Raw genomic sequence first — 144,179 nt, 5'->3', positions numbered from 1 at the left:
TATGGTGCCGGGATAGCAAAAAAAAACACATGGCATATCATTTTGGAAACTAGACCCCTCGGGGAACGTAACAAGGGGTTAAGTGAACCTTTATACCCCACAGGTGTTTCACGACTTTTGCATATGTAAAAAAAAAAATATTTTTTTAACCTAAAATGCTTGTTTTCCCAAAAATTTTACATTTTTAAAAAGGGTAAAAGCAGAAAATACCCCCCAAAATTTGTAACACAATTTCTCCCGAGTACGGCGATACCCCATATGTGACCCTAAACTGTTGCCTTGAAATACGACAGGGCTCCAAAGTGAGAGCGCCATGCGCATTTGAGGCCTAAATTAGGGATTGCATAGGGGTGGACATAGGGGTATTCTACGCCAGTGATTCCCAAACAGGGTGCCTCCAGCTGTTGCAAAACTCCCAGCATGCCTGGACAGTCAACGGCTGTCCGACAATACTGGGAGTTGTTTTGCAACAGCTGGAGGCTCCGTTCTGGAAACAGTGGCGTACCAGACGTTTTTCATTTTTATTGGGGAGGGGAGGGGGGCTGTGTAGGGGTGTGTGTATACGTAGTGTTTTTTACTTTTTATTTTATTTTTTGTGTTAGTGTAGTGTAGTGTTTTTAGGGTACAGTCACACGGGCGGGGGTTCACAGTAGTTTCTCGCTGGCAATTTGAGCTGCAGCAGAAAGTTTGCGGCAGCTCAAATTTGCAGCCAGATACTTACTGTAATCCTCCGCCCATGTGAGTGTACCCTGTACGTTCACATTGGGGGGGGGGACATCCAGCTGTTGCATAACTACAACTCCCAGCATGCCCGTTGGCTGTCGGTGACTGCTGAGAGTTGCAGTTTTGCAACAACTGTAGGCACACTGGTTATGTATCACTGAGTTTGTGACCTAACTCAGTGTTTCACAACCAGTGTGCCTCCAGATGTTGCAAAACTACAACTCCCAGCATGTACGGTGCATGGTGTACGGTGACTGCTGAGAGTTGTAGTTTGCAACAGCTGGAGGCACACCGGTCGTGAAACACTGAGTTAGGTAAAAAAAAACTCTGAGTTTCACAACCAGTGTGCCTTCAGCTGTTGCAAAACTACAACTCTCAGCAGTCACCGACAGCCAACGGGCATGCTGGGAGTTGTAGTTATGCAACCAGCAGATGCACCACTACAACTCCCAGCATGCACTTTAGCTGTTTGTGCAAGCTGGGAGTTGTAGTTAGACAACAGCTGAAGGTACACTTTTCCATAGAAAGAATGTGCCTCCAGCTGTTGCAAAACCATAAGTCCCAGCATGCCCATAAGGGAATGCTGGGAGTTGTGGTGGTCTGCCTCCTGCTGTTGCATAACTACAGCTCCCAGCATGCCCTTTTTGCATGCTGGGAGCTGTTGCTAAGCAACAGCAGGAGGCTGTCACTCACCTCCAACGATCCAGACGCTGCAGGTCAGTCCAGCCGCCGCAGCTGCTCCTGGGGCCCCGATCCCAACAGGGGCGCCGGGGATCGGGGTCCCCAGCACCGGGGGTCGTCTTCCCGCTCACGTCCTCCAGAAGAGGGGCGGAGCGGGTGCGGGAGTGACACCCGCAGCAGGCGCCCTGATTGGTCGGCCGGTAATCCGGCCGACGAATCAGGGCGATCGTGAGGTGGCACCAGTGCCACCTCACCCCTGCAGGCTCTGGCTGTTCGGGGCCGTCAGAGACGGCCCCGAACAGCCAGTAATTCCGGGTCACCGGGTCACCGGAGACCCGATTGACCCGGAATCGCCGCAGATCGCTGGACTGAATTGTCCAGCGATCTGCGGCGATCGCCGACATGGGGGGACATAATGACCCCCCTGGGCGATATGCCGGGATGCCTGCTGAACGATTTCAGCAGGCATCCGGCTCCGGTCCCCAACCGGCTAGCGGTGGGGGCCGGAATTCCCACGGGCGTATGGATACGCCCTCGGTCCTTAAGGACTCGGGATTCAGGGCGTATCCATACGCCCTATGTCCTGAAGAGGTTAAAGGCGTACTCCCTGATCGTCTGGCAACAGAAAGTTATAAAAATGTGCAAATTATTTAAAAATCTTAAGCTGTCCTGTACTTATCACATGCTTAATATTGGTGCTCCCTGCTGCAACCCCTGTCTGTGTCAGGAACAATCCAGAGCAGAAGAGGATATGGGGTTTTCTCCTGCTCTTGACAGTTCCTGACATGGACAGAAGTGGAAGTAGGGAGTACTGTGCCTGACTGGAAAGACTTTACATTTTTCTCCAGGGCATATTGCAGCTGAAAGTGCTACAAGGCTTGACATTGTTAGATAGAAATAATATGCACATCCGTACCTTCATGTTCCTCTAATGTTTAGATAAATGCAGTGATATATTAAAAAACTATGTAAAAAAATGTGTTATACTGTATGTTAAAGGAAGTTTCCAGTGAAGACATCTTGGTGGCCTTTTCTCAGGAAATGCAACTGTGGTGACTAGGTGGTGCAGGTAATAATATAGGGTATGCTGGTATTAACCCTATGTTGTCGTGACGCCAGGATGCGGTTTCCTTATAGCAGTGTTTCTCAATTCCAGTCCTCAGGACCCCCTAACATGTCGTGTTTTCAGGATTTCCTAAGTCTTTCACAGGTGACATAATTATGGTCAGTGAATCAGCCATCACCACAATTATATCACCTGTGAAAGACTAAGGAAATCCTGAAAACATGACATGTTGGCTGAGGGGACTCCAGACAAAGGGACAGGACATGTCCTGTACCGGGACAGCATACAACTAATATCTGATCCTGAGAATAGGTAATCGATATGTTTTAATGTTTTAAAGGGCTAGTATATGCCGTCACATATGATCAGTTGAGGTCTGACCACTGGATCCACCACTGAGCCTGAGAATGGAGGTGACGCTGGTGTATGACTGCATCCGCTTCATGGTTTTTCCCTGTACAGCAGTTCCTCAGCCACCGTCTGTGCAAAAGAATCACAGTACACAGTTCTAAAGGAATTAAGTAATGTAATAGACAGACCCCTATTTTTAATATTCAGGGACTCTATAGTTACAGGGACTGTTCCCCGGGACTGACGCATGGCAAATGTGGTGCCAATATTTAAAAAGGGGTCAAAAGGTGACCCCGGGAATTATAGGCCTGTTAGTTTAACCTCCGTTGTATGTAAATTGTTTGAGGGTTTTCTAAGAGATGCTATTTTGGGGTATATTGATAAAAATAAATGTATGACCCCATATCAGCATGGATTTATGAGGGATCGGTCCTGTCAAACTAACCTGATCAGCTTTTATGAGGAGGTGAGCTCCAGACTGGACCAGGGGCAATCGCTGGATGTTGTATATCTGGATTTTTCCAAAGCATTTGATAAGGTGCCACATAAAAGGTTGGTGCATAAAATGAGAATGCTTGGACTGGGGGAAAATGTGTGCAAGTGGGTAAGTAACTGGCTCAGTGATAGGAATCAGAGGGTGGTTATTAATGGTACTTATTCTGATTGGGTGACTGTTACTAGTGGGGTACCACAGGGGTCCGTCTTGGGTCCTGTTCTATTTAATATATTTATTAATGAGCTTGTAGAGGGGTTGAATAGTAAATTAGCAATCTTTGCAGATGATACTAAACTCTGTAAAGGGGTAAACACAATAGAGGACAGTGCACTGTTACAAATGGATCTGGATAGGTTGGAGATTTGGGCTGGGAAGTGGCAGATGAGGTTCAACACTGATAAATGTAAGGTAATGCACATGGGAAAAAAATCTGGGCTGGGATTATGTATTAAATGGGAGAATACTTGGGACGAATGACGTGGAAAAGGACTTGGGAGTCTTAGTTAATAGTAAATGTAGTTGAAGTGACCAGTGTCGGGCAGCTACTGCCAAGGCAAATAAAATCATGGGGTGCATCTATAGGGGCATAGATGCCCACGACAAGGAAATAATTCTACCGCTGTATAAATCACTAGTCAGACCAAACATAGAATACTGTGCACCGTACTGGGCTCCAGTGTACAAGAAAGATATAGTGGAGCTGGAGAGGGTTCAAAGATGGGCAACCAGGGTAATACAATGAATGGGAGGACTACAGTACCCAGAATGATCAGAATTAGGGTTATTTAGTTTAGAAAAAAGAAGGCTTAGGGGCGACCTAATAACTATGTATAAATATATCAGGGGGCAGTACAGAGATCTCTCCCATAATATATGTATACCCAGGACTGTATCTATAACAAGGGGGCATCCGCTACGTTTAGAGGCAAGAAGGTTTCTACACCAGCACAGACGGGGGTTCTTTACTGTAAGAGCAGTGAGACTGTGGAATTCTCTGCCAGAGGAGGTGGTCGTGGTGAACTCTGTAAAATAATTTAAAAGGGGTCTGGATGCATTTTTGGAGAATAATAACATTACGGGTTATGGATTCTAGATCTATATCAACTCCGTAGGGACTCATTAGGGTTATAGGTTGAACTTGATGGACTCTGGTCTTTTTCGACCTTATGAACTATGTTACTATGTTACACCTCCATTCAAGTAAATGTAAGAAAGCTGTTGTATACAGCAAGATGTGTAGAATGCTTTTTTACCACAGGAGTATTTTTGCACATAATGGTATCTTTTTCATTCTGTGGTTGAGGTTAGGATTCAACTGTCGATAAATAATTTTATTTCATGAGTTGGGAATGACCTTTGCCATGTTGGTTGAGTTTATAGCTTTGCACAAATCCAACACTGACTGGTTTCAAGGTTTATACCCTTACTCCATTTTGGTGTGGTCAGAAATAGTACCAAAGGTGGTCTGCAATGGTGCTAGACATTGCTCAGCTGGTGAACAGGCAAGGCTGTGGGCACGGTGAGAAAATGTCATTACCTCAGATCACGACACTCTTGCACAGATCCATCATACTGTTCCCTGCCTATTTGTGTGCCACATTTTTCTTCTTCATTGCATATAGTATTGGCAAGATGTTTGCTGAACATTGGGTCTCTCTTTTTTATGCAAACTTCTTTTGTATCAGTAAATACGGTCTCAATATTACGGTGTCATCTATATTTAAATACATAGCCACTATGTCATGTGATCATGCAATTTTTCTTCACTGACATGGACGGCATTTCACAATAGCCTGTAAGTTCTTTAAAACATAAAAGCACACTAGGATTTTGTCCCAAACTGACCTACTTCACTGTGTTGGCACTGCCAGCAAGGTACAACTTAAATAACAGGTGACTGAATTAGAGTAGGTGTACTAGTGGTGCTCAGCCCAGAAAGTGAAGTAATAACATCAAGTCCTCCAGTAAAGAATGAGAGGCACTCACCAGATCTTCAAATGCAAGCACCTTTTATTTAATCTCGGTGCAATTCAAACATGATGTAACTGCAACAAGATAAAATAAAAGGCATCTGTAATTTTTAACCCCTTAAGGACTCAGCGCATTTGGGCCTTAAGGACTCAGACAATTTTATTTTTACGTTTTCGTTTTTTCCTCCTCGCCTTCAAAAAATCATAACTACTTTATATTTTCATCCACAGACTAGTAGGAGGGCTTGTTTTTTCCGCGACCAGTTGTCTGTTGTAATTCCATCACTCACTTTACCATAAAATGTATGGCGCAACCAAAAAAATACTATTTGTGTGGGGAAATTAAAAAGAAAACCACAATTTTGCAAATTTTGGAAGGTTTTGTTTTCACGCTGTACAATTTACGGTAAAAATGACATATGTTCTTTATACTTTGGGTCAATTCAATTAAAATGATACCCATGATAACATACTTTTCCATTACTGTTGCGCTTAAAACAATCGCAAACTTTTTAACCAAATTAGTACATTTAAAATCCCCCTATTTTGAAGACCTATAACTTAAAATGTTTCCGATTAAGCGACGGTATGAGGGCTCATTTTTAGCGTCGTGATCTGTACATTTTATTGATACCATATTTGCTTATATAAAACTTTTAATACATTTTTTATTAATTTTTTTGGGAATAAAATGTTCTAAAAAAGTAGCAATTTTGGACATGTTTTTTTACGTTAACGCCATTCACCGTACAGTATCATTAACATTATATTTTAATAGTTCGGATATTTACGCACATGGCGATACCAAATATGTATATAAAAAAAATATGTATATAAAATGTTTTTACACTGTTTGGGGGTGAAATGGGACAATTTCCGTTATTTTTTTTACTTTCATGCTTACACTTTAATAGTCATTCGATTGCTAATACTGTTCAGTGCTATGCATAGGACATAGCACTGATCAGTGTTATCGGTCATCTTCTGCTCTGGTCTGCTCAATCTCAGACCAGAGCAGAAGACCCATGGAAGACAGTGGAGGCAGGTGAGGGGACCTCCATTTGCCGTTCTGCATAAACGAATAACCGCGGCAGTGCTGCGGGCGATCTAATCATCCATTTTAGTGTCCGCAGCGCTGCAAATGCGTGATCTGTATTGATCACGGCATCTGAGGGGTTAATGGCGGACATCCGCATGATCGCAGATGTCCGCCATTACCGGCGGGTCCCTGACTGCTATCAGCAGCCAGGACCTGCTGCGCATGACCTGAGCATCGCTCCGATGCTCATGGTTATGTATAGGACATAAATGTATGTCCTGGTGTGTTAAGTACTAGCTCACCAGGACGTACATTTACATCCTGCGTCGTTGAGGGGTTAAGATCTGGTGAGTACCTCTTTCTTTACTGTAGACACTGCCCTTCACCATATATTTTGACCAAGTGTACATCTTGTGGCCTGTTAAGGGCTCAAGTAGTCTTGATCACATTTACACTTAAAAGAGGAAAGGGGTTTGACAGTTAAAACTAGGAGAACCAGAAATAGGGAATGTAAAGTGTTTTGAATTATCAAGAAACTTGCAGATGTAGTTGAGATGACTGATGAGACGGGTGAATGGTATGCGGAAGAATATATGATTCTTGCAGACACATTTCTAACAAGTTATAACTATTTAGCTTTTCACATTTAATATGTAAATTAATGTATTATAAAGAGCATTTTATGAGAAGACTAAGTTTGCTTACAGCACAGAAAGTCCAGGTTGTTTTCATAATATACAGTATCTCCCATCTAGTAAAATGCCTGATTGTAGAAACAAATTATGCAAAATGTTTTACTAACTTCAGGGCTTAGTAATATTATGACATTCACTGGGGATAATGCAAGCTTTCTGCACCATCACTCAAGATAAAAGACCCATGCACATTAAAGTATATTTTTATATTTTAAAGAGTGTTTTTCTGCACAGAGATGCAGTAAGAAAAGCATTAAGCAAGGTTTATAGTGTTTTTTTTACGAGTCAATAGGAGACGTATGTCACTGTAAATAGAAGCCTTCTGTTGAAGGTATACATTAGGAATACTATTTAACAGAGCATTACAGCATTGACTACAAAACTGCATTTGCCACTGTAGACCTATGTATTAATTGAGGCATATGAGTCCATATAAAAGACATTGTCACCGTTTTAATTATACAGTAATGTTAGTTTTTAATTAGATCAGACTTGAAATGAAGGTTAAGGCTAGGATTCCACTTTGTTTTTTTTTTCCCTGCATTTTTTTCACAGAAAAAAAACGCCAGGAAAAACGCCAGTGCCATTTCCTGCGTCTGACATTTTTTTCTGGCATTTTTGCATTTGAGATGAAATGGCATTTTTGGCCCCTTTGGCGTTTTTTTCAAAATGTGTTGGGTACTCCAGGCCGGCCAGTGATGTGAATAGAACATCACTCATTCACCAGAGTGGTGATTGACCGGATGGTTGCAGCCAATCACAGCTCTCAGAGGGAAATATGAATGAGTGATGTTCTATTCACATACTGGCTAGTATAGTGCAGAGATGCGGAGCGCAGGAGAAAGCCGCTCAGTATCTCTGCAATAGATAGGACGATTGCAGCGGGTGCCAGGAGTGATACCCGCTGTGATCTGTCCTTAACTGCAGGCACTACTACTCCGAACATGGAGCACACTCTGCTCCATGTTGGAAGCTGTTGTACCTGAATTAATAGACAGATCGCAGCAAGTGTAACTTCTGACACCCAATGTGATCCTCCTGTATAATGTATAGATGCGGCCGGCCACTCTTCTATGGTCCCCTGCACTGACATACACACACACACACACTACATTTTTATTATTGTCGGCTATATTTTTAGTGCCCTGCCCGCACACATAAATTGATCCCTGTTTAAAAATTAATAAAAATGTTGTTTTAAAAAAGATAAATTTTGTTAAATACTATTTATTCAATCACTACTGTATCTTTTTTTAATTTATTTTTTTAATGGTACCCTACAACATTTTTAGGAAAAAATGTATCGCCATCACTTTTTTGGTTCGCTAAAGACCAAAAAAGAATAAGAATCGTCTGCAAAAATGCCAAAGTTAAAACCCACATGGCGTTTTTCTTGCCGTTTTTTTTTTACTCCCATAGACTTCTATGGGAGAAAAATGCAATAGGCTCAACCTGCTGTGATTTGCAAAACCACCAAGGAGCTGAAAAACACCAAAAAAGAGTGAAAAAACACCAAAAGGATAAAAAAAAAAACATCTGGCTGGAGCGTTTTTTGGCTGAAAAAACGCCATTCGGCAAAATTGGCGTTTTCTTGGCATTTAAGCCCCCCCCCAAAAAAAAAAAATTGTGGAATTCCAGCCTAAAGCATATTTGTAACTCTAATCTTGCTGAAGAAACCATATGATGCCCAGTAAGTTGCATGCACAAGCCCGATCTATTAGAAATGGAAGCATACTGTTGCTTTACCAACTGTACAGAGCTTTCTCGCAGTCACTTTCCCTGCCTACTTAAATTTCTGCCCTAAACGACAGATCCTCAACTGTACAGCAGCCCCTACTCTGAATAAGGTGCAGGGTGCAGCAATGTCAATAATGCAAACACAGTACAGAGGTAAGGGAACAGATTGGGACATACGTTGAATTAAAGCACAAATTAGGGAGCATAAACAGATAACAGAATACTGACAAACAAAGAGTCGAATGGGCCAGAGCCAAAACCAGAAAGTTACGCAGTACCAAAACACTAAGCGAAGGAGTAGTCAAAGAACAACCCATGGGTTAGCAAACCAGAGATCAGGATAATAAATGCAGGTAAGGAGTTGGTACTAGGAATATCTCTATAACAGACAACATAAATCAACTAAAGGAATTTAAAACCCAGCTCAGCAGAGCATGGACATCAAGGCAGTATACCATGGGCTTGTAGTCCACCCATCCTAATTTGGTCCGGGTGTCGTCATTGCAATGAGCGAAACCGCAGCAGAAGACAGGAGGGATTGGAAACACAAACAGAGCAACAGGCAGAAACACTCATTAAAGCCTCAAAGTGGTTGGCCCCTATTCACAGAATATGAGATAAGTAGCTGGTTGCAGGCAGTCCGACCACTGGCACCCCCTGCTCTAAGTGAGATACGTGCTGTAGATAGCACCAACTCCATTAATTTCTATGTGATTGATAAAGAGCCCAGAGTACAGCACTCGGGCATCTCCGGCGATCCAACAGAAATGAATGGAGCGTTTTTGGTCTACAGCATGTGCTCCTCACTGAGAGCAGGGGTGCTGTTCTGGTTGGACCAGCGATCAGAACAACCCCCCCCCCCCCCCCCCCCCGATCAGCTACTTATTCCCTATCCTGTGGATAAGATAGTTTTTACTCGGCAATCCCTTTAAGTATAATCATAGTTCTTGTGGGTGGTCTTATTTGGGAGCTCATAATATGTATGGTAATGAGCCCTCCTAACTGATTGCTTTTGCAGCATCTTTACGAGAAAGGAATCCACCTTGACAAGAAAGGAGTCATGAACCCAACAACAAGTACACTAGTTGAATATGAGATACATTGTGGGAGATTTATAATTGATTTAGAGCATTTTTTTTTTGTCTATGTTTTAGCGCAGTTCAGGCACAAGCAGCATATTTAGTGACATTTATGCGTCTTTTGATATAGACAGTTTCACTCTTTTTGTCTACCCATAGAACTTTTTCTTTTTAACCATGCAGTGGTCACGTTTGTGCGCAAAGGTACTTTTTTTAGGCGCAGAGTTACACCACAAACCAGTAGGCGTGAGAATCACTTCTACCTTCTGCAATTCAACCTTTAACCTCTTGTGGACGACAATGTCCCACTCCCCATCTATGACACGCACTCAGGAGCAAAGTGCGGGTGATAGCTGGGTGGTCCTGGCAGCTATCTGCCACCAGGACCCATCTCTAATGCCGGACATCACAGATCATGGTGATTCGCGGCTTTAATCCCTTAGACACCGCAATCAAATTTGATTGTAGCATCTAAAATGCAAGTAAAAATGTCCCGGCAGCTCTGTGAAATTAAGTAAAAACACCTACCCTTCCAAATTCAGGACCCGGGAAAGTGTCTACTTCCCTCCCTCACAAGCGTCTAGAAAAAGTGTATGTGGTAGAGCTTTTCCCACCACAGCAGAGCTGCGCAAAATTCATCATCCTGCTGCACCTTCTTGGTGTAACGGAGCTGGATGTGGATCCTCTAACCTGTGTGGCTGATGACTCGGACCGTATCGGGGAGCAGAGTCTAAGGTGCTGCTTGTCTTCACCAGAGCCTGCCACAAGGCAGGATGAGCTTGCTGCGGCAGGCGACACCCAGGTCGCTACCCCTGGCACGGCTCGACCACACAGGTAGCTGGGCAAGGCGAGGTACCAAAGGATAAGGCAGTAGCGTAGTCAAACTTAGCAGAAGGTCAAGGCAGGTGGCAAAGGTGCAGAGTCTAATAATGTAGCGGAAGGTCTGGATACATGGGTAAGGCTAACAGGATATAAGGGTCGCTTAATCTCAGGCTAGGGGCACTGAAGATCTGGCAGGGAAGTGTGGGAGGTACATGAACCTATAGAATGGTGTCAGGTGTACACAATAATTATGGGCGTACTGGCCCTTAAAATTTTTGAATTCCGGTGCGTGCGCTCAAAGGGTCGGGGATGCGTGCCGGAGCTGAGACACAGAGGAGGCAGTAGGGGAGAGAGGTGAGTGACATGCTGGGATTCGCATGCGGGCATGTACCGCGATGCAAATCCCAGCCCCGCCGGCAGCTGGGGACAAGGGAACAATGCACTCATGGCCGGTGCAGGCGGCCGGAGTGTTGAGCATGACACTTGATAAATAAGATGCATGCTAGTCAAACCCACCACACAAATAAATGTAGGAAAATAGCTCTACCGTCGACATTCTTTGATAAATCTGGGCCATTACGTGTTATATATACTTCTATATCCCAATATCCACAATGTATTTGCTACTTACCTGCTCAACTCCAGCGCCGCTCTGCACTGCCTCCTGTCACTGCATAAGTATTGCAGTGTACTGTACAATCAATTTAATGATTGCTTGTACATGTCCTATAGATGGACTAAAATAGTGCAACCACTTTCTATTTGTTTGTCAATTTTTGTCAATTTTTGTTTGTCAATTTTTGTTTTATTTCCTGGCTTCTGTGCTGTGTTTTATTTTATTATTATGGCATCACTACACAGTGCACCTATTCAGTACAATGACTGTTGACCACTTAAGGGTCTGGGATATAGTGCAGATTGTCAAGTAGGTACGGATAGAGGATGTGGGTTAGCTAAGGGCTGCACGTATGCCCACCCAACGTGACAACTGGCAAGTGATTGGCTCTAAAATCACCTATAAATCTTATAATCTTCTGGTAGAGCTTTGGTGCCCATTACTGTATTCCTGAGAATGATACTCTGGTGACCACTCTGACTCTGGTCTTACTACTAGCTTGCCAATAATTTCCAGTGATAACCTCAGTATGAGTAGAAAATAAGTAATGTAGTAATGAAGTTACTAAGTTACTCAACTTTTTGATGTCTGTGGCAATATCTATACATCAAATAAAAAATGTTATCCGAAGGTGGGCATATCTTTTGACTCATATATGTATATAGTTCCCTTGTGCTTAGTATAGTGGTTCACCATCTTATTGCATCTTTTCCCACTTCTAAATATGCATAAAGCTTCAGATGGGAAATGGCAAGACTCTAGCTCTGCACATAAGTCTTACTCCTTCACTGCCAACAGCCTGATTTCCTACCAACCAGTTTCTCCCAGTTTATTTAGTTCATTGCAGAACTGCCACAGAACTGCGAGCCAAAAAGAGAAAAGGAGACTTGACAACTCTTAAACCACATTTTTCTATAGCTCTTACTGCTGTAAGAACCTTACCCATTGATATTGAAACATAGAGAAGAACAATATTTAATCTCTTAAGGACGTAAGGCGTACCTATACGCCCTACACCCGGTCCCAGTATTTAAAATGGGGTCACGCCGTGAATTCGCGTCATAGCTGGTCGGTCCCAGCGGCTAATGATAGCCGGGACCCTGGGCTAATAGCATGCGGCACAGATCGTTGTGCCACACGCTATGAACCTTTAAGACACGGCGATCAAAGTTAATTGCTGCGTCTAAAATGAAAGCTTCCCGGCTACTCAGTCAGGCTGATCGGGACTATCGCGATAAAATCGCGATGTCCCGATCAGCTAGCACGTGAGTGGAGGTCCCCTCACCTTGCTCCGTCGTGTCCGATCGGCATTTGATTGCTCCAAGCCTTAGATACAGATATAAAACTGATCCATGCAAAGCTATGGCTTTGCAGGGATCAGTGTAAAAGATCAGTGTGTGCAGTGTTATATGCTATGGGAGCTATAACACTGCAAAAAAAAAGGGGGAAAAAAAGTTAATAAAGGTCATTTAACCTCTTCCTTAATAAAAGTTTGAATCACCCCCCTTTTCCCATAAAAAAACAGTGTAAATAAACATATGTGATATCGCCGCGTGCGGAAATGTCAGAATTATAATAACATATTGTTAATTAAACTGCACGGTCAATGGCGTACGAGCAAAAAGATTCCAACGTCCAAAATAACGTATTTTTGGTCACTTTTTATATCATGAAAAAATTATCAATAAATCCAATCAATACAAAAATGGTACCGATAAAAACTTCAGATTACGGTGCAAAAAATGAGCCCTCATACCGGCTTGTATGCAGAAAAATTTTAAAGTTATAGGGTAACTTTTTTGGTAAAATAACTAATGTTACTGCAAAGTAGAATTGGTGGCGCAAAAAATAAGCCTTCATATGGAATTTTATGTGCAAAATTGAAAGCGTTATGATTTTTAGAAGGTGATGATGAAAAAAATGAAAATGCAAAAACGGAAAACCCTTAAGGGGTTAATTGCAACTAGAACTTATGTTGTAAAAAGAAGCAATTTACAAACTATGCCCTTACTGTGATCTTATTTGCTTATTTAAAACTGAAGTATCTGGTGCTGTCCAAAGGGCAAATGGAATTAAGATGCGTCCAGTGTATGTAAAGGTATGTGCCTCCTAATACATATCTTTTTCTGTCTCTGTACCAGATATCGGCTGGCATAGACCTTTACCACAATTTACACCAATGTATATAATAAATTATAGTAAATTTTGCAGGCCTCTGTAGGTCAACCCCACCTTTTTAGGAAAGTGACATTAATGGTGCAAAACTTAATAAATTGAAAAGTTGCTAATTTTTGCACAAAAACATGTGTACACCAAAAGTTGCCACCTTTTTTTATTCTAAGAAAAAGCGGACACAAAGTGCTTAATACATTTTTTTCCACAGTGTTTTGTAAAATAAATACTATTAACATACTGGCATTTTTGGGCTGCCATCTAATCTGGTCTGTCGTATCTATATAGAGGGCAGTCTGTCTTGCCTTTATCTTTTTAACCATCCAACCAGTATGCTATAGAACTAGTACAATATTGAAAGTTAAAGATTACCCTGAAAAGCTTCAAGTAAATATAAAAAAGTGAAAATGTCAATAGTCATGGGTCAGTCATGTTCAGGTCACCAAGCAATGAGAACCTCTTGCAGCTGATAGTGAAGGTCAGTCCTATTTTAGCAATTCCACTTATTTGCTTATCTGTTGCTGTCCATGATAAAACTAATGAGGAGCATCCCTGTAAGGATAGGATTACACCTTAAAGGGGTACTCCGGCGCTTAGACATCTTATCCCCTATCCAAAGGATAGGGGATAAGGATGCCTGATCGCGGGAATCCCACCGCTGGGGACCCCTGTGATCTTGCATGCTGCACCCCGTTTATAATCAGTCCCCGGAGCGTGTTCGCTCCGGGTCTGATTACCGCCGACCACAGGGCTGGCGGCGTGTGACGTCATGCCTCCGCCCCCTTGTGATGTCATGCTCCGCCCCTCAATGCAAGCCTATGGGAGGGGCGTGACAGCTGTCACGCCCCCTCCCATAGGCTTGCATTGAGGGGGGCAGAGCGTGATGTCACACAGGTCGGAGCCTTGACATCACAATGCTCCGGCCCCATGATCGACAGTAATCAGACCCGGAGCGAACACGCTCCGGGGACTGATTATAAACGGCATGCGGTGTGCAAGATCACGGGGGTCCCCAGCGGTGGGTTTCCCGCGATCAGGCATCCTTATCCCCTATCCTTTGGATAGGGGATAAGATGTCTAAGCGCTGGAGTACCCCTTTAATCAGAAGTTCTGCTGTGCTGTTTTACTCATGAGGCTAGGATTCCACTTGGTTTTTTTCCACAGAAAAAAAACGCCAGAGCAATTTCCTGCATCTGAAATTTTTTCTGGCGTTTTTGCATTTGAGTTAAAATTGCATTTTTGGCCCCTTTGGTGTTTTTTTCAAAATGTGTTAGGACGATCACAGCGGTTGTCAGGGGTGACACTTGCTGTGATCTGTCCTTAACTGCACGTACTACTAATCCCAACATGGAGCACACTCTGCACCATGCTGGGAGCTGTAGTACCTGCAAGTTAAGGAAAGATCACAGCGGATGTCACTTCTGACACCCGATGTGATCCTCCTGTATAATTTATAGATGCGGCCGGACGCTCTTCTATGGTCCCATGCACTGCCGTATATATACACCTATTTATATTTCCCACAGAGCTGTGATTGGCTGGAACCATCTGGCCAATCACAGCTCTCTATTAATTAAACAGAAGGATTGCAATAGAACCCGGGGCGATCTGTCAATTAGTACAGGTACTACTCCCATCATGGAACAGTGTGTTCCATGCTGGGAGTAGTAGTACCACCTAGAAAAAAAAAGTGAAAAACACACACACACTACATTTTAATTATTGTCAGTGACATTTTTATTGCCCTGCCCGCCCACATAAATCGATCCCTGTTTATTTAAAAATTAATCAAAATTTTGTTATAAAAAAGATATATTTAGTTAAATATAATTTTTTCCATCACTACCGTTTCTTTTTTATAATTTTTTTAATGGTACCCTACGAAATTTTAGTAAAAAGGTATCTCCATCACTTTTTTTGGATCACTAAAGTCCAAAAAAGAATAAAAACAGCCGGCTAAAACGCCAAAGTTAAAACCTACATGGCGTTTATCTTGATGTTTTTTTTACTCCCATAGACTTCTATGGGAGAAAAATGCCACGATTTCATGGGGAAAAAAACACCATAGGCTCAATATGCTGCGATTTTGCAAGACCGACATGGAGCTGAAAAACGCCAAAAAAGAGTGAAAAAAAGCCAAAAGGATTTAAAAAATGCCAAACTGAAAAACGCCAAGTGGAAAAAAAAATTTGTGATTGCTCATTGATTTACAGCTAACATCTGGCCGCATCGTTTTTGGCCGAAAAACGCCATGCGGCAGAATTTACGTTTTTCTTGGCGTTCCCCCCCCCCCCCCCCAAAAAAAAAAATAGTGGAATTCCAGCCTAAAAGCAAAGCAAACAAAAAAACAATTGTGCAAAAAAAAATAAAAAAAATACAAAACTGTTGTGCTGTTTGTTCCTTTATGTGCCAGACACAAACAGTGCCCATCAGACCTCATTGACTTTAAGGCCATGACCACACGGCAGAATTTCTGCACAAAATTTAGCATGGAATTCTGCATGAAAATTCTAATGAATGTAACCCCTTAACGACGCAGGACGTATATTTATGTCCTGCGCCGGCTCCCGTGATATGAAGCGATCCCGCATCATATCGCGTCGTTCCCGGCGCTCATCAACGGCCGGGACCCGCGGCTAATACCACACATCGCCGATCGCGGAGATGTGCGGTATTAACCCTTTAGAAGCGGTGGTCAAAGCTGACCGCCGTTTCTAAAGTGAAAGTGAAAGTGACCCGGCTGCTCAGTCAGGCTGTTCGGGACCGCCGCGGTGAAATCAGTCCCGAACAGCTGGCAGGACACCGGGAGGGCCCTTACCTGCCTCCTCGGTGTCCGATCGACGAATGACTGCTCCGTGCCTGAGATCCAGGCAGGAGCAGTCAAGCGCCGATAACACTGATTACAGGCGTGTTAATACACGCCTGTGATCTGTGTAAAAGATCAGTGTGTGCAGTGTTATAGGTCCCTATGGGACCTATAACACTGCAAAAAAAATGTAAAAAAAAAAGTGTTAATAAAGGTCATTTAACCCCTTCCCTAATAAAAGTTTGAATCACCCCCCTTTTCCCATAAAAAAAAATAAAACAATGTAAAAAAAATAAATAAATAAACATATGTGGTATCGCCGCCTGTGTAAATGTCCAAAACTATAAAAATATATCATTAATTAAACCGCACGGTCAATGGCATATGCGCAAAAAAATTCCAAAGTCCAAAAAAGCGTATTTTGGTCGCTTTTTATACCATTAAAAAATGAATAAAAAGTGATCAAAAAGTCTGATCAAAACAAAAATCATACCGATAAAAACTTCAGATCACGGCGCAAAAAATGAGTCCTCATATCGCCCTGTACGTGGAAAAATAAAAAAGTTATAGGGGTCAGAAGATGACATTTTTAAACGTATAAATTTTCCTGCATGTAGTTATGATTTTTTCCAGAAGTGCGACAAAATCAAACCTATATAAGTAGGGTATCATTTTAACCGTATGGACCTACAAAATAATGATAAGGTGTAATTTTTACCGAAATATGTACTGCGTAGAAACGGAAGCCCCCAAAAGTTACAAAATGGCGTTTTTTCTTCGATTTTGACGCACAATGATTTTTTTTTCCGTTTTGCCGTGCATTTTTGGGTAAAATGACTAATGTCACTGCAAAGTAGAATTGGCGACGCAAAAAATAAGCCATAATATGGATTTTTAGGTGGAAAATTGAAAGGGTTATGATGTTTAAAAGGTAAGGAGGAAAAAACGAAAGTGCAAAAACGGAAAAACCCTGAGTCCTTAAGGGGTTAAAGCCAATTCACATTGATGGAAATTCTGCAGCAGAAATTCTGCTGTGTGAATGGGACAGCAGACTCCCACTGAAGTGTATTGACTATAAATGCAGAAATTCTGGCATGTGATCATAGCCTAATTGCATGTTTATGGCAGGATGTAAATTATTTTACTTGACAAAATAGCAAAGCATGCTACGCAATTTTGATTGTTTATTTATTTATTTATTTTTATATATAGAACACAACAGAATCACCAAGGCAGATGTGAACAAGGCTTAGACTAGTGTCTAAAAATTGTGTTTTACCTTTCATATTAAAGGGGTACTCCGGTGAAAAACACTTTTTTTTTTTAATCAGCTGGTGCCAAAAAGTTAAACAGATTTGTAAATTACTTTTATGTAAAAATCTTAATCCTTCCAGTACTTATCAGTTGCTGAATACTACAGAGAAAGTTGTAAATTTATTTTCTGACTGACCCCAGTGCTCTCTGCTGACACCTCTGTCCATGTCAGGAACTGTCATTTTTAAATGAACTGGTGCCAAAACAGATTTGTAAATGACTTCTATTAACAAATCTTAATCCTTTCAGTACCTCAGTGTCAGGAACTGTCCAGAGCAGCATAGGTTTGGTATGGGGATTTTCTCCTGCTCTCAACAGTTCCTGATACGGGCATCAGGTGTCAGCAGAGAGCACTGTGGCAAAGACAAAAGGAAATTCAAAAAGAAAATAATTTCCTCTGTAGCATACAGCTGCTATTAAGTACTGGAAGGGTAAAGATTTTTTTTAATAGAAGTAATTTACAAATCTGTTTAACTTTCTGGCACCAGTTGAACAATGTTTTCCACTGGAGTACCCCTTTAATACAGAGTTAAACTGTGGTAGGGAAAGAACACTTCTCAGTATTTTAGTTAGGAATTGGCCCTCGTACAGCTCCTTATGTTTCCATTTTCACAGGACAGTAACACAATTTAGTAGCTGAGCTAAGACGACTGGAATTTGTCAGTAGACTACCAGATCACAATAGGGAAAACACTGTGGACAAACATATGATAAACTCAGAGTAGTGCCAGGAAAAATCTGCTAAGTGTCTACGGGTCTAAATAGTTTACTAGCCGTAAATAAAGGGTAAATGACAATGTTCCTATTGCTTTTCTAGGCTCTGACTTGTAACAAAATAATTCACAATCATTTCGGAAAGTGCTGAACACTGAAAATTGACAATATACGACATGAACTTATTTCTCAGTCCCATAGTAAACTCTATCACTTTCCTTTCCGACTACTTTCCTCTTTACTTCAGCATTTGTCCCATTAACAGAACAAAAATTCTGAACAAAAAATATGAACAATATCATGAATAATTTGATGTGCTGAAATGCATTATTTTTTATTATACCAGTGCAATTGTGATGTACTATTGGAAGTTTTAGCAAGCTGCAGCTTGTCTGTATATTAAAAACTGCTGATAAAAATATTTAACGGGGAAAAAAATGTAACCTGTCTCTTCAGGTATCTTCCATCTGTTGTTCCAACAAGTTGTTACAGCCTGCTTATTATAAAAAAAAAATCATATCTGGACACAACCTGTGCATCTATATAGAGATCTGTCTCTCTCACTAAACTAGAACAATTGGTCTGTTCTTGTCTGACCCACTATTTCTCTACTAATCTTGACCCTTTACATACAAATTTCCTTACATTTTCACTCTACGCACACTGATCCCCTGACAGCTAAACCTAAAGGCAGAGAAAAGGCAGGTTTTCAGCTTCACTAACAAATCTGGTTACAGCTGCCCATGAAACCCTATGGAGAGGGGAGTGGGAAAGCGGGAGAAGTAGAAATAGAAAAGAGGCACATAAAGACATGGCTGTATCTTGCCCCAGTGTGGGATTCCCAATTGTACCTTTCCTTACTGCTGTATAATGCCCTCCATTCTGCTGCTTCAGAGAGTGAGAGATAGGGGAGCATGCAGAAACAAAAACAGGGAGATGAAAGGCTGGATCTAGGCCATCCTAGTTCCGCTTATCCAAACTCTCAAGTGCCCAGATCTGTATGCACAGTACAGCATGGGACATTCTGTATGAAACACATGATGTAAAAGATATTCATATCTCCTCCAGTATTTTCCTGAATGGTGCCCTACATCATCATAATTCTGGGTATAATCACTACCACAACTAGGTAACCTTTGCTTTACCTAGTTGGTCACAGCAGCATGTTTCCAGACAGATTTTTTTTCTCACGCTGTAGCTGTCAAGGTTACTTAGCAATAATATTGTTGCACTGTGTTCTTTCAGATAAGAATGTAAGCAGAGAAAAAGGGTAAATCACTGGGCTGATACAGGAAGGCCAACACTGCTCTCTTCTGTGTTAATCCAATGGTTGAGCTAAACTTCTTTAAAACGGACTGATAATTGCTCATAAAAGGACATTCACCTTTATGCAATTGTTTGTCCTCCAAATAGTTTGCTAAATATAAATGGCACATCCCCTGTCACATTACACTGCCAACAAGTATGTTTTTGCCCACAGAAATGATCACATCAGCCAACAAATTTGCATAGGGCACCCTCCTGTTCCCGATCATTGGCCAGTGAAAATAGGCCTTATGAAGGACCTTATGTGGGTTGGGTTCGACATTCTGCTAAATCTTTAGTTCCAAACAGTTCACCACAAACCTTTAGCATCATTTGTACCCTGTGAACTGGAAATGAAAACTGCAGCCGTCTTGGACAGTATTTACCAAATGGTAGGCCATGTACAAGTGTCTGTAGGTCTAAGTGTCTGTAGGACCCCTAAGATCAGAAGATCATAGGGGTCTTCTGACAAAAATCTCATATTTGTCACGATTCGGCTTCCAGGTAGTGGATCCTCTGTGTCAGCGAGGGATTGGCGTGGACCGTGCTAGTGGACCGGTTCTAAGAGGCTACTGGTTTTCACCAGAGCCCGCCGCAAAGCGGGATGGTCTTGCTGCGGCAGTAGCAACCAGGTCGTATCCACTAGCAACGGCTCTACCTCGCTGACTGCTGAGAAGGCGTGGGACAGAAGGACTAGGCAGAGGCAAGGTCAGACGTAGCAGAAGGTCGGGGGCAGGCGGCAAGGTTCGTAGTCAGGATGGGTAGCAGAAGTTCAGGTACACAGGCTTTGGACACACTAAACGCTTTCACTGGCACAAGGCAACAAGATCCGGCAAGGGAGTGCATGGGAGGAGGTCAGATAAAGGCAGGGACCAGGTGGAAGCCAATTAGGCTAATTGGGCCAGGCACCAATCATTGGTGCACTGGCCCTTTAAGTCTCAGAGAGCTGGCGCGCGCGCGCCCTAGAGAGCGGAGCCGCGCGCGCCAGCACATGACAGCAGGGGACCGGGACGGGTAAGTGACCTGGGATGCGATTCGCGAGCGGGCGCGTCCCGCTGTGCGAATCGCATCCCCAACGGCCATGACAGTGCAGCGCTCCCGGTCAGCGGGACTGACCGGGGCGCTGCAGGGAGAAAGACGCCGTGAGCGCTCCGGGGAGGAGCGGGGACCCGGAGCGCTAGGCGTAACAGTACCCCCCCCCTTAGGTCTCCCCTTCTCTTTGTCCGGTAACTGCCTCCCCTGGGATGAGGACACCGGGAAAGAATGGAGGGTTTCCTCAACGGCAGGCAGTACAGCAGGAGTGGGAATGGGGAGGGAGGGCAGAGGGCGAAGCTTGGCACGGGGCAGTGTGACACCAGGACGGGGGCCATGGGGAGGCACAGAGGCTTGCCTGACGGGACTGGGAGGGGGGAAGTGGCACTTCCTGTGGCAGGCAGAGTCCCAGTTCCTGATCTCCCCGGTGGTCCAATCAATGGTGGGGGAATGAAGCCGGAGCCAAGGCAGACCGAGGAGGACCTCAGAGGTACAGTTGGGGAGAATGAAGAACTCAATCGTCTCAAGGTGGGGTCCAATAGACATGAGGAGGGGCTCTGTGCGGTAACGCACGGTGCAGTCCAATCTGGCTCCGTTGACCGCGGAAATGTAGAGCGGCTTGACGAGACGGGTCACCGGGATGCTGAATTTATTAACAAACGACTCCAAAATAAAATTTCCAGAGGCACCAGAGTCCAAGCAGGCCACGGCTGAGAGGGAGGAGTTGGCTGTAGAAGAAATCCGCACGGGCACCGTGAGACGTGGAGAAGAAGACTTAGAACCAAAAGATGCAACACCCACGTGAGCTGGGTGCGTGCGTGCGTTTCCCAGGCGTGGAGGACGGATAGGGCAATCCACCAAGAAATGCTCAGTACTGGCACAGTACAGACAGAGATTTTCTTCTCTACGGCGATTCCTCTCTTCCTGGGTCAGGCGAGACCGATCCACTTGCATGGCCTCCTCGGCGGGAGGCCCAGGCGAAGACTGCAAAGGATGCTGTGGGAGAGGTGCCCAGAGATCTAAGTCTTTTTCCTGGCGGTGCTCTTGGTGTCGCTCAGAAAAACGCATGTCAATGCGGGTAGCCAAATGGATGAGTTCTTGGAGGTTGGCAGGAATCTCTCGTGCGGCCAGCACATCCTTGATGCGACTGGATAGGCCTTTTTTAAAGGTCGCGCAGAGAGCCTCATTATTCCAGGATAGTTCAGAAGCAAGAGTACGGAATTGTATGGCGTACTCGCCAACGGAAGAATTACCCTGGACCAGGTTCAGCAGGGCAGTCTCGGCAGAAGAAGCTCGGGCTGGCTCCTCGAAGACACTCCGGAGTTCAGCGAAGAAGGCCTGGACTGTGGCTGTGGCAGGATCATTGCGGTCCCAGAGCGGTGTGGCCCAAGACAAGGCCTTTCCTGAAAGAAGGCTTACTACGAACGCCACCTTAGACCGTTCTGAAGGAAACAAGTCCGACAACATCTCCATATGCAGGGAACACTGAGACAAAAATCCACGGCAGAGTTTAGAGTCCCCATCAAATTTGTCCGGCAGGGACAAGCGGAGGTTAGGAGTGGCCACTCGCTGCGGAGGAGGTGCAGGAGCTGGCGGAGGAGATGGTTGCTGCTGTAGCAGAGGCAGAAGTTGCTGTAACATGGCGGTCAACTGCGACAGCTGCTGTCCTTGTTGGGCAATCTGCTGCGATTGCTGAGCGACCACCGTGGGAAGATCAGCGAGACTTGGCAGCGGCACCTCAGCGGGATCCATGGCCGGATCTACTGTCACGATTCGGCTTCCAGGTAGTGGATCCTCTGTGTCAGCGAGGGATTGGCGTGGACCGTGCTAGTGGACCGGTTCTAAGAGGCTACTGGTTTTCACCAGAGCCCGCCGCAAAGCGGGATGGTCTTGCTGCGGCAGTAGCAACCAGGTCGTATCCACTAGCAACGGCTCTACCTCGCTGACTGCTGAGAAGGCGTGGGACAGAAGGACTAGGCAGAGGCAAGGTCAGACGTAGCAGAAGGTCGGGGGCAGGCGGCAAGGTTCGTAGTCAGGATGGGTAGCAGAAGTTCAGGTACACAGGCTTTGGACACACTAAACGCTTTCACTGGCACAAGGCAACAAGATCCGGCAAGGGAGTGCATGGGAGGAGGTCAGATAAAGGCAGGGACCAGGTGGAAGCCAATTAGGCTAATTGGGCCAGGCACCAATCATTGGTGCACTGGCCCTTTAAGTTTCAGAGAGCTGGCGCGCGCGCGCCCTAGAGAGCGGAGCCGCGCGCGCCAGCACATGACAGCAGGGGACCGGGACGGGTAAGTGACCTGGGATGCGATTCGCGAGCGGGCGCGTCCCGCTGTGCGAATCGCATCCCCAACGGCCATGACAGTGCAGCGCTCCCGGTCAGCGGGACTGACCGGGGCGCTGCAGGGAGAAAGACGCCGTGAGCGCTCCGGGGAGGAGCGGGGACCCGGAGCGCTAGGCGTAACAATATTACATAGTTATACAGTTAGGGACAGCTCTGCTTCAATTAACTTGCATTGACTAATGGGCAGACTGCTCCTGAAAAAAGTTGCATAAAAAAAGGCCACTTTTTGGCATACATCTGGCCATTTTAGAGTTGACTACCTTATTCAGAATTTAAATGGTCACTGTAATTTAAAAATGTTGAACAACTTGCCTTCTGTGGTCTTGGCCACTAGGTGTCTAACTTCCCTAAAATATTCTGTTTACTGCCTGGTGTTAGGGGAATTCTATCTCAAGCAGCAGAGACCAGGACCGAACACAGAAAGTTGGGACAGGACTTTGTTAGTCTAGGCAACCTGCTGTGTGCAAAACTATGCTGAGACTGTCAGTTCTATCCAGCCAGTCAGTTCTATCCAGCTGTGCCTATATCTTAGCACCTTAGTTTCCTTTTTTTTATCTTTTACCACCCATAATCTTCTATTCCTTTTTAGAATATGTTACTACAATTTGCACAATCCTGTCTCCCATATCTTCCAGCTATCCCGGATCCGACGGGACATTTCAGTTTTTGGGGCCATGTCCCGCCATCTTGGACCCCCCCGTCCCTTTAGCCATTACTTACATACTTGGAGTCTGCTGGGGCTGGCAGCCACTGCCACATTAAGAGAGCAGTTGCTGCTGGGAGGTAGCAAAGTGGGATGTGCCACGAGCAGGCATGTCCGACTGCTACACTTTCACACAGAGTTGTCAAATCGCAGGACCGACTGTGGCAAGACAGGGAGCCTGCAGTGCCTCGAACACCCTGTTAGAGTCAAAGTGAAACACAGTCATGCTGGCCTGTCGCTATCTATACCACATAGCTCAGCAGAGTTGGGGGCAGTGGCTGGCCTAATGTGGTGAGCACAGAGATACCCTAGGTTATGCTAGGGGCAACTAATTTACAGAGGGGTCCTAACTGTGCTGGGGACAACTAACTAGGGGGATCTTTCTAATGTAGGACAACTATCTAGAGTAGTGTTTCCCAAACAGGGTGCCTCCAGCTGTTGTAAAAGTACAACTTACCGCATAGTCTTTGGCTGTCTAGGCATGCTAGAAGTTGTAGTTTTGCAGCAGTTGGAGGCACCCTGATTGGAAAACACTGATCTAGGGGGTTCTGCCTACAGAGGAAAAGCTATCTTGGAGGTTTCCTTACAGGTAGCTACTATCAACAAGGGTCTCCTTACAGGGGGCAACTATTTCCAGGGTATCTACTTACAGAGGGCAGCTATCTACTAGGGTCCACTTACAGTGGGCAACTATCTCTGGGGGCTCTACCTACAGTGGGCAGCTATCTGGGAGGATCAACCATACTTGGGGCACCTGTATAATGGGGCAAACTATGTGACCGGACCAGAGCGACCTATCTAATTGGAGGGGATCTGTCTACTCTTTTACAACCTACTTATCTATCCACTCTACTGTGTGGGACACCAAGAATATTACTGTTTGGGGCACTAAAGGTGATTAAAAAGAGGGGACCTTAAAATATTTTTTTCGGCATGTTTTGCAGAGCCAAGTCGTAGGTGACAAAAATCATCATGATGGTCTGAGCTAGTTGGAGAAGAAAAAGGAAAGTGAATGACTCTGATCAGAAAAGATGTAACTGCACTGTAGTCACTTATATGGTCTGTCGTGGTAATGATGGTGGTTGTTGGTAGTCTGTCATCTGTGTATAGGAGGTCCCCCTCATCTCAGGTGATAAACTGACAACATTATAACTGTTAAAGAGGTATTCCCATTTTGCATGCGTGAGCATGGTTTGGGTGCGACTGAGTGTGTAATTAGGGGCATGGCTGAGAGTGTGCTTAGGGGTATGGCTTGCCTCTCTTTGCTCTCAGCACAAGTTTGGAGGTATGCTGTCTCCTGAATGTAATCTCATTCTTCTTTCCCTTTTGTCTCAGCTTGACATCATAACTGTCTGCATCATAGGCTGTTGTCATATAACACCCCCCTCCTCTTGATGTGAACTTCATGACTATCTGCTACTGTTTGTTCCCTTTAGTGCTGTACTGTAAGGCAAACCAAAGTGTTCATTGATTCTTGGTAAGACCTTGACTTGTAGGATATGGTCACAGGTCACCAATGTAGCCATTGATAGGATGAGAGGCATTTCCTGTGTGTTGATACATGAAGCAGGAAGTGAAGATCAGTGGAGACTAGTCCTTGTCAGGATGACAGTAGTGAGTGATCAGGCAGGTGAGTATCCCTTTATTTCTTTTTAAACCAGATTAAGCCCTTTGAAAAAAAAAAAAAGAAGAAATCTTCAGAATATCTTGTGTGAAGTGTTTTAGGTTAAAATATTACCAAATAGTTGGCAACACAATGGTTCGAGGGTTAACACTGTTTTGTAGTAACAGTAAAACAATGTGAGTACATTCTGTGGAATAAATTAACACTGTATAAATATTGAAATAAAACAGATATTTCCATGAAAGCATTTATTACTATGCACCCTCATAAACTGTTGAAATGAAAGCATGGAGGTATCTTAAGTGGTGTAAAGAACATTTTGTCTCTAAGCATATCATTCAAAAACACACAGAATCACTGCTAGACAATAAATTAAAACATTATTGAGACTGCATGGTAAAACACAATAAAAAAAAAACACAGCAGAATTGAGTTTTTCCTCTCCAAAAAAACATAATTAAAGTTAAAGGCTGAATATGACGGAAGTATAAAATAGCGTCAGGCAAGCTGTTTGCTGTACAGATATATACACTAGATTTCTCCCTTTTAACCGTTGCTGGGCAGGGGTAGTGGCACCTATTGAATATGCTCTGAACTGTGACCATACTGTGCTCCCTGTGATGTTGCACATGCTTTTCCACAATCTCCCTTGCTTACATGCACAGTGGAGACTAACTGCATTCATTTGATATGAGCATGTGTGACCACCTTAGTGGATTCTAAAAAAAGGTCATTACTAGGGTAATAGAGACGCTTCTCGGCCTTTTGGCTAAGATCAAGTGTAGTATCTGTTCTTATCAGTGGTTTAGTATCTGCCATTGATGTAGGATGAATGCTGCATGGAGGATCAGGTGTACCGAGGCGTTCTGGGGCTGGTGCCACGTAACAAGCTCAACGGCTGTCCTAATGTGACCTGTTTCCTCCGGGTCTCGCCTCCGGGTCTCGCCTCGAGGAGTGGTGACCCTGAGGTGCCGAAACTCACTGGGTGTTATAACTCACTGAGTGAAAGCACTGCACCATTACTTTTCACCTTTGGCACTCACCCTTGGTATCCCGGCTTTCTGGCTAGGATCGGGGAAATTTTTATAGATCTGGCCAGATGACCGGGCAGTATATCTGCACTTCATTCACTGTCACTGTGCCACGTTTCGTGTTTTTCTTTGTACACAGGATTGGCAGGATGCGGTAGCCCTTCTGGGTGTCCCTCCTGGCGGTCTAGGGGAGGTGTGTGTAGCCATTAGGTTCCTCACCTCCCTGCAACCCCTGGGCACCTTGGCTTCGGTCAAGATGCCATCAGTACACGGCTCCTTGGCTGATACCTTGGTTAACGCCTAGGTTGAAGCCAGGAGCATTTTCGTCCCCTTAGTAGCTTCAGCGGAAAGGGGCATCGAACCTGGATCCTTGCAGGAGCCTTTTGACCCGGAGGTGAAGGGTAGGTTTGTTGGGGGGCCTCTCTCCTGTTGGAGAAGGGCTTAGCGATAGACCGCATCCTTTGTGCACGTTTGTTTTTAGTGTGACACGTTTGCACTTTTTCATGCACTTTGGGTGATAAAGAGCACTTGGCTCGGCTCTTTAAAAAAAAAAAAAAATAGAGATGGCACAGGAAAAAAATGTGTATAATCGTCCCCCTAATAAAAATTTGAAATATCCCCCTTTTCCCATTTTATAAATAAAATAATGTAAACAAAAATAAACATAATTATATGTAGTATATGCCACGTGCGTAAATGTCCAAATTATATATATCATTAATTAAACTGCACGTTCAATGTTGAAAACTTTAAAAATACCAAATTTTGGTCACTTCATATACCAGAAAAAAATAAGTTAAAAACAATTAAAAAGTCCCATCAAAACAAAAGATCACGATGGAAAAAAAATGGTCTGAACAATACGGAGAAATAAAAAATCTAATGGGATCAGAAGATGACAATTTTAAGCATACTCATTTTCGAACAAACAGTTATAATTTTTTTTATATAAAAAAAAAAAGCGGTAAAATAAAGCAAAACCTATGTTGGTGGGAGAGGGAGAACTTGTTCGCACCCCATAACCCCCATATCCCCTCTATTATTTGGTATGGCCGCTACATCGACAACCTCCTATTTATTTGGGGGTCCGATGTAGTGGCCATGCAGGGGTTTAGTGATTACCTCAATAATAATTCTTCAGGTTTAATTTTCACATTGAGTTATCACACCACGGATATTTATTTTCTTGATTTAAAGCTACAGGGAGATAGAGAAACACATACTGTCATAACTAGGACATACAGAAGGGAAATGTCAGTAAATTTAACTCTCCATGTGGGATCATGTCACCCTCCTCATAATATACCTACGGGTGAGATGATCCGTGCTCGGAGGAATGGTTCCAGATTATTAAATTTTAGGATGGAAGCTGATAGCAGAGAGAAGGGATAGAACTATTATGGTCCACCCCATAAATAGTAAGACTACTAGGGTGAAAAAAGAAAATGTGTCCACAGAAAATAGGGAAGTGTTTTTTTCCACCCAATATAGTGAACAATACAAATATATATGCAATATTATTAAGAAATATATGCCCATTGTCTTATTTGTCCCAATTTTTGCTCCAATCCTTACTGGAGGTTATAGGTGTGTGGCACGTCATGCCCCGAATTTGGGCAGAAGCTGTCTCCAATTTTACAATGAAAAATCACAAACAAATCCAGTATGGTTGGAGCATAATGAGACCTTTTAAGTGTTGCCATAATGTATGCACTTGTTGCAAAATTCTATCACCTGGAACACAATTTCAGTCTTGTACCAGTCACGAGTCTTTTCCGATAAAGCAGTATATCAACTGCAATACTAAGTATGTTATTTATTTATTTACATGTGACTCGTGCCTGGAACATGTCGGGTGCACAACTTATTCTTTAAAAACAAGTATTAGAAAACATCTATCGGATATTCCGTATTTTACAAGTAGGAATGTCTCTATGGTGTCCAAACATATTGCTGAACACCATGGAGGGGACACTTCTACTATCCGATTGCAGGGGATAGAGAGAGTGTCACATCCCCTTAGGGGAGGCAATCATAGACTGAAACTAATGGACTGTGAAATTTTTGGGATCTTATAATTGGACACCAGGTTTCCAAAAGGCCGCAATTTGAGACAAGATGTTATTCTTCATTACTAAATATTCAGGAGCTATTACTTGACAATTATCATGAAATCTCTGTTATATTTGTGCCGCCATGTTTTGACTTGTAATAATAGCTATACCTTTGAGGTATATAGGGTGGGCAATTTATATGGATACACCTTAATAAAATGGGAATATTTGGTGATATTAACTTCCTGTTTGTGGCACATTAGTATATGTGAGGGGGGAAACTTTTCAAGATGGGTGGTGACCATGGCGGCCATTTTGAAGTCGGCCATTTTGAATCCAACTTTTGTTTTTTCAATAGGAAGAGAGTCCTGTGACACATCAAACTTATTGGGAATTTCACAAGAAAAACAATGATGTGCTTGGTTTTAACGTAACTTTATTATTTCATGAGTTATTTACAAGTTTCTGACCACTTATAATCCATAGTTTCAGGTACTGCACATCTCGTATTTTCACAGCATACACAATTGCCTTCAGATGACCCCAAAGATAAAAGTCTAAGGGGGTCAGATCGGGAGACCTTGGGGGCCATTCAACTGGCCAACAACGACCAATCCACTTGATGTGTTTCCCTCTTTATGCACTGAAGCTGGCACGTTCCCTGAGTTTTTCCACCAAGATGGTGCACCACCACATTATGGGTGGCAGGTCCGAGCATTCCTAGATGAACAGTTTCCTGGAAAGTGGATTGGTCGTTGTGAGACAGTTGAATGGCCCCCAAGGTCTCCCGATCTGACCCCCTTATGCTTTTATCTTTGGGGTCATCTGAAGGCAATTGTCTATACTGTGAAGATACGAGATGTGCAGCACCTGAAACTACGGATACTGGAAGCCTGTGCTAGCATTTCTCCTGCAGTGTATATAGTAGTATATAGCAGTGTATACGGATACTGGAAGCCTGTCCTAACATTTCTCCTGCGGTGTTGCTATCAGTGTGTGAAGAGTGGGAGAAGAGGGTTGCATTGACAATCCAACACAATGGGCAGCACATTGAACACATTTTATAAGTGGTCAGAAACTTGTTAATAACTCATGAAAGAATAGTTATGTTATGTTAGTTAAGTTATGCTAAAACCAAGCACATCATTGTTTTTCTTGTGAAATTTGACACATGACTTTCTTCCTATTGAAAAAAGTTGGATTCAAAATAACCGACTTCAAAATGGCCGCCATGGTCACCACCCATTTTGAAAATTTTCCCCCCTCACATATACTAATGTGCCACAAACAGGAAGTTAATATCACCAACCATTCCCATTGTATTAAGGTGTATCCATACAAATGGCCCACCCTGTACTTATTTTTCTTTAATCCTCACTTTTTCCTATTTTTGGATGACATTTTGGGGCTTCAGAACCAATTACCAGGTTTCCATAGAGTTATGGTCTCAATATACAATGGTTTCAACATACAGTGGTCGTCCTGGAACCAATTAATATTGTAACTTGAGGGATCACTGTACTAGCACCGTATTTATCATATGTCCTTCACCATTTAATTCATTTGGTGCATGGACACTCCAACTACCATTTAAAACCTGTGTATAACATCAGTGCACCTACACTATCTTTGATAAATGTCCCCCATAGTTTTGCAGACTCCCACATGAAATATTTTGTACAGTTTAGGGATCAATGGAGATGTTATAGTAACTCCTGGGGTTTAATAGTGCAGGACATCACACCACAATAATATAACTTCAAATATATAGTGGCACTATTGTTATATTGTAGTCATGGTGACTGGGCTGCGGTACCTCTATCACAGTGGGAGACTGAAGTGTGCGGGTCTGGCAGTGCTGGGAACCAGAAAGAACTAAGTCACTAAATACAAATAGTATAGAAGAGACACTGTTACCCACACTCACCACTAGGCTTCAATCGTCCGACTCCGCTTCAACTGCTCACACGGACATCATCGGTTCCAGACCTGATGCAAGGTGCTCAGAGGCGACTGCCGGCAGTTTTGCGCGGTGTGCGCTTCTTCCGCCAGACCCATACACTCAGGACTTCAATCTCCCACTGTGATAGAGGTGCTGCAGCCCAGTGACCCTGACTACAATATAACAATAATGCCACTATACCTTTTGAAGTTATATTATTGTGGTGTGATCTCCTGCACTATTAGACCACAGGAGTTACTATAACATCTCCACACATACTTTCATTGATTCCTAAAACTGTACACAATATTTCATGTGGGAGTCTGCAAAACTATGGGAGACATTTATCAAAGATAGTGTAGGTGCACTGATGCCGGCAGCATCGTGCAATGCTGCCATCTTCTCTGCGCTTCCGTGCCGGATATCCCGGCGTGTGACATCATATCCGTTTGCCTGGTCGTACGTCATCAACCATGCCCTGACTGTGATGCCTCATTCGGGCAGAGCAAGGAGCATGATGCACCATTGCATGGCTCCCTGCCACTGCTGGTTTAGTACTCCATCTGTGAGATCCTGACCGGGCGAGGAACCGTAAGTACCGCAAAGCGGACTGCTTTCTTTGCAGGTACTTGGGCATGTGGATAGTTTTCTACAGGGCTATATATGTTTTTCTCTAGGTCATAGCAGGATTACATGAGGACCTGTGACCCCTTTAAGCTTGGTGGTCACATCAACTTATACACAGATGCACAGTTCTCATGAACAGCTGCTGCCTGAGCAACAATAACTGTTGCAACAATAACTTACTAATTCAGTCTCTATCCTCTGTACTAGGATCATACTCTACTGCCACATCTCTTGTCACCACGGATGTCTTCGATGACTCACTACAATGTTACATGTCTACAGGCCCCCGACCTTCAGAGTGCAACAATCTGCTGTTCAGCTATGTACCAGCAATAATCACAATGTTACGGTTAGTCCCCTCCTCTGGCCTAGATGTCACTCTGGCTATTGCTGGGCATTGTATGTTCCCATCACCAGGGTTCCTCAGCCACAGACTCACTTGCAATTAAGGTCTCTGCTACACCCAGAAGGTCTATGGAAATCTCTACTGGAACACTGGTAGCACTTCATACAGGCCAGGAACCTCCTTCACAGCACTCTTCTCTGTACTCTTCTCATAGCAATATACAACACTAGGCAGGTAGGAAAGACACCTATTTTATGTGGGCATGAGAACCTGTCCATACCAATCACTGTATAACATACAGCTTTCCATGCTTCCCATATGGCACACATCACCATATTCCTAAACTGCACAGTAGGTACAATATTTGTCATAAACTTGGCAGTCTTTTAAGGAGGGTGCCCATAAGCAAAATGTGAGTTCTTGTACAGTTCTAGTTTTGCCCTTCTTACAAGGACATTAGGGAAAATGTATCACGCTATCTTTTAGTAAGATTATCGTTGTTGCCCCATGACTCATATTGCTCTGATAAAATTAAAGTTTAGCTATGGGCAAAAAAGATAATCTCACTATAAGGAAAATTGATGAATCCCTCCATTGTGCATACAGCTGGACTTGATTAGATGCAGAAAAGGGCAACCAAGGAATTAGCGAATATCATAAGCAAGACAAATGATCAAACTTGAGGTTATTTGGTTTACAACAAACGTCTTAGAGAGAGATCTGAACAGAATATACAAATATATTAGTGGACATTACAGAAATATTTCTACACCTACACCTCTAACCATCGAATTAGGGCAGCCTATATGTCTAGAGGAAAGATCGTAAAGAAGAAGATTTCCCATCATCACAGACCGGGATTCTTTACTATAAGGTCAGTAAGACTATGGAACTATCTGACACACATTGCTACCAAGTTCAATTAATTAAATAGATGCCTTTCTTGTTTAATAAGTATAATATAGATCTAGGACATTATTCTATTTGCCATATTTGAGGTCTTGAGCTTCTCTTGAAGTTCATACATCAGTCAAGTCATTACAGAGTACAGAACACAGAATGTATGGATAGGAGGGACAGATAGGAAGTGGTGACATGTCTCAGGGAGCAGGTTTGAACCCAAGCTCAAGCCAAGCCCCTGAGACAAGCTAAATCCAAAGTCCCTGAGATAAGTAAAACAACAAAACTAATGCATTGAAACAAATACTTGACTCCCAGAACAAAGTGAAAGCACCCACAAATTAGTATACTGACAATAAGTACATATTGCAAAGTTAAATGAGCACTGTCAGATTTAAAAACATATTATCTTGGCAAAACATTAACCTTCCTAATATACTTTATAATAATTTTTTTCTCATTTTTATAGAAATCATGGCTTATAAAATGATGGCTTTGTCCAAGCTGAAAGCACAGGCATGGACAAAGCTTTGTCCCAGCTAGCATCCCTCTGTGCTCTCTCCTGTCTGATAGCACTCCTCTGTGCTCTCTCCTGTCTGATAGTACTCCTCTGTGCTCTCTCCTGTTTGATAGTACTCCTTTGTGCTCTCTCCTGTCTGATAGTACTCCTCTGTGCGCTCTCCTGTCTGATAGTACTCCTCTGTGCTCTCTCCTGTCTTATAGCACTCCTCTGTGCTCTCTCCTGTCTGATAGCACTCCTCTGTGCTCTCTCCTGTCTGATAGCACTCCTTTGTACTCTCTCCTGTCTGATAGCACTCCTCTGTGCTCTCTCCTGTCTGATAGGACTCCTCTGTGCTCTCTCCTGTCTGATAGCACTCCTCTATGCTCTCTCCTGTCTGATAGGACTCCTCTGTGCTCTCTCCTGTCTGATAGCACTCCTCTATGCTCTCTCCTGTCTGATAGGACTCCTCTGTGCTCTCTTCTGTATGATAGTACTCCTCTGTGCTCTCTCCTGGCTGATAGCACTCCTTTGTACTCTCTCCTGTCTGATAGCACTCTTCTGTGCTTTCACCTGTCTGATAGTACTCATCTGTGCTCTCTCCTGTCTGATAGCACTCCTCTGTGCTCTCTCCTGTCTGATAGTACACCTCTGTGCTCTCTCCGGTCTGATAGTACTCCTCTGTGCTCTCTCCTGTCTGATATCACTCCTCTGTACTCTCTGTGCTTTCTCCTGTCTGATAGTACTCCTCTGTGCTCTCTCCTGTCTGATAGCACTCCTCTGTGCTCTCTTCTGTCTGATAGCACTCCTCTGCGCTCTCTCCTTCCGATAGTACTCCTCTGTGCTCTTTCCTGTCTGATAGAACTCCTCTGTGCTCTCTCCTTCCGATAGTACTCCTCTGTGCTCTTTCCTGTCTGATAGAACTCCTCTTTGCTCTCTTCTGTATGATAGTACTCCTCTGTGCTCTCTCCTGGCTGATAGCACTCCTTTGTACTCTCTCCTGTCTGATAGCACTCCTCTGTGCTCTCTCCTGTCTGATAGTACACCTCTGTGCTCTCTCCGGTCTGATAGTACTCCTCTGTGCTCTCTCCTGTCTGATATCACTCCTCTGTGCTTTCTGTGCTTTCTCCTGTCTGATAGTATTCCTCTGTGCTCTCTCCTGTCTGATAGCACTCCTCTGTGCTCTCTTCTGTCTGATAGCACTCCTCTGTGCTCTCTCCTTCCGATAGTACTCCTCTGTGCTCTTTCCTGTCTGATAGAACTCCTCTTTGCTCTCTTCTGTATGATAGTACTCCTCTGTGCTCTCTCCTGGCTGATAGCACTCCGTTGTACTCTCTCCTGTCTGATAGCACTCTTCTGTGCTTTCACCTGTCTGATAGTACTCATCTGTGCTCTCTCCTGTCTGATAGCACTCCTCTGTGCTCTCTCCTGTCTGATAGTACACCTCTGTGCTCTCTCCGGTCTGATAGTACTCCTCTGTGCTCTCTCCTGTCTGATAGCACTCCTCTGTGCTCTCTTCTGTCTGATAGCACTCCTCTGCGCTCTCTCCTTCCGATAGTACTCCTCTGTGCTCTTTCCTGTCTGATAGAACTCCTCTGTGCTCTCTCCTTCCGATAGTACTCCTCTGTGCTCTTTCCTGTCTGATAGAACTCCTCTTTGCTCTCTTCTGTATGATAGTACTCCTCTGTGCTCTCTCCTGGCTGATAGCACTCCTTTGTACTCTCTCCTGTCTGATAGCACTCCTCTGTGCTCTCTCCTGTCTGATAGTACACCTCTGTGCTCTCTCCGGTCTGATAGTACTCCTCTGTGCTCTCTCCTGTCTGATATCACTCCTCTGTGCTTTCTGTGCTTTCTCCTGTCTGATAGTATTCCTCTGTGCTCTCTCCTGTCTGATAGCACTCCTCTGTGCTCTCTTCTGTCTGATAGCACTCCTCTGTGCTCTCTCCTTCCGATAGTACTCCTCTGTGCTCTTTCCTGTCTGATAGAACTCCTCTTTGCTCTCTTCTGTATGATAGTACTCCTCTGTGCTCTCTCCTGGCTGATAGCACTCCGTTGTACTCTCTCCTGTCTGATAGCACTCTTCTGTGCTTTCACCTGTCTGATAGTACTCATCTGTGCTCTCTCCTGTCTGATAGCACTCCTCTGTGCTCTCTCCTGTCTGATAGTACACCTCTGTGCTCTCTCCGGTCTGATAGTACTCCTCTGTGCTCTCTCCTGTCTGATATCACTCCTCTGTGCTTTCTGTGCTTTCTCCTGTCTGATAGTATTCCTCTGTGCTCTCTCCTGTCTGATAGCACTCCTCTGTGCTCTCTTCTGTCTGATAGCACTCTGTGCTCTCTCCTTCCGATAGTACTCCTCTGTGCTATCTCCTGTCGTATCAGACACAGAGAAGTGCTAGCCCACCCTCTCTTACCGGACATTGTCCATGCCTGTGCTTCAGTTTGGATAATGCCATGATTTTATATGCCATGATGTCTGTAAAAAGGAAATAACATTTCTTATGAAGTATATTAGACAGGTTAATATGGTATGGCAGGGTGTGTGGTGCAGAGCATATGTTGTTACGCTACGGGTAGATGGCATTAACCCCTTGTATCCGTGACACCAGGGTGTGGTTTAGCCTATAACCACCCAAAGGTATACCACTGGATCCTGGGCTATGCATGGGGCCAATAAACCTCCGACGCCAAGTTACAGACAACGGTAGCTTTACTGAGGGTAGACAGTTGGTAAAGTCTATACAGTTCAACCAGGGCTCAAGGAGGTGACCAGTGATGAAGAGACCTTAAGGGCTTGCTGGGACTTGTAGTAGGACTGGACAATTGAATGCAGACCACGCTGACTTGACAGATGACAGGGACTGACTTGACCACTGGGCCACCACATTAATGTTTTACAAGATGTAGAACATATTAAAAAAAAAAAATTATCTGTCAATGACCATTTAAATATCTTGTGGTTATGCTTCTATTAACATAATAATCGGACATCGGAAAGTTTATTTTTTTATCTGTGCAATAAGCAAGTGGTATTTTAGTGAGATTGGAAGCAGAAACATATCCATACGGCATTGATAGTGACCTTGATCTGTGCATCTGTGTCACCTCACTTTAGTTCTGTGATATGCCAGTAACAGACTACCTCATAAGCAAATACAACCTTTGGAGTAATGAGATGATGTGTCTAAAAGGGCAATAGAACATACACGTGTCAGTATATAAACATAAATAACCCGAATAGATAACAACTGTAAATCCATGAAGAATATGATTGTAAAATAACAAGTTACCTTTGTAAATAAAGGGAACAGGAAAGAATCCTCTCTAGTACATTTAAAATAAAGCAGTACACTATACTAGGCATTTTTGTTGGAGCTGTCAAATAATTTTCTCGCATTAAAGGAGTTACCCCAAAATTAACAGTTATTACTTAGGAAATCAGGGAACAAGCTGTTCAGTGGAGATCTGATTGTTGGAACCCCCACTTTTAGTAAGGTCTCTGTCCCCTGATTTAATAGAGCGGCAGGGTAGATTTTGCATGCTTGGCCACTGCTCCATTCATTCTGTATGGGACTTCTAAACTAAGCTATGTTTGAAAGGCCCACAGGCAATGAATAGAGTGGTGGCTGCTGCTCTTGTGTGTTACCAGGAAGGAAGAAATCATATAGCCACACCGTGACCACCACTACTATTACCACTGCCTAATGGCTGACTAATACCACTATATTGTTACTAAATAAAATCTGACAAAGTAGAGATATTCCGGCTCTATCCCTGGTCTGGACCCCGAGCAAGGAGAAGGTGTGGACCTCACCCAGAACAATGGAAATGAAGAAAGTAAACTCCAGCTCGGCTCAGGAAAATGTGGCTTTATTCACATCAACGAGGCAACAGGTACAGAGAGGAAGTGACGCATTTCGGCCAGGTACGATTAAGGCCAGCACCTGGCCGAAACGCGTCACTTCCTCTCTGTACCTGTTGCCTCGTTGATGTGAATAAAGCCACATTTTCCTGAGCCGAGCTGGAGTTTACTTTCTTCATTTAAATAAAATCTGCTACACAAAAAACAATATTCCCATATATAGTGATCATATAGTGGTATATACCAGCTATACACTAGCACTCTGCAGACCTTATAAGTGATTACACTACAGATACATCCAGTGATTTACAGGAGGCCTCTTCTCTGATCAGGCCCACACCACCGTAAAGACTTTTCTCGGCCAAGACTTGCTGGAAAAAATTTTTTAGGCCCCTTTCTCCAGCACAATCCTTACCTCTTTACAAACTTCCCATGTGTTTTGCCAACCTAATAGTGCCCACTTTATGCCCCCATATAGTAAGTAGTTAGACACCCACACTGCCTATAAATAGTAGTTAGGCCTCGTACACTGCCCCTATATATTAGTTAGGCCCTCATACTGCCACCATATACTATTTGGCTCCATACTGCCCCCATAAAGTAGTATGCCCCAATATTGCCCTATATAGTAGTAGGCCCCAATACTGCCCTTTATAGTAGTAGGCCCCCATAATGTCCCTATATACCATTAGATCCTCATACTGTTCCCATATAGTAGTAGGCCCCTTTACTGCCCCTTATAGTAGTAGGCCGAAATATGACCCCATATAGTATTGGACCCCCTAATGCCCTATATAGTTAGGCCTCCACACAGTTAAAAATCTGTCCCAAATACCCTGAGTGGTCTCCCCATAATGTCCCTATATAGTATAGACCCTCATACTGTCCCCATATAGTATTGGGCCCCCATACTGCCCCCATTTAGTAGTAGTACCCATACTATATTAGTCACCCATACAGCCCCCTTGTAGTAAGATCTCCACACTATCCCATATAGTAGTAAGCCCCTATATTGCCCCCATGTTGTCCCATATAGTAAAGACGCACACACAGTTAAAAATCTGTTCCAAATCCCCAGAGGGTCCCCCTTTCCCCTGGGGGCCCATTGGATTGGTCGGGCGGATACATTTGGTCCCTGAATAGGCCCCCTTGTGTGTTGGAACCTGTAGCAGCCACATTTTGCGCCTCTATGGTAGGTTCATCACTGATTCCAACTTTGCAATCGCCTATCAATGGCCACTAATGTCTACCATATTAGATCACCACAGGAGGAGGTTAATAACATACCTGTCAGCATTAAAATGACAGACATAATACAATGCAGTACAGAAGAATTGCAGTTATTTATAGTGAAACTAAAAAAAAGTTTGTTTTCATTAAAAATGTTGCTAAAGTGTTTAAATGCAAGAGTATATCCAGTTTATTACGTACAAAATATAAATAATAAAAAAAAAAAAAACATTATTGGTATCTATACATCCTTAAATGGGTATTCCAGGAAAAAACTTTTCTTTATATCAACTAGCTCCAGAAAGTTAAACAGATTTGTAAATTACTTCTATTAAAAAATCTTAATCCTTCCAGTAGTTATCAGCTGCTGAAGTTGAGTTTTTCTCTTCTTTCTGACAACAGTGCTCTCTGCTGACACCTCTGCTTGTCTTACAAACTATCCGAAGCAATAGAGGTTGCTATGGGGATTTGCTCCTACTCTGGACAGTTCCTGAGACAAGCAGAGTTGTCAGACAGAAAAGAACAACTCAACTTCAGCAGCTGATAACTACTGGAAGGATTAAGAATTTTTAATAGAAGTAATTTACAAATCTGATTAACTTTCTGTAGCCAGTTGATATATAAAAAAAAAGTTTTTTTCCTGTAATACCCCTTTAACAACCTTAACCCCCTTAAGGACCAGGCCATTTTACACCTTAGGACCAGAGCGTTTTTTTGCACTTCTGACCACTGTCACTTTAAACATTAATAACTCTGGAATGCTTTTAGTTATCATTCTGATTCCAATACTGTTTTTTCATGACATATTCTACTTTAACAGAGTGGTAAAATTTTATGGTAACTTGCATCCTTTCTTGGTGAAAAATCCCCAAATTTGATGAAAAATTTGAAAATTTTGAATTTTTCTAACTTTGAAGCTCTCTGCTTGTAAGGAAAATGAATATTCAAAATAAAAAAAAAATTTATTCACATATACAATATGTCTACTTTATGTTTGCATCATAAAATTGACGAGTTTTTACTTTTGGAAGACACCAGAGGGCTTCAAAGTTCAGCAGCAGTTTTCCAATTTTTCACAACATTTTCAAACTCACTATTTTTCAGGGACCGGTTCAGGTTTGAAGTGGATTTGAAGGGTCTTCATATTAGAAATACCCCAAAAATGACCCCATTATAAAAACTGCACCCCCAAAGTATTCAAAATGACATTCAGTCAGCGTTTTAACCCTTTACGTGTTTCACAGGAATAGCAGCAAAGTGAAGGAGAAAATTCACAATCTTCATTTTTTACACTCGCATGTTCTTGTAGACCCAATTTTTGAATTTTTACAAGGGGTAAAAGGAGAAAATGTATACTTATATTTGTAGCCCAATTTCTCTCGAGTAAGCACATAACTCATATGTCTATGTAAAGTGTTCGGCGGGCGCAGTAGAGGGCTCAGAACCGAAGGAGCGACAAGGGGATTTTGGAGAGTACGTTTTTCTGAAATGGTTTTTGGGGGGCATGTTGCATTTAGGAAGCCCCTATGGTGCCAGAACAGCAAAAAAAAACACATGCCATACCATTTTGGAAACTAGACCCCTTGAGGAATGTAACAAGGAATTAAGTGAGCCTTAATACCCCACGGGTGTTTTACATATGCTTTTGCATATGTAAAAAAAAAAAAAAATTTTTCACTAAAATGTGTGTTTCCCCCCAAATTTTACATTTTTGCAAGGGTTAATAGCAGAAAAGACCCCCACAAAATTTGTAACCCCATCTCTTCTGAGTATGGAGGTACCCCATAAGTTGACCTGAAGTGCACTACGGGCTAACTACAATGCTCAGAAGAGGAGGAGTCATATTTGGCTTTTTGAGAGCAAATTTTGCCTGGGGGGCATGTTGCATTTAGGAAGTCCCTATGGTGCCAGAACAGCAAAAAAAAAAACACATGGCATACCATTTTGGAAACTAGACGCCTTGAGGAACGTAACAAGGAATAAAGCGAGCCTTAATACTTTTGCATATGTAAAAAAAAAAAAATGTGTGTTTCCCCCCAAATTTCACATTTTTGCAAGGGTTAATAACAGAAAAGACCCCCCAAAATTTGTAACCCTATCTCTTCTGAGTATGTAAATACCCCATGTGTGGACGTCAAGCGCTCTGCTGGCGCACTACAATGCTCAGAAGAGAAGGAGCGCCATTGAGCTTTTGGGAAAAAAATTGTTTGGAATGGAAGTCAGGGGCCATGTGCGTTTACAAAGCCCCCCGTGGTGCCAGAACAGTGGACCCCCCACATGTGACCCTATTTTGGAAACTACACCCCTCACAGAATTTAATAAGGGGTGCAGTGAGTATTTACACCCCACTGGCGATTGACAGATCTTTTGAACAGTGGGCTGTGCAAATGAAAAATAAAATTTTTCATTTACACGGACCACTGTTCCAAAAATCTGTCAGACACCTGTGGGGCGTAAATGCTCACTGTACCCCTTATTACATTACGTGAGGGGTGTTGTTTCCAAAATGGGATCACATGTGGGTATTAATTTTTTTGCGTTTATGTCAGAACCGCTGTAAAATCAGCCACCCCTGTGCAAAGCACCAGTTTAGGCCTCAAATGTACATAGTGCGCTCTCACTCCTGAGCCTTGTTGTGCGCCTGCAGAGCATTTTACGCCCACATATGGGGTATTTCTCTACTCAGGAGAAAATTGCGTTACAAATTTTGGTTGTCTTTTTTTCCTTTTAACGCTTGTGAAAATAAAAAGTAAAGGGCAACACCAGCATGTTAGTGTAACATTTTTTTATTTTTTTACACTAACAAGCTGGTGTAGCCCCAACTTTTCCTTTTCATAAGGGGTAAAAGGAGAAAAAGCCCCCCAAAATTTGTAGTGCAATTTCTCCCGAGCACGGAGATACCCCATATGTGGCCCTAAACTGTTTCCTTTAAATACGACAGGGCTTCGAAGTGAGAGAGCGCCATGCGCATTTGAGGACTAAATTAGGGATTGCATAGGGGTGGACATAGGGGTATTCTACGCCAGTGATTCCCAAACAGGGTGCCTCCAGCTGTTGCTAAATTCCCAGCATGCCTGGACAGTCAGTGGCTGTCCGGAAATGCTGGGAGTTGTTGTTTTGCAACAGCTGGAGGCTCCGTTTTGGAAACACTGCCATACAATACGGTTTTCATTTTTATTGGGTGGGGACAGTGTAAGGGGTGTATATGTTGTGTTTTACTCTTTATTATGTGTTAGTGTAGTGTTTTTAGGGTACATTCGCACTGACGTGTTACGGTGAGTTTCTCGCTAGGAGTTTGAGCTGCGGCGAAAAATTTGCCGCAGCCCAAACTTGAAGCAGGAAACTTACTGTAAGCCTGCCTGTGTGAATGTACCCTGTACGTTCACATGGGGGGGGGGGCAAACCTCCAGCTGTTTCAAAACTACAACTCCCAGCATGTACTGACAAACCGTGCATGCTAGAAGTTGTACTTTTGCAACAGCTGGAGACACACTGGTTGGAAAACCTTTAGTTAGGTTCTGTTACCTAACTCAGTATTTTCTAACCAGTGTGCCTCCAGCTGTTGCAAAACTACAACTCCCAGCATGTACTGATCGCCGAAGGGCATGCTGGGAGATGTAGTTATGCAATAGCTGGAGGTACGCAACTACAACTCCCAGCATGCCGAGACAGCTGATTGCTGTTAGGGCATGCTGGGATTTGCAGTTTTGCAACACCTGGAGGGCTACAGTTTTACAGAACACTGCAAAGTGATCTCCAAACTGTGGTCCTCCAGCTGTTGCAAAACTACAATTCCCAGCATGCCCTGACAGCAATCAGTTGTTTGGGCATGCTAGGGGTTGTAGTTTTGCAAGATCTGGAGGGCTACAGTTTAGGGACCACTATATAGTGGTCTCGAACTGTAGCCCTCCAGCTGTTGAAAAGCTACATATTCCAGCATGCCCAAACAGCTGTCTGGGCATGCTGGGAGTTGTAGTTTCGCAACATCTGGAGGGCTACAGTTAGAGACCACTGTATAATGGTCTCAAACTGTACCCTCCAGATGTTGCTAGGCAACTCACCGGCTTCCGTCGGATCCAGCCGCACGTCATCGCCGCCCGCCGATCTCCGTCGCCCGCAGCCTCCGTCGCCCGCCCGGATCGGTAAGTGGATCTTCGGCGCCGGTCCCCGTCGTTTCCCCGTCCTGCCCCGCCTATTGTGGGAGGGCAGGATGGGGAAAACGAAAGTAAACCCCCCCCCACCCCCGATCTGCTATTGGTGGTCGCGTCTAGACCACCAATAGCAGGGATAGGAGGGGTGGCAACCCTGCCACCTCACTCCTATCGCTTCAGGGGGATCCTGGGTGTCTTAGACACCCGCAATCCCCCTTACATTCCGGTTCACCAGGTCACTATAGACCCGTAATGACCCGGAACCGCGCAAATCGCAAGTGTGAATTCAGTGCTGACCTGGGCATTTGCACGGGATGCCTGCTGAATGATTTCAGCAGGCATCCCGCTCCGATCCCCGCCCGGCACACGGCGGGGACCAGAACTGCCCATGACGTAAATGTACGTCCCTGGTCCTTAAGACCCAGGGTGTCGGGACGTATCGTTACGTCATGGGTCCTGTTGGGGTTAAGGACTCAGCCCATTTGTGCCTTAAAGGACAACTGTAGTGGTACACATTTATATATGCCTATGCCCGGGCCTCAAAAAAAAACGAAATAAACTCATACATACCTTCCTACGAGCCCCCGTTGGTCCGGCACAGGCCTCATGGTCCGGCAGTGCTGACGTCATTCCACTTCCTGGGGATGCCGCAGAGCCGTCGGCGTATCACTGGCCGTAGCGATGTCCCGCCCCGGTCGGTGATAGGCTGAGCCCACTGTCATGTAAGGAGCTCTGGCCGGCTTCTTACATCCTCCTCGCCTTCAAAAAAATCATAACTATTTCATATTTTCATCCACAGACTAGTATGAGGGCTTGTTTTTTGCGCGACCAGTTGTCGGTTGTAATGCCATCACTCACTTTACCATAAAATGTATGGTGCAAACAAAAAATACTATTTGTGTGGGGAAATTAAAAAGAAAACCGCAATTTTGCAAATTTTGGAAGATTTGGTTTTCACCCCGTACAATTTACCATAAAAATGACATGTGTTCTTTTTTCTTTGGGTCAATATGATTAAAATGATACCCATGATAACATACTTTTCTATTACTGTTGCGCTTAAAAAAAATCGCAAACTTTTTAACCAAATTAGTATGTTTAAAATCCCCCTATTTTGAAGACCTATAACTTTTTCATTTTTCCGTATAAGCGGCGGTATGAGGGCTAATTTTTTGCGCCATGATCTGTACTTTTTATTGATACCATATTTGCTTATTTTACTTTGAATACATTTTTTATACATTTTTGGGGGGAATAAAATGTTATAAAAAATTTGGCCCTTTTTTTCTAGGTTATCGCCGTTCAACGTACGGTATCATTAACATTATATTTTAATAGTTCGGATATTTACGCACGTGGTGATACCAAATATGTATATTAAAAAAAAATATTATACTTTTTGGGGGTGAAATAGGGAAAATGGGACAATTTAAATTTTTATTAGGGGAGGGGTTTTTCAAATTTTTTTACTTCTATTTTTACACTTTAATAGTCCCCATAGGGGTCTATTTATAGCAATCAATCGATTGCTAATACTATTCAGTGCTATGCATAGGACATAGAACTGATCAGTGTTATCGGTCATCTTCTGCTCTGGTCTGCTCGATCTCAAACCAGAGCAGAAGACCCGTGGAAGGCAGCGGAGGCAGGTGAGGGGATCTCCGTCTGCCGTTCTGGATGATCGGATCGCCACGGCAGCTCTGAAGGTGATCTGATCATCCATTTTAGTGACCGCGATGCTGCAGATGCTGTGGTCTGTATTGATCACGGCATCTGAGGGGTTAATGGCGGACATCCGCGCGATTGCGGATGTCGGCCATTACCGGCGGGTCCCTGGCTGCTATCAGCAGCCGGGACCTGTCGCACATGACCCAAGCATCGCTCCGATGCTCGCGGTTATGTACAGGACATGAATGTACGTCCTGGTGCGTTAAGTACCAGCTCACCAGGACGTACATTTACGTCCTGCGTCGTTAAGGGGTTAAAGGGGTACTCCGCCCCTAGCATCTTATCCCCTATTCAAAGGATAGGGGATAAGATGTCAGATCGCCCGGGTCCTGCCGCTGGGGATCCCTGGGATCTCAGCTGCAGCACCCCGCTATCATTACTGTACAGAGCAAATTCGCTCTGTGCGTAATGACCGGCGATACAGGGGCCGGAGCATCGTGACGTCACGGCTCCGCCCCCCCTTGTGACGTCATGACCTGCCCCCTCCATACAAGTCTATGGGAGGGGGCGTGGCAGCCATCACGCCCCCTCCCATAGACTTGCATTAACAGGGTGGGCCGTGACGTCACGAGAGGGCGGAGCTGTCACGTCACGATGCTCCAGCCCCTGTATCGCCGGTCATTACGCACAAAGCGAGTTTGCTCTGTGCAGTAATGATAGTGGGGTGCCGCAGCGGAGATCCCGGGGGTTCCCAGCGGCGGGATCCCTATGATCTGACATCTTATCCCCTATCCTTTGGATAGGGGATAAGATGCTAGGGGCGGAGTTCCCCTTTGAGTATAAAGTTATGCATTTATTGAACTTGCAAACAAAAAAAAATAGAAGACAATGGTAGAATTTTTGTTTTCATTTATGCTCCGCAAAAATTTTTATAAAAAATGTGAGCAAAAAATTATACAGACCCAAAAATGGTGCCAATGAATTCCAATGTTCAAAAATACTAAGACAATAAAAATGAAAATGTATAAATGTGATATCGCTTCAAAATGGCCACAAAATGCATTTAACATGAATGGCATGAAAAACAAACTAAAAAAAAACAATGCCACATTTGCAGTTTCACTTATTATGTATTTATTACTATGTGGCTTCTGGCGCACTGTGTTGTGACATTTATACCTCTTTACCCTGCTTCTATAAATGTCTTATACATTCTTTCAATTAAATTATAATACATTTTTTGTATTAGATTATGTATTTAGTGTAATTGGTGCATGGCTGCACTTTCCTTTTTTATTAGGCCCATAAGTCAACCACACTTCTGTGAAATCACACTTTCCACCCAGGAAGCAACACTGATTGACAATCAATTTCACATGCTGTTGTGCGAATGGAACAGACAACAGGTGGAAATTATAGGCAATAAGCAAGACACCCCCAATAAAGGAGTGATTCTGCAGGTGGTGACCACAGACCACTTCTCAGTTCCTATGCTTCCTGGCTGATATTTTGATCACTTTTGAATGCTGGCGGAGTTTTCACTCTAGTGGTAGCATGAGGCGGAGTCTACAACCCACACAAGGGGCTGAGGTAGTGCAGCTCATCCAGGATGGCACATCAATGCGAGCTGTGGCAAGAAAGTTTGCTGTGTCTTTCAGCGTAGTGTCCAGAGCATGGAGGCGCTACCAGGAGACAGGCCAGTACATCAGGCGACGTGGAGAAGGAAGTAGGAGGGCAACAACCCAGCAGCAGGACCGCTACCTCCGCCTTTGAGCAAGAAGGAGCAGGAGGAGCACTGCCAGAGCCCTGCAAAATGACCTCCAGCAGGCCAAAAATGTGCATGTGTCCACTCAAACGGGCAGAAACAAACTCCATGAGGGTGGTATGAGGGCCTGACATCCACAGGTGGGGGTTGTGCTTACAGCCCAACACCGTACAGGATGTTTGGCATTTGCAAGAGAACACCAACATTGGCAAATTTGCAACTGGTGCCCTGTGCTCTTAACAGATGAAAGCAGGTTCACACTGAGTACATGTGACTGACGTAACAGAGTCTGGAGACGCCATGGAGAACGTTCTGCTGCCTGCAACATCCTCCAGCATGACCAATTTGGAAGTGGGTCAGTAATGGTGTGGGGTGGCATTTATTTGGGGGGCCGCACAGCCCTCCATGTGCTTATCAGAGGTAGCCTGACTGCCATTAGGTACCGAGATGAGATCCTCAGACCCCTTTGTGAGACCATATGCTGGTGCGGTTGGCCCTGGGTTCCTCCTAATGCAAGAAAATGCTAGGCCTCATGTGGCTGGAGTGTGTCAGCAGTTCCTGCGAGAGGAAGGCATTGATGCTATGGACTGGCCCGCCCGTTCCCCAGACCTGAATATGATTGAACACATCTGGGACATCATGTCTCGCTCCATCCACCAACGCCACATTGCACCACAGACTGTCCAGGAGTTGGCGGATGCTTTAATCCAGGTCTGGGAGGACATCCCTCATGAGACCATCCTCCACCTCATCAGGAGCATGACCAGACGTTGTAGGGAGGTCATACGGGCACGTGGAGGCCACCACACTACTGAGCCTCATTTTGACTTGTTTTAAAAGGGTACTCCGGTGCTTACACATCTTATCCCCTATCCATGCTTGCCCCTCAATGCAAGCCTACGGGAGGGGGCGTGATAGCTGTCATGCCCCCTCCTGTAGGCTTGCATTGAGGAGCGGAGCATGACGTCACACAGGGGCACAGGCGTGACGTCACATGCCGCCCAACCTGTGGTCGCCCGTAATCAGACCCGGAGCGAACATGCTCCGGGTACTGATTACAAACGGGGTGCCGCGTGCGGCGGGACTCCCGCGATCAGGCATCTTATCCCCTATCCTTTGGATAGGGGACAAGATGTGTAAGCACCTGAGTACCCCTTTAAGGACATTACATCAAAGTTGGATCAGCCTGTAGTGATTTTGAGTGTGACTCCATATCCAGACCTCCATGGGTTGATACATTTGATTTCCATTGATAATTTTTATATGATTTTGTTGTCAGAACATTCAACTATGTAAAGACAAATATATTTCATATGATTAGTTCATTCATTCAGATCTAGAATGTGTTATCTTAGTGTTCCCTTTATTTTATTGAGTGGTGTAGTCATATAGTACATGGTAAGGTAAAAAAAAGACGAGTATTTCCAGTTTACCCTATAACCCTGCTGTGTTGATCCAGAGGAAGACAGAAAGCTCTTATGAGACAGATGGCAGTTGTTCCATATAAAGAAAAAAAAACCTTCACAATTTCAGAAAAAAATCTTGGAAGAATAAAAGCTGAAAGAATAGTCTGTAATGATCCCCCTTTGCCAAATACTATTGTAGAAATCGAACAAAAGTTTTTTACATGATCAGATCACTTCTCTCAGCCAATAGAAATAATAGTGTTGCTCCTTCAGACAGAGCATAATACTTGTTCAAAGTAATAAATCTATACACAAATCTACTGCGCAATGTGTTGCTGTCCTTTTAATAAGCTGGTTTCTCGGCAGCTCACCCCATTGTCTATGTCACAGGGCAGATAAATGTGTGCCAGACTTTAGAAACAAAAAGAATGAAGCAATTCTTGCACAGTGGAGAGTCCTTGGAGTGTTTGCACATTCCAAGATGCTTGACATTAGGAAACAAGTGTGAATGAGGCAGACTTCAATTAAACCAATAAACCTATAATAGCTTTAGTGTGTTTATATTTGAGAATCTGTAACTTTTTAAAGTCTGTTATTACGGCCATTTGCGTAATTACATGCTCCAAATATTTAGTGGTGTTGTATATACTGTATGATAAAGACGAATCATTATACTAATACCCTTTGTTCTGCAGCACATTAGAGAGTAACAAACTGATCAACAAAGCAAACAATGGGAGCTTACAATCTATAAGGCTATGTTCACTCGCCAGAATTTCTGCATGGAATTCAGCATGTAAATTTTGCATGAATTTATAGCCAATGCACTTTAATGGGATTCCACTGTCCAATTGACAAAGCAGAATTTCTGCTGCAGAATTTTCTCTGTGGGAATTACATTGAAGTGATTGGGAAATTAATTTCTGCGGAATTTACTGCAGAATTTTCATGCAGAATTCTGTGCAGAAATTCTTCTGTGCGAACATAGCCTTAAAAGGATTAAAACAAAAGGTAAACAGCACTTGTTCTGTACGACGGACCAAATGTCTTTTATAAAAAAAAAAAAAGGAGACACACAACACTTATAACTGCATGAGGCAGTCATCAATATAGTGTCTGTTTGCATAGATGTAATGTGTTTAAGTAAAAACATTTTTGGAAAACTGCCACTGCAGTTTTTGAGCCAAAGTCAGAAGTGGATCAATAAGGGAGGAGAAGTGTAAGCCCTTCCTTTATATGTCCTTTTGCTTTTGAATACACTTCTGGCTTTGGCTCAAAAACTGCAGTGGCAGATGTCCCAAAAACTGCCAGAAAAAAAACCAAGTGGAAACTTAGCCTTAACCTTTTCCCTTTGACAGCAATTTCATGTATAGTTTAACTCCTTTTATTTTTCTATCTACCGAGCCAAATAAGGGCTTGTTTTTTTAACTTGTTTAAAAAAAACAATCAGTCCTCCTTAGGGGACTTTCATAAGCAATACCCAACTACCTAGCTGGCTACCTAACTACCTAGCTATCTAACTACCTAGATAGCTACCTTCATACATACATGGTTGCCTAACTAATTACAGTATCTGCCATAAGTTTTCATGTGACAACACTAAAGAAATGACACTGCTACAATGTAAAGTAGTGGATGCATGGCCTGTATAGCAGTGTTTAACCACTTAGGGTACGCCCTGGCTCCCTGGTACTTAAGCATTCCGGCAGGGACCGGACCAGGATGACTGCTGATATCTAACAGCAAGCACCCGGTGCAAACCCCTGGGGGGGTCATGAGACCAGCGATCTGCGGCGATTCCGGGTCATTCCGGTCTCCGGAAAATAAACTGTGACCCTCTAGATCTTGCAAAACTACAACTCCCAGCATGCCCACACAGAAGTTTGCTGTCTGGGCATGCTGGGATTTGTAGTTTTGCAACATCTGGAGGGCCACAGTTTGGAGATCACTGTGCGGTGGTCTCTAAACTGTGGCCATTCAGATCTTGCAAAACTACAACTCCCAGCATGCACGAACAGCAAACTGCTGTCTCGGCATGCTGGGAGTTGTAGTTTCATACCTTCAGCTGTTGCATAACTACATCTCCCAGCATGCCCTTCGACGATCAGTACATGCTGGTAGTTGTAGTTTTGCAACAGCTGGAGGCACACTGGTTGGAAAATACCAATAGTTAGGTAACAGAGCCTAACTGAAGGTTTTCCAACCAGTGTGCCTCCAGCTGTTGCGAAAGTACAACTCCCAGCATGCACGGTCTGTCAATCCATGCTGGGAGTTGTAGTTTTAAAACAGCTGGAGGTTTGCCCCCCCCCCCCCCATGTGAATTTACAGGGTATATTCACACAGGCAGGTTTACAGTGAGTTGCCTGCTTCAAGTTTGAGCTGCAGCAAATATTCCACTGAAGCGCAAACTCCTAGCAGGAAACTCACCGTAAACCTCTGCCTGTGTGAATGTACCCTAAAAACACTACACTAAACTAACACAAAATAAAGGGTAAAGCACTACATATACACCCCCTTACACTGTAGCCCCCAATAAAAATGATAAACGTTTTCCAAAACGGAGCCTCCAGCTGTTGCAAAAAAACAACTTCCAGCCACTGACTGTCCAGGCATGCTGGGAGGTTAGTAACAGCTGGAGGCACCCTGTTTGGGAAGCACTAGCATAGAATACCCCTATGTCCACCCCTATGCAATCCTTAATTTAGTCCTCAAATGCGCATGGTGCTCTCTCACTTCGGAGCCCTGTCGTATTTTAAGGAAACAGTTTAGGGCCACATATGGGGTATTTCCATACTCGGGATCAACTGCACTACAAATTTTTTTTGGGGGGGGGTTCTCTCCTTTTACCCCTTATGAAAATTTGGGGTCTACACCAGTCTGTTAGTGTAAAAAAAAAAAAAAAAAAAATTACACAAACATGCTGGTGTTGCCCCATACTTTTATTTTCACAAGAGGTAAAAGGAAAAAAATACCCCCAAAATTTGTAACGCAATTTCTCCTGAGTACGGAAATACCCCATATGTGGGCGTAAAATGCTCTGCGGACGCACAACAAGGCTCAGGAGTGAGAGTGCCATGTACATTTGAGGCCTAAATTGGTGATTTGCACAGGGGTGGCTGATTTTGCAGCGGTTGTGACATAATTGTAAAAAAATAAATACCTACGTGTGACCCCATTTTGGTGACAACACCCTTACGGAATGTAACAAGGGGTATAGTGAGCCTTAACACCCCACAAGTGTTTGATGAATTTTTGTTAAAGTTGGATGGGAAAATGAAAAATAAAAAGCCACCATAGTGCCAAAACATTGGACATGTGACCCCATTTTGGAAACTACACCCCTCATGTAATGTAATAAGGGGTACAGTGAGCATTTACGCCCCACAGGTGTCTGACAGATTTTTGAAACAGTGGTCCGTGATAATGAAAAATTCTGTTCCAAAGATCTGTCAAACACTAGTGTGCTCACTGCACCCCTTATTAAATTCTGTGAGGGGTGTAGTTTCCAAAATGGGGTCACATGGGAGGGGTCCACTGTTCTGGGACCACGGGGGGTCTTTGTAAACCCACATGGCCCCCGACTTCCATTCCAAGCAAATTCTCTCTCCAAAAGCTCAATGGCACTCCTTCTCTTCTGAGCATTGTAGTGCGCCCGCAGAGCACTTTACATACACATATGGGTTATTTCCATACTCAGAAGAAATGGGGTTACACATTTTGGGGGGCATTTTCTCCTATTACCCCTTGTAAAAATGAAAAAATTGGGGGGAAAATGCATTTTAGTGAAAAAAAATTAACACATTTTTTTACACATACGAATTTAACAAAAAGTCGTCAAACACCTGTGGGGTGTTAAGGCTCACTGGACCCCTTGTTACGTTCCTTAAGGGGTGTATTTTCCAAAATAGTATTCCATGTGCTTTTTTTTTTTTTTGCTGTGTTTGCACCATAGGAGCTTCCTAAATGCAACATGCCCCCAAAAACTATTTCAGCAAAATTCACTCTACAATATCCCATTGTCGGTCCTTCCTTTCTGAGTCCTCTACTGCGCTTGCCTAACACTTTACATACACATATGAGGTATTCCTTTACTCGAGAGAAATGGGGTTACAAATTTTGGAGTCTTTTTCTCCTATTACCCCTTGTAAAAATTCAAAAACTGGGTCTACAAGAACATGCGATTGTAAAAATTAAGATTTCGAATTTTCTCCTTCACATTGCTGCTATTCCTGTGAAACACCTAAAGGGTTAACAAACTTTCTGAATGTAATTTTGAATACTTTGAGGGGTGCAGTTTCTATAATGGGGTAATTTATGGGGTATTTCTAATATGAAGGCCCTTCAAATCCACTTCAAAACTGAACTGGTCCCTGAAAAATTCAGATTTTGAAAATTTTGTGAAAAATTTGAAAATTGCTGCTGAACTTTGAAGCCCTCTGATGTCTTCCAAAAGTAAAAACATATCAACTTTATGATGCCAACATAAAGTAGACATATTGTATTGGGAATCAAAATATAATTTATTTGGAATGTCTATTTTCCGTACAAGCAGAGAGCTTCAAAGTTCGAAAAATGTAAAATTTTCAAATTTTTCATGAAATTTTGGCATTTTTCACCAAGAAATGTATCGACGAAGAAAGTATAGACGAAAATTTACCACTATGTTAAAGTAGAATATGTCACGAAAAAATCTCAGAATCAAATTCATAAGTAAAAGCATCCCAGAGTTATTAATGCTTAAAGTGACAGTGGTCAGGTGTGCAAAAATGTTCTGGTCCTTAAAGGAGAGCTCCAGAATATAAAAATTGTTCCCCATACTGCCGGCAGTAAAAAAAAATAATGATGTACATACCTTCCTCCGCTCCCCCGGGGCCTCCGGTAACCGGCTCCGGTCTCCGCCGCAATCCTCTTCCTGGTTGCTGGTGGTCGGCGAGTCATACTGCGCTCAGCCAATCAACGGCTGCAACGAAGTCCCGGCTCAGCCGGCGATAGGCTGAGCGTCAGTGTGATGTTTTCGGGCCCCGGCAGCAGGTGCCCATGTAGTGAAGAATTTTGTGTCTTAAAGCGTTCTCACACTGCCACTCAGCCTATCGTTGGCCGAGTCGGAACTTAGCTGCAGCCGGTGATTGGCTGAGCGCAGTATGACTCGACGATCACCAGCAACCATGAAGAGGATCGTGGCGGAGACCGGAGCCGGTTACCGGAGGCCCGGGGGAGCGAAGGAAGGTATGTACATCTTTATTTTTTTTACTGCCGGCAGTATGGGTGACAATTTTATATTCTGGAGTTCTCCTTTAAGGTCAAATGGGCTTGGTCCTTAACCCTTCACGACAATGGACATAAATGTATGTCATGGTGCCGTGGTACTTAACGCACCATGACGTACATTTACGCTCCGCCATGACCGCGACCACCAGACCGGTGTTCGTATCATGCGTGGCAGGTCCTGGCTGCTATCAGCAGCCAGGGACCCGCCAGTAATGGCGGACATCTGTGATCGAGCGGATGTCCGCCATTAACCCCTCAGATGCCGTGATCAATACAGATCACGGCATCTGCGGTAGTGCGGTACTTTAAATGGATGATCAGATCGCCCGCAGCCCAGCCGAGGAGATCCGATCATCCATAATTGCGGACGGAGGTCCCCTCACCTGCCTCCGTCCATCTCCAGGGATCTTCTGCTCTGGTCTGAGATCGAGCAGACCAGAACAGAAAATCACCGATAATACTGATCAGTGCTATGCCTTATGCATAGCACTGAACAGTATTAGCAATCAAATGATTGCTATAAATAGTCCCCTAAATAAAAAAAAAAGTTAAAAAAAATTTGAAAAATCCCCTCCCCCAATAGAAACGTAAATCATCTGTTTTTCCCATTCTACCTCCAATAAAGCGTAAAAAAAAAATGAATAAACATATTTGGTATTGCCGCATGCGTAAAAGTCTGAACTATCAAAATATATTGTTAATCATCCCGTATGGTGAACGGCGTAAATGTAAAAAAATTAAAAATTCCAAAATTGCTGCATTTTTGTCACATTTTATTCCCAAAAAAATGTATAAAAAATTTATAAAATATAAAATCTAAGCAAAAGTGGTACCAATAAAAACTACAGATCATGGCGCAAAAATTTAGCCCTCATACCGCCCCATATACGGAAATAATTTGAAAGTTATAGGTGGTCAAAATAGGGCAATTTCAAACATACTAATTTTGTTAAAATAGTTTGAGATTTTTTTTAAGCGGTGCAATTATAGATAAGCATATATCATGGGTATCATTTTAATTGTATTAATCCACAGAATAAAGAAAACATGTCATTTTTACCATAAAGTGTACACCGTGAAAACAAAATCTTCCAAAATTTATGTTTTTCTTTTCAATTTTCCCACATAAATAATATTTGTTTGGTTGCGCCGTACATTTTATGGTAAATACGTGATGACATTACAAAGTAAAATTGGTGACGCAAAAAACAAGCCCTCATATGGTCTGTGGATGGAAATATAAAAGAGTTATGATTTTTAGAAACAATAAAGGAAGGAGAAGATCGGAAGCTGAGATCGCGCTGTTGCAGACAAGTTCCAGGATACTAGTAGGTGTCTTAAATTCTTTTATTCACACAACGCGTTTCTGGATATTAACAATCCTTACTTCAGGCGCCTGAAGTAAGGATTGTTAATATCCAGAAACGCGTTGTGTGAATAAAAGAATTTAAGACACCTACTAGTATCCTGGAACTTGTCTGCAACAGTGCGATCTAAGCTTCCGATCTTCTCCTTCCTTTATTGTCTCTTATACGCCGGTGGATCCAACGTGGGAAGCCGCAGCAGTTGCTATATTAAGCGTTCATCAGCGTTGTGCCTGGAATATGCACAGCCCCACCAGGTGAGTGCGTTCCTCAATCACCTAAATAATCCGACCTGGTCTGGAAGATCCCACACAGAAGCGCTCTGTTGTTTTTTGTCTTGTAGTATGATTTTTAGAAGGCGAGGAGGAAAAAAATAAAATTCAAAAATAAAATTGGCCTGGTCCTTAAGGCCAAAATGGGCCTGGTCCTTAAGGGGTTAAGGGGTTAATATTGTCCCAGAAGGAAGCTTCTTCTAAAGATGAAGCACAAGTAAGGCCCCAAACAGTTTGCTGAAGAAATGCAGACTAAGGACATGGATTACTGAAACCTTATCCTGTGGTCTGATGAGACCAAGACAAACTTATTTGGTTCAGATGGGGTCAAGCGTGTTTTGCAGCAACCAGGGGAGGAGTACAAAGACAAGTTTGTCTTGTCTACAATCAAGCATGGTGGTGGGAGAGTCATGGTCTGAGGCTGCATGAGTGCTTTTGGAACTGGGGAGCTACAGTTCATTAAGGGAAACATGAATACCAACATGTAATTTGAAAACATGAATACCAACATGTACTATGATATACTGAAGCAGAGCATGACCTCCTCCCTTGAAGACTGGGCCACAGGGTAATATTCTTCAAGATGACTACTGCCTTACTAAAAAAAAATCTGAGGGTAAAGGTGATGGACTGACCAAGCAGGTCTCCAGACCTAAACCCTATTGTGCATCTATGGGGCATCCTCAAATGGAAGGTGTAGGAGCACAAGGTCTCTAACATCCTCCTGTCATGGAGGAGTGGAAGAGAACTCTAGTGGCAACTTGTGAAGCTCTGGTGAACTCCATGCCCAAGAGGCTTAAGGCAGTGCATGAGAATAATGGGGGCCACACAAAATATTGACACTTTGGGCCCAATTTGGACATTTTTACTTAGGGATGTACTCACTTTTGTTGCCAAGGTTTAGACAATAATGTCTGTGTGATGAGTCATTTTCAGGGGACATAATATTAAACACGGTTATACAGGCTGTGCACTCACTACTTTGCAATGTTGCAGAGTGTCATTTCTTCAGTGTTGTCATATGACAAGATAGAAGGAAATATTTACAAGGGGTGGACTCACTTAAGGAAGATACTGTATATACCTCGCTACCTAACTACCTAGCTAGCTTGCTACCTACCTAACTACCTACATACCTGGCTACCAACCTTACTGCCAACGTATTTACCTACTTGGGGGGAGGGGTATCAATCTACGTACCTTCCTAATAATAAAAATAATAATTATATAAATATTATTTATATAATGCACACAGACTCCGCAGTGCTGTACACTCAAATGGGCAACTGCACCACTCTTCTACACTGTCTTTGATAAATCTCTCCAATGTATTTAAAATCAATACTGTGTTTTTTTTTTTTTTGTAGATTTTGACTACCCTATTCTAGTCAGTGGGGGAAATCTGCATAAAAGTCAAGACAATTGAAATATATAATCCACAAATGCACACTGCAGGGCAGCTGCTAAAGTAAATGCAGATTTTATGTATGGTAAGTTACAGTATTCCTGCAACAGTATTCCTGCAACTTCAATCTTAGACCTAACCTTAGATTTTTTACAAAACTATGTGAGAGTGATACTTTTTTTTTTTTTTTTATCAAATCTTTATTTAGATTTTCAGGTAGTAAACAAGAACAATTCGTCACTGTCCATCAAAACAATGACAATAACAAGAAACCATAAGGTACAGTGACGTCCACAAAACAATTCAGCATAGAGAAAGCTGTAAGGTACTTGTAGTAGTCAGGGATGAGCCCGCATGGCTTATCTATTCACTTTTAAAGAGTCGGTATACTACACGGCTCACATGTACGTAAACAAAACTAGGGTAGAGAAAGAAAGGATGAAAGAAAGAAAAAGAGTATTTCCTCCAAGGCAAGGTGAGAGGAGGCAATGAAGCAACAGGTAGGTAAGAAATTAGAAAAGAAAGTAGATGAAACGAAAGAGGGGGAGATAAATGAGGGGGTGGGAGAGGGGCTGAGAGAAGGAGGATATGAGAACAAGGTAGAAGATGGAGGCAGGAGGGGGGGGAGATGAGGTACAGGCTAAAGACTACAAACATTACGTTTCCACATGTACCAAGGGGCAGGGAAGTGAGAGAGGAGGGGAAGACGATACTTTTAGTTTCTATTCTCGAAAGGATTTTCTGGGCAAATGTGACTGATGACCTACCCTCAATATAGGCTCTAAATCACTGAAATGCACTGATACTCGACACCCAGAGGCGGGATTCAGACAGTTCTTTCCAGTTACAGGAACTGGTTGTTAAAATAAAAGCCGGTTATGTTAAACAGGGAAAAGTGAAATCCCTAATTCAGTTCATTACCAGTATTCAATTATCAGCGCATCCTTAGGACACACTTACAATTATACTATCCATGGAATTATGTAATCATGTTAACTGCATCCATATTTATCTGCTATGCTTGTCTAGTCAAGACTAGATCGGCACCTATTGAGTACAGCGTCGGATAGGTAAGTATGTTATATACAGTAGAGGCACAGTTTATTAATATATTTGTATATGAGCGTTGTGTATTAATATATTTGTATATTGGGGCACATTATATTTGTATATGGGGCAGAATATATCAATAAATTGATATATGAGGCACAGTGAATTAATATATTTATATATGGGGCACAGTAAATCAATTTACTTATATATGGGGCACAGTATACTAATACATTTATATATACAGGGCATAGTGTGGGGTGAGGTTATATTAAGAGGGCACAGTGTATGGTTGAATATAATACTGCCACAAACTGAGTCCCCTGAATATAATGCAGACTGTACAGTGTGTAGCAGTGTTATATCCAGGGTGTACAGTGTGTGGCAGTGTTATATTCACGGGGTACAATGTGTTATATGTCACGTACCTGGATGTGGATGTCACTGAGCAGGTAGTGGATCCTCTTCCTGTGTGGCTGATGACACGGACCGTATCGGGGAGTGGAGTCTAAGGTGAAGCTAGGCGGCAAAGGTTCGTAGTCAAAAACGTAGCAAGTAAGTCTGGTAACACGGGTATGGCAAACAGGCAATAGGAACAATTTCTCTTAGGCAAAGTGCACTGAAGATCCGGCAGGGGGGTTTGGGAGGAGCAGGAACTAATTGTGGGTGCACTGGCCCTTTAAATTTCAGAGCTCCGCCGCGTGCGTGCCCTAGGAGCTGCATTACAGTGGGAGCAGAACGAGGTAAGTGACGGGCTGGGATTCGCATGCGGGCATGTCCCGCGATGCGAATCCCTGCCCCGTCGACAGACGGGGACCCCGGGACACTGCGCTCATGGCCGGAGCGCAGCGCGTAACATTATAGAGTTATATTCAGAGAGTACAGTGTGTGTGGCAGGGTTATATTCAGGGGACTCAATATGTGGCAGGGTTATATTCAGACGGTACAATGTATGGCAGTGTCATATTCAGGAGGTACAGTGTGTGGCAGGGATATATTCAGAGTGTAGAGTGTTTGGCTGGGTTATATTCAGGGGGCATAGTGTGTGGCAGTGTTATATTTAAGAGGTACAGTGTGTGGCAAGGATATGTTCAGAGCGTACAGTGTCTGGCAGGGTTATATTCAGGGAGACAGTATGTGACAGTGTTATATTCAGAGGGTACAATGTATGGCAGTGTCATATTCAGGAGGTACAGTGTGTGGCAGGGATATATTCAGAGTGTACAGTGTTTGGCTGGGTTATATTCAGGGGGCATAGTGTGTGGCAGTGTTATATTTAAGAGGTACAGTGTCTGGCAGTGTTATATTCAGTGGGTACATTGACTGGCAGGGTTATATTCAGAGAGTACAGTGCCTGACAGGGTTATATTCACAGGGCCCTTACTTAGCAAGTAGTATATTTGATTATTATAGTCAAAATAATTTTCTTTGAACTGCTACACCATGAGCGTCTGTCACACCAAGTAGGGAATTGTTTTAAAATATTTAAATCCCACCCCTGTGACATCCCTGCCAATTAGCTGTTTAATGGGGCTCCTTCAGCAGGGTCTTTGTATCGAGGAGGGGCTTAAAACAGCTGACTCTGTTCACTGTGTAGTGGCCATGCCTGGTTACTGCAACTCAATTCCTGTTCAAGCTCCTGATTCAATATAATATATTCTACAATTATTGACAAAGCTACATTTCACGTAAATCATGTTTTTTTTCCAATTATTGTAGTATGTATTGAATAAGTTGTTAGGCCGCGTTCACGTCAAGATTAGTGCCACATTAGCGACAGTGATAAGCGCAGATATGATTTCTAAAGCTGCATTCGTATCTGTACCCTGACAGGCATGGAACAGGCACGGACGCATTTACTACTATGTTCTGAATGGGCCAGATTGCAGCCAGCTAGTGACTACATTCAGTCATTTTCTGAGCGCCTCCAACTTTAAACTTGGACTGAAAATTGCCGTCAACCAGGTCAGAGGCTCTCGGAAAATGACCCAAACATAGTCATAAGCTGATCCGTCCGTGCGGGCAATAGTAGTGAATTCATTTATTCCCCTGTAATGGAGCTGGATGTGGATCCTCTAACCTGTGTGGCTGATGACTCGGACCTTAACAGGGAGTGGAGTCTAAGGTGCCGCTGGTCTTCACCAGAGCCCGCCGCAAGGCAGGATGGGCTTGCTGCTGCAGACGACACCCAGGTCGCTACCCTCAACACGGCTCGACCACACAGGCAGCTGGGAAAGGTGAGGTACCGAAGGATAAGGTCAGGGCAGGCGGCAAAGGTGCAATGTCAAATAAAGTAGCGGGAAGGTCTGGATACACGGATACGGCAAACAGGCAAAATGGAACGCTTAATCTCAGGCTAGTGGCACTGAAGATCCGGCAGGGAAGAGGGGGAGTTGCAGGAATTTATAGACAAGTGTCAGGTGTGTAACATAATTATGGGCGCACTGGCCCTTTAAATTTCAGAGCTCCGGCAGAGCTGAGAAGCACCAGCGGAGGAGTCAGAGGAGCATGGTAAGTGACGGGCTGGGATTCGCATGTGGCCCGTCCTGTGATGCGAATCCCAGTACCGCCGACAGCAGGGACAAAGCGCTCATGGCCGGCGTGTGCGGCTGGAGCACAATGCTTGACAGCTTTGAGCTTTAGAAATCATATCTGTGCATCGTAGGCAATGATCGTAATTTGAATGCAGCCTTAGCTGTACTGTGTACTAAAAACCGTATGCATTTTTGATGTGATACTGCACTAAGATCACCCTTATGTGTTTGCACATAGGATTGCAGCAATCAACGTATTATGTCACACACTTGAACTTGCACACAGTGGATGGTCTAATGGCGACTGCCAGGATGATCTCTATTGAGACAGACTGTACAAATTAATTTTGTATTTTTTTTCCCTTTACATGCTGTTGGCAGTTGTCCTCAGACAATATTTTTTACTGAAACAGGCTAGAGACACAGACACACCAAACTCTACCTCCAAAATTCAGTCTAACATTGTTTTAAACTTTGTGTCTATACTATGAATATAAGATTAATACACTAGTCTGGTCAATTTAGTCAGTATTTTAAATAATCCTATAAAGAAGTTGGATTACATATACAGTAATCCCCCGACCTGCGATGGCCCCGACATATGATAAAATCGACATACGATGCTTTAATATGTTGGGGCCAGCGCAAAATGCTTAAGCTGCTGTCGGATAGCAGTTTAAGCATCCCGGGCAGGTTCGCCTACCTATTCCCGCTGCTTCGGGTCCACTTCGCGATCCTCCGGCGTCTTCTGCATCTTCTCCAGGGTACGGGCCTCGCTTTCCGGCATCGTTATTACGTCACTACGCACGCCGCGCCGGTGCAGCAGCGTAATAACGTCACCAGAAAGTGAGGCCCGGACCCTGCAGAAGATGCGGAAGAAGCCGGAGGATCGCGAAGAAAACACCGGAGCAGCGGGACAGCATCGGGAGCCCTTTGGACAGCATCGGGAGCGGTGAGGACCTGGTCCGGAGTGGCGGGGACAGGTGAGTACAGCTTCCTATACTTTACATTGCACGGATCCCTCAACATACGATGGATTCGACAAACAATGGGTCCACTGTATTAATTCTAAAAAATCAAAATCAACTCGATTTGTTAAAAAAGATGGTTTCATTTTTCTACAAAAAAGTTTGTGAATGACTTATTCTGGAAACAGTGAAGGTGGGACATCAGTAAAAAGGGATGTCTCACCATGATTGTATAGGTCATAAAATAAACACTGTTTGCCATTTACATGCTGTTAAAGAAAAAGATCCAACTAAGAGTTATATGTATTAATATAGTATTTCATGTTTAACATGTATTACAATGTGACATCCATTATACAGTCAGTCAATCTACCACAGCCATATCTCTGCATAATAATGTAAGGTGGTAAAAGTTTTATGTTTGCCTCTTCTGGTAAACAACGTATGTTTCATTTTTAAGAGACTGTTTTATAAATGCTATTACTTTTTAAAATATGCAACTGTAATGGATATATTGTAATGTGTTCTGATTTGATGATTTGCAACTTACTGATTGTATACCTTTAGGTCCTGGGTTACTTGGATTAGTGTGTTGCAGTATTCTGTGGTTCCCTTATCACAGTAGCTGGTAGCGAGAATGATGGTTTCTTGGCAGTCGGCTGACAGAAGGAGCCAATGTCAGTGGAAGCTTAAAAAGTTGTACCACTGAGCCAGAATAAGAGGGCAGATAGATTTTGTATCAATAGTGTGCATGTGCGTGTACATGTGGGGAGCTACAGGTGAGAGGTGCCATCAAACATCACGTAGAGAGGCCCAGAAATTATCAGTGAGCTTACTTTGAAGGCTGGGATAGTTTATCTGTGGGAAGGGAAGCTTCTGGAGCCCTGTGCAGGTTTCCCGATCATCCTAGAGTGGAATAAGTTATGGTCATCCAAGGAAGCTTTGTTTGTGAAGGCGCCTAACTTTTCAGGAGAGAAAAGACAACACAGAGCGCTCCTATCTGCAGAACACGTTATTAGAATACCAGTGTTGTGTAGGTACGATATACACTAACTTTCTCAGGTTGTGCAGAGCAAGGCACAACACTCGTAATAGCAGATCACAGTAATGGTAATTCCGGCTGATGCAGGCTTCCCATGCCAAGCTGGTGTGCAACTGATGCAAGGAGACACAAAATGGATTCTGGAAGTGGATGTCCACGCTGCCGGTGAGACGATATATTGAAACTTCACCAGCAAAGGGTAAGATTACTGTTTTATTTTGAACACACAACACATTTTTAGGCCGGGATGGCCTTTTCGTCAGGCGTGCAGAAAACAACAGAAAGCAGGTATATAAAGGGTCTATGGAGTACGTCATTCACCGGAAATGACATCTCACTAAATATGCCCATCACACAAGATCTATAGTAATATATATACAGTATATACAAAGAGAAAGATAAAAACCACACATATCACATAATTATACAAAAAAAGGATATACTGTATTAGATCAATAATTAAATACAGATAAAAATTAATTATACAGTTGTTCTTTCAATTGTTTTATTCAACCCTTCAGGGTATAATTAGTTAATTTTAAAAGTCCAGAAGGATTCCCTATTAATAAGTCGTTGGAAGCAATTGGAACAATCTTCAGAAATTGAATCAATTACACATACCGAGAGACCACAAGAGTCTCCTGCATGTGCTAGGGTAATGTGTCGGGAGACACTATGGAGCATAAATTTAACACTAGAAAAAACTGGGTAAGAAAAAAATGTAGTTCTGATACAGATTTTAAATCCCAATCTAATGTTTTACATGAACGTTTTATTGAAAAAGGATACCCCAAAAAAGTTTTAACGGATGCTTTAAAAAAAGTGAGCAGGTTGCAACAAAAAGAATTGGTGAATAAAAACCCTGCAATCACATTTCATAGAGCCAAAACGCTTCGTAATCATTTGGCTCCTAGCAGAATAAAAAATCTAAACCCAAGGGATGATAATATATGTAATATCCAGATGCATGTAAAATTAGGGCCCTACCGGTGCAATAAATACAGATGTTTGTATTGTGCAATGATACCTGTAGAAGGAATAAAAACCTTTTCCTCTATCTGTACAGGTGAAATTTTCACGTTAAAAACACAGAATAATTGTGCCTCCACTTAGGTAGTATATATACTAACCTACCATTGTGGGCTACAGTATGTAGGGTGAATGGTACAGACCCTACGTGCCCGAATGAACAAACATCGGCATAATATTAGTGTTAAATTTATGCTCTATAGTGTCTCCCGACACATTACCCTAGCTCATGCAGGAGACTCTTGTGGTCTCTCGGTATGTGTAATTGATTCCATTTCTGGAGATTGTTCCAATTGCTTCCAACAACTTATTAATAGGGAATCCTTCTGGATTTTTAAAATTAACTCATTATACCCTGAAGAGTTGAATGAAATCATTGAAAGAACAACTGTATAATACATTTTTATCTGTATTTAATTATTGATCTTATACAGTGTATCCTTTTTTGGTATAATTATGTGATGTGTGGTTTTTATCTTTCTCTTTGTATATATACAGTATATATATATATATATATATATATATATATATATATATATATATATACTGTATATATTACTATAGATCTTGTGTGATGGACGTATTTAGTGAGATATCATTTCCGGTGAATGACGTACTCCATAGACCCTTTATATACCTGTTTTCTGTTGTTTTCTGCATGCCTGACGAAAAGGCCATCCCGATCTAGAAACACGTTGTGTGTTCATAATAAAACAGTAATCTTACTCTTTGCTGGTCAAGTTTCAGTATATCGTCGCACGGACATCCACTTCCAGAATGCATTGTGTGTCTCCTTGCATAACTTTTCAGGAGTGCTGTAGCTGAACCTGTGAGGGGCTGTGTAAAAGATGCCAGCCAGAAAAGTAATTCAGGGCAGAGTATAGCGAAAGTTGCCTATCACAAATGTATGGCCTGGACAATCAATACCTGTGGTTTATTGGACCAAATGGGAGTTTGGAGTGAGGTCAGCTCAGGAAGGGCTCTTGAATATGGACAGGTGTAGGAAAGACCTGCCTTCCAGTTAACAGAATTATACTGAAAAACTTTCTGTTAAAAAAAAGTTATACTGTATTTTGATTTGGCACTTTATGGCGTTACCTTTGAGAACATAGTGAGAAGGAAACATTACTGTGAGGTCTGTGTAAAGTCAACACTGATGTGACTAAAGTTTCAGCTACATTGTTTGGAATACTGTTCTTGTTTAGGAATCTACAATGCACACACCTAGCGTGTATTGTAACCATCAAGTTTCTGTGCCCACACATGTGAACAGAAAATTTTTAGTGTGCTATTTAAAAGAAAATAAATGTCTTGTTGTAAAAGAAAATAACAGTCTTCTATTTTAAAAATTTTCCTGTGACTGTGTCTTTTAAAGGGAAACCTTTGCTCCCCTCCCTACAATGATCCTGTTCACTACAGTGCAGCCGATAAAATAGCTTTCTGTCCTCCTTTACAGGAAAGAAACAGAATTAGTGCAATAGCATGGTGGTATAGCTAACAAAACTCCTTCTGCAGGGAAAGTAAAAAGAAACCATATTATCAGCTGCCAGAGGGAGAAGTAGCATGATTTTTTTCCAGCAGACCAAATGATCTCATGGTATTTGCAGCTGGGGAAGCAGAGAAAACCCATCCCAGTTGAGTACATTGTTGCCTTGCAACAACACTCAATAGAGAAGGGGTATGAGCAGCAATGCCATAAATGCATGAATTGCAGCTCCCAAACACTGTAATTTTATGACAATAATCAACAATAAACTGTTTTATTGTGGTATCCCGGTACAGGAAATGGTCCTGTACCCTCCCTAAGTCCCCTCAGGAAGAGTCCCTGAAGTCCATAGGGCTCTCCTGCAGAGTTCACCCCTTTGCTCGCCTTCTATTCTCTCATATAAATGCATTGTGTATATTGTGTATGCATTGTCAATATGTATAAAGTTTGTACAAATGTGTACAAAAGTGTTAGTCATGTGAAGCACTGTCATGTGACATACCCAGAGTTCCATGGGCACAGAAACCACAGGCTTAGCAACCAATGGACTTTAGTCCAGCCCCCCTAGTATATAAGGGGCTGTATTCTCTCAGTTAGCTCTCTTGATTCCTTAATTCATAAGAAAACACAAGTCCTGTTTACGGCAAATTCATTTCGTCTAGGCCAAAGCCTAAAGAACCTGCAGCCACTTCAAAACTTGAGTTATCGAGCTCTATCTACAATTCTAGTGACTACTGCTCAACTCAAGAATAATATTAGTAGCACAGTGGCCTGCATAAATCATCTCAATACTACAAGTCCCAGCAAGCCTGCGTGGTATCCTGGTCCCGGTTGCCTCTAGAGAAACTGCATAACTGTAAAGATTGTTTCTTAAGAATTACAAGTAAAAGTTCCAGTTCTTGCGTAATTCCTGCTGTGGAGGAAGTTACTACTGGTGTTCACCAGAGCCCGCCGCAAAGCGGGATGGTCTTGCTGCGGCGGTAGTAACCAGGTCGTATCCACTAGCAACGGCTCAACCTCTCTGACTGCTGAAGATAGGCGCGGTACAAGGGAGTAGACAAAAGCAAGGTCGGACGTAGCAGAAGGTCGGGGCTGGCAGCAAGGATCGTAGTCAGGGGCAACGGCAGGAGGTCTGGAACACAGGCTAGGAACACACAAGGGAACGCTTTCACAAGGCACAAGGGCAACAAGATCCGGCGAGGGAGTGCAGGGGAAGTGAGGTATACATAGGGAGTGCACAGGTGAAGACACTAATTGGAACCACTGCGCCAATCAGTGGCGCAGTGGCCCTTTAAATCGCAGAGACCCGGCGCGCGCGCGCCCTAGGGAGCGGGGCCGCGCGCGCCTGGACAGGACCGAGGGAGAGCGAGTCAGGTACGGAAGCCGGGGTGCGCATCGCGAGCGGGCGCCACCCGCATCGCGAATCGCATCCCGGCTGGAGGCGGTATCGCAGCGCACCCGGTCAGTGGATCTGACCGGGGCGCTGCCGTAGCGAGGATGTTGCGAGCGCTCCGGGGAGGAGCGGGGACCCGGAGCGCTCGGCGTAACAGTACCCCCCCCCTTGGGTCTCCCCCTCTTCTTAGAGCCTGAGAACCTGAGGACCAGACTTTTATCTAGGATATTGTCCTCAGGTTCCCAGGATCTCTCTTCAGGACCACAGCCCTCCCAGTCCACTAAAAAAAAAGTTTTTCCTCTGACCTTTTTGGAGGCCAGTATCTCCTTTACGGAGAAGATGTCTGAAGAACCGGAGACAGGAGTAGGAGAAATAAGTTTGGGAGAGAAACGGTTGATGATGAGTGGTTTAAGAAGAGAGACATGAAAGGCATTAGGAATACGAAGAGAAGGAGGAAGAAGAAGTTTGTAAGAGACAGGATTAATTTGGCACAAGATTTTGAAAGGACCAAGATAGCGTGGTCCCAATTTGTAGCTGGGAACACGGAAGCAGACATATTTAGCGGAGAGCCATACCTTGTCTCCGGGAGAAAAAATGGGGGGAGCTCTTCTTTTCTTATCAGCAAACTTCTTCATGCGTGATGAAGCCTGTAAGAGAGAATTTTGGGTCTCTTTCCATATGGTGGAAAGATCACGAGTTATTTCATCCACAGCGGGCAAACCAGAGGGCAAGGGAGTAGGGAGGGGGGGAAGAGGGTGACGGCCGTACACCACGAAAAATGGGGATTTGGAAGAAGATTCAGAGACTCTGAAGTTGTACGAGAATTCGGCCCATGGAAGAAGATCTGCCCAGTCATCCTGGCGGGAGGAAACAAAATGCCGTAAATAATCACCCAGGACCTGGTTAATTCTTTCTACTTGCCCATTGGATTGAGGATGATAAGCAGAAGAAAAGTTTAATTTAATCTTGAGTTGTTTACAGAGAGCCCTCCAGAATTTTGACACGAATTGGACGCCTCTATCCGAGACGATCTGCGTGGGCAACCCGTGAAGACGAAAAATGTGTACAAAAAATTGTTTTGCCAACTGAGGCGCTGAAGGAAGACCAGGAAGAGAAATAAAATGTGCCATCTTGGAAAATCGATCAACGACCACCCAAACAACAGTGTTGCCACGGGATGGGGGTAAGTCTGTAATAAAGTCCATACCAATCAGAGACCAAGGCTGTTCGGGGACAGGCAGAGGATGAAGAAGACCAGCAGGCTTCTGGCGAGGAGTCTTATCCCGGGCACAGACAGTGCAGGCCCGCACAAAATCAACAACATCCGTTTCCAGAGTCGGCCACCAATAGAAACGAGAGATGAGTTGCAAGGATTTCTTGATGCCCGCATGGCCTGCGAGATGGGAGGAGTGACCCCATTTGAGGATTCCGAGGCGTTGGCGTGGAGAAACGAAGGTCTTCCCTGGAGGAGTTTGCCTGATGGAGGCTGGAGAAGTGGAGATCAGGCAGTCAGGAGGAATGATGTGTTGCGGAGAGAGCTCTACTTCCGAGGCATCCGAGGAACGAGAGAGAGCATCGGCCCTAATGTTCTTATCGGCAGGGCGAAAGTGAATTTCAAAATTAAACCGGGCAAAGAACAGAGACCACCTGGCCTGGCGAGGGTTCAGCCGTTGGGCAGACTGGAGATAGGAGAGATTCTTGTGATCGGTGTAAATAATAACTGGAAATTTTGATCCCTCCAGCAGATGCCTCCATTCCTCAAGTGCTAATTTAATGGCCAGTAGCTCTCGATCCCCGATGGAGTAGTTCCTCTCCGCCGGAGAGAAGGTCCTAGAAAAAAAACCACAAGTAACAGCATGCCCAGAAGAATTTTTTTGTAGAAGAACCGCTCCAGCTCCTACTGAGGAGGCATCAACCTCCAATAGGAAGGGTTTAGATGGGTCAGGTCTGGAGAGCACGGGAGCAGAAGAAAAGGCAGACTTGAGCCGTTTAAAGGCGTCTTCCGCTTGAGGAGGCCATGACTTAGGATTGGCATTCTTCTTGGTTAAAGCCACGATAGGAGCCACAATGGTGGAAAAATGTGGAATAAATTGTCTGTAATAATTGGCGAACCCCAAAAAACGTTGGATAGCACGGAGTCCGGAGGGGCGTGGCCAATCTAAGACGGCAGAGAGTTTGTCTGGGTCCATTTGTAGTCCCTGGCCAGAGACCAAGTATCCTAGGAAAGGAAGAGATTGACATTCAAACAGACATTTCTCCATTTTGGCATAAAGTTGATTGTCTCGAAGTCTCTGAAGAACCATGCGGACATGCTGGCGGTGTTCTTCTAGGTTGGCAGAAAAAATCAGAATATCGTCCAGATACACAGCAACACAGGAATATAAGAGATCACGAAAAATTTCATTAACAAAGTCTTGGAAGACGGCAGGGGCGTTGCACAGGCCAAAGGGCATGACCAGATACTCAAAGTGTCCATCTCTAGTGTTAAATGCCGTTTTCCATTCGTCCCCCTCCCTGATGCGGATGAGATTATAAGCACCTCTTAAGTCCAGTTTGGTAAAGATGTGGGCACCTTGGAGGCGATCAAAGAGTTCAGAGATAAGAGGTAGAGGGTAGCGGTTCTTTACCGTGATTTTATTAAGTCCGCGGTAGTCAATGCAAGGACGTAGGGAGCCATCTTTTTTGGACACAAAGAAAAATCCAGCTCCGGCAGGAGAGGAGGATTTGCGGATAAACCCCTTTTTTAAATTTTCCTGGATGTACTCAGACATAGCAAGAGTCTCTGGGGCGGACAGAGGATAAATTCTGCCCCGGGGTGGAGTAGTGCCCGGGAGGAGGTTAATAGGACAGTCATAAGGCCTGTGAGGAGGTAGAGTCTCAGCTTGTTTCTTGCAAAATACGTCAGCAAAGTCCATATAGGCCTTAGGGAGACCGGTTACAGGGGGAACCACAGGATCACGGCAGGGAGTACTGGGAACAGGTTTAAGGCAGTCCTTGAAACAAGAGGTACCCCAGCTCTTGATCTCCCCTGTGGACCAATCCAGGGTTGGGGAATGGCGTTGAAGCCATGGTAGTCCAAGGAGAATTTCGGAAGTGCAATTGGGGAGGACCAAAAACTCAATTTTTTCATGATGAGGTCCGATGCACATTAGGAGGGGCTCCGTGCGGTAACGTATGGTACAGTCCAATCTTTCATTGTTAACACAATTGATGTAGAGGGGTCTGGCGAGACTGGTTACCGGGATGTTGAACCTGTTGATGAGAGAGGCCAAAATAAAGTTTCCTGCAGATCCGGAATCCAAGAAGGCCATAGTAGAGAAGGAGAAGGTAGATGCAGATATCCGCACAGGCACAGTAAGACGTGGAGAAGCAGAGTTGACATCAAGGACTGTCTCACCTTTGTGCGGAGTCAGCGTGCGTCTTTCCAGGCGGGGAGGACGGATAGGACAATCCTTCAGGAAGTGTTCGGTACCGGCACAGTACAGGCAGAGATTCTCCATGCGGCGTCGTGTCCTCTCTTGAGGTGTCAGGCGAGACCGGTCAACTTGCATAGCCTCCACGGCGGGAGGCACAGGAACGGATTGCAGAGGACCAGAGGAGAGAGGAGCCGGGGAGAAAAAACGCCTCGTGCGAACAAAGTCCATATCCTGGCGGAGCTCCTGACACCTCTCGGAAAAACGCATGTCAATGCGAGTGGCAAGATGAATGAGTTCATGTAGATTAGCAGGAATTTCTCGTGCGGCCAGAACATCTTTAATGTTGCTGGATAGGCCTTTTTTAAAGGTCGCGCAGAGGGCCTCATTATTCCAGGATAGTTCAGAAGCAAGAGTACGGAATTGTATGGCGTACTCGCCAACGGAAGAATTACCCTGGACCAGGTTCAGCAGGGCAGTCTCAGCAGAAGAGGCTCGGGCAGGTTCCTCAAAGACACTACGAATTTCCGAGGAGAAGGAGTGTACAGAGGCAGTGACGGGGTCATTGCGGTCCCAGAGCGGTGTGGCCCATGACAGAGCTTTTCCAGACAGAAGGCTGACTACGAAAGCCACCTTAGACCTTTCAGTAGGAAACTGGTACGACATCATCTCCAAGTGCAAGGAACATTGTGAAAGAAAGCCACGGCAAAACTTAGAGTCCCCATCAAATTTATCCGGCAAGGATAGTCGTAGGCCTGAAGCGGCCACTCGCTGCGGAGGAGGTGCAGGAGCTGGCGGAGGAGATGATTGCTGAAGCTGTGGAAGTAGCTGCTGTAGCATCACGGTCAGTTGAGACAGCTGGTGGCCTTGTTGCGCTATCTGTTGTGACTGCTGGGCGACCACCGTGGTGAGGTCGGCGACAACTGGCAGAGGTACTTCAGCGGGATCCATGGCCGGATCTACTGTCACGATGCCGGCTGGCAGGAGGTGGATCCTCTGTGCCAGAGAGGGATTGGCGTGGACCGTGCTAGTGGACCGGTTCTAAGTTACTACTGGTGTTCACCAGAGCCCGCCGCAAAGCGGGATGGTCTTGCTGCGGCGGTAGTAACCAGGTCGTATCCACTAGCAACGGCTCAACCTCTCTGACTGCTGAAGATAGGCGCGGTACAAGGGAGTAGACAAAAGCAAGGTCGGACGTAGCAGAAGGTCGGGGCTGGCAGCAAGGATCGTAGTCAGGGGCAACGGCAGGAGGTCTGGAACACAGGCTAGGAACACACAAGGGAACGCTTTCACAAGGCACAAGGGCAACAAGATCCGGCGAGGGAGTGCAGGGGAAGTGAGGTATACATAGGGAGTGCACAGGTGAAGACACTCATTGGAACCACTGCGCCAATCAGTGGCGCAGTGGCCCTTTAAATCGCAGAGGCCCGGCGCGCGCGCGCCCTAGGGAGCGGGGCCGCGCGCGCCGGGACAGGACCGAGGGAGAGCGAGTCAGGTACGGAAGCCGGGGTGCGCATCGCGAGCGGGCGCCACCCGCATCGCGAATCGCATCCCGGCTGGAGGCGGTATCGCAGCGCACCCGGTCAGTGGATCTGACCGGGGCGCTGCCGTAGCGAGGATGTTGCGAGCGCTCCGGGGAGGAGCGGGGACCCGGAGCGCTCGGCGTAACAACATTCCTTTATTGAAAACCGTCATGTGTTGGTTGACGGCGATTACCATACCGGAAAAACTACATCCTGGCGTCACGAATAATCAGGGATTAATAACACCTTACCCCACAAGGTTAATACCACCCACGCTGCTACACTATGGCAACACCCCAGCTCACCACATCATCATTCACCTTTTTTCTTCATTTATACTGGCCAATTATAGCTAGGACTATAATTAATCTTATTGCTAGTATGGTATTTTCTTCTTAAAGGGAACCTGTTATGAGATTTTACCATATATGTAATTTGTAGCATGCATTATATATGGTGAAATATTTTTTACCTAGTCCCGCTGCTCTGGTTGTAATCACGCCCCCTCAACGTGACTGACAGCTCACATCACCACTCAGGTCCCTAAGATGATGCAGGCTATACCCAAGCTGTCAATCACACTGAGGGGACGTGATTACAGCCGACGCAGAAGGGACTAGGAGAGTATAGTTCCCCTCCCTACTTTAGGGGCCGACGGAGAAAACATCATATCCTCATCCTCCCTGCCAGCAGGAATGTCTCCCAAGGATGATGTGAGGAAGAAGATTTTCCATGCATTATATATGGTAAAATCTCATGATAGGTTCCCTGCACTGGAGGCAGCTACTGCTGTATGTGTAATGCTTTCTCCAGCCTGCTCCAGCGATAGCCTTGCCTCTTTGGCCGATAACTTTGCAAAGTTATCCGCAGAAGGGGCGGGGTAAACGGGCAAGGCAAATTGGAGAAAGCATTACAAATACAGCAGCAGTCGCCCTCAGTGTAGTTAAAAAAAAAATAAAACAAGAAAGATATCTCCTGAATGGATACACTTATTTTTACCAAAAAAGAAGCATTGGAAACAGACTCACCTGCACTATCTACATGTATATTCAGATTAGAGTGAGTGACCCTGCTTGCAGTTCTCTTTAAGTGGAATCTATCTCTTATCAGTAGAGTTATCAGTCAAGAGTAATAATAACATAAACACTGAAAATAAGTGAACCCAATAAACTCATAAAATAATGGCCATAAAAGAGTATACTACATTGGATGCATGTACTTATATTTAATGCATTAAGTGTATTCACCTTTGAGCTACTAAAGGCTAGGTTTTTGATTTTTGTATATATAGATATCGGGAAAACTTGTATAATTACTTTCCTCAGACTAGACGTTAGCATGTCATTTGTGAAACACAGAAACCAAGAAGATACACTACTACTAGGCTTCCTTGGAAAGTCTTTAATAACTTCTTGTCTTAGGTCTTGTGTGGGAGACCCCCACTATGATGACCATATGCTCTTACAGGATGACCCTTTTCATCTTAATAATGGAGAGAAATATCTAGTTCCAGCAGCTTAACATCTTAGATCCTTAGATGAATAGTAGAAATAGTTGGGCTTCTCAGTACAGGTCAAATGGTAATAATAATAACAATAGTATTAATATAATGATAACATATTTTGCAGCAAAGTACAATTCTGAAGGTACATTTATAAACAAAGTCAGATGTTACAGAAATACACATAAACCATCAAACATGATGAGTGAGAGCCCTGTTCACATGAGTGCTTTACTTCTAAAAGGGTCCAGCAATCTTTTATATATATTGAATAAAAGTAAAAGTTGTGGACGAAACAGTCATCTGCCAATATTAGTTTTAGGCTACAGACACAACTTTTGTTTGGCAGTTTTTGTGGCATTTTTCCCTCAAAAATGTTTATATTAGTATCGGCATATTTTTTAAACCATTTTAGCCTCTGCATTTCTCTCATTACAAGTCAAGTGATTCTTTCATCATGTGATTTCTATTGGGGGAAAAAATTGTAACACATCTGCATCCTCTGGATCAACTCAGTAGGGACTCAGCAGGGATATAGGTTGAACTTGATGGACTCTGGTCTTTTTTCAACCTCATGAACTATTTTACTATGACCACATGGCATTTTTTCCACCTATAGAAGTCTATCATCTCCCATCATCCTATGGAAATAAAAAATGTCAATCCTAGAACACACTGCAATTTTGAAAAAAAGCTGGTATTTGGGTATGGCGTTTTGTATTTCCCAGATTGGCTCGTATTTCAGGCAATCTGTTTAAGTGAACAAGTGATAGCACAACAAATAAACATTGATGTGATCAGGTCTGGTTAAAATGGGCACTGTCACTTACAAAAACTTTTGATATGTTGTAGAGACATGTGAAAAGTTTTGAACAGTCGGGGTTTGAGTGTTCAGACTGTGACCGATCACTAGAGTGATCCAGAAGAAGAGTGCGCTATGCAAGACAAACAATGTAAATCTATGGGGTTGTCTCAGCTAGCGCATGCTTCTATCCCCACTTATTCTAGTGACTGTTCGGGGTCTGAACTCTTGGACCTTGACCAATCAAAATTTTAGACTTGTCGCTAGTGTTACGTTATGCGCTCCGGCCGCACACGCTGGCCGTGAGCGCATGGTCCCATTACCTGCTGCTGTCAGTGGGGCTGGGACTCGCATCTGCATGCAAGCCCCAGTCCGTCACTCACCTGGTGCTTCTCCTGCCCCAGCCTCTGCCTCACTGCTCCGGCATGCGTGTCCTGTCCCCTAGGGTGCGCGCGCCGGAGCTTTAAGATTTAAAGGGCCAGTGCACTCATTAGTGTGATTCACCTGTGGCTCATTTGTATATTCCTCCACCCTCCTCACTCCCCTGCCAGATCTTTGTTGCCTTGAGCCTGAGAGAAAGCAGTCCTGTTTCTACCTTGCTGTGTCTCTGATCCTTCGCTTTGTGACCCGTCCTTGCATCTCTGCCGCCTGCCTATTGACCTCCTGCTACATCCTGACTATGCAACCGTGCTGCCTGCCCTGACCTTCTGCTATCCAGACTACGAGCTGCCTTATCCCTCCGGTGTCTCGCATCTCCTCAGCCACCTGTGTGTTCAAGCCGTGCCAGAGGTAGCGACCTGGGTGCCGCCTGCCGCAGCAAGTCCATCCCACTTTGCGGTGGGCTCTGGTGAAAACCAGTGACACCTTAGACTCTGCTCTCTGGTATGGTCTGAGTCATTTGCCACACAGGTCCAGCGGATCCATATCCACCAGGGTTCCTGTCTTCTGAAATGTGTTACATCTAGGACATGTGAAAGTTTTTTTTTGTTTTTTTTTTAAAGTGACAGGTACATTTTCAGAAAAATACCAATAAAAAGGGATTATGTCTCTGGCATGTAACATATTTAATACAAAAACGTACTACATTTAGATATCTTATAGTTACCATCTGTTGTTATCATATATCTCCTTTCAATATTAATTCTCATTGTTCTGCATGTTTTAATACCAGATCAGTTCATGTTTTAGGAGAAAACAAAACCTTGGCCATTTATTGTTGAATATATTATATTTCTATGTTCTGCAATATAAATATTGTGTGAAATAATATGGGTGGGTTCAGACATAACATGATGAAACTAAAGCAAATCAAATCCACATAAAATGCTACATAAGCAGATTTTGTACTGGATTTTGTATGCAGCTTTCACTCTTTACATTGCAAAGTGTTTGCAAAATTTGCTGTGTAAATTGCCAATTTTTCACCACATAACAGGCATGCTGTGCATATTATGTAACAGGCCCTTAAAGGGGTACTCTGCTACTCAGCATTTGGACTTGCATTGAGGGGGTGTTGCATGAGGTCATGAGGGGCGGGGCTATGACATCCCGAGCTCCTGGCACCGGCTCCAGCGTTTGGAACAGTTTGTTCCAAATGCTGAGCAGCGGAGTACCCCTTTAACCTTTTATGGACACAGCCCATTTGGGCCTTGAGGGCACAGCCAGGTTTAATTTTAGTGTTTTCATTTTTCCTCCTCAACTTTTAAGAGCCATAACTCTTTTATTTTTCCATCCACTGAGCCATATAAAGGTGTTTTTTTGCAGGCCTAATTGTACTTTGCAATGGCATTGTGGTGAACCAGGAAAGTAACGGTGACTTGGGTGTTGCAGTGGTAGTGTAGGGTCTGGTGGTATCAACCCTTGAATGTCGTGACGCCAGGGTGAGGTTTCCTCAATAGTAATGTTCCTACCGCCAACCGTCCCACAAACGGCAGGGAAAAATAACGGAATGTCCACAGCAGGTTTCAGGAATAAAACTTTACTTGTGGAATTTATGAAACAGTCTTTAACATAACAGTCTTTTCAAGAGTGAACCGGGATACAGGTTCCTCACAGGTTTTCTGGGACTTGGAAGCAATGAGCTTTTATGAAGGCCACTGTGCTACTAATTGAGAAGATTTGAGCTGATAGGAGTCACACAGGATTTGATAGATTGAGCTTTGTAACTCACGGTTTAGTGGCTGCAGGTTCTTAGGCTTTGGCCTAGATTAATTGAATTGATGCCGATGAGATGCTTGTGCTTGCTTGATAGTCCAGAACTAAGAGAGAGAATATAGTGGCTACAGTCCTTTATATAATAAGGGGCTGGACAAAGCTCATTGGTCAGCAAACCTGTAAGTTATGAACCCAGTGAACTGGGTACATCACATGACCTCTAAGGTCCTTGAACATTTTATACATTACAATCGTACATCATGTGACCACTAAGGTCCTGTACATATATCTTCTATACATTAAATAAATAAATATAAACACATTTTATATGATGCGACCAAGGGTAAACCCTGCTGGAGAGCCCTATATGAATGGAGGGGCTCTAGCTGAGGGGACTTTAGACAAGGGACAGGACAAAGTCCTGTACCGGGATACCACAAACCCCCTCACTTGATCAAAGTCGTTCTCGACGTATGTCTCCCTAGGATAGAGGAACGGAATGACCATAGGGTCTGATGCAGTCCTGAGCATTAATACAAATGTCCATATTCAGGCTGTAGATGAATAATGGTATAGAGTCTTTGTGCATAGTGAAATGTCCATAGAAGCTCCAAAATTTACATGTAAACAAGTTATAAGCAAGATATAATACTATATAAAGACAAATAATACTAGTACTGTTTCAAGAACAGGATTATATTATCCTGGGATTTTTTCTTTTTTTTCTTTCCCTTTATCTTTTTTTTTTTTTTAGTTTAACACAGAAGACTATGCATTGTTGACTATGCATGACATTAAGGATATCGGACTTTTGACTGACAGATTTTTGACTGCTTAATCTCTGACGATGAAGTATGTATATGTATGTGATGCTTCTACACACTTTAACAGATCTCACTATTTTTTCTTTGACAGATAGCAAATATTATACCAAATATTTATTATAAATCAAAATATATACATTTTATTGAACATAACTGCATCACAAAAACACACATTTAAAACCATTTAAGAAAACATGATAACAGAGACAAAACTGCAAAGGTGCAGAATAGGAGGTCTACTTGGTAAATAAATATATATATGTACGCTGAACCAACATGCAACGTATCCTATATAAATTGTAAGCCGACTAATGCTGCAGTTAAGGGTAGAAAAAGTATACATATAATGCAGTAAAAGGGGGGTATACAAGTATCACCTAATGGAAGCACAGTAGGACCTCTGACACCACCCGACGTTTCGCGTTAATAGCTTCTTCCGGAGCGTAATCACAGGGAGGAAATGGACCTTAATTTTATGTGATGGGCAGCCAATCATTGTGTCCCGATGGCATGTGCGTCATAGTGCAAAGAAGACCGGGCCAATAGAAATGTAGGAAACATGTGACAAGTAAGCAGACTTAGCAGAGCCCGCCCCCATCCCTTAGTATCAAAATAAAGCACCTGGTTAAGTGTACCGGGTTCCGGTGGAGTCGCGGGCATGACAAAAACAAATAGGAAGTGGAGGTCATGTGATGCGCTGACGCGACAATCGCGTCATGCGCACAATAATATGAGGCCGGAAGTGGAGGTCATTTGATGTACCGACGCGGCGGTTGTGTCACGCGCATGATAGTGTTGTGTCACGCGCATGATAGTATCAGTCCAAAAGTGGAGGTCATGTGATGTGCTGACGCGGCGGTCACATCTAGCGCAACCATCGCGAGAGCACATCACCTGCGATAGAGGCACCCGAAATCCCGCAAAGCCTGGCCACAGCCTTGCTAGATCCAGGGCACTCACCGCATAGGGAAAGCCCGAGATAACGCGACTCCTGATTATCAGAAATCACGATACGTCGAGGTGTGTTCATATGTTAACCAATGGGAGGGAGGGGAAAGAGAATGTGCAATTAGAGGGAAGTGTCCGCATAAATATAAATGTAATAAAGAAAACAAAGTATGGAATGTCCTTCTATACAACCACTGTAATGTCAATCCATATATAGGTAAAAATTGCAAATAACAGTTATATACTTAGGAAGATACCTTATATGAAAAAATGTGTGTGCCAAAAGTGAATGAAGGTTAATAAATTAATATATATGTAGGAGTGTAGATTGGAAAGGGTGATGTGGAGTGAAACAATAATAAGAAAAGGAAGTGTGAAAAAATGTGTAAGCTGAGTGTGAAAAAGTATATCTGAATAAGGTAATGAATGTCCAGGGCAGAACCATGTACGCGGCAATTGGGCATCCCCAAATTAATTTTACCCCGAACACAGAAGTGCCAAGGACAAACCATGGTGTAAATTTAGATGGTCAATTTGCCATTGTTAAAGGGGTACACCGGTGAAAACCTTTTTTCTTTTAAATCAACTGGTGGCAGAAAGTTATACATATTTGTAAATTACTTCTATTAACCTCCTGAGCGGTAATCCCATGCGTGACTCGGGGTTAATTTTCCCTGCCAGGATCGGTAACCCCGAGTCACGCTCGGGGTAGAATTACAGAGTTCCCGGCCGGGCTGCACGATATATCGCAAAAGCAATGCGATATAGCGATGAGGCCCCCGGGAAAACATGCGATTATCTGCTCGGGTCGGCTCCCGTTGCGGGGGCCGGCCAGAGCAGGTAAAGAAAAATACTAAAAATCTGTGTTTCCCTACCAGGGGGCCTCCAGCTGTTGCAAAACTACAACTCTCAGCATGCTGGGAGTAGAAGTTTCACAACAGCTGGAGGCCCCCTGTTAGAAAAACACTGAGCTAAGTGTAAAAGAAAGAAGTAGTAAAATAAAAAAAACTTTTGCTCACCTAATCCCGGTCCCTGAAGATGTTGTTCCCCTCCGTGCGGTCCGGGGTGTCCTCTCTTCACTATTCATCTTCTGGGACCTTTCACTTTTCAGCCAATCACAGGCCGCAGTGGTGTAAAGCCTGTGATTGGCTGAAGGGGAAAGGGCTTGTTCTGCAGCAAATACACTAGGTTTGAAATCTGCCCGGCAAACCTAGTGTATGCTGCTGCAGGACAAGACAAGGGGGGATGAATGTGACAAAGGGGGGGATGTGACAGGAGGGGGATGTGACAAGGGGGGGGGGGGGAATGTCACATGAAGGGGGGAAATGTGACAGGGGGGGGAATGTGACAGGGGGGGAATGTGACAGGGGGGGGGAATGTGACAGGGGGGATATGACAGGGGGGAGGGGAATGTGACATGAAGGGGGGGATGTGACAAGGGGGGGGGATGCGACAGGGGGAGGGGAATGTAACATGAAGGGGGAGAATGTGACAAGGGGGGGAATGTGACAAGGAGGGGGAAGAATGTGACAAGGAGGGGGGAGAATGTGACAAGGAGGGGGGAGAATGTTTCGGGGGATGTGACAAGGGAGAGGGGGAATGTGACAAGGGAGGGGGAATGTGACAGGGGAGATGTGAAATGGACGAAGGGAGATGTGAAATTCAGTTAAAAAAATTGTACCGCTTTTGGTACAAATTTCCAGACAGAATCATACCGCCAGGGAGGTTAAAAAATCTTAATCCTTCCTGTACTTATTAGCTTCTGAATACTACAGAGGAAATTCTTTTCTTTTTGGAATGCTCTCTGATGACATCACGATCACAGTTCTCTCTGCTGACGTTATTAAAATAATAATAACACTTTATTTATTGTTGTCCTTAGTGGGATTTGAACCCAAGTCCCCAGCAATGCTGCCCTTAGCATACATCTGTTAGGCATCTGCTATGCATGGTTGCTAAAATGGACAGAGATGTCAGCAGAGAGCACTGTGCTCGTGATGTCATCAGTGTTCCAAAAAGAAAGGAATTTCCTTTGTAGCATGCAGCAGCTAAGAAGTACTGGAAGGATTAAGATTTTTTAATAGAAGTAATTTACAAATATGTTTAACTTTCTGCCACCAGTTGATTTAAAAGACAAAAGGTTTTCACCGGAGTACCCCTTTAATGACAAATATGACCAATGACAATGTGCACATACAAACAAACACAAACAACAGATGGACACAACAAAAAAAGTGCATTGGCACCCAAGTGAGAAAATGTGACATACCCTTCACCGTGCAGTATGGTAATGGCTGTGTCACAATGAACAAAGTCACATAAAAATATGTGTAAAAAATATGTATAAAAAATATATATAAAAATTAGCATGAAAATATGCGGGACATAGTGCAAGAAATACCAAAAGTGTCAATTACATAAAATCAATCCCCATTCCAAATGGTATAGGTGCTACTGGTGCTACTGCCAGATATACTGCGGTTTGGTAACCATGGTTGGCATTCACAGAAACTCCTCTTTACTGCTCTGACTAGGCTTACTTCCACACACTGGACCTCTTCTCTGACCTTCTGGCCATAACTCCAGTATGGCCTGGTGGAGGCCGTGACTCTGGGCTTGTGGACTGGTGAAGTTTAGGTTTGTAGTTTATCTTGTTTTTGTCCTGTTTTCTCCTCCTATACTTCCCCCTCCCCTTCCCTCTCACGCCCATGTTGGTCACCTGAGATTTTTTACGCCCCTCCTCCCCCCCCTCCTCAGTCCTTCCTGCTCCCGTGCCCCCCCCCCATCTGTTCCCCATTCCTTCTTCCCTTTATTTCCCTCCTTCTCTCTTCCCCTCCCCTTTTTCTATTCCTCCTCATGTTCCTTGTTTTGCCGCCCCTCCTTTTCCTCCTCCTTTTTGTTCCTACTCCACCCGTACCCCCCCCTTTTCCCTTGTGCCACCTGTTTTGCCCTTCTCCATATCCATCTTCCCCCCCCCCCCACCCCCCCCCCCCCCCCCCCGTTGAGTTGCGCCTTACTATTCCATTGTTTTCTCCTTTTTCCCTGAACCACTTGACCTCCATTATCACTGTTATGGTATACTACTCCCTTGATTTGGTACCGCATGTTTTCCAATTTTTGACATTGTAGCTGCCTCTAGCTACTTGTTGTCCCTTTGCTATGGAGACACTGTGGTTCATGTTTTATATGTTTTACGTGTTTTATTATAATAAAATATTTTTTGAATGAAGAAAAAAAAAAAAAGTCAATCCCCAAAAGAACAATATGGCCACAATTGCACAATTCCCATGCAAACATTTAACCCAATGATGGCAAATGAAGAAGATGCTTCAATAATGAATCCCGATCTTCAGGGATGCTGTATAAAGAAGTAAAAGAAAAAGAAAGGTCCAAAATATAAAATCAGAACATGTGTTAAAAACAATTAAAAACCCACAGTCGGAAATTCAAGTCGTTCACTATCTGCCTTACAGAAAGGGTGTGTAACTATTCACCTCGTTGAGGCCCCGTGGTGCTAGAGTGTCCAAGCAAAATATCCAACGAGTTTCCCATTGTGCTACCAACCTGGGCTTTAATCTCTTGCATAGGATCTGATACTCTAGGCACTTCTTGTATGCACAAATATTTATTATACCACATATTTATTTTCTAGAGTTATACACTGGTTGCGGATTGGGTTGCCTGGGGCTTTCTGCCCAATGCCTTAGCTGCTAGAGTCTATAGGTACTACACACTTACCCCTAGAACTCTGGATTTGGATACGTGTATTTTTAGTTAGCTACAGGAGCACCTTCTGGCCAGGAAGAGCATCCTGAACACGTAAAAGACAAAAGAACATATTAGTGCATGACATTAGTGCATAACAGTGGCATGGACTGAGGTAAAGCAAGTTACAATCCCTAAGGCTTACATTTTTGTTTTTGTGAGATATATATATATTTTTCTGAGTTATGTGTACTGAATTCTGAATGTACACTAATGAAGTTTATGTAACGTACTATGTGTACACTGTAGTGAATGAATAAAGTCAGTCTTGATATCTGATTGGTATGTTTCCTTGGGTCGACCTTTGAGACCGACGCAACACCACCTCTTAGCTTTCAGGAAAATCTTCTATGAAATGTCTTGACTCTTCAGTCCCAGAGGGACCAGCTTGATGGCTAGATTCAGGAGTCGCCATTGGTCCTGGACTGAGAGGATCCATGGGGATCGGTGAGATTCGCTCTTTCCTTACAGGAGTTGCCATGGGAGACAGGCTTGCAGCAGGAGAGGAGACCAGAGATCGGTACTTAATATTGATGTCGTAGTTGGCCAGTCTGGAGGCCCAAAGCTGCTCAATGGCTCCCAATTTAGCTGTATTCAGGTGTGCCAACAAGTTGTTGTTGTCGGTGTACACGTTGAAAGGGCAGGCGGCTAGATAGTCTTAAAATTTTTCGGTCACTGTCCAGACCAAGGCAAGGAGCTCCAACTTGAAGGAACTATAGTTGGTGTCATTCTTCTCTGCTCCTCGCAGATGTCTGCTGGCGTAGGCTATCACCATTTCTTGACCTTCTTGTACCTGGGATAGAACAGCTCCCAGCCTTTCGAAGCTAGCATGTTACGCCGAGCGCTCCGGGTCCCTGCTCCTCTCTGGAGCGCTCGCGGCGTTCTCCTCTCTGCAGCGCCCCAATCAGACCCGCTGACCGGGAGCGCTGCACTGACATTCACGATGGGGATGCGATTCGCATAGCGGGACGCGCCCGCTCACGAATCGCATCCCAAGCCACTTACCCGTCCCGGTCCCCGGCTTTCACGTTCTGGCGCGCGCGGCTCCGCTCTCTAGGGCGCGCGCGTGCCAGCTCTCTAAGATTTAAAGGGCCAGTGCACCAATGATTGGTGCCTGGCCCAATCAGTCTAATTAGCCTCCACCTGCTCCCTGTCTATTTAACCTCACTTCCCCTGCACTTCCTTGCCGGATCTTGTTGCCTTGTGCCAGAGAAAGCGTTTAGTGTTGTCCAAAGCCTGTGTTCCAGATCTTCTGGTATCGCCATTGACTACGAACCTTGCCGCCTGCCCCGACCTTCTGCTACGTCTGACCTTGCTTCTGTCTAGTCCTTCTGTCCCACGCCTTCTCAGCAGTCAGCGAGGTTGAGCCGTTGCCGGTGGATACGACCTGGTTGCTACCGCCGCAGCAAGACCATCCTGCTTTGCGGCGGGCTCTGGTGAATACCAGTAGCAACCTAGAACCGGTCCACCGACACGGTCCACGCCAATCCCTCGCTGACACAGAGGATCCACATCCAGCTAGCCGAATCCTAACATAGCATCTGTGTACAACCTGAAGGGCTGGCCATAATCAGGATACGCTAGGATAGGCTGTTCAGTGAGCAGGTACTTCAAAGTCCGGAACGGCGTTTCCTGTTCTTCACCCAACCAGATCGGGAGTCTTCCATTATAATTCTCCTTCGCAGTACCCCGGAGAAGAGCTGTAAGGGGTCCAGCAATCTGGGCGAAGTGAGGGATGAAGCGCCGGTAGTGGCCAGCGAATCCCAGGAAGCTTCTGATGTCCCTCACCATGCGTGGGGTAGGCCAGTCCTTGACAACACTAACTTTTTCTGGATCAGGCTGGACGCCCTCTGCGCTGACCACCGCCGAGATAATGAACCCGTGGCTTCAGTAGATGACACTTAGAGGGTTTGAGCTTCAGTCCATGTTGAATTAGGACTTGAAACACCTCCTTCAAATGGTCCAGATGCTCTTGGTAAGTCTTACAGTAGACGATGTCATTGTGCAGATATAGCAACACACTCTGGAAGTTAAGATGTCTTAGGCGATACTTCCGGTTCCGGCACCATGCAGTGAGGACGCTTCGGACCTGAGCTCTGCGCCTAACCCTGCTGCAACTTCAGTATACCGGTCAAAGTGCCCATTATCAGGACCCTGGACTTTCCTGTGGCTGTGGGAACCTTCCATGGACAAGTACCTTTTGTGGATGGGGAACAGAAATTGCAACAGAGGCCTCACCAAGACTCCCAAGCGCGGTGAGGGGGAGGACAACATGGAGGACTCTCCGTGTTCCAGCCGCGCTAATTCCCCTGCTCGCTCAGCGACTGCACATTCTGACGGAGGTGAGGAATGAGACTCCTTCGCTATTGACTATGCCCGCCTAGCGGTGGAGGTAGCAAAACACCTGTCCACTAACCTGCAGGGTGCGGTGGCTTCTTCGATACAGGCGTCCCTAAAGTCGCTGCAGGAGGAGGTGAACACTCAGGCAGGCTGCATAGCAGAGGCAGAGGGGCGATTGATGCAGGTGGAGGACACTACTGATGGTTTAGCGGTGCGCACTGGTGTAATAGAGGCTGATTATAAAAAACTGTGGGACAAAATAGAGGACCTGGAAAACAGGTCCCGCAGGAATAACCTGAGGATTGTGGGCATTCCGGAATCGGTACCTGCTAAAGATCTCCGGCTTATATGTGAGAAAGTGATTCCCCAACTGCTTAATTTGCCGCACCGCTGTAGAATTGAACGAGCTCACCGCTTGGGGCCTGATATGCGAGCACCACCGGATCCTGGGTGCCCCCTGCTTTGCAGCACCGACCCCGGCCCAGACAAGTTATTGTCCGCTACCTGGACTTCACAGATAAATCGGACATTTTGGGAGCATTCAGACGCAGGTGAGAGGGAGTGTTACTGAATGGACATAAATTGCTGCTGTTTGGTAACTACTCGGCCGATGTGGCCAGAAGACGGAAGCTATTTACCCCGGTCTGTTCTGCATTGTTCAGACGCAATGTGCGGTTCGCGCTCACTTATCCGGCCACTTTGCGAGTGTATCGTAGTGATGGAAAGATGGATACCTACCTGTCTGTGGAGGAGGCTCAATTAGGACTCTCTGATCTTATTGGTCCGTTGCCTCGTGATCGCTCGGGGAGGTTGAATGCTGCAGCTGTGGATTTTATTCCTCCTCCTTCGCATCGTGAGACGGATGACTGGACTTCATCCCCTAAGGAACAACGCTCCGCTCGCCTGTCGGAAAGAGGTGATGGGTGAAGATCTCAGCTACTGGAGGTGAAGAAGACGGTGCCTGCGTTTGCCGTTGGACTGCGAAATATCCTTTCTGACTTTATTTTCATGGTTTTCAATCGGGCCTATGATAGTACGGTCCCATGCACACAGTTAGGGGGAATTGGTGGTTATTTTCTCAGTGAATTGTTTTGTTTTTTTCTCCTCTCCTGCACAGTGCTGTTCGACACGATAGGCTATCTGTCTCTAGTTGGTTGGTTTTGGGTGGGGTTGGCACTATTCATTTTCAGGGGAGGGGGGGCTTTGCAGTGAATGGTTTTATTTAGGTGCTCATTGTGTAGTGGGCTCCTGCATAGTGTTATGGGGTGGGGGGGATTTTTGTTTGTAGTTGTTGGTTCAAGGGGGATGACCTTGGGGAGGGGGGTGGGTATGCTGGGGGGGGGAGGGAATAGGGAGGTGGGGGTAATATTATATAATTATTATAGGGGAAAAAAATATTTAAATCTTTTTCACTTTTCTGTTTGTCAATACACCCCCGGCGACCGACTGACCCTGTATATTGTCATGTTTGGGGTTGATGGGGGCCAGGATTATCGCTTACATGGTTGCTGTTGGAACTGCTTTAGCTGGGTTGGGGGGGGGGGGGGGGTTCTACTGTGTACACCTTCTTCGGGGGGGGGGGGGGGGTTCTCTTAATGACTGCGGGTTTCCTATGCTTGCGGGGAATTTGACTAATGTTGATCTCATGTTCGGTGTGTTGGTTCTGGCGGGGGGCGGGGGCGGAGCTTGGTCACATGGGCTTTTTCTGACGGTGTGGAACAAAGTGAAGTCAAATGGGCGATGGAAACTCCTGGGGAAATGGTGATTTTCAGCTCGAGGGTGAGGGGTGAGGGATTTTTGTTTGCTTCAGTGTTGGGGGTTGTAGCAGGGGAGGGGAAGGATTTTGTATTTCAACTGTTTTGTGTCTTCCCTGTGCTGTACATGCATGTCACATGTTTACACAACTATCTTGCTTATACTTTTCTGGTCATGAATGCCTGTTTTTTTTCGCTGTTATTAATATGCTACTGATATCGTGGAACGTTAAGGGCTTGAGGTCACCCCATAAGCGGAATATGATTCTGCGGCACTTGAAACGCTTCTCTCCTGATGTTGTAATGCTGCAGGAGACACATTTACAATGTGAAGATTTCGCCAGATTGAGGAAGAGTTGGGTGGGGGAGGTTCACGGATCCCCGGCAGTGGGGGGCAAAGCGGGAGTTATTATATTGTTCCACAAGAAATTTACCTTCTACATTATCTCACAGTTCAGGTACACAGCTAGGGGAGGTGGGTGGCCGATTACGACAGGCTTATTCCTGATTCTTACTTGACCCCACGGACTCTCACAGAATACAATGGGGATTGGCTTGGACAGAATTTGAGGGCCTTATAGATCAACGAGAGAAGGTTAATAGGTCCTACTTAGATGCCACCCTATTTAGATATAGCAATAAACCAGGTAAGCTGTTGGTGCGCTTTGCTAAAGGCCCATATAAACAGTCCAGTATTCTGTCTCTTAAAGATGGCGGGGGACAATCTCACTCTGATCCTCGACAGGTGGTTAAGATATTAGCTGACTATTACCGAGATCTCTATAGCGCTTCCTCTCCTTCAGCGTTGCAAACTAGGGATTGGATAGGGGAGGTCTAGGGATGAGCTAGAAAGGCTCAACTCCCCGATCACTGGAGAGGAATTGTCGCTATGCATTAAGAACCTTCCGGTAGGTAAAGCCCCATGGCTTTTCCGGTGACTTTTATAAAGTTCTCTCATCAGAGATATCTCCCACCTTGCTGGATCTTTTTAATGCATACCTGGAGGGCCTGCCTATTTCTCAGGCCATGAACACAGCCCACCTAAAGGTACTGCCAAAACCTGGCAAGGATATTCACTCCCCAGATGGCTATCGTCCCATATCACTGATCAACGTTGACCTGAAAATACTATCAAAGATGATGGCGGAACGCTTAGCGATTATCCTGCCGAGGTTGATTGGGCCGGCTCAGGTAGGGTTTGTGAGGGGTAGAGCAGCAGTGTCTAATATTAGGAAGGTGATAGCAATGCTTGATGACGCTAATATTCACCCGGAATTGCACCCATCGCCGGCCATATTATCTCTTGATGCATCCAAGGCTTTTGATAGTGTGAGGTGGGAGTGGTTGTGGCGGGTGATGGGTGCAATGGGCTTTTCAGGAACCTTTTTGAATTATCTTTTGTCCCTTTATAGCAGCCCGTATGCCCGGGTATCAATCCCTGGCTTCTTGTCTCCAGCCTTTTTGCTACAGAGGGGTACCAGACAGGGCTGCCCCTTGTCGCCCCTGTTGTTCAATATAGCGCTGGAGCCTTTGGCGCGGGTGCTGGATTCTGCGTCGGTGGCGGCAGGAATAAAGGTTGGTACCACTATTCTTCACGCAGCGTTATTTGCCGACGACATCCTGTTGTTCCTGTCGCGGCCGATGCGGGATCTGGACAGGCTCCTTGCAGCTATTGCAGATTTTGGTACCGAGTCAGGGTTTGCAATTAATAGATCCAAGAGTCATTTGCTGGACATTAGGGGGGTGACGAAGCATCACGAGAGCTTTAGACAGAGCTCCACGGTTACCATCACTTATCAACAGATTACTTACTTAGGTATGCATATAGGTTGTCTTCCTAATACTCTTTACAAACGTAATTATCCCCCGCTGATTCTTAAAATTTGGACGGAATTGGATAGGTGGCGGACGCTCCCTCTTCCCTTTCTGGCAAGGGTTCATTTACTGAAAATGATTAGTTTTTCGAAATTACTATATCCGATGCAGACCATTCCGGTACTGCTTAAACACGCGGATGTTACTAAATTGAATTCCGCATTTACTAAATTCCTATGGTCCGGGAAACGGACGAGGATCTCTCTTCGGAAATTAATGCTGCCAAGGGAACAGGGAGGCCTGAATTTTCCTGACATCAGACACTATAATATAGCCTGTTTGCTCCGGCATGGTATAGACTGGATGAAGGGCACCTCCAGGTACTCTGTACTACTGCTGGAGGCGGGCGTGGTAACCCCTTGGTCACTAGCCTCGCTTCTTCACACCCATTTCTCCGCTCTTCCTCGATCTGTTAAACAGAGCCTGCTATTGGGGGATACTATTGCCGCATGGAAGGCGGGTAGGGGCGCAATGAACCTACCCTTTTTGATAGGCAAGGATATGCCTTTGTGGACACACCCAGAATTTCCGATGGGGAGGCAAAATGTTCTATTTCGAAGGTGAAGGGAGGTGGGGGTGGAGAACGTGAGGCATCTGCTCCATTCATCTAAACCTAGATATTTGCAGCTGTCAGAACTGGAGGCTATGTATCCGATAGGCAATATGCAATTTTTACAATATAGTCAGTTGATGGCCTTCCTGACGGCTAGATTGCGCGCAGTTGGAGTGATCCAGGGCCCTACATCTTTTGACGCTTTCATTACCACTTCTGACAACATTCACTCTTTATCTTATTTGTACTGGCGTATTAGGAGAAAAGGTAGTGAAGCTACTGCTGCATCTCTTTTTAGGTATTGGGAATCCAAGTTGGGGGTCTCAGACCTGGGAAAACCTATTCTGGAAGGTTGGAGTAAGATTAGGGCGGCAGTGATAGGGGAAAACTGGAGGGAGACCCAGTTTAAAGTGATGCATCATGCCTTGTATGGGTTCATGTTACCTAAGACTCCGGAGAGGCCGGATAGGCTTGAGGCCTGCCCGAATTGTGACAGTCCTCAGATGGATCTCTTGCATGGCCTGGTGACATGCAATCGATCAAAGACCTTTTGGGAGGGGCTTTTTTGTGAACTGGACAGGGTTTTGAAGATCAGACTGGTGTACGATCCACTGTTGATCCTTTTCCATATTCCTAAAGAAGATGCCAGTCTTACGTCTTTACTACATATATTTCTATTGGTTGGGAAGAGATGTCTTTTGGCCAGATGGCTGGTACCTGCTATGCCCACTTTTTCTGATGTCCTAGTTCAAATGTCTAAATACTTACACTGGGATAAGTTGGAATACGGGAGGACAGCTAATAAGTCTGCTAAGCGTTTTTTCAGAAAATGGAAGACGTATAATGTTCACTTCCTTTCTGAGGAAGAGATAATTAGTGTGGTGACCCCCTTTAAGGAAACGGAGTGGTATTTGAGGAATATATAGAACCAATTGACCAGGCGTTACCCCCTGATCACAAATACCCTTTTTAATGCCCACCCCTTAAAACTTAACTTTTATTATGTTACCAAAGGTTAATAAAATACAACTGGAGTCTATTTTAAAACCACAGTCTTGTAGTGTGTTATTTCAATGTATATCCATATCATCACAGAAACCTCTGTTCATGTCTGATGGATCAGCAATCACCAGTAGCCTGCAGATACCCTGGCTGATTGCAATAATGGCACACTGTTAGGACTGCTCGTAAAAACTAACACTGCCCCCTCTACATGTTTCGTTACTCCCGTAAAGTCCTCAGGAGGAGACGGGCATCAACCTGTTTGTGGACCTATCTCACTATTTATGGGCACGAGCATCAAAGATACCCCGCCCTCTGATCGCCTCCCGGCCAATCAGAGCGGCGCATCGTATGGCTCCAAACATGAACTCACCTGTATGGGATCTTCTCCTGACCATACCTTCGCTGACAGCCACGTCATCTTTATGCGCCTAGGTCCCAGGTAACTCCACAGTTCTCACAATTCCCAAACATTGAGATGTTTGTGGAATTGGTGACCCGCGACATTGAGAACATTAGGGATCAGGGACAGATAGGACCGATGAATTTAACAATGGAAGAGCAGAGGGCCTTGGAGAATCTGAAGGCTGATGGCACAATAGTCATTAAGCCCTCAGACAAAGGCGGCAATGTCGTTGTGCTAGACAGAGAACAATATGTTGATATGGTTATGGGTCTGTTGTCTGACCCCACAAAATACGAAGTTCTTCCGTCAGATCCCACACAAATGTATATGGAAGCATATAAGCATTTGTTGGACGAGGCAAAAACCAAGTCGTTAATATCAGAACAAGAATTCAAGTTTATATTTAATCCACATCCCACCATAGCCACCTTTTATGCTCTCCCCAAGACGCATAAATCTACAAGCCCCATTAGGGGACGTCCTATTGTGTCAGGCAATGATTGTCTGACCCAAGGGGGGAGCATATACTTGGATCACGTTTTTGCACCTTTTGTCACATCACTTCCTTCGCACTTACGTGACACAAAAGACACACTCACTAAAATTCAAGATATCACTATCACTGACAATATGATTTTGGCCAGCCTGGACGTGGAAAGTTTGTACAGTAACATCCGTCATGATCTAGGCCTTAAAGTGGTTAGGCATTTTTTGAGCACTAGGAGCACTTATTATTTGGAGCACAATGATTTTGTTTATACACTTTTGGATTTTGTACTAACACACAATTATTTCCTTTTTAATGGCAAACACTACCACCAGACACATGGCACCGCCATGGGTGCGTCATGTGCACCGAATTATGAAAATTTATTTTTGGGGTGGTGGGAGGATACGGTAGTTTTTGGTGACACATTGAGTTTATACACGGATCACATTTTGTTTTGGGGACGTTATATTGATGACGCCCTCATCTTATGGGATGGTGGTGGGGATTTGTTTAAGGAATTTGTTAAAACACTTAATGCAAATGAGATAGGGATGACATTTACTTCAGAAATTGGAGGCCAGTCCATCAACTTCTTAGATATTCACATTTATGTGGACCAAGAAAAAAAGTTACAAACTACCATATACAGGAAGCCCACATCTGTAAATTCCTTATTACATTGGGACAGCTGGCATCCGGGATCCCTGAGGAGGAGCATCCCGATTGGCCAGTACTTGAGGGCTAGGCGAAACTGTTCGGAAGAAGCCTCCTTCCAGAAGGAGAGCAATGAATTGTTTCATCGGTTCAGACAACGAGGGTACCCTAGGAGATACCTAAAGTCTGCCTACCATAGGGCTCGAAAAAGTGAAAGGAGGGAGCTCCCTCGACAAAACCAAAAATCACAATCCCCCTAACAACAAGTTATCCGATATATCGGCACGTATGATGGAAGAACTGATGAAATAATGAAAATTCTACGCCGACATTGGCATCTATTATCAGGAGATGTTGACCTGATGGAAGTGGTGGGAAGAAGAGCGAGAGTGACATTCCGACAGGGACCTAATCTAAGGGACCTTCTTGTGAGGAGCCACTTGCCCCAGGAGGATAGACCAGAGAGCTGGTTAAGGAATAAAACAATTGGTTCATACAGCTGTGGTCAGTGTAGTTTTTGTGCTTTGGTACCCAGAATTAAAAAATTTACCAATCCGGTTGATAACCGTGAGTATGAGATCAGACAATTCATAAACTGCAAGTCTAAAAATATTGTGTATATTGCATGTTGTGGGTGCCCAAAACTATACGTGGGTAAGACCACCCAACAATTTAGGAGAAGGATCAGTCAACACCTGAGTAACATCAGAACAGGAGTGGACACACCAGTGTCGAAACACATGCATGCCGTGCACCGAGGGAGAGGACAAGATCTGAGCTTCTGGGGAATATGCCAATTGACATTGGGTCCAAGAAAAGGGAATATTGACAAGGCCCTCTTGAGAGAGGAAGCTAAGTGGATATAAAGGCTCAAAAGTTTGTCACCTAATGGTCTTAACAAAGGATTTTCCTTTGAAGCATTTTTGTAAATATAGGGACATTGATTTTGCGACAAATGACTACTAAATATTGTATATTGAAAAAAACTTTGACAAATATACTGAGAGTTGTTAGATTTTATTACCTGTTTGGTATGAAGGGGCGGCATATGATACTAAAATAGCAGACGGTAAGCATCATGTAATAAATATGCAAGTCTTTTGACCAAATATGGGACCTAGTATGAATTATCTCCAATTACTGAACTAAAGAAGTAAATATAATGTCTGTAGGCAGATCTACTTTCCAGGATCATACCCTATGTGGAATCCAGTTCTGACTAATGTACACTCATATTTGATATATACCTAACAATCCATTGATAAAACATATGAAATAATTTGGAGTCATATCAGGAGTCAGTTCACGCCACTTTTATTACAGAGATATAAATAATAAATTACGTTTGGGAATTAGCCATTCAGTATAGGCGAGTAACTTAATGCAGAGAGAGTACTACACGCATGCGCGGTTGACCTCTTAGAATGAGGACAACGGCGGCAGAGACTAAGTGTGACAAAACATCCTCTGCGCATGTGCGAGCGCCATAGCCGGTTTCATGGTTTGCGCATGCACTAGTTACTGAGCTGAGAGCGCGACTGAGACTACAGGACATCGGAGGCGCATAAAGATGACGTGGCTGTCAGAGAAGGTATGGTCAGGAGAAGATCCCATACAGTGAGTTCATGTTTGGAGCCGTACGATGCGTCGCTCTGATTGGTCAGGAGGCGATCAGAGGGCGGGGTATCTTTCATGCTAGTGCCCATAAATAGTGAGATAGGTCCACAAACAGGTTGATGCCCATTTCCTCGGGAGTAACTAAACATGTAGAGGGGGCAGTGTTAGTTTTTATGAGCAGTCTTAATAGTGTGCCATTATTGCAATCAGCCAGGGTATCTGCAGGCTACTGGTGATTCTGTGATGATATGGACACAGATATATATGGATACATTGAAATAACACACTACAAGACTGTGGTTTTAAAATAGACTCCAGTTAAAAGTTAAGTTTTAAGGGGTGGCCATTAAAAAGGGTATTTGTGATCAGGGGGTAACCCCTGGTCAATTGGTTCTATATGTCTTTGACCCTAACCCATTCTGGGGAATTTTGGTTTTGGTATTTGAGGAAGGCTGTAGCGGGCACTTTAGGGAGGCTCAAACTGCCAAACTAGCTGTAATATGCCCTGGATTGTCTTCTGCCGTGGGGTGACCTCGTGGCCTATCTTTGCTCATCTGATGCTTTGACTGGTGACGATACCTATGTAGCTCCTATGTAGCTTAATTTGTCTGGGTGGGTGGGGTTTGATGGATATTTTTCTATGCTGGATGTTGATGCCTTTACCTATTATTATGGTATTCTATGACTGCCTCATTTATGTATCAGGAGCTGTTTCCTGTCAATTCTTTGTAAACTTATTGTAAAAGTTAATAAATATATATAAAAAAAAAAAGATGTCTTAGGCATCGTTCCATTAGGCATTGGAAGGTGGCAGGAGCGTTGCATAGCCCAAAGGGCATACTTTTGAATTCGAAGAGCCCCATTGGTGTCACAAATGCTGTTTTCTCCCGATCCTCTTCTGCCATCGGCACTTGCCAATATCCACTGGTCAAGTCTAGAGTAAAGAAGTAGGCAGCTGATCCCAGGGCAGTCAGGGATTCCTCGATCCGAGGTAGAAGGTAGGCATGTTTTTGGGTGACGTTATTCAGCTTCCTATAGTCCACGCAGAAGGGGATAGTCCCATCCTTTTTCTTGACAAGGACCAAGGGAGCGGCCCAAGGACTTTGCCTCTCCCGGATGACGTCAGCCTCCTTCATCTCGGTCAGCATTTTTTCTACTGTCTGGTACATACCTGGGGCCACTGGATAATGCCGTTCCTTGATTGGAGGACTATCAACCATTAGGATCCGATGCTGGATCATCGTGGTCTGGCCAAAATCAGTGGGGTGCTTGCTGAAGGCCTGATGATATGGTTTGGCCACTTGGATAACTCTGCCAATTTGATCTATGGGGGTATTCTCATCCCCTATCTGCAGCTGGGTCCACCATGGTTCTGGATAGCTGTTATCGGCTCCGTGAGCAGTCTGGGCGGTCCGCTGTCTGGCTACTTGCAGCTTAGTCAGTACATACTTGGGTCCAAGATGGTATAGCTGAGCGACAGGAGTATACTTCGGAAGCCTCGTGGCGACATCCGACAAGTTGACTACTCGGACCGTGACCCTTCCATTAGATACTGTAACTAGGCTCCTCGCTGCACGGACCAAGGGGTAATTTTCCAGCTGTATTGGTTCCAGTAAGGCCCGATAATCCTGGTTCTTCACCCATGGTCGGGCACGGCACCAGATGATCGTCTCTGTCTGTGGTTGAAGGGTCACAGACCGTATATCCTGAATCCTCACACGGCAGATCTCCCCTTGGCGGTTGACGAATTTCTGTTATGCTTGCAGAATCTTCAGATGGTGTTGCGCAGCTCGCCGGCCTGAGGGTGACATGTGAGGGAGAGATGCATGCAAGGACCCTACTATCTCCTCAAAACAATGCCTCATAATGTTCATTCCTAGGATGAACTCTGCTGCCCCTTCATCAATTACATTTGTTACAATGACACCTTGTCCTTGGAGGACATACTCTCCCACTTGAATGGTGGACTCCCAATACCCATGCCTGGGTACAGGTTTCCCGTTCCCTACCATCACTTTAAAGTCCACATCGTCAGGTTCACCTAATACTTCCGGCCCTCAGTATCTATAAAAAACATCTTTAGGAATAGTGGATCCCTAGGAACCTGTGTCAATGAGGGCTTCTAACTGTACCTCCTCCAGAATAACCTTCACCTAGGGGCATTGGGCAACATAAATGGAGAGTCCTGACTGGGAACACGCAGATTGGGAACTAGCAGGATGGGCAGTAGGTACAGGTTCTCTAGGGGGAGGTGCTCACCGGCTAGGCGGACTGGTCCACCTAGCAAGTTCTTTGACGGCCTTAGTTAACTAGTCAATGTCCTGCCTCACACCTTGTAATTCTGAGGCCGCAGGGATTGTTGGGGCAGGTGGTAATGGTATAGGAGCAGGTGGTGATGTTGGCACTGGCCTAGCAGATGCTCCTAACGTTTCAGAGGGAGAGGTGCTAACTTCTTCTGCCTCAGACCCTGACTCAATCACTTGTACCCCTAGTCTCTTAAAGGCATTAAAAGACAGGTTAGGGTTTTGCACCGCGAGCATTCTAAGTTGGGCTTTGTCCCATTTACTTTGTGCCCCGTCTATAAATCTGTCCATGAGCACCTTGTTACCCTGCTCGGGCGTGAGGCCATCTAACTTCTGTACAGTTTCTAATGCATTTTGCAATGCTACAGCATGGTATACTTGGTATAGTCCCTCAAAAATCTGCTCCACTGTGGCCTTGTCGGCAGCTGGCCAGGTGCGGGCCTCTTCCAATGCAGATCCCTGTAGCTGTCCCGTGAGTAACTGCAACTGCTGATTAGGGGGAAGAGAATAGGTGTGGCTACAGGAGCTCCCAAGTTGAAATGTTGAGCTGGAGGTGAAGAAGGTAAAATTCTCCTTGTAAGCTGTGGCGACCCCTCTGGCGGGGTTGCAGGAGCACGACCATCCTGCTGGTTAGGTGGTGGTGATGATGCTGTAGGTGCTGACATCTTGGAAAATTGATTGGGTACGCTGGCCCTTTAAGAAAATTTGAGTGCGCTGATTTGGAGCTTGAGTGCGCTGTCCTGAAGCTTGAGTGTGCTGTCTTGAAGATTGAGTTTGTCGTCTTGAAGATTGAGTGCTTCGTCGCTGTTGGGCAATTAGGGTATGCTGGCCCTTTAAGATGGACCACGGCGTGCTGCAGCGGCTTGTGCGGTCTGACGCTAGAGTCTGCGGTATCAGCTGCGTGGATTCTTCTTCTGGCTTTTGCAGAGTCTTTGCAGCAGAGGTGTACTATATCGATGCGGGCACAGCTGCCGGAGCTTTTGAATTTTCGCTGCGCCAGGAGGACTTCAGTGTTACGCCTAGCGCTCCGGGTCCCCGCTCCTCCCCGGAGCGCTCACGGCGTCTCTTTCCCTGCAGCTCCCCGGTCAGTCCCGCTGACCGGGAGCGCTGCTCTGTCATGGCCGTTGGGGATGCGATTCGCACAGCGGGACGCGCCCGCTCGCGAATCGTATCCCAGGTCACTTACCCGTTCCCGTCCCCTGCTGTCATGTGCTGGCGCGCGCGGCTCCGCTCTCTAGGGCGCGCGCGCGCCAGCTCCCTGAGACTTAAAGGGCCAGTGCACCAATGATTGGTGCCTGGCCCAATTAGCTTAATTTGTTCCCACCTGTTCCCTGGCTATATCTAGTCTCCTCCCTTGCACTCCCTTGCCGGATCTTGTTGCCTTAGTGCCAGTGAAAGCGTTCTTTGTGTGTTTATATCCTGTGTACCAGTACCTTTGCTATCTCCCTTGACTACGAACCTTGCCGCCTGCCCCCGACCTTCTGCTACGTCCGACCTTGCTACTGCCTACTCCCTTGTACCTCGCCTATCTTCTGTATCTTCAGCAGCCAGAGAGGTGAGCCGTTGCTAGTGGATACGACCTGGTCACTACCGCCGCAGCAAGACCATCCCGCTTTGCGGCGGGCTCTGGTGAAAACCTGTAGTGTCTTAGAACCGGTCCACTAGCACGGTCCTCGCTATCCCTCTCTGGCACAGAGGATCCACCTCCCGCCAGCCGGCATCGTGACAGTAGATCCGGCCATGGATCCCGCTGAGGTTCCCCTGCCAGTTGCCTCTGATATCACCACGGTGGTCGCCCAGCAAGCCCGACAGATCGCCCATCTAACCCACCAGATGTCAGAAATGTCCACCATTGTGCACCAACTTCAGTCGCAACTTCATCAGCAATCATCTCCTCCGCCAGCTCCTGCACCCCTTCCGCAGCGAGTGGCCACTCCTAGCCTCCGCCTGTCTTTGCCGGACAAATTTAATGGGGACTCTAAGTTTTGCCGTGGCTTCCTTTCGCAATGTTCTCTGCACTTGGAGATGATGTCGGACCTGTTTCCTACTGAAAGGTCTAAGGTGGCTTTCGTAGTCAGCCTTCTGTCTGGAAAAGCCCTGTCATGGGCCACACCGCTCTGGGACCGCAATGACCCCGTCACTGCCTCTGTTCACTCCTTCTTCTCGGAAATTCGAAGTGTCTTTGAGGAACCTGCCCGAGCCTCTTCTGCTGAGACTGCCCTGCTGAACCTGGTCCAGGGTAATTCCTCCGTTGGCGAGTATGCCGTACAATTCCGTACTCTTGCTTCTGAACTTTCCTGGAATAATGAGGCTCTCTGCGCGACCTTTAAAAAAGGCCTATCCAGCAACATTAAAGATGTTCTGGCCGCACGAGAGACTCCTGCTAACCTGCATGAACTCATTCATCTAGCCACTCGCATTGACATGCGTTTTTCTGAGAGGCATCAAGAGCTCCGCCAGGAAAAAGACTTAGATCTCTGGCCACCTCTCCCACAGTCTCCACTGCAATCTGCGCCTAGGCCTCCCGCCGAGGAGGCCATGCAAGTGGATCGGTCTCGCCTGACCCTGGAAGAGAGGAATCGCCGTAAGGAAGAGAATCTTTGTTTGTACTGTGCCAGTACTGAACATTTTCTGGTGGATTGCCCAATCCGTCCTCCACGTCTGGGAAACGCACGCTCACACTCAGCTCTCGTGGGTGTGGCGTCTCTTGATGCCAAGTCGGCTTCTCCACGTCTCACGGTACCTGTTCGGATTTCCACTTCAGCCAGCTCTCCCCTCTCAGCCGTGGCCTGCCTGGACTCTGGAGCTTCTGGGAATTTTATTCGGGACTCCTTTGTGAATAAATTCCGTATTCCGGTGACCCGTCTTGTCAAGCCACTCCACATTTCCGCGGTCAACGGAGCCAGGTTGGACTGTACCATACGTTTCCGCACGGAGCCCCTTCTTATGAGCATCGGATCTCACCACGAGAGGATTGAACTTTTGGTCCTCCCCAATTGCACCTCGGAAATTCTCCTTGGACTTCCCTGGCTTCAACTTCATTCCCCAACCCTGGATTGGTCCACTGGGGAGATCAAGAGTTGGGGGTCCTCTTGTTCCAAGTACTGTCTAAAACCGGTTCCCAGTAACCCTTGCCGTAACTCTGTGGTTCCTCCTGTATCTGGTCCCCCTAAGGTCATTAAGGACTCTGCCTGCCACAGGAAATGCCCCTCCCCCCCTCCCAGTTCCATCAGGCAAGCTTCTGTGTCCCCTCATGGCCCTCGTCCTGGTGTCACACTGCCCCGTGCCAGGTCCCGCCCTCTGCCCTCTCTCCCCATTCCTACTCCTGCGGTTCTGCCTGCCGTTGAGGAATCCCTCCATCCTTTCCCGGTGTCCTCATCCCAGGGGAGGCAGTTACCCGATAAAGAGAAGGGGAGACCTAAGGGGGGGGGTACTGTTACGCCTAGCGCTCCGGGTCCCCGCTCCTCCCCGGAGCGCTCACGGCGTCTCTTTCCCTGCAGCTCCCCGGTCAGTCCCGCTGACCGGGAGCGCTGCTCTGTCATGGCCATTGGGGATGCGATTCGCACAGCGGGACGCGCCCGCTCGCGAATCGTATCCCAGGTCACTTACCCGTTCCCGTCCCCTGCTGTCATGTGCTGGCGCGCGCGGCTCCGCTCTCTAGGGCGCGCGCGCGCCAGCTCCCTGAGACTTAAAGGGCCAGTGCACCAATGATTGGTGCCTGGCCCAATTAGCTTAATTTGTTCCCACCTGTTCCCTGGCTATATCTAGTCTCCTCCCTTGCACTCCCTTGCCGGATCTTGTTGCCTTAGTGCCAGTGAAAGCGTTCTTTGTGTGTTTATATCCTGTGTACCAGTACCTTTGCTATCTCCCTTGACTACGAACCTTGCCGCCTGCCCCCGACCTTCTGCTACGTCCGACCTTGCTACTGCCTACTCCCTTGTACCTCGCCTATCTTCTGTATCTTCAGCAGCCAGAGAGGTGAGCCGTTGCTAGTGGATACGACCTGGTCACTACCGCCGCAGCAAGACCATCCCGCTTTGCGGCGGGCTCTGGTGAAAACCTGTAGTGTCTTAGAACCGGTCCACTAGCACGGTCCTCGCTATCCCTCTCTGGCACAGAGGATCCACCTCCCGCCAGCCGGCATCGTGACATTCAGGTTTAGTTCTGGCAAGAAATCCTTCCCCTCAGCAACACAGGGAGAACTTTTCGTTCCTTCCGGCCGGCACCCAGAGGCGTGACTGTGGAGGATCAACTGGGAGTAGTCGCAGTTTTTCGCGCGGGGGAAGGCACTGACTTTAACCCCTTCAGGTACAACAGCAACTGCACAGAATTCTTCAACTCCTCCCGTCCTTTTTCCTGCGCCCCGGCTAAGCACAATCCCAGCAATACAGACCCGTACACTTCTGGGTGCAATTTTAATCGCAGCGTGCGACAATTCTGTACAGTTCATAAAACACAGTTCTGCATAGGGGGAGGACCACGGCACTTGCAATAATGGTGTTTAAATAGCTGTAGGCACACACCCGTATCCTGTTCGTAAGACGCCAAAAGAGCTGTGGTGAACCAGGAGAGTAACGGTGACTGGGGTGTTGCAGTGGTAATGTAGGGTCTGGTGGTATTAACCTTTAAATATCGTCTGAAACTGAAGAAACTTTACTTGCGGAATTTATGAAACACTCTTTAACATAACAGTCTTTTCAAGAGTGAATCTGGATACAGGTTCCTCACAGGTTTGCTGGGACTTGGAAGCAATGAGCTTTTATGCAGGCCACTGTGCTACTAATTTAGAAGATTTGAGCTGATAGTAGTCACACAGGATTTGATAGATTGAGCTTTGTAACTCACGGGTTTAGTGGCTGCAGGTTTTCAGGCTTTGGCCTAGATGAATTGAATTGATGCTGATGAGATGCTTGTGCTTGCTTGATAGTCTGGAACTAAGAGAGAGAATATAGTGGCTACAGTGAACTCTGGGTACATCACATGACCTCTAAGGTCCTTGTACATTTTATACATTACTATCGTACATCATGTGACCACTAAGGTCCTGTACATATATCTTCTGTACATTAAATAAATATAAACACATTTTACATGAGGCGACCAAGGGTAAACCCTGTAGGAGAGCCCTATATGAATGGAGGGACTCTAGCTGAGGGGACTTTAGACAAGGGATAGGACAAAGTCCTGTACCGGGATACCACAGCATCTTTTATTTTACCATAAGAGGTATGGTGAAGCAAATAGAATATTTTTTTCGGGTGAGAAGTTGAAAAAAAAATTGCAATTTAGCAACTTTTGGGGGTTTTGTTTTTACGTAATACACTTTAGGGTAAAACTGACATGTGATCTTTATTCTGTTGGTCAATTTGATTTAACCCCTTAAGGACCAAGGACGTACCGGTACGTCCTTGGTCCTGCTCTTCTGATGTAACGCGGGGTTACACAGTAACCCCGCGTCATATCATGGCGGGCCCGGCGTCATAGTGAAGCCGGGACCCGCCTCTAATAGCGCGCAGCGCCGATCGCGGCGCCGCGCGCTATTAACCCTTTAGCCGCGCGCTCAGAGCTGAGCCGCGCGGCTAAAAGTGAAAGTGAAAGTTCCCGACTAGCTCAGTCGGGCTGTTCGGGATAGCCGCGGCTAATCGCGGCATCCCGAACAGCTGACAGGACAGCGGGAGGGCCCCTTCCTGCCTCCTCGCTGTCCGATCGCCGAATGACTGCTCAGTGCCTGAGATCCAGGCATGAGCAGTCATGCGGCAGAATCGTTGATCACTGGTTTCTTATGAGAAACCAGTGATCAGCATAGAAGATCAGTGTGTGCAGTGTTATAGGTCCCTATGGGACCTATAACACTGCAAAAAAAAAAGTGAAAAAAAAAGTGAATAAAGATCATTTAACTCCTCCCCTATTAAAAGTTTGAATCACCCCCCTTTTCTAATAAAAAAAAAACACAGTGTAAATAAAAATAAAAATAAACATATGTGGTATCACCGCGTGCGGAAATGTCCGAATTATAAAAATATATCATTAATTAAACCGCTCGGTCAATGGCGTGCGCGCAAAAAAATTCCAAAGTCCAAAATAGTGCATTTTTGGTCACTTTTTATATCATTTAATATGATAATAAGTCCTATCAATGCAAAAATGGTACCGTTAAAAACTTCAGATCACGGCGCAAAAAATGAGCCCTCATACCGCTCCATACACGGAAAAATAAAAAAGTTATAGGGGTCAGAAGATGACAATTTTAAACGTATTAATTTTCCTGCATGTAGTTATGATTTTTTCCAGAAGTCCAACAAAATCAAACCTATATAAGTAGGGTATCATTTTAATCGTATGGACCTACAGAATACATATCAGGTGTCATTTTTACCGAAAAATGTACTACGTAGAAACGGAAGCCCCCAAAAGTTACAAAACAGCGGGTTTTTTTCAATTTTGTCGCACAATGATTTTTTTTCCCGCTTCACCATAGATTTTTGGGCAAAATGACTGACGTCATTACAAAGTAGAATTGGTGGCGCAAAAAATAAGCCATCATATGGATTTTTAGGTGTAAATTTGAAAGAGTTATGATTTTTTAAAGGCAAGGAGCAAAAAACGAAAATGCAAAAACGGAAAAACCTCTGGTCCTTAAGGGGTTAAAACAATACCTATGTTTATATAGTTTTTCTATTATTGTATTACTTTTTTGAGCCCTATAACTTTTTTATTTTTCTTATACCACAGTATTAGGGATCATTTTTTGCGCCGTGATCTGTAGTTTTTTATTGCTTTTCATTCATTTTTTTCTGACATATGACCAAAAATCTGAAATTCTGGTGTTTGGTATTTTTTTACATTTACGCCATTCACCGTGCAGGATAATAAACAGTATATTTTGATAATTCGGACATTTATGCACACAGTGATACCAAATATGTAATTTATTAAATGTTTTTCTTTTTTTTTCATGGGAAAAGGGGGTGATTTATATTTTTATTGGGGGGAGGGGGGTCCTTCAGTCACATTCTCTTCTGTCCTGCACTGCTGGCCTCCGCTCCCACATGTACTGGTCACATGGTTGTGACATCATCACAGGTCCTTCACCTCCTGCTTGTTACAAATACAGAGCAGGTTCTGGTCGGGCAGTCACTGCTGTTGTGTTGTTCGGAGAGTTCTGCTCCACAGTTACTACCCAACCAGGACCTTCCCTGTATCTGCAAAATGTAGTATATGTGGGGGAAGAAATTAGCGGTGCAGGATAGAGGAGAATGTTGAGGAAGTACCTGTGATGATGATGATGATCAAGTGACCGAAGAGGATGAAGCAGATCTAGAATTACATGTTCCCTTATAGCAGTGCTTCCCAACTTTTTTTTGCCCGAGTACCCCTTGGCAGCCTATTTCACAAAATTGTGCCTCCCCCAATATTAGAGGCATGTTTGTAATTATTATGTTTCTATAGTTGCTGATTTTTCAAATGTATATGCTTTTCTTTATTCCATATCCTCTCCGCAGGTCCTCTGCTCCTCTCCCTATCTCCTCCTTATACTCTCTCCTCCCCGAGACCCCTGCTAACTGAACCCACTTTTATTTAAAATGTTTGTTAATAAACAGTCACACAATGGGGCTTTAAAAGTAATAAAATAATAAGGAAAACAGACATTGCATAAATATGTGTGTGTATATATATATATATATATATATATATACCGTATTTTCCAGCATATAAGACGACTGGGCGTATAAGACGACCCCCAACTTTTACAGTTAAAATATAGAGTTTGGGATATACTCGCCGTATAAGACTACCCCTCTACGGCAATGTACAGTACCTTACCATTGTTCCCCCACACTAGGTAGGCAGCATAGTCCCCTCACACTAGGGAGGCAGCATAGTTTCCCCTACATTAGGTTGTCAGCATAATTCCCCCCACATTAGGTTGTCAGCATAGTTCCCCCCACATTAGGTTGTCAGCATAGTTCCCCCTCATTAGGTTGTCAGCATAGTTCCCCCACATTAGGTTGTCAGCATAGTTCCCCCACATTAGGTTGGCAGTATTGTTCCCCCCACATTAGGTTGTCAGAATAGTTCCCCCTAAAGTAGGTTGTCAGCATAGTTCCCCCACATTAGGTTGTCAGCATAGTTCCCCCACATTAGGTTGGCAGTATAGTTCCCCCACATTAGGTTGGCAGTATAATTCCCCCACATTAGGTTGTAGTTCCCCCCCATTAGGTTGTCAGCATAGTTCCCCCAGATTAGGTTGTCAGCGTAGTACCCCCACATTAGGTTGGCAGTATAGTTCCCCCACATTATGTTGGCAGTATAGTTCCCCCACATTAGGTTGGCAGTATAGTTCCCCCACATTAGGTTGTAGTTCCCCCACATTAGGTTTGCAGTATAGTTCTCCCACATTAGGTTGTAGTTCCCCCACATTAGGTAGGCAGTGCCCCCCCCCCCCCTCCACAGACATACAGCCTTCCGCCATACACAGTGTATGGCTGGAGGCTGTATGCCTGTGTACTGCCTCACCTCAGTGCTCTGACCACTGCTTCTCTGGTCCGGGGGCACGATCTACCTTTAGGCCATAGCAGTAGGTCCCAGGACCGGAGGAGCGGTGGTCAGAGCACCGAAAATGATGTGCCGCTGGTAACTTACCATGTACACGCGTCCTCAATACTCTGCTCTGCTCTGCTCTGTCGTTTCTATGGGTGCACGCACGGGACATCCCTGTTAACGCGGGGCCACAGAAAGGTAACCGGGACATCCTTGTGTCCTGAAAAGATCTTTCGGGACGCAGGGATGTCCCGAATGTGACGGGGGTAATTAATCTTGGCGGGGACTCCCAAGGTATGGATAATCCACTGGGCGTCCCGGCCGACTGCAGCACCCAGCGTATAAGACTTTTGAGAACATTTTAACGGGTTTAAAAGTCGTCTATATGGTATATATATATATATATATATATATATATATATATATATATAAATAAAGGACTGTAGGCTGGTAGGAAGAAGGTCAATGAGGAGAGAAGGTGGAAGTAGCAAACGGGTGATAAACAGAGTGGCACGAAACTGGGAGCAACAGTCAGAAAGGTCAGTGGGTATGGTGGTTCTCAGGTGGGTTGTCAGCTGCTTATTGCATGGTGAGTGCTACAGCCAGGGCATGCCAGCTGCACGGCATGAGAACATTTACAGGAGAAGTAACAGAATGTGAAGCAAGTGTACAAAAAAAGGCTCTGACGTGACCTTAGCAAAAATCTACACACCCCAGAACTGCTGAAGGAAACCAGAGTGACATAGAGGGCTAGCATAGATTTGTAAGAGGGCAGGAGTATGAAGCATGTACCATGTATAAGGGTAGGGGGTGGGCAAACCCAAAACAGCTTGGTGCCAGGAACAAATGTCTATGTGCACCTACTACCTGCTCAGTACGATGCCCTGGTACATGCCAAGAAACCTTATAATGTATGAAAAATGATCAATTTAGTTGTTGTGCACCAGCACTTAACAGTGATATATACTGCCACCCTATAAGCACCACTCATCACTAAAAAATGGCACAGTATACCCAACCAACATGGATAGAGAACCCATAGAGATACATGGAGGGGGCATTTTAGCCACGGCTTCGTGCAGGGGTCGGAACGGCCGCTTCTGGCGGACTTCAAGAGATTGCAGGGGCCCCAGCAGTCGGACCTCCTGCTATCTATAACTGTCAGGTTAGGGATAACTATCCTAACTGAGCAGGGTGCAGATGTTAATACACAGACAGTATGGTGCAGAGTGGAGAGGATGCAGTGTAACCCCTTGAAAGCCCTGTTGCCTTGCTGGGACTTGTGGTGCTTTCACACAATAGATTGATACTGACTTGATAAAGAATTGAAGATTGATCCAGGTAGCTGGGGTTCTGTCAAGGTCCTGTAGCTTTCTCCGCCAGAGCATGAACTTCCACCGTGCGGGTGATCCTTGACTGGATAAGACTTTGTGGTGTCCCAGTATGGGATGGTGTGGCCCCGTATTTTCCTTTTGCTCTGTCAGGCAGAGTCCCTGCATGTCCCCAGGGTCCCCCTTATAGTATCACCATAATGTATACATGTTTGTATTATAAAAGTGTACTGTTTCTTTAATGTTTGTACCACATGGATGTTACCCAGGAGGCACTAGTGACCAGGTGACCCCCTTAGTGACCTATCAGCTCCTTGCACAGCCCCCCTATATAACAAGGGGAGGGACTGCATCTCTCTCTTTTCCTGCTGAGGTCCAGTGTAGTTAAGTTGTTCCAATGTCCAGAGAATTTGAGGCCTCAAGCCTCAAGTCCCGCAGCCACAAGTCGGTCATCAGTAAGTCAAGTCATCTTATTGTCAGTCACCATCTTATTGTCAAGTCAAGTCCATCTGTAGTCACCGTGGCCTGCACTAAAGTCAATCTAAATACTGCAAGTCCCAGCAAGCCTGCAAGGTCCCCCTGTGTCATTGGTCATCTCCCTGGGATATTTGGCTGTACTGCAAAGACTATATCACCTGTCTTGCTTCAGTAAAGCTGCCGTTATCTTTAATGTCTTCGTTGCCCCTGCCTAACTCAGGATCAGCAGTATTACCTTCGGGTGGTTAAGGCTAAACCACGCCCTGGCATCACGACAAGAAGGGGTTAATACCATCTGCCCCTTGGGCCATAACATGCATAACATCTGCCCTGCATCTACCCTGCACCTCACACCCCGACTCCACAACTTGATAAGATGGATTTGATCTGGGCCTTCCCTTAGAGCTTCTCCACACACCTCACACCCTTACCACACTTGTGTTTTTCTCTCAACAGTGACTAGCACTGAACTGTACTGGGGCAACTCCTCCTCCACTACACTATATGGTCAAGAATTTAGGGGTTCCCATTGGCATACAGGGTCACATGGGCCTGCACTGCTCCTCAGTCTTAACCCCTTAAGGACTCAGGGTTTTTCCGTTTTTGCACTTTCGTTTTTTCCTCCTTACCTTTTAAAAATCATAACCCTTTCAATTTTCCACCTAAAAATCCATATTATGGCTTATTTTTTGCGTCGCCAATTCTACTTTGCAGTGACATTAGTCATTTTACCCAAAAATGCACAGCGAAACGGAAAAAAAAATCATTGTGCGACAAAATCGGAAAAAAAACGCCATTTTGTAACTTTTGGGGGCTTTCGTTTCTACGCAGTGCATATTTCGGTAAAAATTACACCTTATCATTATTCTGTAGGTCCATACGGTTAAAATGATACCCTACTTATATAGGTTTGATTTTGTCGCACTTCTGGAAAAAATCATAACTACATGCAGGAAAATTTATACGTTTAAAAATGTCATCTTCTGACCCCTATAACTTTTTTATTTTTCCACGTATGGGGTGGTATGAGGACTCATTTTTTGCGCCGTGATCTGAAGTTTTTATCGGTACGATTTTTGTTTTGATCGGACTTTTTGATCACTTTTTATTCATTTTTTTAATGATATAAAAAGTGACCAAAATACGCTTTTTTGGACTTTGGAATTTTTTAGCGCGTACGCCATTGACCGTACGGCTTAATTAGTGATATATTTTTATAGTTCGGACATTTACGCACGCGGCGATACCACATATGTTTATTTATTTTTTTTTTTACACTGTTTTATTTTTTTTATGGGAAAAGGGGGGTGATTCAAACTTTTATTAGGGAAGGGGTTAAATGACCTTTATTAACACTTTTTTTTTACATTTTTTTTGCAGTGTTATAGGTCCCATAGGGACCTATAACACTGCACACACTGATCTCTAATGCTGATCACTGGCGTGCATTAACACGCCTGTGATCAGCATTATCGGCGCTTGACTGCTCCTGCCTGGATCTCAGGCACGGAGCAGTCATTCGTCGATCGGACACCGGGGAGGCAGGTAAGAGCCCTCCCGGTGTCCGATCAGCTGTTCGGGACGCCGTGATTTCACCGCGGCGGTCCCGAACAGCCCGACTGAGCAGCCGGGTCACTTTCACTTTAGAAGCGGCGGTCAGCTTTGACCGCCGCTTCTAAAGGGTTAATACCGCACATCGCCGCGATCGGCGATGTGTGGTATTAGCCGCAGGTCCCGGCCGTTGATTAGCGCCGGGACCGACGCGATATGATGCGGGATCGCGGCGCGATCCCGCTTCATATCGCGGGAGCCGGCACAGGACGTAAATATACGTCCTGCGTCGTTAAGGGGTTAAAGGTACAAAACATATATAAACAACACATAACATAATACTTAAGGACCCCTTAAGGACGCAGCCAATTTTCAGTGTAGGACCCGGCCATTTTTTGCACATTCTGACCACTTGTCACTTTAAGCATTAATAACTTTGGGATGCTTTTACCTTTCATTCTGATTCTGAGAATGTTTTTTCGTGACATATTCTACTTTATGTTAGTTGTAAAATGTTGTCGATACTTGCATCATTTCTTGGTGAAAAATTCCAAAATTTGATGAAAATTTTTTTTTATTTTGAAACTCTCTGCTTATAAGGAAAATGGACATCGCAAATATATGATATATGATTCACATATACAATATGTCTACTTTATGTTTGCATCATAAAGTTGACATGTTTTTACTTTTGGAGGACATCAGAGGGCTTCAAAGTGTGGCAGCAATTTTCAAATTTTTCCCAAAATTTTCAAAATCGAAATTTTTCAGGGACCAGTTCAGATTTGAAGTGGATTTGAAGGGCCTTCATATTAGAAATACCCCATGAATGACCCCATTATAAAAACTGCACCCCTCAAAGTATTCAAAGTGACATTCAAAAGGTTTGTTAACCCTTTAGGTGTTTCACAGGAATAGCAGCAAAGTGAAGGAGAAAATTCAAAATCTCCATTTTTTACACTACCATGTTCTTGTAGACCCAGATTTTGAATTTTTACAAGGGGTAAAAGGAGAAAAATCCCCCCAAAATGTGAACTCAATTTCTCTCAAGTAAAGAAATACCTCATATGTGAACGTAAAGTACTGTGTGGGTGCACTAGAGGGCTCAGAAGGGAAGGAGTGACAATGGGATTTTGGAGAGGGAGTTTTTCTGAAATGGTTTTTGGGGGGCAAGTCAAATTTAGGAAGCCTCTATGGTGCCAGAACAGAAAAAAAAAGAAAAAACACATGGCATACTAGTTTGGAAACTACACCCCTCAAGGAACATAACAAGTGGTACAGTGATCCTTAACACCCCTTAGGTTTTTGACGACTTTTCGTTAAAGTTGGATGTGCAAATTAATTAATTTTTTTTTCACTAAAATGCTGGTTAAGTCTAACCCACTCCGTTTTTCCCATGTGATTTTGGCCGACGGCCTGCTCCACTTTCCGACATCCGCCGTGATAATAATCCCCTTCCCCATGGTCCTTTTGAATACATCCAGTTGCGGCATTTCTACTCCTCGGTGGCTTGCTCGACCCACTTACACCGTGAGTTGACTCCTTTTGAACAGCTGAATTCGTCAGCAAAATTCAGCACAGAAATTTCGCTGTGTGAACATACCCTAAAAGTGCTTATTCCTTGATGGAAGCAGGGGCTGGGAATCTACCCCAAACCTTGTTCTCATGCATACCCCTCACAGGCTCAATAATATTCAAGGCTGGTGACTGGACGGCCATGGCAGCCATGAGTGAGGCTTTGTACAGGCCAAAACACATTGGTCCCTGGCTTTTTCTATCCTGATGTATACCCTTGTGCTTTTTATTTGTAGTCTGTAATGGTTTTTTAGTGGATAACAATAAAGGATTGGAATTTTTTAGAGAACACTGGAGTGCTGGTCCATGGGGGAGATTTATCAAAACCTGTCCAGAGGAAAAGTTGCCCAGTTGCCCATAGCAACCAATGAGCTCGCTTCTTTCATTTTTAACAAGGCCTCTGCAAAATGAAAGAAGCCATCTGATTGGTTGCTATGGGCAACTGGGCAACTTTTCCTTTGCACAGGTTTTGATAAATCTCCCCCCATGTGTACATATTTTTCAGTCAGTCTAGTAGGCTTCATCTAGTGATCTCCACACCTACACACAACCACAAGTGGGAGAAACATTGAAACTGGACTCATAAGACATGTTTTCAATGATTTGAGTTTTTAGCACCATTGACGTTTTGTTTTTCGGTAATATTATCTTTGTGTAGTGCACACATGACACTGTTTTCATTGACACTATTCTTTGTAAACTTGTCATCAACTCTGTAATGGGAGGGGGTGCATAGTTCAGTGTTTTGGGCTTTAATTTGACAAGCTTTGACTTTCGACCATGGCTACTTCTATCAGAGGATGTTTTGCCAGTCTCTGTATACTGAGATGCGATCAAGGAAACAGCAAACCTTGACAAGCCCGTCGTCTCAGGTCACAGACAAGCTTTACCAGGCACTCACCAACAACCATTACCCTATGGAAGGTCTGACATATGAGAACGAAGGGGGTGTTCCTAGTGATACCAGATGTGTCATGACGAGTTCAACCCATGTAAGGTTTCTTTCACATTGCCGGCGGGCTCTGCTATGTGGAGCTCCATCTGCAATTCTATCAATTTTAATGGATGCACTATTTTTTTTTCTACCGACAGACCCCATTCAAGTCAATGGGATCCGTTAGGACCCGATGGTGACCCGATGGAATCCGATCGGACCCTTAACATGACGAAGCACAACGGCAAAGTGAACATAGCCTAAAAATAGGGGCATTCTAGCTGATTTGTTTGCGTACATGTGAAATCAGGGCTGGTTCCCCCTATAGGCAAAATAGGAAGCCGCCTAGAGCGCCGCTCTGCCCGCTGCAAGACATCCAGCCAGCATCCAAAGCACCAGCCGCTCATTCGAAGCACCCGCCCAGCCAGCATCACTGGCACATCATTCCCCCCCCAATAACATTATAGTCTGCATTCTTCAGCCTGCTGGAGGAGCGCAGTGCCACCTTGAGGACCAGACAGGCAGGTCAGGACCATCCAGCATCCTGACATCGAGCACCTCCATACATCTGCCCCTTGGGGAGGGGGTTTGTTACAGTGTGTTACCCCAATAGTAAGATTGGGAGTGTCAAAGGGCAGAGCCAAAGGGCAGGGTCAGGGCAGAGCCAAAGGGCAGGGTCAAGGGGCGGCAAAATTTGCTTTCGCCTAGGGTGGCAAAAATCCTTGCACCAGCCTTGTGTGAAATGGCCTCCTAGCAGTTTCCATCTAAAGAAGTGAAGCCCATAGGACCAGGGATGACATCAGGGGGCCTGGGCCATATGAAATATATAAAGGAGCAGCTGCCAGGTCCTTTTTATTGATAAGGGAGGGGGCCCAGATAATTCAACTGTATGATGGTCCTTCATAGGACACAATGGCCGAGATTTATCAAACTGTGTAGGGTAAGAGAAAAAATGTAGTGATTTTCCCACACCAACCAATCACAGCTCAGCTTTCACTTTACCAGAGCTCGGTAGCTGAGCTGTGATTGGTTGCTGGGGGAAAATGACTCCACTTTTTCTCTCACACAGTTTGATAAATCTGGGCCCATTAATCTACACACCTAAATTGAATATAGGGAACTGTTATATTTAGGGGGTCTAGTATGGGGTCTGGTATTATCAAAGAGCAGCGTTTTTCAACCAGGGTGCCTCCTGCTGTTGCAAAACTACAACACCCAGCATGCCCAGACAGCTGAAGGCTGTCTGGGCATTCTGTGTGTTGTAGTTTTCCAACAGCTGGAGGCACCCTGGTTGGGAAACACTGTCATAGAGGGCTATGAAAAGACCACGACTACAAGAGTAACAGTGTGAGGGGCCCTAGCAGGTTGTGGGGTCCACAGAGGGGCTGACCCGCTGTACAATATATTTAACCTCTTCATACCTATGTTTTCTTGTGAATCCATCCCTCTCCTCTATCGCTCACATCTCACCATGTACGGGGTGTGGCGGGCTCGTCTCGGGTGGGCGTGACCCCCGGCATGAAGCCATTCATTCATGTGGTAGAGTCAGTAAGCTGAACAGTGGGCGGCGGCGTGTGCTGTGCGGGGATCTATTGCTGCTGCCATATTACATCCTATACCGGGCTGTAGCAACCATCACACCGCACGCCCGCCCGGTCTGTCACCACCCGCACACATCATTGCCGGTGGTCGCCTGTCTTCTCGGGATGGAGAAGCAATCCGAGAACGCGTCATGTGCCGGCTTATTGGGGCAGGAGCAGTCCAAGTCCCTGGAAAAGGTACTTTCTGCTATATGTTTAATCTATGGTAGAGTGTATGGTGTGTAGTGGGGACACGTACGGATGTGGTGACCGCCTTGGCAGGGACTTGGTAGCCACGGTTACCCTCCTGCATATGCTCGCTCCCGGGTCCCCGCTTGTCATTGAGGCAGGTCAGCTGCCTCTTGTGTCAGGGACACCGTGTACCTTCCAGGAATACACCATTTTCCTACATGGCCCCTGAGGATGTGCCTGACGTGGATAGGAGCAGCACTGTGGGTGGGTGGAATGGCAAGGTTACAGTGGGTATATGAGAGGGCACAGCATTCCTCTACATGCCTCACTATTGTTCATTATTCCAGCATGGCAGAACAAGAATGCTGTGTTATCCCAATTGTATCAAGTCCCAGCCTGGCCCGGCTTCCAGTCACTATAGCAACCCTGCCCAGGGATTGGCCCAAGCACCCCCGATCTGGGGAAGGAGACTATTCTGGTGACCTTGCTGGGCCTAGGAGACTTATGTGTGTGTGATGGGTAACAACTGGCACCCTGCTTTATAGTGTTTCCCAAACTATGGGTCACCGCCTGTTGTAAAACTACAACTCCCATCATGCCCTGACAATTGGAGATCCAAAGGTTGGGGAACACTGACTTTTATATTAAAACATCCCAGTCTTTTTCATTTCCTAACCAGCTTTAGAAAAACGAAGGCTGGCATCTGATTGCCATTGACAACTGCTGCCCTAATATATATATATATATATATATATATATATATATACGGAAATACCATAGCCTCCATAGAGGAAGCAGTGATATGACTCACGGTAACCAGACGCCTACTTACTGCAGACTTTCCTTTTAGAATACCGTGTATTCTATTAAGCAATACAGAAGTGAGGACCCAGAATACAGAATTAATTTTTCTTTGCATCCATATGTATATCCACTTACTCCCACCCAATAGCCCAGCTGTACATATGCATCAAACACAAAGCTGAATATTATTTGGCTCTATCAGATTTTACAGGGAAAATATAGACAGCCATAGAACGCCATTCTCTTCGGATGAATTACCCACGTGTAAAATATAGAAGCTTTATTGATATGGTCGCCATAGTAAGGAACCTACTAATACCGACCTGATATTGGGCTAAGATCACATGAAGCCTAGTGAAATGTGGATGACATTGTGCGCACGAGGAATATTACACTTATATTTTCCTAGTTCTATATGATTCTGCCCATGGAGGTTACTAGAGTTCATAGCCATCCGTTCTGCAATATCCTATACCTTGTGATATAAAAATGGCTCCTAGCAGGATCTTTTGAGGCTTGTGCCACCGCATCTATAATTCAAAGTGTGAATTTTATTTTTATTTTCTAAGATTTTAGGGTAAATGAATCCTTCTTGGTCTGGGAATGTTAGAATCCATTCATCCCTATAGGAATGGGCTGTGCTGTGTGACTGCTGCTGGAATGTCAGGATTCTTCAATGTAGAGTCTATTTTCAATGCTACGAATTGGCACCCCACATGATAATATTTTCCTTTCATGTGCTGTGGTCACGTAATATGGAGTAATTCTATCTCTAGAGCAGCGCTTTCCAAATAGTGCGTCTCCAGCCGCGGCAAAACTATAACTCCCAGCATGCCCGGACAGCCTTCGGGGAATAGAACAAGGTGCTATAGCTGCATTGAGATGAATGCACTTTGTTATCCCTACAAACCGTACTATTGAAAAGGGTTGTCCAGGTAGAATTAGTACAGTGACCCCTCGACCTACGATGGCCCCGACATACGATAATTTCAACATGCGATGGCCTCTCAGAGGCCATCGCATGTTGAAGGCAGCATCAACATACGATGCTTTTGTATGTCGGGGCCATCGCATAAACGGTTATCCGGCAGCGCAGACTGCTTCAGCTGCCACCGGATAGCCATTTACGGTGCCCCGTGAGCTCCGGTGATGTCTCTTACCTGTCCTCGGGGCTCTGGAGCGTCCTGTTCGGGATCCCCTGCATCGTCGGCGCTCTCCATCGACGTCATCACGTCGCTGCGCACGCCGTCCCGTCATCCAAATGCGTAACAAAATGATGGCGGCGACGGAGCGCGCGGTTGCAGGGGAAGTAGAGGCCTTGCCGGAGCGTAGGGGACATCTCGGGGACGCGGCGACATCCTGGGCAGCGGTGACGGTCCGGAGCGGCGGGGACAGGTGAGTACAACTTCCTCTAACAGTGGTCTACAACCTGCGGACCTCCAGGTATTGCAAAACTACAACACCCAGCAAGCCCGCTGTCCGGGCATGCTGAGTGTTGTAGTTTTGCAACATCTGGAGGTCCGCAGGTTGTAGACCACTGTCCTATAGTTTACATTGCACGGATCCCTCAACATGCAATGGTTTCAACAAACGATGGTCCATTTGGAACGGATTAGCATTGTATGTTGAGGGACCACTGTATATTTCTAGTGTCAGCTCCTGACAGGGGGGTTTGACAAGTGAAAACTGCTAGTGTGAACACATTCCCATGGACCAACAGTCAATGAGACTTTGTAGCTGTTTACAATAATGGCTATTAGGGGGGGGGGGGGTCCTTTCAAAGGGTGTGTATTACAGATACAATTGAGGGTCCATGGGGGGTCCGAACACGGTTCTTATTCCAATGCAAAATTGTCGCCTGCCATTGTGACATATTTGACATACACCTATTTTGTCTAGATTTATATCCACAGGTGGTCATTTTTGACAATAAATTATTTGGGTTATGCTTTGTAACAATGTCATCTGCACACAGCGGGACTGGCATAGATCTAAACAGTCCTTCTTGTGAAGCAGTTCCTGTGACATCAATACGATGACATATCTTTGTTTGCCGGATTTACCGCCGTGTAGTGTTTTTTCCACCTGCAAAGTAACAGATGTTTTCACCAAGTCTATGTAACTTCCTCTGATACTTGTCTGTATTTCAGGCACATGTTATATATCTACACTGGATGGAAAACCATGTGGGTTATTTTGTGGAATACATCAATGGATACATTTGATCCATTCCATTGCATTCAGTATAGAATAATCTTGTATCTCCTGTATATATGATCTAAAGCTATATACAGTATATTCTGTCTCATGTTTTATAAGCTGGTCCTTTGTGACTTTCTATAATCTGTTCTTGGCATGTGCTGTTCGTCTTGTCTTGGCTGGAGAGAGGGGTATTAACATTCTTGTGAGTTGAGAGTTCATTTGTTCCTCTTTGATATGTATGCTCTGCATTTTACAGTATATCATGTGGAGAGAAAACAATCCATGACTTATACATGTCTTTATATATTACAGGGGCAACAAGGAAAGCACAAGCTGTCTATATGCAGTAAAATATGTTATGCCATTGGTGGTGCACCTTATCAGATTACCGGTTGTGCCCTGGGATTTTTCCTGCAAATCTACCTCCTGGATGTAGTAAAGGTAGCTTATGGAATATAAAATTGATGTAGTTAATGTATTGCCTTCAGTCATTTCACACCCATGCTTTCTTATTCTAGATGCCTCCTTTTCAGGCCTCCATCATTCTTTTTAGCGGAAGGGTATGGGATGCTATTACAGACCCACTGGTTGGATTCTTTGTTAGTAAAAGCAGATGGACAGGGTTTGGCCGATTGATGCCCTGGTAAGTGAAATAAAAGCATCTACGTATACACTCTTTTCTTTTGTTATCTCATGTACGTCTTTCAATTTCATGTAAGGGTATGTTCACATCACGATTTGTGCTTCCGAGGCACAGATATGTTGGAAAACTGTCAAAAGGACATGCCAACGTATCCGTGCTCAGACAGGCAAGGGCCCCTTTCATTTCAATGGCCTAATATTTCTATAGTCACTACATTCTGCTAATTTTCTGATGTATCCAGGCTTTGTTATGGACTGAAAAGTGCTGCAAGCTATGCTCCAGTCTGAGCCAAAACTTGTATACGCTCAGGAAGTGACCTGAACATAGTCTCTAGCTGCCTACACTCAGGCCATTGAAATGAATAGGGCCTTTGCTTGTCCGAGCACGGCATGTCCCTTTTGACCGTTTCCCAACGTATTCATGCCTCTGAGGCACCAATAGTGATGTGAACCTAGCCTTGGGCAGCTTTCACAATTCTGCTATTTGTCGTTGGGCTGTAACATGTTCTGTTCTGAGGTAGCAGGAAAGTAGCCATATTCTGACTATATCGTAGGATGTGAGAACAGAATTAACTCAATCTTGATAAGTAATGCAAACTATTTTCAGACTTTATGCAACATTATACAGTTAAGACCACCCCTTGTCCAGACAAGATTGAGGTAGAGGTGTTTTGATGGCTCATAGCTAAGGTAAATCCGCGGTCCTGAGCATGCCAGGTTAATAGAATCTCACTGTATGACCGTGTGATCTCCTCCACGGGCTGTAGCTCTCTGAGAGAAGCTCATGCTGGGGATGACATTTCTATAGAAGCACGGAAATGCACAAGTAAAGCATTCGGTCTCTTTGGTGCTCTCATAGAGAGTCGGGCCCATGCATGAGATCACAGGGGGTCCCAGCGGTCAGATCCCCTGCAATCAGACACTCATCTAAGTTACTTTTCGCTGCACAACCCCTTTAATCCAATGAGCGTCAGGGATCTCCATCGGCATACAAGAAAAATCTATTAACCTGGCAGGGGATAAGTTACTTTTCGCTGCACAACCTCTTAAAGAGGATGTCTATCACTCCCTATAAATCCTAGATTACCAACAAAAAGTCAGTGTCTATAGTATGGTCACGCACAGGACTTTTGTAGAAGCATTAGTGTGCCTTTTTCAGAAGTAAACGGTCATGGCAGAGAGTATTTGGAGGATTTGTATTGGAGATATTGGAGATTTGTACGAGTAGGTCAAACAGTATTTATTTAGGCCACAGCTCCTGGAAGAATTGCATGTAGTATAACAGTCCTCTAGCGGAGGAAGGAGAATCGGAGAAAACAGCGCGAGCCAACTGCTTGTTATCGGTTTACTGTGTGTTTTGGTTGTTATCTATAGTAGGAGATCATTTGAGGACAGAGGTATATGCTATAGCAATACACTACCATTACTATTCATTAACAGCTTGTTTAATTTGTAGTAAGAGAAGTACTGGAGGAGCTCCGCAGTATAGTGGTTTAAATGAATGAATGCAGACCTTGTATGTGACCTAGCAGCTTTGGGTAATGGGCCTCTTCTTATATACTAAATGAATGGATTTATTCAGAAAAATCCCATTCAGAATCTTGAATTCACCCCTATAAAAATACAGTACCGGTATGGCATATTATACAGAAACACAAAAACCACTGAATGATCTCTGTATGACTTGTAAAGAACTCCTCCAAAAATCATGCAGGTGCTTTGTATGTACCAGTGGATCTTCAGATGCTGCAAGACTACAACTCCCAGCATGCCCGGACAGCCGTTGGCTGTCCGGGCATGCTGGGAGTTGTAGTCTTGCAGCATCTGTGGGTCCACAATTTGAAGACTACTGGTATATATACTTTCACGTACTAGCATGTAAAGGTCTTGAACTATTTTAAATGTTTTTAATAGGAATTTTTATAGATGTGATCGGGAATTTTTTACACATTTTTATGCAGTTTTACACATCAATAAAGGCGAACAACCGATAGAATGGATTATTTCCTCCAGAGCAGACGGGGAGTGGGCACACATGGGGTTAATCTTATAACAGACGTGGTGCTGTGCGAAGACTCAGACGGAGCACGCGGTTGGTTTTGCCTGTGACGTGGCTCTCTCCTGACCAGATACAAAGAACTGGTTGAAGAATGAGTTAACATAAAAATGGAAGGGTGGGCGGTAACTTTATTTGCTGCACAACACACCACCTATCTGGGCCAATGAAAAGACAGGGTGTGTGCAGCCGGGGCTCTGCCCGCCCAATCAGGATGGGAGGAATTCAGCTATTCACTTGACAGCTGAGACCGAGGTTACTACAGTGCACAGGATATAGTAACTGCTATATACAGCAGATGTACAGTGTGCTCACACAGGGAATACTGCTATATACTGGATATTCTACAATAAAAAAGAAACAGTCTGTGTTTTCATTTTACATATATAAAATTTTTTTACACTTTAACAGTTTTTGCAGCAACTGGTTTATTTTTTTTATACATTTTTTTTATTTATTTTTTATTTATTTTTATATATGTATTTATTTTTTCAGCAGTCAGAGAAATTGATTCCTGCCTTTTTAACTGTACATTTTTGCCATGCCTTGCTGAACATTTACAGTATGATAGGCTTTTCAAAGCCCCATGATAGATGTACAATAAAATCCCCCCCCTTATGGGGTACCACTTTTTTTTTTTTACATTGCTGAAATAAGTGATCTATACCCCCCAATGTATGTAATATCTGTTGAGAAAAGTTCTAATGTAATATATAATTTTTTTTTTTTTTTTTGTCTCATTATTTTTTTATTTTATTTTTGCTTATGCAGCATGAAAAGTTGTGACAGCGTTAGAGCTTTTATACAGTACATTTCAGTCTGTGTTTGGGTATAGTTGAAGAAATGCCTTTAGCCCAGACACCCCCAGAGACTGTCCGGGCAGGCTGGGAGTTGTATTCTTGCAACATCTGGAGGCGCACTGGTTGGGAAACACTGCTTTACCATGTTAAGATCTGTGAGTGCTGTGTCTTTCCGATATCTAGGCCTGTCATTGCTGCCTATTAAAGAAATCCTGTATGACTTCACTGTGTGACATAACAGGATTTCCTGTCCATAGCGGGAACAGTACATGGTGTCCACACTAGGGGCCGTACACTATGATAATGGAGCCAGCCTATCCCTGCACACTGTCCGCATCCTCACCTACACAGCTTGGTTAAACATTGCTCCCCCAACCTGTGGCTTTTCAGCTGTTGCAAAACTACAACTCCCAGCAAGGGCATAATAGAAGTGGTAGCTTTGCAACAGCTGCAAAGTCACAGGTTGGGAAACACTGATATGTGTGCTTTTAACACTGTTTGAAAGCACTGCAAGGGATTGTGTATATATTTTGTGTGAATAAAATGTGTATGGTACACATCAAGACAGCCCTTGTAACTTGTTGTTTGCTATACAACTATTCTTGCTGCCAGGATTATGGCATTGCCATGCACGTTTGCCTCTTTTGTCTGGTCGGCATTAGATCCCTGAATATTAAGGGCAATAATACTTTGGCTATGTGGAATGTTTCCTTCTGTATAAGTTTTATGACTCAGGGGGGAAAAGAAAGATGTGATAAAAGCATAATCACTTCCTCCTGATGGTGTCACGTAGCTTTTGCGGGCATACATAGGTTGTGTTAGGATCTACTCTTCGTAGCAACATTGTGTGTGTATAGAATATCCTATTCCCATACCAGGTTTCCCAGGAGTTTGCACCCTCACTTATAGCATCCGGTCTAGAAATTGATCTTATTTCTTCAAAAAAGATCTATAGACTCTTACCAGGAAATCTTTCTTTATGAACAAAAGCCCTCAAAGAATCTCCTCTTTTGCCCATGTGGTACAATTGGTTTGGCAATAACGCACCTATACAGTCAGAGGCCACACCTACCCATTCTGCTTTAGCAACTAACAATGTGGTTACCACTCCTCTCATAGGTATTGTGAGTGTGAACGGTTACACCATTAGGAGCCGGATGATAAATCCATATCAGACAATGAGTGTTATCATATTCCCTGTTATTTCTTTTCTACAACTGACTGTAAAAGTACAGACCTGTGTATTTCTTCACTTCAGTGATTTGTATGCTTGCTTCTTCAATTCTTATTTGAAAATGCAAAAATAAATACAGTAAAACAATAATAATAATAATAATAATAATAAATTATCCACCTTCTCAATAGGATTATACTGTCCACACCCTTTGCTGTGATCTCTTACTTCCTCATCTGGTTTGTGCCTGATTTCACTAGTGGCCAAGTTCTGTATTACCTAACCTTCTACTGCCTCTTCCAGACTCTTGTAACGGTAAGGATTGTGATTTATTTTGTAATCCTACAATTACTGTAAATTTGTTGACTGTCCTGGATTGTGTAGTGGGGGCAAAAGGATGCTTGTGGCCTCCAGTGTTAGTGAATTCACATGGCATTATATATGGACCCTGATACATCTTTATAGCTCTTGCCAAACACAAGCCTGGACCCAGATTTGAGGAGGAAACCTTCCTCTAACTTCCTCTGATAGGATTCACTGCTTTTGGGTACGTTCACACGGACGGATCCACAGCATATTTTACGCTTCGAATCCACCGACGATGGACCACTACATTGTTCCTCCTGCTGTGCCTGCTCGTAGCAGCAATCTGCATACTCACAGCACAGCATACTCGCACACATGGTGGCTGCTCTCGACCTAGCTTAGGGAGCAGGGGGAGAGGCCGCAATTTGTGCGAGTACACTGTGCATGAGTGCGGTGACTCGCACATAGCAGTGTGTCTGCTCGTAGTTTCCGATTGTTGCTACGAGCAGGCACAGCTTGAGGCACAATGTAGGGGTCCATCGTCGGTGGATCTGCAGTGTAAAATACATTGTGGATACGTCAGTGTGAACGTACCCTTTAACAGGAACTCTGCATAGACCACGTGGCTTTTACTCTTCTACGAGGAAGAAGACTGTCATAGAACATCATTTCATTTCCTCATACCTGTTATTTGTACTTTGCAGTGTTTCCATGTGCCTTATTCAGCCCTTACAATGTTTATCAGTAAAGAGCAAAGTGACCGGGACTCTGCCACTGGATACCGTACGTATACTCTTTTATAAAGCCAGTTGGCATGCCCTTATGAATCTGTTGCTGGAAAACACTGCAATCCCTATTTTTTTATATTCTCTTCCTTTAAGGTATGACTGTTGAGGTATTGGGTACTGTCCTTGGCACAGCAATTCAAGGACAGATTGTGGGTAAGGTGGAAGAACCGTGCGTGTCTAACTCCTTCCAAAACCAGTCACTGGAAAGTGAGAACGGTTCTCAAGATCTAGAGTCTCTTATCAGTATGGTGAGTGTTATCTCTTTCCATGAATAATGCAATAAACTCCTTATTCCTTCTCAGCATCCTAGAAATCTATTTCTCACGCTTTTTTGTGTAAAAGATTTTTTCCTTGCAACTGTGGATTGTGTGTTCAGGTTTCACTGATTCCTTTTCCTTCTAATTGACTGTATAACTTATATGGCAAGTTAACAGTATTAAAATGTTCGTGAGCTGCTTCATTCTCTTACTATAAATGTGATTGACCATGAAGCATGTGTTTTATATCCACAGAGACAAGCTTACATGATAGCTGCGGGAGTCATCTGTGGCATTTATGTGCTATGTGCCATCATCCTTTCATTGGGAGTGCATGAGAAGAGAGGCAAGTAAAGAATTCACACCTGTATATTTATAGTCTTATACATTCATATGTACATCTAGTATCACATTAACCCTGTTTGTTTCTTCTCCAGAGTCCGGTGAGCTTTTGTCTGACCAGCCCATATCCTTCTGGCAGGGCCTGAAACTAGTGATGAGTCACGGGCCCTATATTAAACTTATCACCGGCTTTCTTTTTACTTCATTGGCTTTCATGGTAAGTCCAGCCATTAAATGTCCTTCCTGTTTGACTTCCTTACTACTTTTTCATTTTTAGCAGTGTATCTAGGTATCTAGTCATGCACATGGTCTCAAAATCCACCAACAACATAATCGGGGACATTTATCATTTGCTTTGGTAAGAGAGTTCTGTAGGCATTTTTTTCTTTGCTTTAGTTTTGCTTATGTATGACACATTTATTATACTATCACAGGCGGTTGATAAATTTGGCTCACCTAAGCAAAGACCAATAAATCCCTATTGAATACCATTTTTTTTTATTTTTTTCTTTTTTTTTTTTCTTATTTTTTATTTTTTCTTTTTTTTTATTTTTTTTTAGCACACATGAGCAAAAAACAATAAATGACTTCAGAACACCAATTTGCACCTTTGAAAAAAATATGATTACGGTATATATGTGTGTTATACATTTTAACATACCACTTTTTCCCCCTAAATGTAGGGGGGTGGGGGGAAATATTTCATATATTTTTTTTATTATTATTTTTTTTTTTTTTTTACTTCTCATTTCAGATCTGTGTATCCTGTGGATTACTTTAGATTCTGAGAAGTAGAGCGACCAGCATTTTTTTTTTTTTTGTTTAATGTTAAATGGTTAACGAGGGCTTTTGGGGGAGTGTTTTTTTGGAATAAAATTTATTTTAAGCATGTTTTTTATTTTTTATTTACTTGACAGGCTTAGTAGTGGAAGCTGTCTTATACACGGAGTCCATTACTAAGCTGGGCTTAGCGCTAACCACCAATTGTTGCGCCGGTACTCTCTGCCACAGGGGTGCTGGGAGGAGCCGGTACCAACAGGCCCGGAGCATTAAAAATGGAGCTCCTGGGCCTAGGCGGTAACAGGCTTGGATTATTTAGGCTGGGGAGGGCCAGTAACAATGGTCCTCGCTTACCCTGGTAACGTCAGGCTGTTGCTGCTTGGTTGGTATTTGGCTGAGAATAAAAATAGGGGGAACCTTTTTTATGCTTTTATTTTTTTATTTTATATATATATTTTTTGCATAAACAATTAAGTATAAAAAAACAAACAAAAAAAAAAACGGATAGGGTTCCCGCTATTTTTATTTTCAGCCAAATACCAACCAAGCAGCAACAGCCTGACGTTACCAGGGTGGGTGAGGACCATTGTTACTGGCCCTCCCCTGCCTAAATAACACCAGCCTGTTGCCGCCTAGGCCCAGGAGAGCCATTTTTTATGCTTCGGCCTGTTGGTACCGGCTCTTCCTGGCACCCCTGTGGCGGTGGGTACCAGGGTAATAATTGGGGGTTAGTTCTAGCTGATTTTGGGGCTAATGCTAAGCCCTGGCTTAGTAATGGATTCAGTCTATTAGACAGCTTCCACTACTAAGCCTGTCAAGTAAATAAAAAAAAAAATTTAAAACACGTTTTAAAATAAATTTTATTCCCAAAAAAAACAATGAGCCCTTGTTAATCATTTTATTAACATTAAACAGAAAGAAGAAAAAAAAACTCTGGTAATCGACGCAGTCCACAGGATACACGGATCTGAAATGAGAAAAAACACAACACCCGCGCATCTCCTGTGCCGCACGACTACAATTCCTAGCATGCCCTTACAGTAAGGAAATATTGGAAGTTGTAGTTGTGGGGCAGGTGACAAGCTAGTCATCCGCCACACAACATGCTGGGAGTTGTAGTCGTGCAATCCAGGGAAGCGAGCAGTAATGCGCTCCGCTCCCTGGCCGGGGTGATAAGAAAATCACTGTAATTTCATATTTCCCTCCGGATCCTTTGACACGGGACACGGAGGGAAATTTGAAATTACAGTAAAGTCTGCGGCGCCGTGGTAAGGAGCCCGGGCTGACATAACACTGCAGCCGCCCGGGACTCCCACAGCCGGGCCTGGAGATGTGCTGAGGGATGGCAGGGACGGCCCCTACACATCTCCCTGCCCGGCTGCGGGAATCTGCAGAGTGATGACAGCCCAGGCTCCATTTAACATATAACGGAGCCGCTGAGTTTGTAGTCCCTACTGTAGGATCAAATTTCTCGCCTGGTCCAGTCATTGGCTGCTCAGTCCTGGCCAATCAGCCAGTGGGAAATATGAAATTACAGTAGGGGATATAGAAACTCCAAGGTGCCGAGGTATGTTAAAAGGAGCCCGGGCTGGCATCACTCTGCAGCCGCCAGGCTCCGTCTGATTCAAACCCCGCTACCCTCACTAAATGCTGGGGGCACTGCTTTACATCCCCACCCGCCCGTGCTGCACATCTCCTGCCTGCTACAAGTATACAACTCCCAGCATGCCCTCACTGTATGGGAATGCTGGTAGTTCTAGTCTTGCAACAGATGGTAGACAGATGGTAGATGTTCAGCGTGGGCGGGTGGAAGACAAGGGGAGGATGTAAAGCAGTGTCCCCGTCATTAAGTTTGGGTAGCGGGGTAAGAATCAGACGGAGACTGGGGCGGCTGCAGAGTGATGCCAGCGCAGGCTCCTTTGTACAGTTGTAATATCATATTTATCACTGGAGGTGTGATCAATGCTTCCAGCCAGAAATATAAAATCTGCTCTCCAAAGCCGTTTTGTAAGACCGCTCCCGTCTGGCTTACATTTACACTGTTTTGGAGGGCTTGCGACTTTTGGTGCGATTATCGCACTTGATAGATCCCTGACCACTGCAAAGTGAAAAAGAAAATTTACTTTCGTAGGCTCTTTTTTTGTAGCCTTTTGCTTACATCCGAAAGTTGCACAAAAATTTGCTTAGGTGCTAATGTGACTTTTTGTGCAACTTTTGTAAGCTAAAAAGAGCTCTAAATCCCTTGATAAATGTCCCTTAATGTGTATGGGTACAGCCTGTGACCACCTTACTATGGGGGAGATTTATCAAAAACGGTCCAGAGGAAAAGTTGCCCAGTTGCCCATAGCAACCAATCAGATCACTTCTTTCATTTTGCAGAGGCCTTGTTAAAAATGAAAGAAGCATGCTGATTGGTTGCTATGGTCAACTGGGCCACTTTTCCTCTGGACAGGTTTTGATAAATCTCCCTCTGTCTGCTGGATCTATCATGCTCAATTGTGTTTATGGCAGGAGAGAAGTGGTGTCAGGTAGCTGCTTATTCACCATTCTTAAAGGGGTACTCCACTGGAAAACATTATTTTTTTAAATCAATTGGTGCCATAAAGTTAAACAGATTTGTAAATTACTTCTATTTAAAGGGATACTCCGCCCCTAGACACCTCATCCCTTATCCAAAGGATAGGGGATAAGATGTCTGATCGCGGGAGTCCCGCCGCTGGGGACCCCTGCATTCTACCATGTGGCACCCACCTGTAACGGCTTCCGGAACAGCTGTCACGCCCCCTCCCATAGACTTGCATTGAGGTGGCGCGGTGTGACGTCACATGGGGGCGGAGTTGTGACATCACGATCTTCCGTCCCCGTGGTCGAGATGGTATTAGCCTGAGGGTCTCCAGCGGTTCCGGAAGCTGTTATAGGTGGGTGCCGCATGGTAGAATGCGGAGTCCCCAGCGGTGGGACCCTCCGCGATCTGACATCTTATTCCCTATCCTTTGGATAGGGGATAAGATGTCTAGGGGCGGAGTACCCCTTTAAAAATCTTCCACAGGAAGTTCTTTTCTTCTCTCTGACCACAGTGCTCTCAGATGACCCCTCTGTCCATTTTAGGAACTATCCAGAGTAGAAGAAAATCCCCATAGAAAACCTCTCCTGCTCTGGACAGTTCCTGACATGGACAGAGGTGTCAGAAGAGAACATTGTGGTCAGACAGAAAGGAAATTCAAAAAGAAAAGAACTTCATTTGGAGGATATAGCAGCTAAGTACTGGATTTAATAGAAGTAATAACACAATTTCTGACACCTGTTGATTTTAAGAAATGCATGTTTTCCAGTGGAATACCCCTTAAGCATTAAAATGCTTAGCTTATCTGTTTGTAGAGGAAGAGGAAGGAAGTTGTTGGTTGAAGACTACATGTAATAAAGTGTATGGCTAGCCTAAAGGTTACCTATCATTTTATAACCTTGATATGCCATAGTGACAAGTGGCGGTAGTGCTCAGTCTCTACTCAGCATGCTCACCTCTCCAAATACTTGGTCACAGCACTTGACTGAACACATTTACCCCTTCGTTTTAGTCTTGGCACCACGACCCCTACTGTGACATAAGATACTTTAAAGTTATTGGTACCCTTTACCAGCTTAAAGTATACAAAATGGCATTGTGATTTTACCTTTACTTTTAACACTATACCTCTACTCGTAACTACTACTTGTAACTAACCCAACAGAAGCCCTTTTATGAATTATTTTTGTTAGCTGGAGCTGATCTACACATATTAACCTTTTGATGACCAAGCAGTCTACTTTGTTTTTTTTCATTGTCTCCTTCTCCTTGCAGGGCCATAACTTTATTTTCTGTCGACATACACATATGACGGCTTTTTTTTATTTTTTTTTTTTGCTTGCTGCTTGTACTTTCTATTGGCACTATTTTGGGGTGTATATGACTTTGACAGCTTTCTTTTCTTTGTTTTAAAGGTATACTAAAAATACAGCATTTCTGGCATAGTTTGTTTTTTCATAGCATTCACCATGTGGGATAAATAACTTTAAAGTTCAAGTGGTCACGGTTAGTCCCACATGGGGGACATCAAATGGAATCTCCCAATCACTGATATAATACATGGCAGTGCAATGTATAATCTTGTCAACATAAAGCTGACAGGTGACCTATCTGACACTGCTGGAGGCACAACTGACTAACCTGGGGGCTTTTATTAGGCTTCCTGCTGCCATGGAAACCCATCCATGTTTCAGAGATTGTGTTGCCCAGGTGCCAATGAGGTGATGGATGCCAATAAACCACTTAAATGCTGTAATCACAATTGGACTACAGCATCTAAAGGGTTAAACAACAAGGATCACATTTTTTTTCTGCTCCTGATAGTTAGAGTAGGGGATCTGCTGTCATGCAGCAGCTGAGCCCCCATGATTTAGAGCACACAAGACCAGTGCTGCATACTTTTTCCCTGGTTACAAAAGCCATATTGTGGTTATTAAGGGGTTAAAACCCTGCAGCTCTGATCCAGCATTGTATGCAATTTTACATAGTCTTGTAAGTGAAAGTTATAAATGGCACACATTTGGCCCTGTTCTGATAGCTTGCAGCAGTTTGCAGGTTTACTGTTCCATTTATGTCAGAACTCTTGCTTAGTTTGCCTCAAAATATAGCTGTAATGCTTTATACCACATTTGATACATGTTTTAGACACTTTATGTTCCTTGCCCAACAAGGGGTGTTACTTGGTGAAAAAGGAGTGTAGTTTCACAGAAAAGGCATGCAATATTTCTCCCGCTACTACCTCCCGTCCCTAAATAACTTGCGTTATGAATGACGGACGAGAACGGGTTAAAACGTGTATTAGAACAATCCCATAGACTATAATGGGATTTACTAACATAAGTTAGGGCTTTTCTACTGCCCATTTTACCCCGCAATCGCCCGCAATTTTATAATGTGTTATACAACGGGTCCTGTTCATAGTGTGAAAGGAGCCTTAGACAGCAGTGTCTACAGATTTATCATAGAAGTTAGATACATCTGTGAGCATCTTTTGACTTCCTGGTCTGTTTACTCTGAATATTATGCAGGATTAGTAAATCTGCTCCAGTGTGTCAGTATAATGTGTTGCCTTGATTCCTTTCTATATAGGTGATTGCCTAGACTGAATAGCAAACTGTTAGGTAGACATCAGATTTGTAGCTTACATTTCTGCGACTCTTCCTTTCACATGAATGGGGCATGCAGAAATCGAATGCACTTTCTGTGAACAGACTTCATTCAGATAAATATAACTGGTTTTCCAGTTGCAGAAATGTTTCCAACAAATCTGCTGCATGCGTATGTACCCTTAGGTCTTCAACCTCTACATGGAAAAATAAATGTTTCTAGTAAGTTGAAATTACACAAGAAACAAAAAATACTGAAGTATAGATAGATGTGCAAAGTTGTATACCATGTTTGAGGAAGAGTTATCTAGTTTTAAAATAAGACTCTGCCTGTCACTATGTCTGCTGGATCGAACATGCAAAGCACCACAAGAATGATCCAGTGATCATACATGTTGCCCTCTTAGCACGGTTGTTGAGGCAATTGTTCAGAGAGTATTGTGCAGTGTAAATAAGCCCTTAGTCAACTGATTGTAAAGTGTAATATTGACTATGTAAAATACCTCCTAAAATAGTAACTCTGCTGATGGTTCGGCAGCAGGATACCTGTTTAAGTTTCACGACAACTTAGTAGCTCGAGACTACAGCAAGCCATATTCAGATTTACCGCAAGTCCCATGCACTTCCTGCACATTTAAACAGGTATCCTTCTGCAGCACCATCACTGGAGGTACTATTAAAGTTTTGTATTATTTGCACTTTGAAGGTAGTTGGCGATGATGATTAGGTCTGTATAGCATTCACTGTTAGAACTGATTTGTTATAGAACTTGTTACATTTGTTGTATACGGAATAAGGTGCCATAACTGAAAATGGATTTTAATGGTGCTCTGTAGAACATGCAGACGCCCCTCTGGATTGCTGACATTACTGTTCAGATTCTGTCCCCAAGTGCTGATCTCAGGAGTTTGGCTGCAGGCAGGCGTGTGTTAGTTTACATACTGCCTTGTGTACATACAGCCTGCCATCATGATTTATGTGTATTCTAGAATGTCAGCACTCCTAAATTCTCATTTGCGACCAATACCAATTTGTTATGGCAGCACATATATGTAAGGTTGTACAAGGCTTAAGAAGTACATGTGACACCCAGAGGTAACCTTTCATTTGTTCTTTCTGTTTTAAGCTTGTGGAAGGAAACTTTGCCCTATTTTTGAAATATACCCTAAAACACCGCAAGCACTTTCAGAATATCCTGCTTGTCATAATGGTGAGTATGTCAGAAGCATTATATAACTGTTACAGGATCCTGTTTGGCCAGAATCCAGGCTATGTGCCATGTAGTTTAATGTCACAGGATGTAAATGCATTTCTGTATGTTACATTTTAGCCATAGTTGTTAATGCTGTTTGAAATGCTAAATGACATTCAAAGCCAAGCACACACAGACACTTTTGTCCTGCCGGGGCCAAGACAGAAGGCTATTGTAAGCAGGCAAACATAACATTTATGCCTGTGTCCGTCCTTCCTTAACTTCATGTCAGATGGGGGAAGCGTGGGTGCATTCTCACTATGTCAAAGCAATATTACTTTTTCTCTTACTCAAATAAAACCAAACACAGTGTACGTATGTTGGTCATTGATATGTTATTTCACTCATTCATTTGTGTATTTTTGTTTTCCTTTGACCCCCCAGGTTTCTGCTACATTAACAGTGCCATTCTGGCAGTGGTTCTTGACTCGGTTTGGAAAGAAAACTGCTGTCTATTTTGGGATATCGGTGAGTAAAAGTAGAGTAATGTAATCTATCCAGCAGCAGTATGGAAGAAGTGAGCTTATACTTGGCAGAGATGATGAAAGTTCAGTCTTTTTTAATGCTGAACTTTTGACGCCCTCTACTGGTCTCTTAGAGAATTAGGGAGGATACAGACCTACAAGCTCCTAATGTGTCTTCTTGGTTCAAGGGTATGTTACTAAATGTTAACTTCTGTTGTTTTTTTTCTTATTCAATTACAGTCTGTTGTCCCGTTCCTTATTGTTTCCAGCGTGGTGCAGATCAATCTCATCCTAACCTATATTGTTGCCATAGCTGCTGGACTCAGTGTAGCAGCTGCATTTCTCCTGCCATGGTGAGAACACTTTGTTTTGAACTTTTTAAGTAAAAAAAAAATTTCCACAAAACGTAAATGTAACCTTGCTTTTGTAAGGTTTGGATTACAATATAGTGTTGTAACATTGTGCATATGCTGTGTGCTCCCCAAGTAGTAATAGCTAGCTGATGCCAGGTTATGGCGTATGAACAGCATGCCATACTCTTCTCCTCTAATATGCTAGAACTATGTGGAAGAGAAGGGGAATATATGTATAGATGTAAAAAAAAAAGATTCTTAACAAACTTTTTAGGTGGGTTAAAGTGTTCAGAAGAAGCTTCAGCATTCCCTATAACCATGAAAGTTAATCCAGCACTTACATAACCTATGTCTCTATCGCAGGAGCATTTCAAAAGCAACAATATGGAACCTGCTTACCTGTTACTTATATTACTTATATGGGATGAAATGTACAAGATCAGTGAGCAAGGCCATGCTTGCCTATGGAAGGGCACACACACTAGTTTCCATATTTGCTTTGTGAGAGCTATGCTTTGTATACAAGGTGTTGTAATTTAGTCTGAAGCAGAATAAACGACACTTTTTAAAATACAATGCAGTATGATGTATTGCTTATTAACATATCTTCCCAAAGTCACCAGTTTCAGCCACTAGTGACATGATACAACCTATATTGGCAGGAAAACTTATTATAATGTACTTTCCTACGAACTTTTTGGATGCATAATCTAATGTGTGTCTTTCAATGTCTGTTAGGTCCATGCTTCCAGATGTTATTGATGACTTTGTTTTGAAGAATCCAGATTCTCCTGGACATGAAGCCATTTTCTTTTCATTTTATGTTTTCTTTACCAAATTTGCCTCCGGAGTATCATTGGGGATTTCTACACTTAGCCTGGAGTAAGTATGCGGAGCCTATAGTGTGACAAAATGAAGAGTTGTTAGATATGTGGGGAAGCTGCTACACTAAATGTAGGAATCTGGTGGTGCAACATCTAAAAAATTTGCCCAGTGAAGAATTTGCCTCAGTACATTGCTGTACTCTGTACCTATTGGTTCCCGCTCACAGTGGCTTCTGATGGAAAAATTTTTTAAATAACTTGACTAATGTGGCTTTTAAATGTCACCACAGAGCCACATCCACCCACTACCCCTTTAATCTGTCATTCTTATCTTTTTGTACTTTATACTGGCATGCAGCAAAAACCTTTCAAATGATATGACCTAAAGCAAAAGCTGCATTGCTTACCTTTGTTGTACTTGCTCAGGTTGCCTTAGAAATTGATCAGTTGGTTTGAGCCAAAACAGTTTTTGGCTTCTCTTACCCAACAGCAGAGCAAATTGTAACATGTATACGGTCATCTTCACCGTTGACTTGCACTACATGGGGAAAAATCCTTTCTGACTGGATTAGCTTAAGTGCAGGAGTGAGCTGTGTAAGGAGTAAAACTATTATGCACTCCTCAGTTACTTAAAGGAAATCTGTCATCAGTGTCACCTGCAATAACCTGGTACAGACAGGTAGTGCAGGTGACACTGATGACAATGGTACTTACCTTGTCCCGTTCCGTGCTGTCGTTCTCTGGCTATCCTCTCCGGTATCTTCAGCTCCGGGCATGAGCAGAGCTTAATGCTTAGTGACGTCACCGCTGCTGTTCTCTGCTGGGTCCCGCTGCTAGCAAACACCAGTGGTGATGTCACTAAGCTCCACCCATGCTCCAAGTCAGGCCCGGAGCTGAAGATACCTGAGAGGATTGCCGGAGAACCACAGCATGGAACTGGACAAGAACCGTTGTCATTAGTGTCACCTGCACTACCTGTCTGTACCGACAGTGCAAGTGACACTGATGTCAGATTTCCTTTTACCTTTCCTGCTAGGTTGAGATTTACTGGAAGTATATTCACCCAATCCCCTCTTCAATCTAGTTTTGCAGGCTATCAGACTGGCCACTGTGATCAAAAAGAATTTGTGAATGTGACTCTGAAGTTGCTGGTGTGTGCTGTTCCCATACTCATGATATGTATTGGGCTCCTACTCTTTAAACTGTATCCTATTGATGAAGAAAAGAGGAAAGAGAACAAGAAAGCTCTACAGCTCCTCAGGTAAGATCATTTATCTGTATGCCTAAGATTCTACGTATATGTATAACAAAGCAGTGTAAACCAGTACTATTTATGTATATGATACACAAACACACACACACACATTGTGGGAGACTTATTAGAACTAGTGCAAACAGAAAATACAGCTTTTATTTTACTTAAATAAGAGTGTGTTTTTCTTTTTCTTTTTTTTTGTTTCTATAGCCTATGCATTATGTAGAAAATGGATATGCTGCATCTACCCATACGTGTAAACCACTTGTATTAAAGCTAATAAGAGCTACTGAAAATATCATGCAATTGTTACATAGCAGTATCTTTTAAAGGGAATCTCACATTAAACAAGCAGTCTGAGCTGCCAGCAGGAAGAGCTGAGTAGATTATATATCAAGGTTTTGGGAAAGGATTTACATTTGAGTTCAAAAGTTTGTATACCCTTGTAGAATTTATAATATACAAACCATTTTTAAAGGGGATCTGTATTTAACTGTAGGTTATAACCGAATGCATTAATCATAAAGCAAAACATGTCTCCCATGTGCAGCTTTCCTGCAGAAGAATGCATATTGTTTGCCAGTATTTTCTGATACCTTACTGCATTCATCTTGCTGTCAATGTTGACAAGGTTCCCTGTGCCTTTGGAAATGACCCCCCCACCCCAAACATTAGTGCTGTACTCTTGCATTTCTGACACTCTCATAAAGAATGAATGGAGCACAAGCCGTTTTCTGGGGGCTGGGGTCCTGTTATGGAGATTTCGGGGGATCCCTGTGGTCAGATACAGCGATCGGATATGAGAGTGCCAGGGACTATTTAAAGTATTCAGACTAGATTGACCGAATGGTTTTTATCTTCCAACACATTCTGTTTCTTACTGGACAACCCCTCTGAATAATCAATCTGCTCAGCTCCTTTTACTCTAACTTTTCATGTCCAGTAATAATATTGCTGAGCGCAGTGCTGCAGCATATCACCTCATGTGTTGCCTGCTCGCTGCCTCCTTACAGCATTGTTCTCATTGGTGTGGTCCTCTGCAGTGTCGGAGCTCATATGGTGAGGGATATGCCCCAAGGTGTGGGGCACAGTGAGAGCAGGATAAAGGGATGTGTACATAAAATTTAGGAGGGAATGACATATACTCTCGGTCACAGATCTCCATGTACAGTTTTTGTATTTTAACGCTTCTTTATTTATGACACATTCTATGTTTCTATGTTTACAGAGAAAATGACCGGGACTCTGATTCAGACTCCATAGAGCTTGCAAGCAATGTATGACCCAGGCAGAATACTTTGCTGAAGTTTACACACAGGAGCTCAAGAGACATTCAGTTTACCCCTATGGGGGTAGGTATCAGCCCATGAATGACTTTTCTGCGCTGTGGAGATGAGAACCATGTCATCTTTTGGGGGCATGTCCCTGCTCCCTGGTGCTATCTGTGCTTGGCACACACTGAATGCTGCAATCCTACTGAAAATTGCACTAACATAGGGTAAACTTTATTAACTGTAAATTTGCAGAATGATTTTGTATATAAGGACTTCATCACCATGTGGGGAACAGAAAAAGTAATTAATTATTTCTATTCTATTGTATTGTACATTTGACCCCTAAGTTATAAAATCTCAGCAGGCAGTGGATGCCTGCCAAACCTTGAGATTCAGTAATGTATGTACAGAGATTTGGGTGTTTGGTTCCTAATAAATGTATATAATATGTTATGTGTGTCTGTTGCCGTGTAGAGAGATGTAAGTAATGTATATGCAACCAAAATGTGCTGACCAATAGACCTAATGTGGCATATTTATAAAGATACCAGCATCATGCACAGTGACTTTTTTTTACATGCTTGTCTTTATGTAATTGTGTCAAAAATTGCCAAAATTGTCATTTGGACACAAAACTCATTGATCATGAATGGCCAAATAGTGCCAAGTGTAAGGATGTGCATGTGTGTATATCTGTGATGCATAAAGTTTACTTTACTTTGGTACTTGAGTAGCATAAAAAGCCCTATGACCTTGTCTTTGTTATGGAATATACTCTGTGAATACTTATCGCAAAATAGAATCCCAAAAATGAATGTGCACATCATACTGTACCTCCGGCTGCTAGTCTGCCTTATTCATGAAAAGTGGTGGCTGATCCAACTTCCACTTATATAGGGAACCTTTACTCACCGAAGCCTTTAACAGTATTCGCAGCAGTGGTAATTCCTAATAAAAGGGTTGGCTCATTTAAGAGATGTTCACCTATGTGCATGGGCATCAGTCTTCTTGTCATCCTTATTATATTTTATAGAGCCTGTCTCAGCTGAAAGTGGCTGTCAGAGGTAATATCTTATTGGTTCTACTTGAATTCTGTAATTAGTAGTCCTGGCAGCCAAACTCCTAACATTGTAATCCAGGTTACAGAGTAAACTGCATGTGTATGTTGTATAATTTTGTTGGTTCTCTAAAGCTGTGTTTCCCAACCAGTGTGCCTCCAGCTGTGGCAAAACTACAACTCCCAGCATGCCCGGACAGCCAAAGGCTGTCCGGGCATGTTGGGAGTTGTAGTTTTGCCACAGCTGGAGGCACACTGGTTGGGAAACAATGCTCTAAAGTACAAGAAGCAAAAGGCACAAGGAAGAAAATGTGACTTCTTGTAATTTCGGCATATAAAAGCACTTCATCAGAACGATGAACCTACCTTTGTAAACTATGGAAATGTTTATATTAAATATGTTACTACAGATGTGCATAGTTTTTTGTATTCCTGCAGTGTGATAGATCTGTGAATGTAAACCATGTAGCGATGTATATAATACAGTATTTCAGAAACCACAGGTATGTGCGTTTTACTGAAAAGTGGGTTTGCAGGTTGTGAATATGACATTCATTAATTTCACCTTAAGTGTGAAAACTCTGCGGGAGGAAAGTAAAAGAGCACAAAGGGGCTTATTGAGTCAAAATGACTTACTGCACAATAGATTAAAACTGTTTTTAATAAAGAGGTTTAAAGTGCTTAGAAATCCAAAAGAATAAGTTTAACTAAAAACCATATTGTTGAGGGTTGGTTCACCAAGGGCATATATGTGACTGCTGTCTGCTGCAGCATTATATTGCAGAACACAGCAGCTAGATGTTGTTACTGTATATGGGGAATGATTTCCACTACAACGCAGTAAATCTCAGAATGCTCTGACCCTGCTGCTATTTTGGACAGTTTTTACCCAACTACTTTAATGGATAAATATGTAAACCTTGAGTGTGTGTTATACACGTTGTGCTGCTTGTGTTTATAAAATGAAAGCTGTTTAAACTGGGGGGTATGTAACTTTCTGCTTCATTAAATGGGTATTCCAGGCAAAAACTTTTTTATATAGACCAACTGGCTCCAGAAAGTTGAACAGATTTGTAAATTACTTCTATTAAAAAATCTTAATCCTTTCAGTACTTATGAGCTTCTGAAGTTAAGGTTGTTCTTTTCTGTCTAAGTGCTCTCTGATGACACGTGTCTCGGGAACCGCACAGTTTAGAAGAGGTTAGCTATGGGGATTTGCTTCTAAACTGGGCGTTTCCCGAGACAGGTGTCATCAGAGAGCACTTAGACAGAAAAGAACAACCTTAACTTCAGAAGCTCATAAGTACTGAAAGGATTAAGATTTTATAATAGAAGTAATTTACAAATATGTTTAACTTTCTGGAGCCAGTTGATATATATATAAAAAAAAAGTTTTTGCCTGGAATAACCTTTTAAATCTACAGGTCATCCCAGTGTGCTTCACCTCTATAAACAGCCTGTCTGTACAGTGTATTTCTAGTTCTTTAAACAGTGTCCACCTACTTCCATATGCCTAGCTGTGTGAATTACATCTCACCATTGTATTCCATTATTATGTAATTGTTTGAGAACCCTTTGCAAGGTGACACCATTTTCTCCTGCAACCTCTCTTCTGCCTATTCTAATACTGCACAAAAAAATTACTCAACTCCTACGTTGTAAGACCAACGCCCTCTTCTCCTGTAAAACACATGGAAAAGTGGCATGTCATTAGTGTAGAAGGTGACCACACCAGTCTCCATGAGAGCATTGTTTTCTGTGGCAGCAGAATCTGTTAGGCTGGGTTCACACTACGTTTTTCAACTACGGTTCCCGCATACATTTTCATTAGTGAAAACGTATGGAACGGTATTGAAAACGGTATACATAGGCAAAGCATTGCAAACCGTATGCACCCTGATGCATACGGTTGCGTACGGTTTGCTTGCAATACGGTTTTTAGCAGTACTCCAAACCGTGTTCAACCACGGTTTTGACTCCAGTTTTAAAACCGTATTGCACCGCATACCTTTTTTTTAACATGGACGTCAATGGGAAACGCACATGTATACGGTTCCATACGGCGAAACCGTATGCGCATTTGCATCCTAAAGACCCCTCCCATTAAAAATGGACAGAATTTTCTAAAACGTATGGGTTTTTTAAAGAATAAAAACGGACGGCACAGTATGCACTTTTAAAAACAGTATACTGTTTAAAAACGCATACGGTTTACTTTTTCCCATACTGTTCCATCCGTTTTTTTCCCCATACGGTGTGGGAACCGTAGTTGAAAAACGTAGTGTGAACCCAGCCTTACTATGGCAGAGACCTGAAGTAAAGCTGTCGGCTGAATGTTTGTTTGACAGACAGCTCTCTCGATCCACCCATACACATGAACGGCCAAATATAGGACCTCTCTGGTATCAGCTTGTCTGTCCAAGATCAGGTTAGGCATTTGAAATCCACCATACCAGACCCTTCTCTTTTCCGGCAATATCTGTCGGGTAAGTTGGGAAGCAGTTACATAAACTTTTGAGTCAGCTGAATCTAAACAGTGCCACTTATGTCTGTGGACTATTTCTGGTATTACAGGTCAGCCAGTGTTTTTTAGAATAGAGCAACTACAATAGCAATTTTCAATGGGGTTTTCTTTCATACCATCTTACTATTAAAAATAAATGTTCTCCCCTTTTAAATAAGGAACAGGCTTTAAGGGGTATTGATGTCCACTTCAGTCATAATCCATACTGTTCAGTGTAGTGATGATAGAAGATTGTCTCTTACTAAATAGAATAGGAATATTAAAGTAGTAGATGTGTTACTGGTCTCCATTATATACAATTCTTCAGGCCAGTGGTCCCCTGCACTTATCTATTTTGGAGGACCACCATGTGTAAGATGAACTAGAGTGAGTTGTTGTGTTTTGTATACATAGTGGTACATTTGTAATACATACCATATTACTAGCGCTCAGGTATGCAATAAACAATTAACTTATAAGGGCTATCTGCATAACTTTATGACCATGACCTGACTAGTGTTCCTTTTTTATTGCTTTGTTTCCTTTATGGCCCCTAAAACATTTATGTTGTATTTATAACTGTGCCCGACTTTAATATTATGTTAATTCTCTAGTTTTTTTTTAATTGTAGTAAATTATGCTTTGTCTACCAAAGTGAACATGTTATGTGAATTAAATGCATTGTGTATTATACATATATGTCCTGGAGCGGATAATTTAACTGTGTGTGTCCTTGACAATGAGTCTCAGGCCATGAAAATATTAAACTGAGACTGTTCTGTGATTTTGAAATAAATCCAAACTGTATTTAAAAAGAAAGGGTTGAGTGTATTTATCTACCATCTGAATACATAATACATGACTCCAATGCATGTACTCCAAACCTCTTTTGGGGGAATTTACTAAGGTCAGCATTTCATATCCCTTAAAAGGGTACCCCATTACTTTAATCCCTTAAAGGGGTACTCCGCTGTAAACATCTTATCCCCCTATCCAAAAGATAGGGTTATAGGATGTTAGATCGTGGGGGTCCTGCCGCTGGATAGGGGATAAGATGTTAGATCGTGGGGGTCCTGCTGCTGGATAGGGGATAAGATGTTAGATCTTGGGGGTCCTGCTGCTGGATAGGGGATAAGATGTTAGATCTTGGGGGTCCTGCTGCTGGATAGGGGATAAGATGTTAGATCTTGGGGGTCCTGCTGCTGGATAGGGGATAAGATGTTAGATCTTGGGGGTCCTGCGGCTGGATAGGGGATAAGATGTTAGATCGTGGGGGTCCCGCCGCTGGATAGGGGATAAGATGTCAGATCTTGGCGGTCCTGCTGCTGGATAGGGGATAAGATGTTAGATCGTGGGGGACCCCCGCGATCTCAGTGCCGGCAGCGGCAATGCATTCATGTCAATGGGTGGAGGCATAACGGTTATGACATAGCCATCACGCCTCCTCCCATAGAAGTAAATTTAAGTGAATGGTGGGGGCGTGGCAATCGCCAGACATCGGACACGGAGCGAAGTTCGCTCTGTGCGCCAAACGATGGGGTGCAGCGGCGGGACCCCCGCAATCGAACATCTTTTCCCCTATCCTTTTAGATAGGGGATAAGATGTTTGCGGCAGAGTAACCCTTAAAGGACGCCACCTGTTTCTACCTTTTTTAATGACCAAGCCTTTTTTCAAATCCAGCATGTGTCTCTAAGTGGTAATACCTCTGACATGCTTTTACTTAGCATGCTACCTTTTTAATCTTTTTTTTTATTACACGATTTGGACCAAAATTTGTGTTTTTTGCAGGATTTTTTGGTTGTTGTTTCACAGATTGCTCACCTGCTCTATTTCACCTTGGGAGAGTATTTTGTGTTCTTTTTATTTTAGGTATCAGATCAGTGTGGGAAGTCCTGGTGACACTTGTTGCTGACACTTGTTGTCCACCAGGGTACCAATTGTATTGTACAGTTTTGTTTGGCTATGTGGGAGACCGTGGCCCATCTGGTGTTTGCTGCTTTGTAGTTCTTTTGGGGGACCCAGACCATAGCATGGACTTATAACAGCACATTCCCTTTTTAGCCACAGGGGGACCCTGGTATTAAAGGATGATCAGCTTATATTGCCATTAGGAAGTGAGCTAAAGCAAGAAGTGTATTAAAATGGGAAGGGAAATATACAGGGAGGACTAAGGCTGGTTTCACGTATATCTGGCATAGTTTCCCTACAGCAAGCATCGGAAATTTAAATTTGAATGGGACAGTTCACAATCATCCAGCGTCTCAGACGGCACCGGACATGGAAACGCAACTTGCTGCGTTCCCCTGTCCAGCATCCAGAAACAATGGATGCCATACAACTGATGCACGTTGTCATCAGTTGCGTCGAAATCTAGGCTGAGTTCACTTGTGCTGGACATATGTGGACCCAGCCTAATACTTTCCCTTCCTACTGGCTCCACTTCTGGTTTTGGCTCAAAAACTGCAGTGGCAGTTTTGCAAAAAATGCCAGAAAAAAAACCTGTGTGGAAACCTAACCTAATACTGTCTATGTTTAGCCAGTCTGTGTGAGTACCATGCGTTATTTTACCACTGCTGGGCAGTTGGTTCTGTGATACCTTGCCATTTTGTATGGCCCCATCTTGGTAAGTAACATGGCACTGTCTTGCTGTTTATATTCAGCTGCTCTGTGTGAGTTAATTGCATGCTTTACTACTGCTGGGTAGTTGATTGTTTAGTATGTTGCCACTACCTTGTTCTTTGCTGCTGCACTGTTTGGTGCCAGCTTGGTAAGTAATATGACGCTATCATGCTGTTTATATTCAGCTGCTCTGTATGGGCAGTTAGTTGTGTAGTACATTGCCACTAACTTGTATTTTCAGCTGCACTGTTTGGTGCCATCTTATACAGTTTTTGTTGAAAGCTGTTATTTCCAGCAGCTCTGTGTGAGAATATTTGTATGTTTTATTACTGCTATTAACTTTTTTCAGCCGCACTGTCTGATGCCATTTTGCTGCTCCTATGCATGCTTGGTGAGTAACAGCATGGCGCTATCATGCTGTTTTATATTGACTGCTCTTATTTCCAGGTGCTCTGAGAGTATATGTTGCAAGCGTTACCACGGGTGCCCAGTTGGTTGGGTGCTACCTTGCCACTAACTTTCTTTGCAGCTGAACTGTTTGGTGCCATCTTCCATCTGGTGAGTACTTGCTTTATATATTATTAGCTGGGCAGTCAGTTTCCTTGGTGGTTAGTTACTTGAAGGGGGTATTCCGGGCAAAAAACATCTTATAACATCTGATAAGATGTCTGATCACTGGGACTCCCCGCGATCTCCCTGCAGCACCCACATTCTATGCGGGGCTGCGTCTCCAGGCTCGAAAACCTTGGGGTTTCAAGGACTGGAGACGTGACTTAACGCCAAGCCTCCTCATGATGTCAAGCCACGCCCCCTCCTTTCATGTCTATGGGAGGGGGCATGACAGCCACCACGCCTTTTGGATAGGGCAGTGATTCCCATCTGGGGTGCTCCGGCCCACTGGGGTCCCGTTTGGCACTGCCCGGGGTGCCACAGGATTTTGCCGTAAATTATAATTTTTTTTTTTTTTTGCCGCCCCGGCCTGTGCGCCTGTGACTCATGGCGCTGCAGGGGGGGGAAGGAAGCCTGTGTGCGCTTTGGTGTGCGTGCGCACACAGCGTCCCCCTCCCCCCTGCGGCGCAGTGAGTGAGTGCCCTGTTGTTGCCCTGCCGGAGCCCTGAGTCGGTGCCCTGCCGGAAAGAGGGGAAGAATGTGGAAGCTGCGCCGGATTCCTGTGCCGGTGTAGTGAAGAAAATTTGGCTTGTTTAAGGTACTGTACCCTTTCCACCCCCTGTTACCCCTTCTCAAACCTGTCCACCCCCCTGTCCTTTTGTCACCCCTCTTTTATCCCCCTTGTCATCCTTATCCACCCCCTCCCTGTCTCCCATGTCCACTCTCCTGTCATCCATGTCCACCCCTCTGTCACCCCTGTCCATCCCTGTCACCCATGTTCACACCAGTCTACCCCTCTGTCAGCCATATCCACCCCCCTATTTACCCCTCTGCACCTTTTGTAAACCCTGTTCACCACTCTCTCACTCCTGTCCACCCCTCTTCCCTCCCCCTACTCCGTCATCCATGTCCACCTTGGCTGCCCCCTGTCAATCCATGTCACCCATGTTCACCCCCCCCAGTCTACCCAATCACCCATGTTCACACCCCCCCCGTCCACACCCCCAGTCTACCCTCTGTCACCCATGTCCACCCCCCTATTCACCCCTCTGTCCCTTTGTCACCCCTCTTATCCCCCTTGTCATCCTTGTCCACCCTCTTGTCACCCCCTGTCTCTCGTGTCTCCCTACTGTCATCCATGTCTACCTTGGCCAAGCCTCTGTCACCCTATCCATCCCCCCTGTCACCAATGTCCACCCCCTATTCACCCCTCTGTCATTTTGTCACCCCTGTCCACCCCTATTACCACCTTGCCGACGGCCCCCTGTCACCCATGTATACCCCTCTGCACCTAACCTGTCACCCCCTACATCCCCGTGTCACCCATGTACACTCCTCCACACCCCTCTGCCACCCATGTACACTCCTCTGCCACCCATGTACACTTAGCCAAGAGCCATTTATATAGGACTTTAGATAAGTGTTAAAAGAAGGGGTCTAACAAAAGACCAAATATATATCTACAGTACGCAAAGGCGTAACTTATGTACCCCAAAAAATTTATATGAAATACGAATAATTTCAAAAAATATATATTTATAATTTTATTAGATAACAAGACGTTAATCTAAAAAATATGCATAATAGACGGAAAAAAAATACATAATTGGTATAATACACAGGTAATAATTAATGTGTATAAAAATTCATCTCATAATACAACATATAGTTGGAGTAGCAGGATAAAAATGGAAAGGAGGGAAGTCCAGGTATATAGTAGAAGTGCCGTATAATAGATATCGGTCCGATATGGCTGGGTGTGTGTGGCAAATGTAAAACGAAAAATAAAATAAAAAAATATATATTATGTATATGGCAGGTAAATATAGCAAAGAATGCTGCAGTGGAAAGTTAAAAGTGCCAGTGCTCAAAACCAATTCATCATTGCAGACAAAAACATCTGAAGGTGCATAACAATAAAAAGTGAGTAGTGCAACATGCTGACTAACTGGTTTACATAAAGCAAGTGCTGTAGTCAAAAGCAACAAAGGTGTAGTTAGTGTGATAACGGAAAACAGAAAATAGCAGCTTAAATAGAGACACACATATACCGCACTTGCCCCCGATCCCGCTATGGATCTCCGACGCATTTCACCCAGGAGCGGGGTTCCTCGAGTCTGGCTCAGCCAACTGGGCAGGGACATAGAAAAAGGAGTTCCCATAAGTGAGCTGCTTGAAGAAATTGCCACTTTGAAGACGGCGGTAGAGTTCTGTGATTTTCCACTGGATCCAAGTTCTGTGCCAAGAACCTTGCTATCCTAAACTCCGCCAGAAGACTTATTTTTCTTAGACCCTGTCCAAGAGAAGTTTCTTCAAAGATTAATTTTTGTGCCCTCCCGTTCCAGCCTGGTTTTTTAATATGCTCTCAACTAGAGGACATTTTAGCTCCGGTCAAGGAGACTAAAGAACTGAAATTTCCCCTGACAGAAAAGAAGTCCTTTCGTCTATTCAGAGTCAGGAAGTCTTGTTACAAGAAAAGGCCTTTTCAGGAGAGAAGATCCAGTCGTCGCTTCCAGAGCAACAACAGAAGGGGCAAGCAGACGCAATCCAAAAAGCCCAAGTCAGAATTCTGACGCCAGGCCCCAGGACACCATAGGAGGCAGGCTGCTGAGACATCAAGCAGCATGGCAGAAGATTACAACAGACAGTTGGGTCTTGGAAATCATCTCCATCGGTTACAGCCTGAATTTCCTAGAATGTCCGCCAGAGAAATTTCTCCTAAACAGAAACGATGTGGTCATTCAGTCTCTCCTGCAAGATTTTTTGATGAAGGATGCTCTGGAGCCGGTTCCGCTCGATCAACTAGGCCAGGGCGTATACTCCCCGATCAAAGCCGGGCGGCAAATGGAGGCTCATAATCGATTTGCGGTACCTAAATCGCTTTTTAAGAAGAGAAAAATTCTGCATCGACAACTTAAAGCCAGCCACCTATTTACTCCAGAAGGACGACTGGATGATTACCTTAGATCTTATGGACGCTTATCTTCACGTCCCAATAAACCTTGAGTCAAGAAAATACCTGAGACTCACAGTCGTCCATCAAGGAGAGGTGAAACATTTTCAATTCCGCGCCTTACCCTTCGGCCTGTCTTCATCTCCAAGGGTATTCACGAAGGTGGCAGTGGTGATTGTAGCAACCCTGAGACTTCAGGGAGTCCAGATCGTACCCTATCTAGACGACTGGCTGCTCGTCGCAACATCTTGAGATCTCCTGCTACATCATCTTCAGATGACACTGGATCTCCTCCAAGAGTGCGGTTTTCTTCTCAACAGACCAAAGTCAGACCTAGATCCTGCAAGGCAGAAGAAGTTCCTAGGTTTAATCCTGGATTCGTCAGCCGAGAGAGTCTTCTTGCCAGTAGACACAGTTGAAGATTATCCAGTCCGTTACAGAGCTGATTCAGACTCCAGTGATACAGATCAGAACAGCGATGAAGGTTCTAGGATTGATGACTGCAGCCATAGAGGCAGTACCTTGGGCCAAGGCCCACATCAGAGATCTCCAGACAGAAATCCTGCAAGAATGGGATCGTCATCCAGAAAATCTTTCAGCCCTTCTGTCTGTCACCTCACACACGATCAACTCTTCGCTGGTGGTTAGACAAGGAGAATTTGTCTCGAGGCAACTGTTTCAGACTACAGGATCCGTCTTTAATTACAACAGACGCCTCAAAGTTCGGCTGTGGAGTGCATTGCAATGGTCAGTGGATCCAGAGGTCCTGGTCTCCAAGAGAGACTGTTTTCATCAAACCTGAAAGAGCTAAGGGCGATAAGGTTAGCAGTGATGCATTTTACTCCCCTTGTCAAGGACACTCCAGTACTAGTCCAGTCGAACAACTCGGTCTCAGTTCATTACCTGCGGAAGCAAGGTGGAACAAGATCTCAGGCTCTGCAGAACGAGTGTAGCATGCTGATGAACTGGGCCGAACATCATCTCTTCTCACTGTCGGCGGTCCACATAAAGGGAAAGCTGAATTGTCAAGCGGATTTTCTGAGCAGATACACTTTGAACCCCAACGAGTGGGAGCTGAATCCGAGATATTTCTCGCAGATCATCCAGAGATGGGGCTGTCCCCAATGGGACCTCATGGCCACCAGACAGAACAAGAAGCTGGTGAAGTTTTGTTCCTTGTACAAGAAAGATCAACCGGATCATCTGAATGCTCTGACCATGAGCTGGAAGGGGCTTCATGTATACCTTTTTCCACCAATTCCTCTGATGAGCTGTGTCTTGAACAAGATCATCCTGGACAGACCGACTGTACTACTTATAGCCCCGTTCTGGCCTTGCAGGGATTGGTTCCCGCTCCTGTTCCGCCTGTCAGAGGGCAATTTCTGGAAGTTGCCTCTACACGAAGATCTACTTCTCCAGAAAGGTCTCTTCCATCAACATCTAGATCGCCTGCATTTGACTGTGTGGAATTTGAAAGGAGAAAGTTTAGAGACAGGGGACTGTCTGAAGAGGTCATAGACACTCTACTGTCAGCTCGCAAGCCATCTACTAATCGTCTGTACTCAAGATTGTGGAAACATTTTTTATCTTGGAAGTTAGAGAAAGGAGACCCAGAAATCTCGCTTCTGTTAATTCTGCAGTTCCTACAAGACGACTACTTGAAAGGTTTGAAGCCCAATACACTCAGAGTTCATGTAACGGCTATTAATTCCTTCACAGATGGTCGGTTTGCCAACCAGCCTTTGATCTCTAGATTCTTCAAAGCTTTAAAGAACCTTAGACCGACGATCAGGACTCCAGTTGCTGCTTGGGACTTAGCACTAGTCCTGAAGAGTCTCACAAAGCACTGTTCGAACCAATGGCTGAAGCTGATATTAAGTGGGTCTCATGCCAAGCCTTGTTCCTAGTAGCAGTCACCTCTGCTAAGCGTCTTGGAGAATTACAGGCCCTGTCTTCCAAGTCTCCTTATATTAAGTTCACACAGAAGAGTTTTGCTCAGAACTGTTCCCTCCTTTGTTCCCAAAGTGGCTTCAGAGATCAACGTGAACAGAAGTTTTTTTGCCCAATTTTTGCCCTCCTGAAGATAAAGAAGATAATCTTCAGTCACAGGATGTGAAGAGCACCCTGTTAACTTATCTGGCCAGAGTAGAAAGTTTCCGTAAAGACAAAAATCTATTCGTACAGTTTGGAGGAACAAGAAAGGGATGTAAAGCAGCAAAGGATACACTGGCAAGGTGGATAAAATCCACGATCACAGAAGCCTACAGATTGGAAGGTTTGGAGCCACCTTTTCCTTTGAAGGCCCATTCAACTCGTTCTGCAGTGACTCCATGGGCTGAAAGAGCGCAAGTGCCACTGAATGACATCTGCAATGCTGCTTCATGGTCAACTTCATCCACATTCATCAAGCACTATCGGCTCGACATCCAGGCACAGTGTCCAGCCTTCAGTTCTGGGGTTTTGTCTGCTGCGTTGCAAGATTGAACCCCCCCCCCCCCCCTTTTTTTTTGTTAGCTGCTAGAGAGCATCCCTTCTGTGCTGCCGGATGTCGTAGAAGAAAGTAAAAATTGTATACTTACCGTAATTTTGCTTTCTTCAAGACAGAAGGCAGCACATATATACCCTCTCGATAAATTTATTTTTGTGCAATCAGAAAAGAGTCTAGTCATTAACACAATCGCGTGCAGGTGTGTTGGCTACTTATGAGGTATGTCTATTGCCAATTGGCTAATTGCCGTTTGAGTTTTTTTGGAGGTGGGCGGTCCTACTGGGAATAAAAGAGGCCGGGAATATCCCTTCTTTGCTGCCTTCTGTCTTGAAGAAAGCAAAATTACGGTAAGTATACAATCTTTACTATACCCCTATTGAGGCTCTCTGTAGGCCAGAAATAGCCTTTTTTTAATATAGTTTTGCTGCAAATAATTTCGTATCAAAACAAATTTTGGGGGAAAATTTGTTGAATTGTCCGAATCGAATTTTTGAAAAGTTTGCTCATCTCTAATTACTTCTATTGGAACAGCAGCACTATTCAAAGGATTTTTTTCTTCTGCCTCTACCTACTCTCCATAGGATGGGGTTTCTCCTTTCTCCTGCGACCCTAGGCACAGCAGCAGTTCCTGGTTTCTACAGCTACCCACTTTGTTGGGTTATATGCAAATTTTACATCTGCTCCGGGTGAGCGGCCACTACCTAAGGGCTCACCTAGCCTATTTTCTTACCCTACCCCCCTCAGGGTCTAAGTGGTAATACATGAGGCGCCCCCCGCCGGTCTTTCTTTTTCTCTCTCTTATAGGTACTCGAAGTATGATGGTGATCCAAAGTTGTGTAGAGGATTCGTGACACAGTGTTTTATGCATTTGGAGCTCATGGCGGATCAATTCCTGACGGAGTGAGCTAAAGTGGTGTTTGTGGTTAGTTTATTGTCTGGAAAGGTCTTGACCGAGGCAACTCCTCTCTGGGATCGTAATGATCCACTTTCCTCTAATCTGCCGGCCTTCCTAGCAGAATTCCGCAGTGTATTTGGAGAACCCTCACAAGCCTCCTCAGCCGAGACGGCTCTCCTGAACCTCTACCAAGGGAATTCCTCCGTTGGTCACTACGCAGTTTAATTCCGCACTCTTGCCTCTGAACAGGCTTGGAACGACAAGGCCTTGTGTGCTACATTTAAAAAAGAACTGTCCAGTAGGATCAAGGATGCTCTCTTTGCACATGATCCTCCATCTACCCTGAGTGAACTAATTCATTTAGCCACTCTAATTGATGCGCATTTTGCTGAGAGGCAGAAAGAACTTCATTTGGGAAGAGAACCTGTCCGTACACGGCGACTTCCTCCTCAGGCACCCGTGTTCCAACGTCCACCTCTTCTGTCTTTGCTTCTTGCCGTAGAAGCTATGGAGGTGGATCGCTCTCACCTAATGCAACAGGAAAGGTCCCGACGACACAATGAAAATTTGTGCCTATATTGTGCCAGTCCGGAGCACTTTCTCAAAGACTGTTCTATACATCCACAGCGTCCGGGAGAATGCTCACATCTAGGACAAGTGAATGTGACGACCCTAGGTGTGAACTCTAAATTTCCTCATTTGTCCACTCCAGTCCAAGTTTTTACTCCTGCCAAGACTTCTTTCTTTGCTTCTGCCTTTCTGGACTCTGGTTCTGCTGGTGACTTCATTAATGCCTCCCTGGTCTATAAACTCACTTCCAGTGACTTGCTAAGCCCTTGTATATTACCTCTGTTAATGGACAACCTAAATTCTACAGTGCTATTCCGGACAGAACCTCTCGTCATGCAAGTGGGTGACAAGCATGAGGAAAAAAATGTAGTTCTTCATGCTTCCTCATTGTACTTCGGAGCTTCTTCTTGGTCTTCCTTGGCTTCAACGTCATTCTTCTCAACTAGACTGGAGATCTGGTGTAATCACTCACTGGGGACAGTTTTGCCAAAATCATTGTCTTATGCAAATCCAGTATAAAACTGTCTTTTCACCTCCTCCTATGCCTGGTTTACCTCTTCCATGTCAAGGTCTACAGATGGATCCTGACAAGCGGACTGCAGTATTGGGTTGGCCTCGCCCTACTGGTCTACAGGTCATTCAACTCTTTTTGGGATTTGCCAATTATTATCGTCAGTTCATTCCATATTTCTCCTCCTTGGTTGCTCCAATTGTGGCCCTCACTAAGAAGAACTCTAACACCAAGACATGCTGGGTTTGTTGTTCAGCAAGTGCATACTCTATTAATCACTTAGGGACCTAAGGCGTATAGGTACGCCCTGACGCCCTTGTACTTAAGGATCCAGGGAATACCTGTATGCCCATGGGAATTTCGTTCCCCGCTGTGCACTGGGTGGGGACTGGAGCGGCATCCCATGCAAATGCCTGGGGGGGTCCTGAGACTCAATTTAAATCAGCAATTTGCGGAGATTTCAGGCTGATCGGGTCTCTTGTATCCGATCACCCGGAAAATAGGGATGATCCGAGCTGTCATAGTCAGTACCGATCATCCTAA

The 144,179-nt window shown here is 44.3% G+C and overlaps 1 protein-coding gene, 1 long non-coding RNA gene and 1 pseudogene across 4 annotated transcripts; 2 read left to right on the top strand and 1 right to left on the bottom strand.

The window, feature by feature from the left end:
- Positions 1-26,041: 26,041 nt before the first annotated feature.
- LOC130359902 (U2 spliceosomal RNA) lies at positions 26,042-26,145 on the top strand (annotated as a pseudogene).
- Positions 26,146-31,366: 5,221 nt separating this feature from the next.
- On the top strand, positions 31,367-130,737 carry MFSD2A (MFSD2 lysolipid transporter A, lysophospholipid). Of its 3 annotated transcripts, none has more exons than XM_056556623.1 (14): positions 31,367-32,166; positions 112,007-112,135; positions 112,213-112,337; positions 116,558-116,681; positions 117,377-117,455; positions 117,554-117,708; positions 117,973-118,063; positions 118,155-118,276; positions 125,135-125,218; positions 125,645-125,728; positions 125,965-126,077; positions 126,816-126,959; positions 127,986-128,162; positions 129,385-130,737. In XM_056556623.1, the coding sequence occupies exons 3-14, from the start codon at positions 112,213-112,215 to the stop codon at positions 129,437-129,439; spliced, it is 1,353 nt and encodes a 450-aa protein (XP_056412598.1). In that variant the 5' UTR covers positions 31,367-32,166; positions 112,007-112,135; the 3' UTR covers positions 129,440-130,737. The 3 variants fall into 3 exon arrangements, with proteins under 3 accessions (XP_056412598.1, XP_056412597.1, XP_056412596.1); XM_056556622.1 differs by lacking the exon at positions 31,367-32,166 and adding an exon at positions 55,044-55,166; XM_056556621.1 differs by lacking the exon at positions 31,367-32,166 and adding an exon at positions 108,466-108,694.
- On the bottom strand, positions 93,099-108,469 carry LOC130355858 (uncharacterized). Its single transcript, XR_008888685.1, has 3 exons — positions 108,338-108,469; positions 96,658-97,441; positions 93,099-93,512 (listed from the first exon to the last, which is right to left on the bottom strand). It is a non-coding gene; the product is annotated as an uncharacterized LOC130355858 (long non-coding RNA).
- Positions 130,738-144,179: the final 13,442 nt, after the last annotated feature.

This window comes from Hyla sarda, chromosome 2, assembly GCF_029499605.1.
Source record: "Hyla sarda isolate aHylSar1 chromosome 2, aHylSar1.hap1, whole genome shotgun sequence".
NCBI classification, from domain to species: Eukaryota; Metazoa; Chordata; class Amphibia; order Anura; family Hylidae; genus Hyla; species Hyla sarda.
This window is presented reverse-complemented; position numbering and strand designations above follow the sequence as displayed.

Bases quoted from the DNA above. Each gene is read 5' to 3' on its own strand.
- MFSD2A (XM_056556621.1), top strand. From the start codon at position 108,623: ATGGAGAAGCAATCCGAGAACGCGTCATGTGCCGGCTTATTGGGGCAG. The intron at 118,277-125,134 runs GTAAGTCCAGCC...TTCTGTTTTAAG, and splicing joins TTACTTCATTGGCTTTCATG to CTTGTGGAAGGAAACTTTGC. The intron at 126,078-126,815 runs GTGAGAACACTT...AATGTCTGTTAG, and splicing joins GCTGCATTTCTCCTGCCATG to GTCCATGCTTCCAGATGTTA.